This window comes from Zeus faber (genome assembly GCF_960531495.2).
Source record: "Zeus faber genome assembly, chromosome: 3".
In the NCBI taxonomy this organism is placed as follows: domain Eukaryota; kingdom Metazoa; phylum Chordata; class Actinopteri; order Zeiformes; family Zeidae; genus Zeus; species Zeus faber.
This window is the reverse complement of record NC_137190.1, coordinates 35,679,157-35,823,335: the sequence shown is the minus strand read 5'-3', so window position 1 is coordinate 35,823,335 and position 144,179 is coordinate 35,679,157. Positions and strand designations below refer to the sequence as shown.

The window sequence follows — 144,179 nt, the reverse complement described above, 5'->3', positions numbered from 1 at the left end:
GACAGGCATCAGCTGGCATAGGCTGAACCACCTTGTGTCTTGGAAAGGACAGTGCCAAGGCCTCCGAGACTAGCATCTGTGTACAGTTTGAATGGTAAGGAGAAGTTGGCATATGCTAGAATGGGGGTACTCACTAACTTCCTTTTGAGCTTCTTGAAGGCTCTCTGACAGGAAACAATCCATTCCACTGGGTGGTTCTTATTGCCCAACTGTTGGATCAAGGTCAGCAAAGTATGGAGAGGGGCTGCAATGTTCGCAAAGCCAGCAATGAAGCGTCTGTAGTAACCAACAAATGCCAGGAATGATAGTTGTGGGCTGTGGCCAATCCTGTACCCAGCTATGACCCAGCTACTCCGGGTCATCACTCCTTTCTGGCTGACCACATCGCCGAGATAACATATCTCAGCTTTAAAAAGGTTGCATTTCTTTGTTTGCAGCTTTAGACCATTTTTGTGCAGTGTCTGAAAGACTTGCTCGAGGTGGGTACGATTTTTATCAAAGGTTTTAGAATACACAATATTGTTAAGATAGACCAAAAGGGAGCTATTAGCCGAGGCAGCACAGGCATTACACACAGCAGTTATTCGGGTGTCCTTTGGAACTCATAGAGCCCCAGCAAAGTGGTGAACGCAGTCTTCTCTTGATCAGCCGGGTCCACCTCTGCCAATAGCCACTGGACACGTAGAGGGAATTGAGTACCATTGTGCGCTAGACGGCGTTGTGAAAATTCCTCTATCCGAGGCGAGGGGTGTCTCTGTGTGTAACCGCATTCAGCTATCTGTAATCCACACAAGCTACTTGTGTGAGAGCTACTGCTATCTCGCATTACCCCTTTTGCCAACATTCCTTACAATATGGACCTCAGTTCTTGATATCGGCTTGATAGTATTAGACAGTACCTTTCATGAGACGTTGAACTGAATCTGTGCATCCAAAGTCTTCATCATGCTGTGAGAAAATCCATTGCCATTTAGGTAGGAGGTGGCGCACCTTGGCTCTAATCTTACCAGGCGCTCATGGATCATGGGTCCATAGAACCATTTCTATGATTGGGGGGGTGACGATCCTGGCTCACTGGCAGCAAACAAAAGCACATTCCCACTCTATTTTGGAGGCTGAGGACAGGTTAGACTGAAACACATGTAACCCAGGGTGGGCACTGCCAATTGAGGAGTTTTCTTGCCTCTCCCTTAAGCTCTTTTTTTCTCAGGAAACAATGTGGAACAGTCCAACAGTATGCACCATTTCTCCATCAGTGTATGGTTTGATCTTCTTCATCTGTTTGTGTGTGATTCTGTATGAAGCCTCTGTTGCCTCATATTGACATGGAAGTCGTTTTTCTGGGCTTTTCGGTTCTGTTTGAGTCGTTTCAGTTTTGCTGCCCTTACTTTGCTGCCTTTAGAAACATGGTAATGTTTGGGTGTTTTGTCTCATGATGCCATTGCAAGTTGGACTTTTTGAACTGCGAAACAATATTGTCACAAAGAACACAAAAGTTTTATGGATTATTACCACTGCAAATCTTCAATATTATTATTATTTAAACAAATTCATTATTTTAAATTAGATTATAAAAATGAAGAGAAACTTAAAGCACCGTAGAGTAATTAGCGAGCGGTGGTTTGAGTATCACTGATTTAAAGTATACAGTATATGTAGTTCAGAAATGTCATAAAATAAGAGTGAAAGTTGCTTGAGAATACCTAAGCACAGTATACCTAATTACTACAGAAATGTACTTATTATTCTTTACATTACACCTCTGGCAATGACACCAAGTTATTTAATACTCCACGAGTGTGTTCAGTTCCCTGCCTTCTCTCGCCATTGGATGTAATTCTACAAACTCTAGTTATTTCTTTTTTGCAGTCTCATTTAGCTAAATTTAGAGTTTTGAACAAGACGTGTTTGCAATTCAACCGCTTCATTAACTATTCTGACATGATCAATTATTCAAATAAGTAACCATACAGCCTCCAGCTACATCATGTTGGATAATTGACAATTTATTGTAGAAGCACCTGACAGGTTGGTGGGTGAGCTCTGACTTCTGATATGCAATTTTGACAACTGTGGGAGGAAGAAGTGGCTTGACGATAGATTGTGCTGCGCTTGATGAGTTAAGTAGTTTATCTGCCAAGATATTTAACATTCAGACACTGTATTTATTCGAAGGTATTTCATTTAAAAAAATTTCTGGAGGCTGGGGCAGTGAATTTGATATATTTTAAGAACATAGCAGTTAACGGTTGACAGTTTTTCCTACCAGACAGTAATTTAAGGACAATCTTGGGACTCACTTTTATAGTAGACAGGGTGAAAGGAAAAAGCCACAAAACTGCTACTGTTACAATAGTTAAGCAGTTTTTTGATAGAATTATCAAAATGGTAAAGCGCATATCAAAAGGTATACCAAATTGTGATTAATTGTCACTTATCACCTTTTTGGTTTTTGTGAAAACATATAATCTCTGTGTTGTTATGGATTACAAGAAGAGCGGTGTCTTAATCCTATTTTAATCACTTGTTGTATCATCACAATGTATGCAGCATATGTTGAAACAGTTATGAAGTATGGAACTTGTGTTTACCAGTTGTATTGCATATGTGTGGCACGGTGGCGCAGTGCGTTGCACTGCTGCCTCACAGCAGGAGCCTTTCTGTGTGGAGTTTGCATGTTCTCCCCGTGCTCACATGGGGTTTCCTCCACCTCACGTCAGTAAGGACCCCCCCCCCCACCCTCCTCCTGGCTGTGCCCCCGGAAGAAGGACAAGCCTGGATGGTTCAAATGCAGTGTGTGTGTGTGTGTGTGTGTGTGTGTGTGTGTGTGTGTGTGTGTGTGTGTGTGTGTGTGTGTGTGTGTGTGTGTGTGTGTGTGTGTGTGTGTGTGTGTGTGTACAAATAAAGACTGTTTCTATGTGTGTATATATATTTAAAGAATAAGGCTTCTCAAAACAGCAAGGTTGTGGCATTACTAGCAGTCATAGCAAATCTCTTCAAGGTAGATATTTAAAATATCATCTGGCCAGTCAAGCTCATGTTTCTTTGGAAGCATTTGCACATACTTTCCAGTTATTGGGCCAACTTTCATGTAGCTCACCCCAGATCAAGACAATTTGAATCGTGGCACAAGACAACAAAGAAGAAGAATAAAGCGACAAGAAACTAATAGGGTTTGAACCCTGATAAGGCCTCTCAAAACAACAAGGTTGTGGTTTTACAAGCTCAGGTATATTTGTATGTTCATCTACTAACAGTTATATAAATTCTCTTGAAGGTAGACTTTTAAAATATCGGAGCACCCAATCCTCAATCAGTCCATCAATTCATGTATTCTAATTCCTCTGAATCAATGATTTCAATTAAATAAATCCATCAATGCCAACATTAACATATAGTTACTGCACTATCCCATTAAATTCTTCAGTTCCATACACTTCAAAGTCACTATAGTGCAATTCACTTTGAAGTGACTACAGTGCAAACATTTGTTTCCGGAGTTGCACAGTCCCTTTAAAGTTGAAAACGTTGTTTTAAAGTGTTCAAAGTGCAAAAGTTTGTTTTAGTAATTATGACCCTCCGCGCCCTAACCTGGCACATTTCAGAGTACTATACTTTTCGCTGTGTGTGAAAAACATAAGCAATTCCTTTCTTGGTCCACAAATTTGATTATAGCAGATTTACGTTCAAGTTGTTTTCTATTGCTCGAAGTATTTTCAAAACTAAGTGTGATCTCTAAATATTAGATAAATATTAAAAAAGCTTTAGTTGAGTACTCACCAACAAGTTGTTGAAAAAATAGTGATCTTACAGTTCCTTTTGGTGCAAACATGCAGATCAAGATCATCTGTCGATATTCAGAGTTATGTGAAATCACAATGTGAAACTGTTCTGATAAAAAAAAAGTTAGAAACTGTATCGACTCGTGAATGAGGACACTGCGTTTTCTTGTGATAAGAAAATGTTGCGCTGCTGCTGCATCACTTTACTAAAAAGTGTTTTGAAGAAACAGCCACAAATAAACACCAGAAGCAAGAAATTTATGTTTTCCATGAAAAAATATAATTTCTGTGTTGTTATGGATTACGAGAAGAGGGTGACTCTTAATCATATTGCAGAACTGGCAGCAGTTGGCAGTGGATCAGGGAATTATGCATCTTCCAATATTTGTTTTATAAATGAATGGTTAAAATATTCAGAAAAACACATTCAACATTATCTCATTGAAGGAGTACAGCACTATTCAAATGTAGCCAGTTAAAGCCGGATTTCTCAGAGCTTCTTGGCTTCACAAAGCCAAGCAAAGTCACTTCAGCTAGTTTAATTCGATTTAAAGAAGGAGTGGAGCAATCACACACATCATCACAATGTATGCAGCATTCCAACAATCTCTTCCTCAAAGTTCTACAATCCCGCCCCCCTTTTATCGGTTTTTAACAAATTTGGTGTGTATGTTCAGGATAGTGTAGGATTCCTCCTCTGGGCCCTGTGCTATGATATGTTTTTTGATGGCGGCCATGTTTTTTCAATCCTCTTAATGGTGTAGAATTTGGCAAAAGTTTGTTTTAGTAATTGTCAGTAATGTCAGTAATTGCAGTAATATCAGTATTTACACAGTCCCATTCCAGTTCTTATTTCACTGTAAAGTAAATGTGGTGCAAAGGTTTGTTTGTGTGAGTTGACACAGTGTGCAGTCCTACCACACCAAAAGGGAATGTGTATAGAGGAGCCAGGCTTGAGGCCTGTCTACGATTAATTGAGTGAATCCTTCTATCAACAGAGGTTTCCTTTAAGGGTTTCTTCGTTTAGCTCGTCATCCAGTTATTTGCTACAGCATAAAACCTGACAACCTTTAGGTAAAACAGTCATAGAAATCTTGAGCACTAAACTTTTCATAACCTTTTAATTTTTTTCTCTCCATATGCAAATACTATCACCTCTTTAGGAATATTAAAACCATCATGGCTCATGGCTCAGTATTCAGCAGTAAGTCTGTCATGTTCTACAGCAGCAGCTAGGTCTGCCCCGTGAAAGTCGACAAGTCAAATCAGTCAGAAACCTAACAGTCGAGTGAGATTCTTCAAGTCGAGCAGTGTTTTTTTTGGTTGTTTTTTTTGTCAGTGTGCATTACAATAACAGGATAAAACCGATATAAGCTTACAAAAAGCACAGGAATAACACTTCAATAAGCAATTATAAAAAATCAACCGGAAAAAACGTTGCACACAACATGTTGCCCAATATGGCATGATCAGATTTTGGTTAATACTTCCCCACAGAGCATGTGCACCAAATTTGGTGAAATTCTGTCCACCAGGTTTTCAGATACAGTACATGTTTGTGGCATTTGTGGCGCCCCCTGTTGGTCGGGCTCAAAACATTTTGGTAGACCTATTCCAAAACACGGACTGAAGATATCTACAAAGATTTACGATGATTGGACAGATGGTTAATGATCTATGGATTGAGTTGTAATTTGAATGAAGATAATATGCAAAATACAAAGTAATAGAAGATACAAGATACTGATGATGGTGATGGTTGATTATGAAGACTAAGATTATGACTGATGTTGATCAATTGGTGCTTTGACATGCTGATGGGGGGGATAATGGATGGCGAGCTTGATGAAAGATGGAACACCAGGAGCCTCGACTCGAGATGGGGAAAAGAGTCTCAAGGGCATAAGCAATGCCTTGGGATCCCCCTGGCAGTTCCTAAAGGATAGAAAATGGGGGAGAGAGAGCAAGAGGAGTGGAGACCTTTGAGGTGGTGGTTTGCAAAAGCGAAGACAACTGCAAGACAGGTGGATCTGACAGGTATATGTATGTAAATGTTGATTTGTAGTAGGTGAGATTGTTGTGTGGTTTCCACTCCCCAGTTAATTATGTTGGTCTATTTGGGAGTAATTGAAATTCTGTCGGAAAGAGCAAATAAAAAAACAATTCTTTGGTATAGTATATAAAATCCATATGACTATTGTGTTTTTTTCAGTGATCTTTAACCTTGTTAAACTTGTTTAACTTTATCACTGATCCTTGATATATTTTGTTGGCTGTACAGAGCTGAATCAGTCTGATGATTCTGTCTCCAGGCCTCACCCTCAGGCTGTCTCTCATTCACCACCTACAGCTGGATGGAGCCCATTATGTGGGCCCCTTATTAACATTTAATAAACAAATAATTGAACTTACCTGTTTGAAGTCCTATGGAAAAAAAGTGATGGTTAAATTTATTGTAGTACTAAAGGAAACTTATAATTACAAGTCATAGAATCATCTATCTATCTATCTATCTATCTATCTATCTATCTATCTATCTATCTATCTATCTATCTATCTATCTATCTATCTATCTATCTATCTATCTATCTATCTATCTATCTATCTATCTATCTATCTATCTATCTGTCTTTCTTTCTATCTGTCTATCTGTCTATCTATCTATCTATCTATCTATCTATCTATCTATCCATCTATCCATCTATCTATCTATCTGTATTGAAGGCTAACTAAGCTCTCTATGACAAAAATAAATTTTTGGCTTCCGCTGGCCACCTAAGCTGGCTTTTTAGCTTCTTGTTCTGAATCTTCCTTGGAACAGTTAGTTACCATTTTCTGCTAAAAGAATATGTGACCCACCGAAGCAAAACCCGCTATCTCGCGCATTTCTAAAATCGCCAGGAGCCGCCAAATAAGTTGAAAAAAACCTTTCGAGAAGGAAAATTTGATTTTTCCAGATTTGTGTTCCTTTGTGGGTTTTTTTTATCTGTCAACGTATTTTCAAAACCGAGTTTGATTTATAAATAGTAGAAAAATATTAAACCGTGGAGTTAAATATTCTCGTTAGATTACATGGGGAAACACAGTTCACTTACCAAGGCGCTGAAGAGCGCTAAACAATGCCAATCGATGGTTTCTTTTAACTGCCCTCCTCAGATCCACTATGAGCTCCTTTGTCTTAGTGACATTGAGCTGCAGATGGTTCAGCTCACTCCAGGTGACAAAGTTGCCCACAACAGTCCTGTATTCACTCTCATCACCCTTTTTAATACAACCAACTATTGCTGAGTCATCAGAAAACTTCTGAAGGTGGCAGGACTCAGTGCAATAGTTGAAGTCTGAGGTGAAGAGGGTGAAGATGAAGGGAGAGAGCACAGTCCCCTATGGGGCCCCAGTGTTGCTGACTACCCTGTCCGACACACAGTTCTATAGGCGTACATACTGTGGTCTGCCCGTCAGGTAATCAACAATCCAGGACACAATGGGGGTCATATGGCAGCCATCTTCTCACCCAATAGAGCCGGACGGATGGTGTTGAAAGCACTGGAGAAATCAAAGAACATGACTCTCACAGTGCTGGCTGGCTTGTCCAGATGAGTGTAGACTCTGTTCAGCAGGTAGATGATGCTGTCCTCAACTCCCAAGAGGGCCGGTAGGCGAACTGCAGTGGATCAGTGAAAGGCCTGACCATAGGCCTTAGCTGCTCCAGGACGAGCCTCTCGAAGGTCTTCATGATGTGGGACGTCCCGCTGGGACGCAGCGTCTTCGGCACAGGAACGAGGCAGGACGTCTTCCACAGCACAGGGACCCTCTGGAGGTGCAGGCTCAGGCTGAAGACTTGACTGAGTACTCCACACAGCTGGGGGGCACAGGCTTTAAGCACCCTGGGAAATACACCATCGGGGCCTGCAGCTTTGCCAGAGTGGAGTCTCGTCAGCTGTCTTCTCACCAGGTCAGGCGTGAAGGACACTGTAGAGGTGACAGTTGGGGGAGGGGTGGGGTCCTCAGGTTGTGGAGGACATGATGTAGAGCAGGGGGGGGGGGGGGGTGGAGTAGGTGGGTGTGAATTGAGGCGGTGAGGAGCAGACTGTAAGGAGGAGGAGTAGGGGGAGATAAAGTGGCAGTAGTTGTTGAGCAGCCAGCAGCAGAGACTTGTGGGGGATGGGCCGCAGTATCAAACCTATTGAAAAATAGGTTCAGTTCATTGGCCCGGTCCGCACGGCCCTCCAACCCCATGCCACCAGTCTTCTGGAACCCAGTGATGGTTCTACCCCCTGCACTCTCCTCACCTCATCACGGTTGCCATCTCTGAAAGGCCTCTCGTTTTCGCACCTACCAGGTGCTCAGTCCACTTCTCCGAGACATTACCAAGATCAAAGCCAGTCTTGATTTCCTGCACCACACGGTCGGTGAGATGCAAAAAGACAACGCGGATCTGAAAACCTCCGCGAAGCGTCTCACAGCGGAGATGGAAGTTGTAAAAAAAGAAAATAAAATAATGAAAGAGACCATCCTGGATATTCAATCCAGAAGTATGCGGGACAACCTCATCTTTTCTGGGATCCCAGAGAACAACACAGAGTCCCCAGAAAATATGGTGAAAGACTTTCTCTGCACCGCCCTGAAACTCCCGACGGACACCGTGAGGCAGATCACCTTTCACCGAGTTCATCGACTGGGACACCGCGTAGGGAACCGTCCCCGCTCCATCATTGCTAAGTTTGAACACTTCAAGCACAAGGAGCTGGTTAAAAGCAAAGGACGTTAACTGAAAGGAACCACGCTGGGTATGAACGATCAATTCCCCCGGGAGATCAACGACCGAAGAAAGGTGCTGTATCCTGTCCTGAAGGAGAACCGGCAGAAGGGTAAACGCGTATCGATGATTGTTGACAAATTATATATAGACGGTCAGTTATACAGAGACTCCTCCACCACACCCTGGTTATTCTGATCATAATGTATGTATTCTTGTAATTCTGGTTATTATATACTGCAAGATGTAGGAATAGGCATGCTATCTATGTCAGGATTTAAAATATCTCTCGCTCTCATCTCACCTTCCTAATTCCCCCTCCATACTTCTCTCATCATCTCACCTTCTAATCCCTCTCTCCTTACTTCTCCTATCACTCTCACTCTATAGTGTCTTTCACTTTATGTATGTGTTATCCGGCAATGTTCTGTGTTTTTCTTTGTCTACTCGTCATTTGTTTGTGTAGTTATGTATCTCTACAAACTTCCTACAATACTATGGCAATGAAAAGGAATATAAAGGAGGAAACCCCAGACTTATCTATGGAAAAGCATGGGAACGGTAGTATAGCTATTGCCTTGGATGCACTGTGCCATCACCCCCTAACTAGCTTCAATGACACCCATTAAGTTTGTTAGTTGGAATGTGAGAGGCTTGGGCTCACCTGTAAATGTAGCAAAATCCTAACTCACCTCACCAAGATGAACCCCAGCTTCTGTCTACTGCAAGAAACCCACCTCACTGCATCTGAGCACCTCAAACTCAAAGCTAAATTGGTTAATCAGATGTTTTCCGCATCATACAACTCAAAAAAAAGAGGTGTATCTATATTGATCAAAAAAAGTATCCCATATCAAAAAAAAACCACATTATCAGACCCAGAAGGGCATTTCATAGTGATTAATGGGGTTTTAGGTAATATCAAAATACCCATAGCTAATATCTATGGCCCCAATGAGGATTACCCAAATTTCTTTCACAATATATTTAAAAAACTGAGTGATCTTGCTCTTGGGGATTGTTGGCGATCAAATAACCCACATTCTAGAGAATACACATATTATTCACCACTCCACCAAAGCTTCTCAAGAATCAACCTTTTCTTGACAAGTAACTCTGCACTGTCCAAAACCTAATCTAGAAATCCACCCCATTGTAATTTCTGATCACGGGCCGATTAGTTTCAACCTGATAAATGAAACAAACCGGAACCCTCCCCGCAGGTGGCGGTTTAACGCCTCACTTTTGACAGATAAAGAATTTAACCATTTATTTTCAAGAGAATGGACTTCCTTCATTGAACTGAATGACTCCCCAGAAATGTTACCATCCTTACTTTGGGAAACAGCTAAGGTAGTTCTAAGAGGTAGTATTATTTCATTCTCCACTCACAAGAAAAATAAAGGACAAGAATACCAAAATAAACTCGAACAGCGACTAAAGGAGTTGCATTCCCAACAAGTCCACTAATCTTCTGAGCAAATCCGAAATGAGTTGAAACTAAACTTGAAACTATCATCCATCAAAAGACAAGAACAAATTATTTTGAATTCAATGACAAATCAGGTAAATTTCTTGCCAATCAATTGAATTGTGATAGAGAAAAATAACTTATTACAGCCATCAAAGATTCACAGGGTAGAATAATATACTCTCCGCAAGACATCAATAACATATTTAGAGACTTTTATAATAACCTATATCACTCGGATAATGAATCTAATATATCAAACATTCACTCACTCCTTGATGATATCGACCTTCCTAAACTTTCAACGGGGCAGGCTACCACCTTAGATCAACCACTTACTCTTGAAGAACTCAGGAAAGCGCCCTTCTCTATGCCCAACAATAAATCACCTGGATCAGTTGGCTACCCAGTGGAATTTTATAAACACTTCTGGCCACTTATCTCCCCATTATTCATCAGAATGGTTACAGAGGTCAAGTCAACCTCAACCATGAACATTGCTCTTATTTTGGTTTTGCTGAAACCCAAAAAGGACCCAACCCTCACCTCCAGTTACAGACCCATAAGCCTTATTAATTGCGACCTTAAGATTATAAGTAAAACACTAACCAACAGAATTGATAAAGTAATCCCATTTATAATTCACCCAGACAGGCTTTGTCAAAGGCAGACACTCATCCAGCAATATGCGTTGTTTATTCAGTCTGATGAGCATATCTAAAAGGAGCAACTTAAATACTATCATTGCCTCTTTGGATGCCGAAAAAGCATTTGATAGAGTTAATTGGACATATCTCTTTTCAATCCTCAACAAATTTGGCTTTGGAGAGTCCCTCATTCAATGGATCAGAATCCTCTACAACTCTCCATCTGCTTCTGTCATCACCAATGGTTACACCTCACAGCGTTTCACAACGCGGCACAAGACAAGGATGTCCACTCTCCCCTTCACTATTCGCCATCTTTATTGAACCCCTCGCGGCGGCTATCCGTCAAAACAGAAATATTGTAGGCATACAAACAAAAAACTCTGTTCACAAAATCAGTTTGTATGCAGACGATATCCTACTGTACATACGGAACCCAATATAATCTCTACCGGAGGTGTTCAATCTTATATATAAAAGGTGGAAATTCCTCAAACTCAGTGGTCACACTCTATCTCCAAACAAATTCACGCCAATCTGGCACAACCCAGATTTCCTGGTTAAAAACAGACCAATAATCTTTAGGTCTTCAAAAAGACAAGGAATTACTCATCTGGAACACATTTTTGAAAACAATTAGCTTATAACCTTCCCAACCTTAACCCAAAGGTATAATATCGGTGGCCACGGCTTCCCTCAATTCCTTCAATTACAGCAGTCTCTAAACGTTAAAATCAAACTGACGAACAACATCCATCAACCACCTCAAATGATTGAACATTTCACTCATATCGGTCACTTGAAAAATCCCTTTTCCAGAATATACAAACTTTTACTAAAAATAGACAACACTTTATTTTTACCTACAATGAAATGGGAAAGAGACCTTGCTGGCTCCTCGGTTCATCGGCCCGTTCGAGATCGAGAAGGTCGTCAACCCGGTAGCAGTGCGGCTCAAGCTCCCCAGGTCCATGCACGTCCATCCCACCTTCCATGTGTTCAAAGTCAAACCAGTCCGGGAGAGTGCTCTGGTCCCCTTGGCGCCTCCCCCGCCTCCGCCGTGCTTCATTGACGGGGGTCCTGCCTTTTCTGTCCTCCGCCTCCTACGTTCCCGCCGGCGTGGGAGAGGCCTGCCGTACCTGGTGGATTGGGAGGGTTACGGTCCGGAGGAGAGGTCCTGGGTCCCTGCGAGGAACGTTCTGGACCACACCCTCATCAGGAGTTTCCATCAGCGCCATCCTGATCAGCCCTCCAGACCGCAGACCCCACCACCTCTCTTGTCTGTGCCCTCAAGCAATGGTTCAGAGGTGGATGATGTCGACCTTGGGGGTCCCTCCTCCGATGAGGATGACGTGGCCCATTTAGCGGAGGACGGGGAGATGGACGGGGTCTCCGATTGTCTATGCTAAATGTATGTCATTTGGAGTGGGTGGAACTCAATGTCTAACTATAATCTTGCTCTGTGGTGGCTAAGATGTGGATCCTGAGCTGGGTTAGTGACAGACACACATTCACACATCATCAGCAAAACGCATGCAGTTGGAATCTCTTCTGGAAACATCTCTCAGTATGCTCCAACCCTCTAGCCGCTCACTTCCTCCTATCCGTGACTTTTAACAGTCCTTTCATCATCCACTTTTCCATGTCGTTCTATTTCCCTCACAATTCAATATCTACGTCGTCTTTATCACAACAGCACTGACAAACAGCACTCAAACAACATCCATTTTAGCAACAAAGCTGGAACACAAGATAGAGTGCACACGAGGGGGAAACACACGACTACTAAAGTCTTACCACATCCTAGACAGCCAACACAAATACAGATTTTCAAAAATGTCTCTGCTTACCTTTGTTCCTATGGGCCCTGTTGACTGGCTGACGTGGTTCAGACGATGGTCCACGGTTGAGACCATACAACAAGTCTTCATACTCACAGATTCAGTTTGCACACAATACACAGCAATGATACACACAGCACTTAACACACACATACACACATACTAACACAGAGGGCACAGCATAACAGAACACAGCAATTCTCGAAAACCACAGCCACTAAATAGCACTTGGATCAGGGTACCGGAGGAGCTCGAATGTACTTACGCCAACCCTCTTAGTCGCCAAGACCTGTTATTAGGTGGAGAGCCGGCAGGACACGTATGACCTCGGATCAGAAGATTGCAGATACAACACTTTAAATAACAATAAACCAAGATACTAGAGGAAGCACGTAGGGTCAGTACAGCAAACACTCCTCCCATCAAGATTTCTCCTTAGGTAGAGAGACAAGGGGCACAAGGGCAAAGGGGCGCATAGAACATACATGCCCAAGCCTCTCAGTACCTCCGCACAGTCAGTCTGCAAAAGATCACAGGATTTCACCGCCTAGTAGGACACATGACCTGGAGAGGTGCCTCTGTAACTCTCGGTCCTGACTCCCGCCTGTTCCTGGCTCCTGACTCCTCGCCTGTTCCTTTCTCCTGACTCCCTGCCTGCTCCTGGACCCCCATTCCCTGCCTGCTCCTGGCCCCCGATACCCTGCCTGCTCCTGGGTCCTGATTCCCTGCCTGTTCTGGTCCTGAGTCCCGTCCTGTTCCGGAGTCCCTGCCTGTTCCTGGTCCTGAGTCCCTGCCTGTCAGTGATATTTCCACGGTATTTCAGGCCTCGCCTTTGCACGGGCCTCGCCTTTGCAAGGGAGCCCCGCCAGCTCAACTGCGGGGCAGGCGGTTCTGGTGGGGTGTGGGTCTGTCGGTGCGGGACCTGGCCCTGGGCTGCAGGTGCGTCTCATGCCTGCACATGAGGGTGGGTTGTATGTGAGCGCTTCGGGACTGCAGGGTCTCCTCGCGGTCTCTGGAACTGGTTTATGCTCCTCTCGGCCATGTGTGGGTGTTGCTCTGTGTGCCCCCTTCTCCGGGGGCTTGGGGGGTCTGTTTCAATCATTGGATTGACAATGATGGAAGGAGTGTGTGAAATGTCAGCGTAAAATACAAACTTAAAAAATTGCATAAAATTGGACCGTTAAAATTACGGCCCACAGCCTTAGAGATGTGATGTCACACCAAGGGACTGGTTTAAAAACACACTCCCTTCTAACATGTTACAAAATCCGGCGGACGCCCTTTGTCAATGTTTTTTCCTACCCAGAGCTCCATCCACTAAAGTCCCTTTGTTGGTTTATTTTGCTTATTTTCTTTTACAACCTTTCAAAATGTTCTGGTTTAACCTAAAATCCCCGGATCTGTGTTGTGCAGTCGCAGGTCGCAGTCACCGGTTGTTTTAACTTTATTAGTCATTGAGGCTCTCCAGTAAAATGAAGTAACCCAGCAAACCGATTTCGCGAGTTAATAATGACTTTGTAATTGTCTCCTAACTGCCAACAACGTCACTTGCAAGTTAATTTAGAACGAGTCAACTACCAACAGTTAAGCAGAACCACTCTATGATCCACTCTCACGGATCAGCCAGTGCATGTGTTACAGACACCTTATCACCCAACCTTGCTGTAACGTCACCTCTGCACTCTGCCCCCTTAAGGGGACGAAGGGGTACTCTAATGAAGCCGCATCTTTCCGAACCTCCGATACTGCCCTCTGGTGGTTTTTCCCTGCTAAAGCGTATCGCATCCTGGGAAGCAACTACCAGAGGGCTTCCCAGCAGCTGAGCGGTTGCGAGAGGATGCCTCCATTTGCAAGTAAATCCTGCAGAAGTTTCTTCTGCCACTCCTTTAATAAGAGTTGTTGTCAAATAGATTTTAAACCTTTAGGTTTGAACTTAGAAACTATATTTTGTCTTTTTGTTTCTTTATTTTATCTCGATTCACACATTCTCTCCGTTACTGGACCTGGATGATTTTATTTGCCAGTTAATTATTTTCTAATTGGTTTATTGATTTTCTATTATTTCCATTCTTTATTTCACAATTTGTTATTTTGCCTTTTATTACTAGGTATTTTAGCCATAAATAAATGCTGCATTAATTTGTAAGGTCGTTGTTTGTGATGTTTAGTTACAAGTAGTGACCCTAACCCTAACCATAACCCTAACCCTAACCCAGATCCCTGAAAGAGAGATAACCCACCCCCATTAGGTACGAGACTGATTAATCAAGCTTCAAGATTGATTTACTAAAATATAATCCATTAGTTTCTCCAAACTAAACAAAAACTTGAGTGGTGCCTACAACAAGACAATTATTAATTATTAAATATTAACGTAGGTAATAATGCTACACGCCGGTCATAAAACTTCTGTGCCTTGTCAGCCTGGGAAAACTCATCAAGCCCAACCTTAGCATAGCTGGAAAGTATAGTCTGAACTTCATTTTCTTCTTAAACAGGAGGGATTTCACTAAATTCAGCGTATTTCTTTAACAAGTCCGCACTGTAATCCAGGAATAGGAGGATGCGCCTGCCTCGATAGCTGAGCTGGCTCAGATCGCTCCTCATAATGCAGTCCTTGTCCTGGAAATAGTGGAACCGAACAATCATTGGCCTGGGATTGTCGTTTGGTCCAGCAGATTCCTTGCCGATATGGTGCGCCCGGTCCTGAACTACGGGTGTGGAAAAAGTACCACCAAACATCTCGGGAATAATTTGGCCATGAATCCTACGGCATCGGCTGCTTCAGACTTCTCGGGGATGCCGATGACACCTTCCATTGCTGGGAGCAGCTCGCCAAGTCATCGTTTTTTTTCCATGAGGCGATAGTTATCAGCCAGGAGTGAGGTGCAAGCGGATTTCAGGTTAACAATTCTGTTGCTGTAGTCAGACGGAGCATCCTCCAGCTTGGATGTTCATTTGCCATGGTTCTTGGTGGTGTAACAGATAACATCTAATTGGTTAACTAACTAGGTCATTTTTTAACATCTCAATCATGCTTTTCAGATCAGAGACCGGTTGCAGGGTTTGTCCAGGTCCCCTTTCTGGTGGGGGGAGTCTTCCATATTAGCTTCTGAATGTTGTGCTGGCTGTGTCTTACAATGTTGCCCTTAGACCTTGTTTTGATTCGTGTTCACAATGCAATGCTTAAAAGTGGACCAAAACTTGTACACAAACACCACACGCTTCCTAACTGTTTTTTGATTGTTTCTTAGGATTTCTGGAAACCACTTAGAGTTTTCTTCACCAGGACAAAATCCTCTGCAGTGGGTGCTATTCTCTGGTTGATATAGCAGGGTTCAATATATGAAAAACATATTCGATTTGAGTGAACATCAAGGCTACATCCTGTGTGTCTGTGCCTCCACTGCGCTCCTCTCTCCTTGCACCCCGCACAATGTGTGGCAGCAAGTAGGGTGCACGTCGACTCCCCCTTTCTCCCTCTGTGTGTGTGTGTGTGTGTGTGTGTGTGTGTGTGTGTGTGTGTGTGTGTGTGTGTGTGTGTGTGTGTGTGTGTGTGTGTGTGTGTGTGTGTGTGTGTGTGTGTGTGTATGTGTGTGTGTGTCCAAGATGCACGTTTCCTCAATTTCTAAATCGGTAACTTCTCTTATGTCACTGATTTCCAATTAAAGACTGGAGAAACTTTATACTTTCCCTCTCTGTCCTATATGACTGGGCTTTTACGCACAGAGAAGTCCGGTTGACCATGGGTCCCAGTGTTCGGCAACCTGGTGGTCACTTTGTCACACACATTACATTACATTACATTTAGCAGACACTTTGTATAGATGTATAGATTATTATTTATTTCATACATGTTTAATGCAGTGTTGAACTACTTTTAAAGCCCAAAGTCACGTATTATAAGCAGATTTGGCAAATCTGAAGCATACCTACTGTTGCAAACTTTATGACATAATAAGAACAATATGTTTGACTCATAATTTAAAATGATCATAACTACATATTATAAAAAATAATACTAATAATATAAAATATAAAAAATCCAGACATCAAAAATCTTTATCAAAATCAACCATACAGCCTCGCTGATTAAGGAAAGCATCCCAACGTGCATGGGTGTACAGTACAGCAAGTGTGTTGTATCAGGTCGGTTGCATTCTTATTGCAAACAAACCACTCCCTGGATAGCAATCGTGCCCAGACCCCCCTCTCTAGTCAGTCTCAGTGCGATTGATTTGGTCCGGAACAGAGTGGGATTGCTGTGTTCACATATGCCCAAATGAACCGATCTCAGGGGTTAAGACTCCAGGAATTGGAACAAATGCTCAAAAACTAGTTAGGTGTGAATACACCCTTAGTTTGTTATGTTTGTGACCAGTAGAACAGCTCTCTTGTCTGTGCTTATATTATTCATAAGGCTTAAGTTCCTCTCACACTCTGCTTACAGGGAATGTTTTTATCCAGTTAATGAGCAGTTTTAGGTTCGGGTCCAAATTTTGGGACCCGTGAAGACCTCTAGTCTGGTGTTGGTGCACCAATAATAACCACAACAACGCAGTATGTAAGTCATCCACAGCAGCGGTCCTTCTTAGTTTTTCACTTGGTGGAAACACAGAGCCCTTTCATTTGGTGACAATTTGCAAGCACGAGTGTCTGCTATCACTTAGAAGCTGTCGCTTTAATTCAAATTAGAGCCTTGCAAAGCTCAGAAGGTGCTAAATGCTTCGATCTTGTAAGCAGACGCTCAAAGTTTTGAGTTAACGCGATAACATCAAGTGACATGGACAGGCTTATTCAATCCTCAAGCACATACGTAAGTAATTCTACGTAGTCTCCATTCATAATGTACATTTACGCACAAAAGCAGTGTAGCCCCATGCCTTTCCATGTAAATGTTAAACAGACTGCGCATGCGCCCTGTGACGCAACTGCCAGTCAAACTGTCGGACATGCCCAGCGCACGAGACAGCGCAGCATACTGTATTTATTCACATGCAATTAGATTAGCCACTCATGTGCTTGGACTGTCTCTCATGATTTGGCTTTTGCAGGACACAACTGAATCACACACACATCAGAGGGTATTTTGAAGTGGGCATGCGTAATGCCAACTGAAAAAGAAGTAGCTATATATAACGTATACCTGTGTATACCCTGCAAAATAACTCTTCCAAAAAATATATTTGTTGGCTACCCAGCCCTCTGACGGAATAACTTTTCGCAATCACCATAATCTTCATGTCAATGACAGTTTTTGTATTGTCAGTTACTTCCAGTTTAAAATCTATAAGGAGGTTCCTTACGTATGTTTCTTTTCCATATGAACCAACAAGCTCAGTCCAACCATCGTCTTCCATGATTAAGTGAAAGCATCCATAAAGATGGCCTCACCATCACAGAAATGGATATGCCTCAGGCTCTGCAGTGTCTGCTTGAATTGTATTTCATGTTTTGTGTAGAGTACAAACAGATGAAACGCACACGCTCATTTATAGAACATTATTTGTTCCAGCTAGGAAGTGGTAAGAAAATAATTATTAATTAAGAGTCTATTCTGGTGCTCAAAAGGTACAATCAGCTTCCACAGTCAATGTCACCAATATTTACTAACATTTATTGCTTATTCTAAATGTTGATGATTGCCCAGTGATATTTTAATGTTTAAAATCTTAACTGAAATTGAAATTGTAGTTTTATTTTAAATATGTAGAGTTGTATCCCCTTTAAGAATTAAAATTGCAGGGGATCAATTCATGTAGTGTTGGTGAATTAATTATTACATTTTTGTGTTAAATTATATTTGTTTACGGGGCAGCACCCTTTGAATAACAAAGGGAAATATATAAACCAAATGAACTATAATTGATCAGTCTCAGAAGGACTGGAACTCTTTGTCCCATATATTTTCGACTATATTTACTTCTTGAGGAACACAGCAAGACAAGTTCTTTCCAATAAATTGATTTATTTTTGGGTAAATCTTGGAAACCCTAACCCTAACACCCTAACCCTAACACCTAACCCTAACCCTAACACCCTAACCCTAACATCTAACCTCTAACCCTAACCCTTCTCACTATGTTGCCAATCCACCACCAGAAAGCTCCGTCTCCCTCACTTAACCTCTACCAGTGGGCAAAGACTCCACACACACAAGTGGTGCCTGAAGAGGGACACGGGAGGGGCAGGGCGCCGAGTGAAGTGTGCCCTGGAGCCGATCCACTGGCTGCGGAAGCACCTCGCAGACTTCCTCCTCTGCCAGCTGGAGCGTGTCCTCGCCTGTGTGAGCTCCCGGGAGCACGCCGCTACCGACCGCTGGCCTGCCGCTACCAACCAGGATCTGGCCAGAGGACCAGACCTGTGTCTTACCCCGCGACCCACGCAGGATTCGCCGGGTCCCCAGCCTATCCCAATGCCCTGGAGGAGAATGTCCAGGGGCCCGCTGCACCCACAGGCATCCAGAGACGCTCCCTTTCTTTCCCGCACGATCCCCCTCCCGCTGGCCCGGTGGAGGGCGGCTGTCTACCAGCCGGGTCTTGTGGTGCCAGCACGCTGTCTCCCCTTCCCGCGCTGTCCCCTCTCTGTCCCCCGTCAGCTCCCAGTGCGGTGGCGCCATGGGAAATCAGGGAGCTGTGCAGACATCTGGGCAGGAGTGCGGGCCCCGCCAGTGGCCCGGCCACACTCGCCGGGACTGCCCTTGGATGGAATCAGCCAGGAGGTCCGGGTTGCTGGGCCGCCGGACCCCTACCCCGGTCAGGAAGGGGCCTACCAAGTATCAGTAAGGCTACAAGGGGGTAGACATCCGGCTTTGCTGGACTCGGGCTGTTCGCAGACAGTGATCCAGCAATGCCTGGTCGACCCGGGGCTTTGGTGGAGGCATCATATGGAGAAATTTGGTGTGTGCCTGGGGATATTCACACATATCTGATGGACCGGCTCGAAAATTTGTTACAACGGAAAAAAGCATAGGGTAGAGGCTTCTGTTAGTTCCCACCTGTCGCACTCCCTGATTTTGGGCCAGCATTGGACACGTTGATGAGAGAGGGTGGGGGAGTGCGCCCGCAGTCGGTAGGGAAATATAAATGATGCGTGGCGTGTGGTGCCATGGAGGGGTCGTCGGTGGGCAGGACGGTTAGGCTATCAACAATTTTCCGCTGTAGCATTCGCGGGACGACACCCTACATGGGGTTTGAGGGGGTAGTTATCGATGGCGTATTGATACGCCATCAATACCATATTTTAGCCGTAACAGCTGTATTGTTCATGCTCAGTCACCCGTATTTTTCGGTGAATAAGTACAGGTTATATCGAGTGAGTTGTGATACTCAGACAGCAGAGGAAATAACCCAGTTGTTGGTGCCAAAGAGCCGCCAGGAAATGCCCTTACAGGTGACTCACCATAAACGATGGCCGGTCACCTCGGTCATGATAAAACACGACAGCAGATAATGGCCTGCTTCTATTGGCTGGTCTTGGAGAAATTCTCCTGCGTGGTCGGTGAGGTTAATCTGCCCGCTACAGGAAAACAAAACTGAGAGAATTAAAGATATTTATTCTGCAGAATAAAGAGAAAGATACAGTCATGCTTCAAAGCAGTGTCCTGATCAGTCAACCCCTATTACTGGCGAAGAAGGCCTCATACCAAAGAGAGGTTGTGTGCAATTGGTCAGGAGACATTTACAACACTGTGAACCTCAATCATAACACTGGGTGTTACCCTCAAACAGTGATTTAACAGTCAAACTCCGGTCACAGACACAATCCTACTAAGCCATAAAACAAACACACAACGCTCTTTTAAGCCCCCCTTAGGGTTATTCTTATCTCCACACAAGGTTAAGTGAGGATGGAATGTGGTCTGGTTTTTCCAATTCCACAATTAACCTTTTTTTGAAAGAATAGTCTCTTCATATAAACTCTGAGAGACTCATTAAAACAGAGACAATGAGTTTTAAAACTACGTAACAAACAAAAAGCTATTTCCTAAATAGTCCTGTGCATTTTTCTCTCACACTCAACCTCACCTCAAGGGAAATGCAAAAATGCTAGAATTTCATATAATTGAGGCATAAGAAAGGGGTAAGAAAATTACATAGAATTTGAATACAATACAAATATATTGCAGAGTTATCCTTAAAAATTATATCTTGTTGGAATCAACTGAGAAAAAACACATCTAACACTAAATGTAACTATATAAACTCATAACCAAATATCCTAGACAATATTCAAGAGTACCTCCACCTCCAATTGGCCAAACAGCTCTTCTTACATTTGACTAAAGAAGAGTAAAAGACCATTAAGTGTTATCTACACTATGACAACGCACGTGGAAAAACACCCTGGGTCATATAGAGGGAAAAATCATGTGTGAAGCCATTCTACAATTCTAACTGGAAAACAAAGAAATCATGAATCACATTATGAAATAAAGATGTAAAGATTCCACAAATACATAATGCTATGTAGATTAAGCAATGGTTATCACTCAATAATGAAAACCACAAAATTCATTGTGTGAACATAATGACCAACACATCCTATAAGTAAGGGTAAATATAATTAGACAAACATCTTCAAATTTCAACATCTCAATGTCTCAACATGTCCGTCATCATCATAAGGTGGTTTCCAATCATCTAGTGGTATAGAGACAAACTGTCCCGCCATCATATTAGTAATCATCTTATAAAGGATAGGTATTATACACGATAGACAGCAACATAGCATCAAACACATTATCACTACATGTCACGACCAGGGCTAGGAGAGACCAAAACGCAAGACACGGGGAGACGGGAGGCAGACAAGGGATGTTTATTAGCCCACACGGTAGAGCTGGACGGGGGGACCCAGTCAGGTAAGGATGGAGCAGGGCTGGGCAGGGATGATGATGACCGGGAGGAGGGGTCCAGGATCCGGGTGGAGAGACGGGGAACCGGGCTGGATGGAAAAGGATGGACAGCCTTGGTCGACGAGCAGAGACAAGCAGGTAAACCGGGCTGGCTGGAGATGGACGAACAGACTGGTTCGACGAAAGGAGACAAGCAGGTAAACCGGGCTGGCTGGAGATGGACGGACAGACTGGGTCGACGAAAGGAGACAAGCAGGTAAGGGGAAGACGAAACAAAGAGACATAGACTAGAGACTTGAAACAAGCACTAGGAGCTAGGAACTTAGAATGGAGCCAGTAGCTGTACAACTTGGGTAAGCTAGTTGACGGTCTGGCAAAGAATGACTGGGAAGCTGGAGACTAAATACTGTGTGGAGTGATGCAGGTAATTGATCCCAGGTGTGTGCAATTGGCTCAAGGGGGGAGCTGCAGATGAGGCAAGAGCGGCCTCTAGTGGTGCTGGGAGGCCGTGGGACAGCGGACAGACAGCGGAGCATGGCCTCCACCTCCTGGTTTGCCCGCTCCGTCTGGCCGTTAGTCTGGGGGTGGAAACCGGAGGAGAGACTGACCTGTGCCCCCAGGGCCAAGCAGAAGGTACGCCAGACCTGGGAGGTGAACTGGGGTCCTCTGTCCGACACCACATCTGCCGGGATGCCATGGCGCCGGAACACCTCGGCCACCAGCAGGTCCGCGGTCTCCCTTGCCGATGGTAGTTTGGGCAGGGCGAGGAAGTGGGCCGCCTTAGAAAATCGGTCCACCACCGTGAGGATGGTAGTGTTGCCCGGGATGGTGGGAGACCGGTGACAAAGTCCAGGGCGATGTAGGACCAAGGACGAGTCGGGATGGGTAACGGGCGGAGGAGGGGGAGTGGGGTCGGGTGGAGGTCTTGGACCGGGCACAGATGGGACAGGCAGAGACCAAGGACCGGGTGTCAGGGAGCAGGGTCGGCCACCAGAAGCGCTGGCGGATGACGGCCAGGGTGTGGGTGATTCCGGGATGGCAGCTGAGGCGGGAGCATGGGCCCACTGCAGAACATAGGAGCGTGCGGAGTCAGGGACTAACAGGCAGTTAGAGGGTCCGGTACCTGGGTCGGGCTGGTGTTCCTGCGCTTGGGTAACAAGGGACTCGATCTCCCAGGTGAGCATGGCGGCAAGGCACAGGGGTGGAAGGATGCGTTCTGGATCCCCTGTCTTCTGGCGCGAACACACGGGACAAGGCGTCAGGTTTGGTATTCTTGGTGCCTGGGCGGTAGGATAGAGAGAAGTTAAACCGGCCGAAGAACAACGCCCACCTGGCCTGCCGCGAGTTGAGCCGCTTCACCGTCCGGATATAGACCAGGTTCCTATGATCGGTCCAGACGATGAAGGGGTGGATTGCTCCCTCAAGCCAGTGGCGCCACTCCTCCAGGGCTAGTTTGACGGCCAGGAGTTCCCGGTTTCCCAGGTCATAATTGCGCTCAGGTGGGGTGAGCCTGCGGGAGAGAAAGGCACAGGGGTGGAACTTACCATCGGTTGGAGAACGCTGAGGCAGTACCGCTCCTACCCCCGTGTCCGAAGCGTCCACCTCTACCACGAAATAGAGGTTGGCGTCGGGCTGGGGCCAACAAAAAGCGGCTTCTGAGGTCGAGGAATGCCGCCTCGGCCACAGGGGTCCACTTGAAGCCCACTGCAGTGGAGGTAAGGGCTGAGAGGGGAGCAGCGATACGGCTGAAGTTTCGGATGAAGCGCCAGTAGAAGTTTGCCATCCCGATGAAGCGTTAGAGCTGCTTCCTATTGGCTGGGGGTGGCCACTCCATCACGGCGGCCACCTTCTTAGGGTCCATCTCCAGCTTCCCTCGGCCAATGATGAATCCTAGGAAGGAAATGGAAGGCACACTTCTCGGCCTTAACGAAGAGACGGTTCTCCAGGAGCCGCTGCAGCACCAGCCATACGTGTTTTACGTGGTCGGGGAGGGATTCGGAGAAAATCAAGATGTCGTCGAGGTACACAAAGACAAACAAGTTGAGCATGTCCCGGAGGACATCGTTAATTAGGGCCTGGAAGACCGCTGGGGCAGCGGGGTTTTGAATGTGGTCTTCCATTCGTCCCCTTCAAGGATGCGGACCAGATGGTAGGAGTTGCGGAGGTCAAGTTGGAGAAGTGGGTGGCACCCCGGATGGGGACGAAGACTGAGTCCATCAGGAGCAAGGGGTACTTGTTCTTGACTGTGATGTCATTGAGTCCCCTGAAGTCGATGCAGGGACGGAGGGTCTTGTCCTTCTTGGCAACAAAGAAGAACCCTGCGCCCAGCGGAGACGATGAGGGGCGAATGATCCCGGCAGCGAGAGAGTCGCGGATGTAGGTTTCCATGGCCTCCTGTTCGGGCCGGGAGAGGTTATACAGGTGACTGCAGGGGAGGAGGGCGCCTGGCAGGAGGTTGATTGCGCAGTCGTAGGGGCGATGAGGTGGTAGGGATAGAGCGCCCTGCTTGCTGAAGACAGGGGCCAGGTCCAGATATTGTGAAGGAACCGAGGACAGGTCAGGGCTCTTGGGGTCCCCCGGCAGCGTGTCCGGCGGCGGGGTTGCGGCCAGGCGGAGGCAGTGGGCATGGCAGTGTGTGCTCCAGGAGCTCACGCTGCCTGAGCGCCAGTCCATCTGAGGGTTGTGAGTCTGGAGCCAGGGGTACCCCAGAACCAGGGGGTTCAGTGGGGAATCTATGAGGGAGAACCTCAAGGACTCACGGTGGTTGCCGGAGAGTAGCAGCTCGAGGGGGGCCGTCTGGTGGGTAATCCGGGTCAGATGTGACCCGGTCAGCCCCTTGACCTCGAGCGGTGTGGGGAAGAGGGACGGGTGTGCTAGTCCCGGGTCAAGAAAACTCGCATCCGTCCTGGAATCTATGAGAGCGGAGGAAGAGAGTGTTATACCCCCCCACGAGAGGGTAGCTGGGAGCAGAGGACGGGAGAGAGGGTCGGAGCTGGAGCGACCGGAACGTAACCCTAGCGAGGAGTCGCCCTCTCCTGGCCGGACTGGGCAGGTGGCTCAGAGGTGTCCCAGTCGGCCGCAATACAGACAGGCGCCGGTCTGTATGCGGCGGGCTCACTCCTCGGGGGAGATCCAGGAGCGACCAAGTTGCCTGGACTCGGCATCAGAGAGAGTCGAGGGGACTTCTGAGGCACCCAAGAGTAGTGGGCGCTGGAGACCGGGGCGTGGCCGCCCAGGCGGGAGACACAGGCTGGAGTCTCGCCCCCTCCCTCTTGCGGCGGTGCTCCCGTAGCCGGTTGTCCAGGCAGATGGCAGTCTCCACCAGTTGGTCCAGGTCCGTGGGCTCGTCCCCCCGCGCCAACTCTTCCCGCAACTTGTTGTTCAGGGCGCGCTAAAACACGTACTGTAGGGCTCCGTCATTCCAGCCACTTTCTGCGGCAAGTGTCCGGAACTCGAGACGAGGGAGGCGACGCTACGGGGACTCTGGCGGAGGGAGAGGAGTCTTCTGGTGGCCTCCTTTCCGCAAACTGGGTGGTCGAAGACTCTCCTCAATTCGCGGGTGAACAGATCGTAGGAGAGACTCACGGGGCCCTTCTGACTCCAAACCGCGGAACCCCAGCCGAGAGCTGCCCCTCTCAGGCAGGAGATGAGGAATGCGATGCGGGCGCCATCAGAGGCGTACAACGATGGCTGCTGTTCAAAAACCACCGTGCATTGCACAAGGAAAGCGCGGCAGGTGCCTAAATCGCCGTCATAGGGCGCTGGTGCCGGAACGTGGGGCTCAGGGGGGACAAGAGAGGCGCTGGGAGCCCTGACGGAGGGAGGAGGGAGGGCTGGAGGAGCACGGATGGCCACAGGAGCCGGAGGAACCTGCAGGCTGCTGAAGGCCGCCGAGATGGTCCGGAGGTGTTCCGCGATGTCCCGGAGGTCCTGGTCATGTTGACCAAGCAACACTCCTTGGTGGTGGAGTGCGCGGCAGAGCCCCTCTGTGTCGGCTGGGTCCATGTTTTCTTGGCTAGACCATACTGTCACGACCAGGGCTAGGAGAGACCCAAACGCACGACACGGGGAGACGAGAGGCAGACAAAGGATGTTAATTAGCCCACACGGTAGAGCTGGCAGAGACTTGAAACAAACACTAGGAGCTAGTAACTTGGAACTAGGAATGGAGCCAGTAGCTGTACAACTCGGGTAAGCTAGTTGACGGTCTGGCAAAGAATGACTGGGAAGCTGGAGACTAAATACTGTGTGGAGTGATGCAGGTAATTGATTCCAGGTGTGTGCAATTGGCTCAAGGGTGGAGCCGCAGATGAGGCAAGAGCGGCCTCTAGTGGTGCTGGGAGGCCGTGGGCCTAACACTACAGGTATCAATATTTTTTTGACCGTAGAAATCCACCGTCCCAGTGCATTTCTTAGCCAAGTAATTGGGTCCCAAGTGTCAGCTTGATCTTTCATGAAATCATCACGTAACTCTTTCATAGCTCGTATGGCTAAAGACAAGTTCCCTGATTCTACATCATTGGCAGGAATGTAAGTACAACATGACTCACCTACACCCACACCTGCACATACACCTCGTTGTGCAGCACTCATTATGTCGAGTACCATACGATTCTGGAGAATCATTTAACGGATCGAAGTTTATTGTTGTTTAACAGCTTCTTCTGCTAGGATAGTTGCTTTATTGAACAGTAACAGTCTATAATGTATGATATTTAGCCACTTAAAAGCTGCAGATACACCTGCTATTGCTATTTCAGACGTAAAATAAATTCTGATCCACCTACAATCTTATTCTCAGCTGGAACTGATGTCATGGACGTATATGTTCCTGATCTTCTTACAGGCAAAGAATGATGGATCTTGATCAGATTATACATGTCAATTGGCATATCTATCATAATTGGTGTGCAAATGCCAGTCCAGTTCGTGGGCTGACTTGCATTCGCCATGTGTCCAAGCAATAGATGTCAGGCATTATTGCTTGTCCCATTGTATAACCTATCTGAGTTTGGTTGCATGCAGTTGTTATCCCTACTGAAACTCCAGGTTACCAGTTACTTATTCTATCAGAACAAACGGTTTGAAAACATTACAGATGAATAATTCCAGCACATGAATAGATTATAGTTGAGTAGGCTAGAGCAACAGTTACAGTAACCAATCTTCTCCATACACTAGTGCAGTTCAATTGTCCTTCAGAAGGATTATAGTAAAATAATTTTACCAGTTCACCACTTTGCTTCATTTCAACAGAATGTGTCACATCTCCATCAATAGGATTATACATTAGTTTAGTCATATTAGTATAGGTTGGAAAATGTGTAGCTCATGCTAAACATTTAGATTCTTCCCATGACGTTACTGTAGTTGAGAGAAGGAATGGTGCTTGCACTGAGTGAGGCATTTTAGTACATACATAACATGAATGATCTGCACCATACTCTTCTTTAACTGAATGATTCAAAATCCTCCACCACATATTTTGTTGAAATGAATGTCCAATGGAGTCAACATTTATCCATGGGTGGACTACATTAGTGACAGAACTTTAATTTCTAACTTGGGGCTCTTCTTCTGGATCTGGTGTGAGTGATACTGGGGTGGGGGAGCGGCTATTTTTTAAGGTGTTCCAGGGTTGGATGATTATCAGGACGATGGCAATGATGATGAGAAGGATGATCTCTCAGAAGTGACCAATCTTTTCCTGTTGAAAAGGGGTCATCCTTTCCTTTTTTTTTTTTTACCTGCGTCCCACCATGTGCTTCCGCCATGCCGGGCAGCTCCGCACCCCCATGAGGCCCCTGGTCAGCAAGAGAGGCAGCAGACGGCCCCCCCACCCACAGCCCGGCCCCCCAGCGATGAGCACCCCTGCACCGAGGGTGCCAGAGGACACGTACCCTGGCAGCCCGGTGTGACTACAGGAGACCGCCCCCCACCGAAGGAGGCCACATGGTGAGCCGCCTGGGCCCCCACCCAACCCCAGACCCCTGGCAGACCAAGAGGACCCCCACATGCCCCAAAACACCACGACATTGCCCTGACTTAGGAAGACTCAAGTATTAAATGATGGAGTTATGTCAGTGATAAAAGTAGCCCATATTTCATTAAATGAATCAACATTCTTTTTGGATATTGCCAATAGTTTTTCAATTGAGATGTATTATATTAATAACTGTATCCATTGGGATGTGATGAGATTATCTCTGTTTTTCCAATTGAGTATATTGTTTTCTTGGCAATTGTTAACGCAACCAAAATGGGTCGGTGGTGTTTAAGTGTTGGGTCGACTGAAGAGAGGTCACCGAGAAGACATAAAGTCAGGGAGACTGAAATGCTGCGAGAACTCCAAGAACTTTGAAGATATTTGGCATACGAAAATTTATATATTAAATGACACACCAGGGCTGATATACAGAGACTTATATTATTGATAGACTCTACATTTTGTTGTGTTGTCCGCACTTTTAAACTCCTAAATAATTCCACTTCTATAAAACATGTATATTCTTACTGTTAAATTAAAGCTTTTTTAAAAACAAAAGATGTTGTGTGTCGATGACGCTGTTCAACATTCCCTCAAAACACAAGAACAATACAGAGATTGCCCCATTCAGCAGGGTGTCAAGTAGCCGTGTGACAACTAGCTAGGTTGTGTTGGTCCTCCAACCATTTGCATATATTGGAGCTGGCTGAAGTGTGGGGGAATACTTTGAAGGTAATTATCTCAGAAACACAGTTTGCCACACCCTTGTCATTAACAAATCAGAGCTTTAAAAATATTTGCTTGATTTGCACAAGTGACACCTTGTCTGGAAGTTCTGATTCTTCACTTTCAAATGATCAAAAAGTCAAAGCCACCAAATGTACCTAAAGTATGTGGTGGGTCACAATTATGATTTGTCTGTATCATATAATTAATAACTTACGTCTTTGCACTGCTTCAATTAATACTTTACCGGCATTTAAAGTATCAGATTTAGTTATTATTTTAGTTTAGAGAAACAAGTCACCTAAACCTGAGTACCCTTCTTGTAGATGGTACAACGTTAGGAAGAGCGCATTTTAGGATCTAAATGGTTAGCCTAGCCCCCAATTAGAAACATCTCCTTAGGACAAAGGTATACTTGTCATTAAATAAACAACCAGCAGCTACACCAACTGGCACTCATTTGAATAAAGCTGTTGTTAACTGGAATGGCCTTATGAGTTATGTCCTTTTGTTTGTAGGGTTATCGGGGGGGTGTAATTCAGGGCTGAAACAGGGGAGGCTTCAGGAAGGAGACAGTTAGCAGCTGGGAGAGCAGCTCTATTCCCTACCTAGTCTAAGCAATCTTTAGAATCCTGTACAGCTGTAATTCCTGGCAGGCTAGGGATCTAACCCGTTAGATGGAGGAATAGTCCGGAGCACTGTCTCCATAACTGTCTGCAAAATGGGATCTGGTTTTGGTTTTGAATGCCTTAACAGGACCTCCATTCTAACCTCTCCAGTAGGTGGGAGTCATTTTTTTTGTCGTTGAAGTCAACACTGCTTCTGGCACTTGTTTCGACAAAACGTGTGGGAAATCTGGACGTACTGTCTGTCCCCCAGTCCTGCTTGGTGTTCTCCACGGACAATCGGAGGATTATGTTGAAACACAATCCGTCTTTTCAGCCCAAGAACATAAAAGCGGCAAATCGACCACGATTGAGCTCTCTTCATTTTCTCCTCCTCCCTTTGGGTCAGAAGAGGGGGCGAGAGGCTGCATACTGTGCGGTGTGTCCGGGCACTATTGGTTTATGTGTAGTGCACGTATGCCATACGCCAGACCGACCAACTATTTGTCTGTTATGGACCTCAGACAATTGGGAAACCCCTGCTCAAAGATCGTCTGCCTCACTGGATAGTGGATAGTTCTATATAGAAACCTTTGAGGGTGCCAAATACATGCCAAGCTATAGAGGTTCATCAGGCTTCAGTTCAGGGTTCTATGTAGAAGGGTCATTTAATTCCCCCTTCTTAATGTTTGATTTTCATAGTACTGTACGGACTTTCTTCAAGCCCCTTTTTGGATTAAGTAGATTCAACCCTGTTACCCAAGAATGGTAACAGGTTTGACGATAACAGGGTTGACAAAATATGTTATTGGCAGCCATTATAAGCCATGTGGTGAAGGTCATGACACTACACGGTGTGCATTCAATAGGCTTAAATGTTGTTATATAAGTTGATTTAACTTTAAATTATGCAATTCTCGGAACGGTCCATAGGCTCTGAAGGGGTGTTTTCATTAAAAGTAATGGTTGATGATAACCTGGGGACCCAACTAAATAGTTTTTTTTTCAACATTTTACACATACAGTGGTGCTTTGAATTTGTTCCGTGACAGAGCTCGTAATTCAATCTGCTCGTATAGCAAATCAATTTTCCCCATTGAAATTAATTGAAATGCCATTAATCCGTTCCAGCCCCCAAAAAACCACCCCAAATTTTTTTTGTTTCATGTTTTTAAATAAGGAAAATGTATTTATAAATAACAAATATTGTATAAAAACATAATAAAACATAATAAAAGAAAATGTAAAGAAATAAACTGGTTTAATTAAGTGTATTTACATTGGAGATCAGACGACTCGGACTAACGGAAGATGCTGGCAGAGGTGGAGGGTGGAGCCTCGTGTTTTTTCGGTTGCTTTCATTTGTTGCTACACTTTATTGCTGAACTTGATTGCTACAATTTATTTATTTATTTTCCACTTCACTTTCGCTTAACTAAAAAAAAAATACAACTTAATCTTCTTCACTGATGGCGTACCTGAAGCTTGCTCCTCGTAACTTACATTTTTGCTCGCAAATCAATACAAAAAAATCAAAGGAACGACGGCTCGTAATGGAAAACTTACGTATGTTAATGCACTCGTAAATCAAGGTACCACTGTATTTAGAATAAAACCCATGAGACGGCACTTGAGGCTTTATATAAATTGAAGTTTTTATATGATAGTTTGACTTTTTTGGCCTCAATAGCTAGTGAAAGTACGAAAATCATACTGAGGGACAGGCCCCTTTTACATTTTTTGCAAGATGCTTTTCACTAAAAAGTGTTACTCTTTAAAAAACAAAGAAAAAATTGTGTTTTTATGTAACACATTATTACACATTATTATTTTATTTGTTTTTATTGTTTATTCAGATTTACAGAGCAGTTTTGTTCAAGGGACACAAAATGGCACATTTTCGTGTAACCAACCAGAACAACTTGTTCTTTGTGTATATTAACCATGTGTTTGCTGTTAACATCTTACAGGTATACTCAAGCTTCATTACACATTAGCTTTTTGTATATTCAACCCGGATTCAGACGAGAAGGTCAACAGCAATTTCGTTCCTGTCTGTCCAATACTGAGATAGTGCTGGGATCCCTGTTTCCAAAATTTAAGAAGGTGGATGATGCATTTCAACAGGGACCAGATGTCTCAGTTTGTCCGGGGCTGTCCCGGTTTTGAGCTGCGACCGTGGTACAGCTAAAAGCAAGTGGTCAGGGGTATGGGAAAATAATAGGTAATTTGGCTGAAAAGGCTGTGTGAGAATGAGCATCCTATTTCAACCCATGATATTAGGGAGGCAATGTTCAGGTGCTGACTGACGACGCAGCCTTCAGGAGAAAACTGAATAATGAATCTGGTCTCCCCTTCAGAACATCAGGATGGTCAAACTCCACTACCTGGAAAGCACACACAGGCGCACATTAGTTAAGACTATGGCTTAATAAACGAATATGTGATGAATAACACACTGTGTTCATAGCGCATGCGTTGTAAATTATCTACTTTATAAAGACATAATTCCATTTCATATGTTGGGATACTTGATTTATACATTGATTTGTGATCAAAATTCAAACTATATTCTGCTGCTATCTACAATTCCTCAGAAATACTGTACATTTGACTCCGCTTCTAGCTAAACAGAGTTATACACACACACACACACATATATAAACTGTACACCCACACACATTTATATATACATACATACATCTATACACACACACACACACTTGCACATATATATACACACACACACACACACACACACACACACACACACACACACACACACACACACACACACACACACATATATATATATATATATATATACACACACACATATACACACATATATACACAAACATATGTACACACACACACACACACACACACATATATATATATATATATATATACATACACACACACACACACACACACACACATATATATACATACACACACACACACACACACACAAACACAAACACACACACACACATATTTGCATATACATACAGTATATACACATATACATATATACACACACACACAGTATATATATATACACACACACACACACACACATATATATACACATATATAGATATATATACAGTATATACACACACACACATATGCACACACACATACATATATATGTACACATACAGTATATATATATATATATATATATATGTATATATATATATATATGTGTGTGTGTGTGTGTGTGTGTGTGTGTGTGTGTGTGTGTGTGTGTGTGTGTGTGTGTGTGTGTACAGTATATATAGATATACACATTTATATATCTCCTCTGATAATTCTAGTTTCGGGTGAAAATATTAGTGACCATGTCATGATCAATGCTATATGATCAAACTAGCTCAGTTTATTTCACTTCTCCCTGCTGTTAGTGGATGTGTGATCCAGTGAAATGGCCAAAACTTCAATGGCCAAATATTCATCCACAAAAGATAAAGCTTTCTAGACCAAACCTGATGAATTGTGCAAGTTTGGGCTTGTGATTCATTTAATACTGCCTTTGATAGCTCCATATAACAACAGCCCTTTGTCTGTTTGTTTACACTTTGTGTCCCTGGGGAAAACTATGTCAACACCAGCATGTGAGTGGAAACAGAAGTCTTCTTAAACAGGCTTTGTCACATCACCACAAATGATCCCCAATACTATTTGGAATATTTCCCCAATGTTCTCCTCGAACATGTTAACTTCCGTGTGAAAGAAAGGGGGCGTGATTACGCGGATGTGTAATACTGATATATTTTCCATGTTGGACTAATTATGCTTATTAATTAAACTAGTAAGGTGTGCTGAAAATGTAAATAAATAAACAAATTATTAACCATTATATACACACACACACACACACACACACACACACACACACACACACACACACACACACACACACACACACACACACACACACACACACACACACACACACACACACACACACAGTATATACACACACATATTAAGTAAGTTCAGAAGACCCATACCTGGAAATGTATTCAATCACCAGCAAGCCTTTTCATGGGTTGTTACCCCTCATGAAAAATCCAACCCTACATTTAGTTATTACAGTTCTACATTTCACATGGATTAGGCTATTAAGATACTGGATTATCAGCCTATTGCATCAAGGGGAGTGTATTATCCTGTGTATACAAAGACCACTTGCTATGATTTATTTCTGTAATATGTTACTCAATAAATTATTTATTCTCTATAAACTATCTGTGCGTGTGTATTACCTGTCCATTGTCCATGACCAGTATTTTGTCGCACTGCAATATGGTGTTGATACGGTGAGCAATGGTTAATACTGTTTGGGCCTGGAAAGCCTCTCTGATGGTGTGCTGGAGAAGAGAATCTGTCTCACTGTCGATGGATGCCGTGGCCTCGTCCAATAGGATAATCTGACCGAGAAAAGGACAGGTGTTATACTGTGGACAGCTCCTCCCACAGCCTTTCCACAGCAGTTCCTATATCAATATCTGTAACTGCTCATCAACTCATTACAACACCCCAACATCCTCTTCTACTTGACACCATTACAAAGTACAAAGTCTCTACACTATGTATCCATAAAATTGTAAAAAATAAAAGCTTGCGATTGTAGTGAATTATTTTAATATTTTCACATAGTAGATGTACTTTTCCACATAAATATTTATTCCAAGATGGCACTGCATATTGCATCCTCGGTGAGTTGGTGCGCACTGTTTTGCATGTTTCTTGTGTTAGGTTTGTTTTTGGTAATCGCACACGGATTGTTTTCACGAGAGAAGAGATTCTCAACATCAGGGAATCGATACCACAGGATTTAATTCCCCACTTTCTTAACCCCATCTGTGGAATTGAGTGAGACACTGGAGAGGGAAGCTCCAGAATGCTGGTGCGTTTCACTTGCGCTGCTGGCAATATTCCTCTTCAATGTGCACTCATTGTGTAATAAGGACGAGCTGCTACTGATGATTGGGAAGAAAAGAGTGTGGCATTTCGCCTGCCACACTCCACCCAAGTGGCATTTTCAGGGCACTCCGGCACAGAGACACAGACAATGGGGTTGAGAAACCCAAGTTTATTGTAGAGAGCTGGCTAGATGGAACAAGCCCTGGAGCAGATAGACAGTATGACATGACAAGGGCTCCTCTCGTGTGTGTGTGTGTGTGTGGGGGGGGGGGGGGCTTTACTTGTTGCTCGTTAGACCAATCAAGAAATGAGTATACAGCCACACAGATCCTGGGCCCCAATTACCTAGACCCAGGACCGGTGTGGCTACTCAAACAACACTATCCCCACACCACACAGAGACTTTTCTCACTCCTTGATTTTGTGCATCATGGAGTTGTGGCGTGTGTAGCACTATTGTATATCGGACTCTGCACTACAGCTGCCCAGCTTCCAGCTTTTCCGATCCAAACGCGACAGGGAGCTGACGTGAAAAACTAAAAGGTGGAGGGATCTGTTTCTATCTTAATGATGGCTGTGACGTGACATGACAGTGATTTTCTGGACATCTTCTCTTGATCTGCAATCTTTTGTTCCCCCCGTGGGTTCACATCCTTTAAGCTGGTCGGCATTTACATTCCACCGCAAGTCAAGGCGCAGGACGCGCCACAGCTGCTGGCGACATGGATGGGTATAATGTGGCAAAATACATGTTTTACAAGGTGGTGAAGGCAGCCAAATTGGTGCATTCTGAGAAGCTGGAAGTTCTGGAAGTTCTAACCAACAACTCTTGCTACTTCAGTGTGGAAAGAACTTAAGCACATCACCAACTACAAACATTCGCTCCCCAAAGCTTGTGACCATAGGTGAGTCGTGGAATAAAGATTGACCAGTAAATTGGGAGCTCCCTCTTCACCACGATGCTCTGGTACGGTGCCTTCATTACTGCCAATGCTGCACCCAACCATCTTTCAATCTCATGCTCTCATTTACTCTCATTTCTGAATACCGCCCCGAGAAAACAAATCTCCTCCACTTGGGTCATCTGCTCACGTCCCATCCAAAAAGGAAAAGCCAACCTTTTCCAGGTGAGAACCATAGCCTCAGATTTTGAGGTGCTGACGCTGACCCCCACTAAGATGCCACACTCACACTTCCAAACTTGATAAACTCACAGTTAACAGTACAGAGTTACAAGTTCAGAGAAAAAACACAAACAGAATAAGAGACAAGGCACATGCTTGACGGAGCCTAACACTCGTAGCAAATGGTAGGTGTACAAGAACCGAATGGTGCGCAGCATCAGCCCCGGTTCCCCATGCTCCCACAGTAACTCTAACAGAACCCCTCAGCGCACATGGTCATACACCTTTTCCAAGCACACAAAACACATGTAGACTGGTTTGGCAAATTCCCATGACCCCTCAAGAATGTGAGTGTGTAAAAATTTGGTCCGTGATTCCACAGCCAGGACAGACTACATACAGTATATGGTAGGCAGTGAGACATGCAGACAGACAGACAAACCTTGGAGTTGCGAACCAGAGCTCTAGCCATACACAACAGTTGTCTCTGTCCCACAGAGAAGTTCTCTCCATTTTTCATAACTTTTGCCTGCAGCTTGTCAGGATTCTTTGAGAACTGGAGAGAAAGGACAGCAATATTAGTCATCACTACTCTTCACAAAACATTCAGACCAAAAGTAACTCCTAACGTTTTAGAAGTAGCGGGCATGTCAGTCCTAGTTTTAAGTCTTAAGTAATTCACAAAGCATTTTTGTGCCAAAACCAAGTCAAGTCAAGTCACACTTAATTTATAAAGCGCATTTCATACCAGGGCAACACAATGTGCTTCACAGAGAAATACAATCAAAGAAAATATATAAAATGTCTGTGCAAACATAAGAACAGTCAGTACAGAATAAACATATCTCACAACACACACACACACACACACACACACACACACACACACACACACACACACACACACACACACACACAGCAAGGTTTTTCACCTGCTTTTAAAAGTGTTCAGTGTGGGGGTCTCTCTCAGGTCCTCAGGGGAGGGTGTTCCATTTACTTGGGGCATAGATACAGATGGCAGCCTCCCCTGCTTTGAAGTTAGTACGATGGATAGTTAAAGACCACTGCCTGTGTACCTGAGAGTTCTTGCTGGTTCGTGTGTAATGAGCATTTACAGTATTTTATATACTGAGGTGCAAGGCCATGTATGGCTTTATATACAAGTAGCAGAATCTTAAAATCAATTCTAGTTTTAACAGGGAACTAATGTAGAGATCTAAGAACAGGTGTGATGTGTTCAAGCTTTGTAGTCCCAGTGAGAACGCATGCAGCCGCATTTTGGATAAACTGTAGCCGCTGCACGGCTGATTTCGAAAAGGCCGTGAATAGGCCATTACAGTAGTCCAATCTACTTGTTATGAATGCATGGTTTCATTTTTCAGGGTCTGTTTTTGACAGGAAGCCTCTTAATTTTAAAATATTTTGTAGACGGTAGAAGGCTGATTTTGTGATGTGATTTATATGGCTCTTAAAATTTTGATTGCCGTCTTGCTCTCCAGAGACAGAGAACTGAGATGAGCTGCAATTTTCTGTCTCTGAGCCTTTGCACCAAAGATGAGTATTTCTGTTTTATTTTTGTTCAGTTGTCAAAAGTTCTGTGACATCCATGCATTAATATCGTTAATACCCTGAGTGAGGGAGTGTTTGGGTAAGTAAGTCATCAAGAGATAGGGATATGTACAGTTGTGAATCATCTGCATAATTATGGCAATTTGTTTTGTGTTTCTTTATAATATGTGCAAGTAGGAGCATATAGAGGTTAAACAATAATGGTCCAAGAATCGAACCTTGGGGCACTCCACATATATCCACTTTGTTTGAGACAAAATCTCCAATGGACACAAAGAACTGCCTGTCCTGTAGGTAGGTTCTGAAACAGTTTAGAACTGGGCCAGATAGGCTGACTTATTTTTGAAATCTTGCTATTAAAATATGATGGTCAACAGTGTCAAAGGCAGCACTGAGATCTAAGAGCAGAAGAACAGATTTTTTTTTCAGCATCAGTGTTTATATGCAGATCATTCACAACTTTATTAATAGCTGTTTCTGTGCTATGGTGAGGTTGAAAACCAGATTGATACGTGTCTAAAAGGTTGTTTGAGGTTAGATAGTTGTTAAGCTGAAGGTTAACTGTTTTTGTTGAGGAATCGCAGGTTGGAAATGGGCCTATAGTTAATTGAAGATTGATCTTCTTCAGGAGTGGTTTACTGACAGCTGTTTTAAATGTTACAGGAAATATACCTGAGCTGCACCTGAGCTGACCAACAATATCGTCTAGTTTTTTTTTATGTCCAAAAGGACGAAGTGAGACATGGGAGCAGTGTAGATGGTGGATTAATAATCTATCAACAGTGGAGAAAAGCAATTTACTATTTTGAGAAGAAAGGCTGTCTGGCCTGTTTTATTTCTTTGTTGTACTGATTTTGTCTATCCTTGTGAATTTCATGGTGAACCTGAAGTTTTGTCTTTCTCCATTTTCATTCTGCCTGGCGACACTCTCTCTTAAGCTGCCTAACAACCGCCCCATTTCTCCAGGGGGCTTTTTGTTTTTCTATGTTTTTAGTTTTAACAGGGGCAATGTTATCAATGATAACATTGACAACACAAAAGGCTGTTTACATCCATATGGGTTATTTTACAAAGTGCTTTACATGCTAGATGCTAACCATTATTCAAACAGATATTTTGTGTATTAAATACACAAAAACCTACCTCTAATGTAGCTCATAGTGTAAATACAGTCACGGCCACATATTAATCTGACATTAATACCGTTTCTATACTAAAATTAGCGTGTAAAATTTACAAATTTATCGGTAAAATTAGGTGTACCACCAGTGAACAAGTATGCCTTTCTTTTTTTTTCTTGGTGTGTCATGTTCAACATCACAAACACGCCGAAAAATTGGCGGGTCATGGTTCCAGTGTGATTGGGGAAAAAATAAACAGTAAAGCAGCATTGACAATCCATGCCCACACAGCAGCGCGCGCACCACGCATCGGGCCTTGTCCTCCGGAACGGAGACGATTCTCCAGTTTGGAGACCAGCTTGGGGCAGTGCTGGATTGCCTCCGCTCTGTGCACGCCAAGTGGTCCCCACACTCAAAACATTTCAAGGTCCCCCATACAGGAAAAAATACATTAACTTCTGATTTTGGATTCTACATCGGATATGAAATGATCGAATGATACATGGATATTCCTGTCTATTTACGCGCCAATGACCGGAAAAAGGGCGAAAATGTCTGTCTACCCAGATATCATGTTTCCATTACAGCCGATTGGAGAAGCATTTATTTTTCGTGCAGTGGAAACGAGGCATAAGCTTATTGTCTGATGACCTGTCTTGACCACAACACTTCCCGCAACCCATAATGCTGCTGGCCGATTGCTGAATCTTTCCAGCCTCCACCTAGTGCATCAGAAGATAATACTGATAACACTGAATCGGTGTTAATGCTGGCTTCATTCTATGAGCCACAGCGTTTTTTTGTTTTTGCTTTGCAGCACTCCCTGCACAGTATGGGCAGGCTTGCCCTATGCTGCAAGTGAGCAGAAACTGCAACTGTGCCTTTATGGCAAACATAACTGTATGAATATCATATTGACGTATGAATGGTAAATAATACATTTCTTAAACTGTGGCCATAGTAAGTAAGTGACATAGGTTAACTTTGCCCTTTACCTGAGGTCAAAATGTCTCCACATTACCCTGTAAAAGCACTTGCCGAGGAATTCTTGGATTAGGGTCAGGTTCAACCACTACTGCAGATCTGATCATTGTTCTCAATCATGTCATCTTGGTTCTCATGTACTGTTCTGCTAAGTTGTAAGAGGTAACATACTGTGTCCTTCATGTAGGTTTTCTCCAGAGCATCCCAAATCTCCTCATCGGTATAGTGATGAAAGGGATCCAAGTTATACCTGAAAGGATATACAGACATAGTTTGATACTCAAAGTGAGTAGTTAAAATAATGTAAAACATTGTGAAAATGCACAACAACTTTTCAGGTGCAAACATCTTTACACATAGGTATCTGTGTATGGCACACCACTTTATTTACATTTCAAGATCAATGTTCTGGCCTGACTTACTTATTTTCATGAGTGCATGACTACTGAAAATACCAATTTCTATACTGAAGTGTTAATTATAGGTAGGTGGATTCAACTTCCCTAAAGATACATGAACATTTAGTACAGCTCCATTCCCACCAAATACAGCTAAATTGTGCAGATTTCTACATTTCTGCAAAATGTTTGTGTGCTTTCATATATATGTGTGTTTGTTTATATATATATATACACATTTTATAGATATTTTTTAATGTAGATATTTGGATTGTATTGTCGGAAGTACTGCATGTCCGTTGTGTGTATTCAGATATTCATTAAATGTTTTTGCAGATATCCATTCTTTATTTATATTTAAAGATATTTTTAGAAATTGTAAATTGCTCATGTTAGACTAAATTTCCCTTCAGAGATCAGAAATGCATAATTTCACGAATTGACAGACTGAAAGGCAGATGAAAGATCTACCTACCTACTGGCGTACCAAGCCTAATCGAGTACCTACTGCTGTATTTACAATCTATTATATAATTAACTTATTTCTGGATCGCTGTGAACCAGGTCATTTTTATTAATTTTATTTTTCTTATTAGTCACAACATATTGGTGATATGTGGCAGCAGAGAGGGTGAGATAGATATATTGTACATTCATCCTACAAGTTTAATTTCAAGAGTGACAGGGGGCATGCCTGTGGTTAGCTGTGGAGATTACCTGATGGTACCAGCAAATAGGACAGGGTCCTGGGGGATGATGGACAGCTTGCTCCGCAGGTTCTGCAAGCCGATCTTTGTAATGTCCACCTCGTCTATCAGGATGGTCCCTTCTGCTGGCTCTGCTAACCTGAACAGAGCCACGGCCAGAGAGGACTTTCCTGCAGAACAAACATGACATTAATGGTACTATGGTATTAGAATGGTAGAAAACACACACACATTGCTTCCATAACACGGTAAAAGTCAGTCTGAAGTAAGCTATACAGCCTGAAATAAACACAATGAATTATTGGTCAGCTAATAGAACTAGATTAGTTTCAAACATCTTAAAAGCTGATTACCAGAGCCGGTCCTTCCCACAATGCCAACTTTCTGCCCAGCTTCGATGTGAAGTTGGAGTCGGTTGAGGACAATGGGGGTGTTCTCCCTGTACCTCATGCTATAGTCTTGGAACATTATGGAACCTTTCTGGGGCCAGTTTTCTGGGATTTGGGCCTCCTTCACATGCCTGGAACCCTCAGGAACATTCATCTGAACAAATCATCAACAAGGCAGACGAATTTTAGAACAATGAGCTGATATCAACAAAAACTTTGTTTAACCAGTAGGCTTTTAATACCGATAGCATGGTTGCAAACTAAAGGCCGATTTACGGTTGAACGTCAAAACCCAAGCTACACAGGAACTACTTCTGGTACTTGTGTAGGATGAAGAGACAACCACCGGAGCTAGCCTGCGCCTCTCCAAAACTGTAACTATGCGTCGGACGTAGCACCACAAGCTGCTGTGATTGGCCTGCTTGCTTTGGACACTGTGTATTTCCGTCAAGTAATTTCCTCCAAATTTCCGCATTCGACTTGGTAGTAAAATTACAATCATATATATATATATATATATATATATATATATATATATATATATATATATATATATATATATATATATTTTTTTTTTTTTTTTTTTTTAATTAATTAATTTATTTTTATTATTTTTTATTTATTTATTTATTTTTTATAACACTAACATTACTATTAAAGATACAGAGATTGAGAACTCACGGCGGGAAAATTTGTGGAACATTCAGGGTTTTTTTAAAATTTATAATATTTTGCACGTGAGTGGCTCAAAAACTGTCATGGAAAAATTTGGGGTAAACAATAACATGTGCAATGATATTAATAAGATGTGCAATAATGGTAAAAGAGGGTGGCGCTGCCAGTAGGCTTCTGGCGGCATTTGCAGTCAGTGCCCAGAGCTATCAATAGCTCACCACCATAGACGCCGCATAGCAAATACCACCGTAGTTCATGCTGAAATATGTCTCAGTCATTAGTCTGCTGTAGTGCTGGTAAAAAAAAAAAACTGGTTTTAATTCACATGCCACTTTAAATGCACATATCTGTATATACATAGGCATATTACTTCAACCTATTCCCTTTTATTTCGATTTATTTTTTATTGTATTTTATTCTATATATTTTTTATCTTATTCTAAGTATTCCACTTACTGTATTACGTTTTAGGAGTCAGTTAGTCGGTCTATTAGAAAGTAATTTTCTACTTTTTATTTTTATTTTATTTTTGTACTTTTTCCTAGGACTTATTGTGTGCCCTCACCGGGTGCGTTGCATTACATTTCACTGCATATATGTATGGAAGTATGTATATGTATGTGACAAATAAAAAATCTTGAATCTTGAATCTTGAATCTTGGTACCATGTGGCTTGTTCTCTTGGCACTGGTTGGTCCCAAACAGCTAAAGACCAATATACATGTAGCAACTTTTACACCAACATCCACCAACCACAACAATGTTCAACGTTGACATCAAGTCAACCATTTAATATCAGAATACACCAGATCAACACTGCACTCTTGGCCAACATAGAGAATTACATCCAAAATACTTAAATCACAGTCTAGATTTGGGGTCATGCGATCTTGCTGTCCTGTAAATCTTCTAAACAACAATGGCGGTCATCCAAGCGCAAGTGGGCAAGGCAAAGGAGCTTAATATGATTACATTTTTCTGGTAAGTATATATATATATACATACATACATACACACACACACAACATTTCATTTCGCAGACGCTTTTATCCAAAGCGACTTACAATTGTTCAAACACCGACGGACGCAGCCATCAGGAGCAACTAGGGGTTAAGTGTCTTGCTCAAGGACACTACAGCATGCTAGCAGGAGGAGCCTGGGATCGAACCAGCAACCTTTGGATCACTAGACCACCAGCTCTACCGCCTGAGTTACCACACACACACACACACACACACACACACACACACACACACACACACACACACACACACACACACACACACACACACACACACACACACACACACACACACACACACACACACACACACACACACACACACACACACACACACACACACACACACACACATTAGATAAAGTGAACAGATATTTATCAGATCCAATGAGCTAGCAGACTACATGCTGCTAAGGAATTGCCACAGCTATAGTTAGACAAAGGAGTACGGAGAGCATGAGCCCTTCCTAAACTTTAAACTATCAGGAAGACTAGCTTAAAAGGAAAGTTCCTCACCACATGCTAGTTTTTTCAATTACATTCATACCTGAATCATATACCTGATGATAAAGTAAAGAAATAATAATACATTTTAAAAAAAAAAAGATAGAAACTCTACATTCTGTTGTTGAAGGGAAGTGAAGAAAAATCTGTAAAATATTTTTAGTTATTTAATTCATGCTCTTTTGATTGTGTTAATTTGATTATCTGTTTACATTAATTGAAATGATTGAGATCTGTGTATGATTTCAATAGCACTCGCAATAAAATTACTAAACTTTCATGAAAGAGAGGAACTAGATTTATTTTCTGTGTTTCTATGTTCTGATTGGCTGAAATTCCATTTGACAGTTGTTGCTGTGTTGCCCATAGCCCTGTAGCCCAGTGTCTCATGATGTTGCTGGTTGAAATTGTCGGTTGATGTTGATGCAAAAGTTGCTATGTGTATCAGGACCTTAATTTGCGCTCTACTGTTTAGACCAGAAATCCTAACCTATGGGAGGGAATTGCAAGTGGGCAGATCATGGGCAAAAAAATAAAAAAATAAATATTAATTACCAAAAAGTTTTAAAATGAAAAAAAAACAACTAAAAATCATTTCATGGTATTTTTTCTTTAAAACCTTGAAAAATGCATCATCACTGATAGATAGGAACTTATGTTAGGGCGTACTACGTCCAAGCCGGACCACGATCAACATGCATCCGTACATTTTTTAACTTGCAGTGATGATTAAAATGGATGGTTGGCTAGGATCAGGTACAGTGAAAAGGAAAGGTGGACAGGCAGGACAGTCCCGCCTGTCAAACAAAAAGGAACGGTTCGGAGAAAGTATAGCACATCATTGGGATTTTTTTGGACAGGCATGGGAGACGAACCGTTAACACTTTGCGTGGTGTGTGCCGAGATTTTATCAAACAAAGCTCTGAAGCCAAGTAAACTGCGCCGTCACCTCGAGACAAAACACTAACAGCACATGTCCAAGCCGCTTCAATTTTTCGATAATAATCTCAAGGAGTATCAGGACAAGAAGAAAGTAATTTAAACGTCATGTATGGACACCGAGAACGCAAATTCCAATCTGTCCAACATAGCTGTGCGATTTGTGATGCCTTTACCGACGACGTATCTCTGTGAGACTGGCTTTTCAGCGCTTGTGGCATTGAAGACGAAATACAGGAATAAACTGAATGTTGAGCCAGATCTTTGCCTGAGACTGTCATCCCTTAAGCCAGACATCAAGCATTTGGTGTCTGCCATGCAACATCAGCCTTCTCATTAGGTGAGTTAATATTAAAGTCCTCCTGAGATATATTTTAACAATTATATTATAATTGTTAAAATATATCTCAGGTCTGAAAAGTTTTTGCGGCCCACATCCGACCAGAAGTAATACGGGAGCGAAACAGTGTGTTCTCAGAGGACGTTTATTTTAACATTCATATGCATTCTCGTACATACAGTGCAGTAGTGATTGAAGAAAAAAAGCGGTGGGTTAAAAATAACCTTCTATCCATGAAACTTTCGCGTAAGGTTAGTAAAAGTATCTAGTAAGCGCTGTCTTTCATGTAACGGTATGAAAGTTACGCAAAAGTTCCATACATATAAGGACATTTTTAACCCACCTCTTTTTTTATTTTACCACTACTGCATTGTATGATGAGAATGCATATAATTGTTAAAATAAACGTCCTCTGAGAATACACTGTTTGGCTCCTGTTCTACTTCTGGTCGGATGTGGGCCGCGAACGCTTTTGAGATTTTCAAGTGGGCCGCAAGTCCAAAAAGGTTGGTAACCGCTGGTTTAGACTATTGCAAGCGTTAATCAGTGAGAAGCAGAAGAGAAGAATGATAGTCTTACCTTGGTGTATTCCAGAAGTCGCTCCACTGAGCTGAACCTGGCCATTATCTCGTTTGTCAGTCTGATCACTTGTTGAAAAAACCCTGAAATCTAAGCACACATACATACAACAATAAACAACATTCTCTTATACACACACATCACCAGATTTCTCAAATGGAAAAAAATCTACATTTCTAGTGCCAGAGGTTAACTATTCAAATCTGAATGCGGAATTCCACCAAAGACGTGTTTGATGGAGGAGACTGGAGGGATAGCTTAAAGGAGGCGCTTGAGTGTGGTTTCGGACTTCCGTAGTCAGTACCTACAGACTCAGCGAATCAGTAATCTAGGACACAATCGACTAAATGGCGGACATTTTGGCAGTGACATTAATTTGGGGTCTGTCTCATTTAGGTGTTTCTGTGTGCCAGCATGAAGGTAAATGCACAGGAGTTGTCCATATAGATGTCAAAATCTCTGCTGTGAGAAAGGCATATATAAAGAAGCATGACAAGCTGAATTTCCTTTGGAGAGGCCCTTGACGATGTGGTTAATACCCAAACATATTTGTTGGCTGAACAGACCAAGGAACATGGATCATGGCATGAAAATAACATCCCTTCTTCTCTCTTTCCCTCCTCATTGGATTTACCCTTCGAATCTGTGTCCCCAGGGATTAGATTGGGATTTGGGATGTGGGTGGACCCTGCGACGCTTTGAGTGATATTGTTGTTCATAAGTATCTCCCCAAAGGGAATTAGTGAGCACTACTGCTATATGATGTTACTTTGCGAGTAGTACAATATGTTTGGAAATAAAAGTCATGATGTTGGACTTAAAAAGCAGTATGAAGTGTTGAATATTGAGTTTTTGTATTGGGCTGTTTTTTGGGCTAGTTTGATTGGCCGTTGGGCTGGTTTGGTCATGGAGCCCCAGCAACCCTGGGCCAGGAAATGTAACTGACAGTGTAGTGTGTCTTCCAGCATTGGCAGCTTTCATCTGTCACTAAAATTAAGTGATTGCGTTTGAGTTTCAGTCCCTTTACTACCCCACCCCACCATTTTTCTGACGATAGCTCAAATTTCCTTAGATTTCTCTTTTTTAGAGGTCTCTTTTTTCAGGCTTTGGAAAATTTGAAGGATATAATGAGAAACATACCTTGAATTATCTCCTGGTCGCACTGACCAGTAACACATAAGTTACTGAATTTGCAGTGCAAGTATTTTATATTTGTTAATTACACGTTAAAGCAATGGTTTTTGTGCCTTTTAAAATGGATTAACAGAAATAAAGCCTGGGAATTGTTTACCTGAGTGCTGTAAGAGAGTGCCAGGGCTTTTGTGGCACTGTCGATGACATCATTGGGGACTAGCACGACGAAGAGCGACACAACCAGGGTGATGATTACACTCAAGATGTCGAACTTGAAAAGCAGCCACCGCACACTGCAGTTAAACAGCATGAAGTGGTTGGTGTTGACATCACACATGGATCTGAACCTTGAACAGAGCATACACAAACAGAGTCATGCAGGACATAGAATCAATGAATCAATCAATTTCCAGTCTCTTTGAACATCAGATAGCTGAAGTTGGCCATTAACAGAGAATAGCAAGACTATCAAAGACTTGACCAGCGGTTCTGAACCTTTCAGACTCAGGGCCCACTTAAAAATCTCAAATGTCTTTGCGGCTCACATCCGACCAGAAGTTATAAGGGAGCCAAATAGTGTGTTCTCAGAGGACATTTATTTTAACAATCATATGCATTCTCATACATAGAGTGCAGTCGTGGTAGAACAAAAAAATGAGTGTGAGTAGTGATAGAAGAAAAAAAGCGGTGGGTTAAAAATAACCTTATATCCATGAAACTTTCATGTAAGGTTAGTAACAGTATCTAGTAAGCGCTGTCTGAAGGGCGCAGTGTTTTGAATGTAGCCTTCATCTAATGCCAGTGCTAATAAAACCAACAATAACATGAGCACATTAATAATGACTCACCTAATGAAAAGGCTGATGTTGCATGGCAGAAGCCAAATACTTGATGCTGGCTTAAGGGATGACAGTCTCAGTTGAAGATCCGACTCAACATTCAGTTTATTCCTGTATTTCGTCTTCAATGCCACAAGCGCCAAAAAGCCAGTTGTGGTGTGGGGATGGTCTAGTTGAGCAGACACACCTGACCTGGATCTAGGTGATTGGGTCAGAGTTGCTGCATACCTGTTGCTCGTTGGGTGGACTAATGAGCAGCAGTTAAAACTGCCATCCCCACACACACTCAGGATAGGAGCCCTCTCATGACAGATCCAGGGTAGGCGTGGCTGCTTAACCAGACCAGTCGTATCAGTACCTTCCCCCTTGAGAGCCACTGGACTTCGGTGTGTCACAGAAGCTGCTTATGGTCACTGCCCATCTCGTCATATAAAACGGGAAATAAAGGTGATTGCAGTGGGCAGTATTGATAAAGTTGACTGCTCTGACTGCCTCATCTAGAACAGTCTTTAGATCTGCAGGCATTTTCTTTATGGCCAGCGCTTCCCTGTGTATACTGCAGTGGACAGATGCTACCAGTGGAACCACAGCTTTTACCTGGGTGATGATTCCACTGTGCTGGCCCAGTATCGCACGGGCCCCATCAGTGCTCACTCCCACACATTTGGACCAATCAATCCCGTTTGAAACTATGAACGCGTTCAGAATGTCAAAAATGGCCTCAGCAGTTGAATGTGTCGGGAAAGATTTGCAAAACAGGAACTCTTCTTTTATCTCTCCATTGTTTTCATACCTTACATAGGCAAGCAGGTTTGATGGATTTGTGATGTCTGTCGATTCATCCAATTGGAGGGCATAAAAACAACTCTCTCATATGCTCATTATCAGCTGTTCTGACACATTCTCTGCGATATCGCCAATCCTGTGTTTGACTGAGTTATCAAACAATGAGATGAGGTTTATTGGCTTCATGCCTTCTCTCCCAACATCACCCCCACTATCTGTTTTGTGGTGGGAAGAATTAAATTCTTCCGGCTTACCAGCCTTGGCTATGAGTTGGGTGACCTGATAGGTCGCTTCACTGCTTTTGCGTTCTCAGTGTTCCTACATGACGTTTCGATGACATCTTTCTTGCCCTGATACTTCTTCTTCTGCTTTCGGCTGCTCCCGGTAGTGGTCACCACAGCGGATTATCTGCCTCCAATATCTTCTGTTCTGCGCATCTTCCTCCCTTACACGAACCACCTGCATGTCCTCCCTCACCACATCCACAAACCTTCTCTTTGGCCTTCCTCCTTTTCTCTTGCCTGGCAGCTCCATCCTCAGAATCCTTCTCCCAATGTAACTCTCATCTCTTCTACACACGTGTCCAAACCATCTCAATCTCGCCTCCCTCACTTTTTTACCAAACTGTCCAACCTGAGCTGTCCCTCTATTGTACTCATTCTTAATCCTGTCCATCCTTGTCACTCCCAATGAAAATCTCAACATCCTCAACTCTGCCACCTCCAGTTCAGCCACCTGCCTTTTTGTCAGTACCACCCCCTCTAAACAACAACATCCGCCTTCTCCACCTCCACTCCTTGCATTCTCAGCTTTTCACTGCTCTCCCTCCATTCAGGCACATGTATTCTGTCTTACTCCTGCTGACTTTCATTCCTCTTCTCTCTAATGCACGCCTCCACTTCTCCAGGCTCTCCTCATCCTGCTCCTTACTCTTGCTACAGATCACAATGTCATCCGCATAGTACATAGTTGTGTAAAACGTAAATAAAAACAGAATACAATGATTTTCAAATCCTTTTTAACCTATATTCAATTGAATACACTACAAAGACAAGATATTTGATCTTCAAACTGATAAACTTTATTGTTTTTTTGCAAAAAAACTCACTCACTCACTCAACCAAGACTCACTCACTCATTTTGAATTTGATGCCTGTAACATGTTCCAAAAAAACTGGCACAGGGGCTTTGTTTACCGCTGTGTTCACCTTTCCTTTTAACAGTTTTAAACTGATAACAAGTTTACCAGTTTGAACATTTAATATCTTGTCTTTGTAGTGAATTCAATTGAATATGGGTTGAAAAGGATTTGCAATTCATTGTATTCTGTTTTTATTTACATTTTACACAATGTCCCAACTTCATTTGAATTGGGGTTTGTATTTAGTTTTTGTCTTTCATTATTTATTAGTGGCTGTTGATGTTTACCGGTGTGTAAAGTGTATAAGTGTGTATGATTCTGCCTTTTTGACTTGATGCTGTCAAGTTTCAGAAAAGTTTATAACTAGACTATTACATATCAATATGAATATTAAGTTTTATACAGATCACATACTTCAGTATGTGAGCATGTACGTATTTATTCATATTTGCACATTCTTATATTTTTTATTTTGTTCATAGTAGCTAATGTAGTTATAGTTTTTCTATTTGTTCACTCTTCTTTTTTTTATTTTTAGGGGCCCCAACACTGGTAGTGAAGGTATTTGAGACCGTGGAAGAGAATTGATTAGCTGTAAAGCTCTGAGCTAAAGTGCTCTGATAAGTTCTGTGTTGAGGGTATGGCCCCATTGGGTTCATGTTTGGGTGGACAACACAGGGGTTTTTTTGTCTCCCCCCCGCCGCTTCTCTCTCTCTCTCTCTCTCACTCTCTCTCTCTCTCTCTCTCTCTCTCTCTCTCTGTCTTTAGTTCGACAAGTGCAACTCCAGATCAGGTCTAATAATCACCATGATATTTCCTAGATGGCCAAGGTCATGACAACGACTGAACAGGGAGTTCGTCTGATTTCCTGGAAGACGAAAGGTATGAATAAAGCAATCAAAATTAGTACGGTGTGGGGGATTCTACAAGAAACACACCTCCGAACCTCCGAAACTTCAAGTATTAAGAGGCCCTGGATGGGCCACCTATTCCACTCCAAATCCTCTAATAGGAAAAAAATAGCAATCCTAGACCCTAACAGCCATTATGTTGTAGTCTTGGGCATGTGCTGAACAAGTCTGCCAAACAAACAACTCAGATCACAAACCTTAGATCAAGCTCCTCTGTCTATTTTAGAATTATTTGGATTCGACTCAAATTTTATAGAGCCATTGGCGATCTGACTCCGCAGCCAGGAGAGATTCGAGGGTATCACAGGTTACGGTCCAGTCCATTATCTTTCCCTTCATGCCAATGAACTTCTTTTAAAAATTTCCAACCCCATCTCTTCTCTCCCCTCGAACTTGTCAATTCTCGATTAATTCAGCTTACTATCGGGTTATAAATTAAATCTCCACAAAAGCAAACTATTGTCAATTCATGTGTCAATTCATTAGCAAAAGTGCTCCCTCAATCTCTATTCCCCATCAAGATAGCAGTCAAAAGGATAGTAGTAAGAGGGATTCAAATAAATATAAAAAAAACAAAACCTGGGACTTTTCTTCACCAGTTCATACAAAGAGATGTTTGTTAAAAATTTCCAGCCACTACTAGATACATTGAAATCTGACATATCTAGGTGCTTCTTACAGTATATCACTTGTGGGACGTGTTAATCAGATGAAAATTATTCCTTCGTCAAAATTCTTATATCTTTTTCAACACATTCCAATTAACATCAACAAATATTTCTTTGTCAATCTTGACCGGCTGCTCAATTTATTCTGTCAGAGTAAAGAAACCTGCGCATCTCAAGAGATCAATTATTTAACTCTCCAAGCCTCACACTCCCAAATTTTTATCATTGGGCCTGCAAAATAATTAAACTTCTCTATTGGACCAGTTGTAAACCTCCTATTTGTCATCCACCTTAGGTCCATACAGAGATCTAGTCCTCATCTGCTCCCAGCTTCCTGTACAATTCAAAAAATAATCAAAGAACGCAGTGGTCATCAGCACTATTACAATTAAGAAAGCAATATGGTATACAGAGAACTTTGAGCTATGCGTCTTTCTTAAATAATCACCTTTTTCTTCCATCCCGTTCTGATTGATGGCCTATCCACAATTAATGACTTGTGTGAGAATGGGATCTTCCTTTTCAACCATCCATCCATCCATCCATTATCTATACTGCTTATCCTCGCAGGGTGGCGGGGGGGGCTGGAGCCAATCCCAGCTGCCATTGGGCGAGGGGCGGGGTACACCCTGGACAGGTCGCCAGTCTATTACTGAGCTGACATACAGAGACAAACAACCATGCACGCTCACATTCACACCTATAGTACATTTTTTAGAGTCACCGATTAACCTAACCTGCATGTCTTTGGAATGTGGGAGAAAAACCCACGCAGGCACAGGGAGAACATGCAAATTCCACACAGAAAGGCCACCTATTTGGTATTCCCCCAAGACCAAATATGTCCACTGCGGCACAGCATGTCATTGCCTTTACTACCTTACTGGCCAGACGTGCCATTCTTCTTAAATTAAAACACACATCCCCTCCATTGCACAACAGGTGGATCCAGGAGATCATCCAATGTATAAAGCTTGAAAAGCTAAGATTCTCTTTAAAATGATCCCTTAAGTCCTCATAAAACTTGGAGTCGCCTTCTAGACTTTATCAACAACCTCATTGTCTCTCCTGAAACCAAAGTGATGCTTCAGTAGCTGGAGAGAGAGAAACCCCGGTTATACTTTTGATGTCACAGTGCTACTGCTCAAACTCTATATTTTTGGAATCAAATCACAAAATTTCCGCTTCATGCCCCTTGGGGGAGGGGCCTTTCTGTGTGGAGTGTGGAATGTTCTCTCCATGTTTACGTGGGATTCCCTTCGAGTGCACAGTTTCCCCCACCCCAAAAGAAATGCATGTCAAGTTTAAGACACGCGTGCCAATGCCCCTGACCAAGGCAGTTGGTCCCGAGGCGCTGCTATTTGGCAGCCCACTGCTCCTAGATACATAAGATACTAGGATATGTCGAAAGCAGAGAACTTATTTCACCCAGAGAGATTAATAAAGTATCCAAAAAAATTTAAATGAGGCCACTGATGATGTTCTTGATGTCAGTAGTGAATCATGCAATGTGTTCAGATTATCCCCAGGATTATCCACATAAACAGAATGCCTCCCAGCCTACCAAGAATGGAGGCTATTTCAAATCATGAGAGAAGTTACTTGACTTTTCTTTTCAGTTTGAATTGAAAGTATATTGAAACTACTGTACATTATTGAAAGCGTAACCATGGACCGAGGACCATTGGTTGAAAACCCCTGGTCTAAAATAATAAATAAAACGGGAGAGCAATTGAGCAATGCTGTTTTCTTACATTTGTAGGTAGATATCTCTCTTGTTGTAGGCATAGATAGTGCTTAGGCCTTCTACACTGGAGGATGACAGGGAGATCCAGGGGGAGCGACTGACATCTTCCATCCTCTTCAGCTGACCAGTCCCACTGAGGCCAACGCTGCACGGAGAAACACAGCTCATAATACTGATACTGTTCTACACCAGTTATTAATTGGTGATCGGAAAATGTTATTTTGGCTATCACCCGATTATTAATAGAAATTAAAATTTTCATCACTAGGACAATGAAGAATGTACTGTATTTTACTTCATTATCCTATATTTGTCAATCCAGGCTGTCCTGAATCCAATCCAATGGACTGTAATGAATCCACAAAAATGCGAATGTTACCAGGTATGAGTAAAGACACGCTTTGTCATTGTTGACAGTAAACAAAATGGGGGGTCAATGGTCAAGCAAAACACACTTTTCTCAGAAGACATTTTGACATGCCAAGGGTAAAAACAGCTGAAGCAATGTCATTAATTGTGAGTCTGTTTCATTCAGGTGTTTCTATGTGCCAGCATGAAGTTACAAGTACAGGAGTTGATCATGCAAGCAACACAAGCAAGCTTCATGACAGGACTTGGCATAATTTGCAAATGGACAATCAGTATACATTTGATATGATTGGTGATTTGAATTCACTAGTTAACTATTTTCCGCCATTCAAAAATCAAAACAGTCAAAAATACTTCAAAATGTAAACTCATGACAGTGAAGACCACACAACATTATTTAATTGATGTGGTTTCCGTAATTTATAATATTTAGGTATTTGTAAAATTGTATTCAATAGTATAGAGGCCATTCACTTGAACAGTACACCATCTTATTGAGACAGATTTATTTTCAAACCTTGGTGACATACTCTCCCAGTGGCCATTGTAAAGATCTGCTTCAGAAGAGTGTCCAATATGTCAGGAAGGATTACAGTTTGTCGGACAAATTCCAAAACGGTCACGTCAATTTTCAATGTAATGATATTGAACGCTACATGTGCATGAACTTACATTTTGGACTGAAATCTAGTCCAATTTGAAAACAAAAAAATAAAGTAAAGATAAACCACATCCTACAGCTACGGAACGCTTGAAAGTGCTAATTCGGCATGTGTGTGGAACCTCAACTCATTGAATATGAGTTTGATTTTGATCCATTTGCCTTGGATCAATCAATTTTTTTTCCCAATATCAGTCTAGAATTAAGTGTATTTTCTATGTGCAATCCTATGATTTGTCAAATTTGTAACATGTTATTTAATTTGTATGTGTTTCCTGAAACACCTCTTAAGGTGAGAACGAGTGCTTCTTCCCATCACTGTCTATGGTGCTGCTGGAAAAGTTTAAGAAATGTAAGTTTTCCTATTGGAAAATATGTGCAAAACATTCCAGTTTTGGTTCATTCCTATTGGTTAATTTTCACAATGTAAATTTAATATCTTAACACGTTATGTTCTAGTTTCTACTAGACTAATACACTCCAGAGGGATCACTTACACAGTATACAAAGAGATGATTACTGCGAAGACAACCACTGGAACAAGCACGGGAACAATTATGGCTGCAACGGTGATGAGTATGAACAGGAAAGCCAGACCACAATGAAGATAGTTGCCAATGAAGAGGGGGATAAGGACATCTGCTTCATCCTGGTCTTTGGAGAAGCGGTTCAGCATGCGGCCCGTGGGGGTGGTGTCAAAGAAACTCATAGCAGAGGCCATGACCTGAAAGACACTCAAACGGTGATTTCTGTTTTGTTCTGTTTTGCTCTTCCAAGGATTGGCAGTCCTTGAATGAGCAATCATTCACATTTCAGCAACTTCTGATTCAATTTGGGTGTAATGCAGTATAAATAACATTCTTTAGAACTGCTGATACTTTGAAAAGCCACGTCACTTTAATATTGTTTTCAAAGATTGTTACCTTTTTCAACATGTTGTTGTGGAGTATGGAGGAGGCATGCAGGGTGGCCTTAGTGAAGGAAATGTCCTTTAGGATGGCAACAACCAACATGACAACCAGCAGCAGCCCATAAACCAAATGGTAAAATTGCAGGTCTGGGTTCAATGAAACGTTGCCCTGGTCTTCCTCTGTTACATTGGCGGTCTAGGTCAGAACACAGGAAACACACCTCAAGATTGATACATGTTTAGAACCAGACTTCGCTTCAGCTCCAACCTGAGTCTCTTTCATAGTACTACAATTCCCAGCTACTATAGGGGCTACCTACTACAACCACACTATACAATGAGGCGGCAATTAGGAAAAAAGTTGTGGAACGGTGAGAGTGAAGTGTGAAGTAATGCAAGAGCGAATTTAGTTTAAAATTCAGCCTACAAGGGAGGCTGAATTGGTGGAGAAGTTGAGTTTCTGTTTATGTTCCACGACAATATTGTAGGAGGCGACAAAACCGTTTACCCGCCTCTCATCATGCTAAACATTGAGAATTGTTTTGCACAATCTTTGGCAGTTGTTAATGGAGCACTCCAAACTGATCACCAGTCAGTGCAGATAGCATTAACTAGTAGTCAGCCCAGAAGTTTTATTGACAACACAATGGTAATGGAATTTGCAAGGACTTACAATGGTTGTGGAGTGGATAATCTTATGTCGAAAAGTGATTGGACATAATTGCAAATAATGTGGGAATTAGTTTGATCTGTGTTAATTCTAGCAATTGCAAGATCCAGGAAAATCCAGGATCAGTAAAACTTGGTTAAAACACCTTATTTAACATCAGATCCTGTTCAAATAGAACAGCGCTGAAATAAAACGGCATTACACAACATCACGCAGTGATGCACACGCAGAGTGGACGAGGGAGGCGTGGGTGTGAATGAAAGCCTCCCCATTACAGGATTGCAGGATTTACTATTTAGAAGTAAAAGTAAATTAAGCATTGTGCATTGTGATCTTAGGCTAGTGTGCAGCTCCTATGCCATAGGAACCCAGTTCATAAAGGTCACGTTGAGCAGTTGAGCAGTGAGTATTGCAACACTAAAACGATTTTTACACACGTGTCAGCACTCGGGGGTCCCTTTCTGTGGGTGGCCTAACGCTTTGTGGTTGAGCTGTTGTTGCTCCCACTTTCCACTTCACAATAACAGAACCAACGGTTGACCGGCAAGGTCTAGCAGGGCAGTAATTTGAACTGTTGGAAAGGTGGCATCCTATGACAGTGCCATGTTGAATGTGACGGTTCTTTCAATCCATTCTACTGAAAATGTTTGTCTAACAAAATCGCATAGGTGTCTGCTGACTTTACGTATGCACCTGTTATTAATGGATGTGGCTGAGATAGCCAAACCCCAGCCTTTCCGTTATTATAACTGCCGGTTTTTGACTGGGAAAAACTGTTGAAGTCCGACATATTTAAATCTGTGCGGTCATAATGTCTGGTGAAAATAATTCCCTCTAAGCACAATTTGAATTATTGCTGGGCGTTAAAAGAACAAACCGTAATTATTGCCATTTTTCTCCCCTCGATGTGGAAATAAAATAGACTTGATCATTTCGATTAAAATAAAATCTGCAGATCTGTTCATTTCTGTGTTCGGCAAGTTGCAATGAAGCCAATCAGTTTGGGCGATCTAAAAGCTGACCTCTCACCTCTAACCATCAAGTTTGTCAATATCGAAATAAGCTCCGCCCCCCTCCCTCGTGGCCAGGTTGCGCTTTTAAGCACAGTATATACAAAGCCAGCGTCCAGAACATGGAAGAGAAGCAGAAAGATGATGTATCGCTGGGAGACATACATTCATGGTTTGGCAATTTTTTGCATATTTAAGTTCAGACCCATAGCATAGACGGTAAATATTCACTGTATAAAATATGTCGATGAAACGTCCCGATGAAGATGGGCAACACCACAAACTTTATTAATTATTTAGACCTACTTGCCATATATATTTTGTTTTTGGTTTGATCAAAATGTTATTTTAGTGAAATGTTAATTAATGCAGCTGAAATGAATATTTCTACTTGAAATCAAATAATTTCCATTCCTGAACAATAAGTAATTATTTGATTTGATTTATTTTTAAAATGACGTTAACTGACAGGACTTATTTTATTTTGAATATTTAAAAAAAAAATTGTATATCTACATGCCTTCATGATTTCATTCTTTATATAGCCTGCCTATCAATTGTTTTTAAGATCAATAAATACAGATAGTATTTGACCAGAATCTCTCCCATTTGTCCGGGACATTAGAATCTCCCAGGACACGTTGACCGGCACCAATTTCTTCTAACTGAAACCCTGCCAAACCCATTAATAAGAAGCGGTGTCCACATACTTGCCGCTAGTGTATGTGTGTGTGTGTGTGTGTGTGTGTGCGACACGGTCCTCACCCCATGGCCCTGCGCCATCCAGACGCTGAGCCACCAATTGCTGATGACTGTGGTTCCCATAAACAAGGCGTGGAGGAGGACAACGAGGAGAGTGACAATGTATCCTGTAGGGACAGAAAACCATCCATATCAAATTACACAGCCATCAGTGTTTCATTCTGCCTGTGTGTGTGTGTGTGTGTGTGTGTGTGTGTGTGTGTGTGTGTGTGTGTGTGTGTGTGTGTGTGTGTGTGTGTGTGTGTGTGTGTGTGTGTGTGTGTGTGTGTGTGTGTGTGTCTGTGTGTGTGTCTGTGTGTTGCAGACCTCCTGTTGCCTTAAAGTACTGATGGTAGGTCTTCCAGGAAACTGAATTTCCAACATCTTCCTGTTTCACCAGTTGTTTTTCAAACTCGATCTCTGCTTCAAAGGAGAAGGAATCCAGTCAACCCCTCCACAATTAAGGGACCCTCCATTCTGGACTGGGCTGTCATGTCGTGTATATCAGCCGACTGTATCACACATTAACTTGAAATCTAATGGCTAGAGCACAGTTCTAAAATCCTCATAAATTCACATCAAATTTGATGCCTGAAAACAAACAAAAGTGTCAAATAATGGATACAATTTTAGATGGTATTTGATTTCATATCAACAAATTACATAATCAAATCATAATGGGGATGGTAGCTCAGGCGGTAGAGCTGGTGGTCTAGTGATCTAAAGGTTGCTGGTTGGATCCCAGGCTCCTCCTGCTAGCATGCTGTAGTGTCCTTGAGCAAGACACTTAACCCCTAATTGCTCCTGATGGCTGCGTCCGTCGGTGCTTGAACAATTGTAAGTCGCTTTGGATAAAAGCGTCTGCTTAATGTAATAATAATCATAAATTATTTTATAAAAATAAAAAAAATTGTGCCAGTGTTGTTTTTGTTGCCGCTGTTTAAGTGTCCTGGAAGATTTCAATGTCCCCAAAAAACAATGTAAAAAAAAAAATAATAATAATATATATATATATTTTATGATACGACACAAAAAAAAGATTCTTTCACACCCACCTTTATTTTCGCAGATGTTTACATCTTCTGTCTCATCTGATATGTCGAATGCTGAGAAAGACAGATTGAGATATTTATTATATAAGACTGATTGAGATATTTGAAATATTTATCTGAAGCACAGTGTAAAAAACTGCCTCAGAACTGTTTTTCAACTCACAAAACAGTACAGCCTCATTCTATCAGAACAGGCTGTCCTGAACCGGCTTCAGTGCTTCCTATCAATAAGTCCATATAGCTTGGAGGTAATGGCATGAAATATCGTAGTAGGGTATATTGCAGTTCAAAGATGCCACAATATGCCTGACCTCTTAGGCAGAAAGAAAAGTGATAATAACTACAGTATATCCGCTGTATGCCCACAAACTTTTCATGGTATCTCACTGAAGCGCTCGTTCATTAAATACAACCTATGCACAGCAGATGGCGCAACCATGATTTTGGAAGTAAGTAGTCTAGGCTTAAGTTCTCCATGACAAATTGCATATGGAAGCGGAGCCCGCTGGTTGACAGGGAAACGCTAAAAAGCATACTTGGATAGCATGGCCACAAAAAGGAAACAGAGATTGCAAATGCTCCATCTCGATTTAGGTCTTACGTGGGGCAGTTCTTATAGTTACCAGTGCAAACTAAAACAACACTAGTGTTGTAAAGAAGACAAAGACAATTTGTAAATTGGTTTGAGCAGCCATACCTGACCGGGATCTAGGTGGTTGGGTCAGAGTGGCTGCATACCTGTTGCTCAGTGGTTGGGCGAACGAGCAACAGGTTAAAACCCCTATCCTCAGACACACTCAGGAGAGGAGCCCTGTCATGACATGCTCAATCTGCTCCTCGCTAATTCCACCTAGCCTCCTCTGTACAATAAACCAGTGTCTGCAATCCATCATCTTCTGTGTCTCTGTGCCGGAGGGCCCTGGAAACGCCACTTGAGTGTCATTGGGTAGGCAGAACTGCCACAACACTATAAGCACATTATACACCATATATACTGTATACATCTCATCTCATCACCGTTCTCAGTCTCGTTCCCGCAGTCTGTCAGTATGAACTACGCTAGCATTCACAATCGCCATGCCCCCTTACTGTGAAATAACACGGGTCCACGGGCTTATTGACCAATTTACTTAACGACCTGGTCCTAGGAATGGAACTCGGTCGTTAAAACAGAAGTCTTTCTTTCTGTAGACATTTGAATTTTCAAGTGCCACCAAGGCTGCAGGACAGACGGTTATTTTCCATTGCCCTGGCTGTCACTTCACAATAATAAGGAAGCGTGATATGTGCAAACATTTGCATTTTGCAATCCTGCAATGGGGCAGCACTTCTGCCTGTGTCAACGTCCAGCCACCATCTCATGTTGGTATTAAGGCAACAAAAGGAAGTCGAAGAACAACTGCTTGAAGCACGCAATGAAGAACATCAGGAGTTGATGGGGAATTTTTTGTTTGAATTGTACGTCAAGATAACTGTGATTTGTTTATGTCAGAAGTCAGAGACTCTTGACATTCCTGTGTGTGCAAGGTTTTAAAGGCCATCGAATAAAATTACTGTACTGTATTGTGAATGTTTTCTCTTTAGACGCCTACAATCACCACCTGCAGCTCTACTGGAATAGCATTTTTTACTCTGATTTTACATAACTGGGTGACAATTATCAATGTAATGGAAGTTTGTGGAGCTTCAGAGATCATACTTAATATATGAATAACCTCAATCATTATTGAATATATAATATAATAATTATATTTTGTGAACTATTCAATCATACATATTAATATATTAATGACATGAATACATGGAAATTATTTTTGTGTATTATTTTAATATATTATTTTGATGTATTTTGATACAGTATTTGTACAGTATATATAGTCTGTGGCGGTATCGCCTGCCATGCCCACCCAAGTGGCATTTTCAGGGACCTCTCGCACAGAGACACAGACAAGGGGGTTGTAGACCCCAGTTTATTGTAGAGAGTGGGCTTGTTGGAATTAGCCCAGGAGCAGATAGAACATGTCATGACAGGGGCTCCTTTGTAGATCATTTTTGGCTTCTCGCAGATGATACCCTCCGTCACATTATCTCCTGCGAGCTGCTTCTCCGTCAACCACACCAACAGCAGATTCTCCATCTTTTCATGGACAGCGGTCCTCAGCTTAGACATTATTACTTTAACGCCCTTGGCTGGCGTAATACCCTTTATCGTCTCCTTCTGCTTGAGTATGGTACATATCGTAGAAGTACTACGCTCGTACTGCCTCGCCAATTCCATCACATGCACATCTGCTGATTTTTTTCTATAATTTTGTGCTTTAAGTCAATGGACATCATCCGCTTCTTCTTCTCAGCACTTTGCAAAAAAATGGCAAAATAACTGCACAAAAAGCACAAAACGCGAGCACAGAACACAAAAGCGATGCTTCCAAGCTCAGGTAACCACGTGAAGTGAAGGAGTGAGACGAGGGATGCTGGCCGGATTCGCTCGCCCCACCAACCAGCGGCGGTACCTGAAGCTTGCTCCTCATAACTCACATTTTTGCCCACAAATCAATACAAAAAATCGACGGAACGACGGCTCGTAACTCGGAAAAGTTGTATGTTAGTGCGCTCGTAACTCAAGGTACCACTGTTTGTATTAATATATTAATGATATGAATACATGGGTATTTTTTTCTGCATCAATTATTATTTTAATTACTAATATTGATGTATTTTAATATTTGTACTATATTACAGTATATATAGTCTTCATATATTTTAAATTTGTACAGTATAGTTTTCATATAATTATATTTTGTAAACTATGACCTGGCAAAAGAAAATACAATACATCCTCCGACAGAACTAGCGGCCTCAGGAGGGAGGTGATGCTTTAACCCCACTGGCTCACAGAACAGGATGGAGGTCATGAACTAGTGGCCTCAGGAGGGAGGTGATGCTTTAACCCCACTGGCTCACAGAACAGGATGGAGGTCATGAACTAGTGGCATCAGAAGAGATCTTCGCTGGAGCCTTTGTGTACTTAGCTAAGCAACCAGCCCATCCACCCATGCAGATTTGGTTTTACCTCACAGATTAGTCAGGAATGGACATGACTAGACCAACCTTCAAAGACTTTGTTATTTATGTATGTTGATATGAGGTTTTTATTGAACTGTGCTATTACTTAGCACTACCTAGCAGTATTTATTGTTACACTAATGTCTCTGTCGCAATGTAGCTTGAATGTTATTCTCCCTTGTAAGTCGCTTTGGATAAAAGCGTCTGCTAAATGACTAAATGTAAAAAATGTAAATTGAGCTCTCAAACAAAACATTCTGGCTCACCTTGGTTCATCGCACCATAGTCTGTGCTGTATTTTTTCTCTGACACCCTTCTGGTCCGCTTCTTCTCTTTCTGAGCATGGAAACAAGATAAAGAAGCCTTTTTATCTAGGCCATCTAGGTCGCCATTTAGCCCTAAGATCTCACCCAACATGTGCATTGAACGATACATTCCGTGCTAACTAACTATACATCCACTCCCTCTAGTGGTACAGGGTTGCCATGACAACATTGGCTCTATATGGACATGGAATGGGGGTTTCTTTACACCGTAGGCATCCCTATTTGCACTTTCTATGTGACTCCTTTTTGGTCAAAAGAGCTGGTTTCACTCTATCTATTCCACCAGTTATGGTAGCCATCATTGGTAAAGGCTGCCACCTGTACTCTCTTATTCATGTGGATAAGAAATGATTGCAATGGGTCGGGAGGTAGCTAGAAGTTATGCTGCGTTTCATTAGAAATCAGAAATCATCAAGTCCAAGTTGGTAGTCCCCCATCTGCGCTAAATGTGTACATTGCTTCTGTTTGAGACAATATATAATATTTGTGTTTGTTTGGCAAGCTCGTCAATTTAACAAGTTTAACATGTGTTAACATAACATAAAACCTACGGACTACTTCAAATTGACATCGGACGTATTTCAAACTCTGTGACTGGGCTGATGAGCGCTGATTTAAAAATAAAATCTCTCAGATTATAGAAGGAGCAGCACTGGTTTTTAATATATGGTATTTGTGATGCTAAAGTGGCAAAGGAGTGTGGCAGCTCTCTTACATCGTCCTTTTCCATCTGGTAGTTGGTGATGAGCTGAGCATAGTGTCCATCAGCTCTCATCAGCTCCTTATGACTCCCCACCTCCAGAATCTCCCCTCCTTCTAGAAGCAGCACCTTGTCACAGGACTCTAGATACTGACCAACACAGGGAGGGGTGGTCAGATTAGGAGAACAGAATTATTTTGGCCAGCTTGACTATCTTTTACTAAAGGAGTAATTCAGTTTTTTGTTTCTTACCCAGATTCAGACAAGAAGGCTAATACCAATTTCCTCCTTGTGTGCTCAGAACCGAGATATAGACACATACAAATCCGTTGAGATTTCAAACTATGTGACGATGAACCCTCAGAATCTTGAAATTCCAGAGGAACTGGTTGATGGCATGAATAAACTAATGTGTTTACTTGTTGTTGTTTTTTTACATATACTGTACAGTATACATATACTGTATATATTTTATAGCGGTGAAAGGTGAAAAAAATCCATATCAAATATCAAGGCAATAGATGCCTTGATGATAACCCAAGTGTGTTCAGGATGGTTAGATCAGATGGTCAGAACATGTCAGACTGTCATGTTAACCTTCCCGTTATCTTAAATTGAAAGAGGGTGCTTTTAACCTCAGAAAAACACAAAGACTAAATAAAAGGGGCATGGTCACTTCATGGTAAGAAATTTGCAACGCCTCCATTTCTTTTCATATAATATGAACCTGTATCCGTACAAAATGTGATGCTTTTATCGCAAAAGGGCCAATTGTTCTTAATTAATTTTTTTTAACATTATTTGTTTTCCCTCCAGTTTTTGAAGCTAAACATAACTAACACAGCAAGACAATTCATTCACAATTCAAATTTAAACACAATGAGAAGGGTAGCAATCATTATTAGTGCCATACAAAAGCGTATGAGCCACACAGACAAAACATCGGTCTCCTCCATTTTTATTTAAAATGGAGGATGCAGTCTGATCCGTCCCAGACAATTTTGAATTTAGATTTGGATACACAACATTAACGGAAGAATTGTGTACATGTAAGGGCATACATTTCTTAGTAGATAAACCGAGCCAGCGGTATAACTTCCTTTATTCAATCCGTTCAACTCTCCCATAGTAATAAAATACTAATTCCTTTCCCTGTGACTCAGTATGTTTACATGCATACAATATTCAGAATTAGATGATATTTTGAATATGATGCATGATTTGGGCTCCTTCGTACAAACCATGTTTGGTTGATTCGTCAGTCGGACAATGCAATCCAAAGAATTTTTCAGCTCTTTCATTTGGGTGAGCATGACTGCGTTTCATCATAACAACTTCAACGCGCAATGTACAGAACTGTCTTTATGGGTTAAATGAGCAGAGTAACCATTAAGGTGTATACATGGCTGAATCAATCAAATAATCTATCTCTGTCAATGAGAATATGTTCAGCGCTTTATTAAGATCAGATGTTACAAATACAGCATTTACATGACAGTTGTAATATTCAAAATATCACCTTATTCTGAATAAAATCAGAACTTTAGTGTTTGATTTGGTTTTGGTTCAGTTCAGTCCTACCTGCAGCTGGTGAGTGACCAGGATGATGGACTTCCCCTGCAACTCCTTTTTGATGCCTTGCTCAAACATCTGTTTCCCCACGTGAGAGTCTACAGCAGACAGAGGATCATCCAGCAGGAAAATGTCCTTATCAGAGTAGACGGCTCTGGCCATGCTGATTCTCTGCTTCTGCCCCCCTGACAGATTAAGACCTCGCTCTCCTATCTGCAAAGAACACAGAAGGAGACTTCCTGTTTAGGGCACCAGCCAGGCTCTGATACATCGCAGAATCACCAACCTACCAGCTCTGTGGCAATATTAGGTTTGCCAGCCAACTAGATGTTCAATGATCTATACCGGAAGCATTTAATCTTATATCTGATATAACAATTTTACACTATTTAATAAACTGGACTACAGGCTACAGTCTTACCACTCAGTGAGGAAGACTGGAATTCTGTAACTGAGAAACATTCTTTAACCGTCACAACAGGCAATATTAGATACCTTGATATTGATATCTCCACCAATCAGTCACATTGGTTTACTCTTTTACTTTACTCTGTCACTATAACCCAATTTAAGAAGACTTTACCCACTAGAACAAACTACCCATCTCAATAATTGGCAGGATAGCAGCATTAAAAATTAAAATACTACCAAAAATAAACAAAGTTTTCTCAATTTAACCAACAGCAAACTGGTTCAGTACTCTGGATTCTATAATTAATAGATTAAGTCTCCAATTTGACACAACCCGGATTTTCAGGTTAAAACTTCAACCATTAATCTTAATTTTTATTATTCCCAACACTAACGCAGAGATATGATATTGGTAGTCACTGCTGCAATACCTTTAACTTCAGCAGTCTCTAAAAGTGACAATAAATTTAATTTACAACACCCTCGACCACCTTCGATGATTGAACACCTTACACATAGCCAATTTTTTAAATCCCTTTTTCTAGAATATACAAATTCTGTGTATATAAGACCTTGCTGTTATCATTGATATCACCTTCTGATAGCATATTTGTGAAAACACATTTCTATGACCCGAAATTCCAAAATGCTTCTTTTCCGGTACAGAGTTTTACAAGGAGCACATATTACCCCACAGAAAATGTTCAAATGGGATTACTGGTCAAAGTCCCTTATGTAGTGTTGATTAAGGCTGTGAAGAAACCTGCATTAATGCAATGCCATGGTTGCGGGACATCACCATGGTATTACCATCATCACCGCAAATTTGATATATATATATAATTTTTTTTTTATTATATATATTTTTTTGTTTAACATTTTTCTTACAGGAAGATATGAAGTATAGACACTAAAATCATTGCTAAATTATCATCATTGACTGTCTTCCATGCTATATTCAAGGACTTCTGAAGAAACTGCAGTTGCTCCGTCACCTCGTCATTTCAGCTTTGCGTGCCGCGCAATGGGGAGGGACAGTCTATTAAACATTATGGTGGATATCGTTTGTGTGTGTCCAGTTATTTAGAGTTATTTCTAGGGCTGCGCCTGACTCACAAATGTGTCAGTCCAATCAGATTTGGCTGTCAATTCGAATTGAAACGTGGCACGGCTCTCCGCAATTGGGGCGCAGAGAAAGCTGTGTTTGTGTCTGTGTCCAGACGTGGACAATTCACACTGTGGTGTGGGGATGGTGTGGTTTAAGCAGCCACACCTGACCTGGGTCTCCGTAATTAGGGCCCAGGATCAGAGTGGCTGCATACCTGTTGCTCACTGGTTTGTCTTACGAGTAACAGGTAAAACCCTCATCCCCACACACACTCAGGAGAAGAGCACTTGTCATGACACATGTCTATCTGCTCCTGGGCTTATTCCAACCAGCCCACTCTCTACAATAACCTGTGTTTGAAACCCCGTCTTCTGTGTCTCTGTGCCGGAGGTCCCTGAAAATACCATCTAGGTGGCGTGTGGTAGGCGAAACCGCCACACATATGTATAAAAATATATTTATGATTAACATTATTTACAATTCTGCAATGAAATATTATCCCTGTACATTTTTGTAAGCTTTTATCTCTTTTATCCTGCAAACACCATATAAAGTCAGAACACGCAACAAGTGTATCAGCTTGTATTAGTAATTCTGCGTGTCACCAGGACTCGGAAAACTCGAGTCACCGTGTCATAATGTGAATCACTGCTGTGTTCATTGGAAACTCAGAAAATTTTACTAATTTTAGATGTAATGCTGATATAAAGAGGTATGTATTTGACTCCAACTTAAAGAGTGACAGCACGGACTGATGCTATGTTCCATGGGAATTCAAAAATGTGTTGTTGGTGTCGATAATGGACCCTGTGTAATACTGCCTGCAGCTATATTTATTGTTATTATTATTATTATTATTATTAGTAGTAGTAGTAGTAGTAGTAGTAGTAGAAGTAGTAGTAGTACTAGTATTATTCATAATAATAATAATAATAATAATCATAATAAATTGTGATTATTATCGCTTATGTTTGGCCATCTTAATATAGTCTTTTATGTTGACACTTCCACCATGCATGAATGACCTTTTTTTTTATTGGGTTGGCTATGAGCACATTACACGACTTTCAAAGTCGTCATATTGCTGCACTGTTCACAGTACACAACGTTCTGTCTTGTGATCGGGAATCTAGCAGTCTTGTGGTTTGCACACTACATGACTGATTGGTGATGGGGGGTCAGACATTAGAAGAAAGGGAGGAATCCCTTTCTAGTCTGTCAGGTCTCCAAACTACGTTTTCTCACGAAAACACAGCCAAGAATTTATGCCGGAAATGACACAATACCATTTTTTTATTTGATTCCTTATCACTGTAAAAAAAAGAATAAAATCGAAATTTAGGAAATGTATGGGGCGTTCTAATAATTCATCCGCTCCGACTCAATAAACTAAACTCATTAAAATATCAATATTTTATATGAATATGTCCACTTGAGAGCTCCACCGACCAGATTTTACATCCATGAATTCTGCCCTGCTAAATTCCACACTGCTGAACACTGCTGCCGCACTGTTGGCTCTTTTCCTCAGTGCCACTCTGGAACCAGTTTTACAGTTATATATTCCAGTTAACGCGAACAACTCCAGTTAGGCACCGGCATTGAACCGGCCCTTGAAAAGCCTTGGTGAAAAAAGGGTTATCAGTAAAGTCATTTTTGTTTCCGGGTTACTTTCTGTCCAACTAATTGACCCTGTCAAATTTCCATTTAATAGCTTCTTTATGTTATTTAACCGTCAGGTTTAGAATCTATTGAAGGATATTGCTGACATGTGCATTACAACATTGTCTGGTCCAAGGTGACTCTCACTACACATTTTGGAAAAAAAGGTCAGCATTGATTCCTACCTCAGTTTGGTCTCCACAGGGAAAGTTCTCCAGGTCAGCTCTGAGGCAGCAGGCATTAATGACTCTGTCATACCTGACAGGGAAAAGCCATTAACAGCCAACTTATTCATACACATCTATTTCCAACTCCCTGTCTAGTTTTAAAATATAATTATGAAAGTTCCTCTGGGATTAATAAAGTTTTACATTCTCTTATTTTATGATAACAAACAAGCGCATCAAATAGAGAGGCTACCAACAGTTACTGTTAACTTAGTAAACCAACATTCCAGCCGCAGTGTCGTTTAGTGCGCGCTCCTTAAATGACCTCATTGCGGCGCTCGCGACAGTGCCACATGGCAATTTTGCGCGAGGATGCGCACCTCCCAATTTTTGGAATCTTTGGTGTGCTTCAGATAATTCATGATGGACGCACTACGATGGAAGGTTGTGCAAGGAGGTCCACAGGTACAATCTGTACGATCCATCCAAGCGTGACGACAGAAATAACCATATGTGTGGAATTTATGGAAGGAGATAGCACTGTCTCTGTCCAAAGATTTGGACTATTTTAATACCTCGGGACTTCTTCGTAATTTTTACACCAACAATTAGCACAAACAACTATATTTTTATATTGAAAAAAAAACTGCACCTATTACATTAAATATACATCCATTTAATATTTTCTATTTTAATTTGGCAACGTGCAAATATGTTTATGCTCTCTGGTAGTGCGCACACCATCAGCCGCGTGACTCGCTTGCAGTGACTATAACAGAGCTATAGACTAACTATAGCCACCATTGTAATGATTGGCCTCAGGGAACATGTAACAGTAAAATCAACAAATTCAGTTCAGAAATCTAGTGGAGTAAAAGTGAAAGATGCTAGAAATATAATAAAACTCACATAAAATACAAATAACAAAAAAAATGTAAACACACAACATTCTCCTTATTTGTTACTTTACACCCCTGCCAAGAGTCATGTCAACCAAGACAGCCCAGTATCCTGGGCTTTTTTTTAGCATTTAAGTTTGGTTCTCATGCACAGCCAGGTGGGTGCCTTGACACAGGGCCTTGGAGCTTTGTCAACACCTCGATGACTTCTGCCAGAAATAGGTTCCAACCCCTGAGAAGCCCATAGCCCTGCCTCCTGTATGGACAGTATCTCCCTCTTGGCCTCTCAAATCTCATTATTTATTCATGTTTCGTAAAAAAAAAAAGGTTTGCTTTGAGTAAAGTGCTCCCTGGACAATGTGGCTTCTGCCAAATCTTGAGGCGGAGCAAGATTTTCCATTTAGCAGTAAAACCTTAGAAACAATCATAAATCACCCTTAATTATACATCTGGATACCTTGGCTTAAAGGATAGATTTAACATTTTCAACCCAGGCCTTGTTCATAGCACAACCACGCTCAGTGCTTTACTTTTGAAAATGCTCTTTCAATGTATTTAATTAAAGACCTGTCATTTTTAATAAAGCCTGGTTTAAAAAAATAGCAAATCTATCCTTTGAGGTATTATGACCACCAGTAGCATTCTTAAATAAAGACAATTCCTTTATTGTAATCAAAGAGTTTGCAAATCAAAAGGATTGGCAAACTTGCCAAGGCATGGTCATGATAGTCACTAGCTTCCCTATGCACACATGGTCAGAGGTGTGCAAACAGTTAGAAGCATTGGTAGGTACAAACACATTTCAATAAATTCCTTGCTTTGGTAAGAAATGGTTGTTTGCAGGATATACACATGGTTGTGCTGTCTGTGCATCATTCATTGAAACTAGCTGTATTGTTTTGTGTCTTTTCTCGGTTAATAATGACTTATACCTATCTTGCTTGAAAGGTTCTCCCATCAGAATGTTGTCCTGGACTGTTCCATGGAAAATCCAGGCCTGCTGAGAAACGTAGGCAAATGATCCATCGGCTGTGATGGAGCCCTGCTGAAGGTGCAACTAGGATAGAAAACCATCAGACAATTATCAGAGACCAGCTTTTTACCAACTTTTATAGTATATCAAAGATTTTTATGAAATAAATGTAATGCAGTCCTATTTTGGAAGGTTTTACAACCCAACCTACTTGTTCTAGGATGCTGGATATCAAAGAAGACTTCCCACTGCCTACGTGCCCACAGACTCCAAGCAGTTTGCCCTTCACAAAATAACACACAGGGATCTTTAGTTCACCTTCAGGCCAGCCTACTTAACCTCACTTATTCTTAGCAATAGGAAACCCCTCCACAGAAAACCTTTGGTAAGGTGAGGGAGATGTTTCTCAGGGTGGGCCGAACATTAATCTTTCCATTTTGGGACAGCGGGTCCATCTGGCTGCTTGACTCCTTGGCTGAGTTGGTTATGGTTGGCTGGCTGTCGTTGGCCCAAGACAGAGTGGCGTTGTCCATCACTATGGCTGAGTTGCTCCCTGATTTCCGGATGAGGTACAACTCTGGAACCTGAAGCACCATCAGTGTCTGAAACAATGACAGTCTTTATTTAAGCTGGAAAAATGAAAGGGTTTGAATCAAAAGAGAATGGACAACTTTAAATTCAAGGTTTATACTAACCCAACCTTAAAGTTGTGAAAGAATTACCTGAAGTCGTTTCAGAGAGACTGCAGCCTCAGCTACATTCTTGATACCGTAGGGCAGCAAACCTAGAATTATGACCATGGCGCCAATGATGGCAGTAATAGTAAAGGCCTGGGGAAATACACAGGAAATAGGACATGATCTTTCATCATCCGGTATCATGGCACAAACAATTTGACCCCATTTCATTAACCATCCGGTGAATCCAAATTACATCTGTGTTCCGATCTGGATTCTCTTTTATCAATGTTTCAAAGAAAAGGTACTTAAGATTTTTTTTTACAATTTGAATAATGCACTCTGAAATGCATATACTTTACATTTGATAATGTTTTGACACAGAAATCACTGCTGAAATACATATTGGTACTCCACTGGTGGCTATCTGGCTCTCCTCCGACTGTGTAATGACCCATTACGGAGAGAGAATGGTTGGAGAAATGATAATCCCAAGTGATATAAATCTGATCAAATCTGATCACTCTAATGGGGAGTGAGAAGACACTCTCAGGCTCCACAGAACCATCAATACCGGCCCCTCTCCCCTCCACTCTGAGAACGGGGTATGTCACTGATTGCTGATTACTAAAAGAAAAAGGTGTTCTAGTGTTAATAATGATCGGTAAGTAACCTTGTAATAAGCAGGACAATGTAGAGTCAGCCAGTCATTATCGCAAAATAACCCCTGACGGAGTGATCAGCACCCCAACACAAAGCAGGGGGGTTTTGTATCTTTCGATATACCTTACATTGTAACTTAAATATTTATTTAAAAATATTATAAATTATAACAAAATGCAACAAAATCTCCCTATATATCCTCGAGGAGATGTCACTTTTATGTCCAAAATGTAATAACAACTAAATAAAAAAAGTGGAAATTGAATTAAGACATTTTTGAGAATCAGAGATGCAAATGTTGGTAACAGATGTCAACAGATTTCGTTTGGAAGTCTATCTAATTAAGCCAAATTAACACTAATTCAAGTTATTATCACAAATCATTACATGGAAAATTAGTTTGTCATTCAGAGACGGTAAACTCTTGAAAATAAATCTCAAAAACAAAAGCCATACACTATATATACAATGTATATATAGTATATGTATATATATATATATAGTATATATATATACTATATAGTATATATAGTATATTCTTCATTCACAATGCTAGACTTGCTGATGTTGCTGAATTTACAATGGAATATGTGCATTGTAGGCAAGGAAAGGGATGTTGCAAAGGCGCTTGTTCAATTTCTTACAATTATTTTTCTGTTGTTTTATTGACAACCACTGTGCCTCCATATGTTTTTAGCCCTATCTATAGATCAATTTCTGCTTCTTTAGTGAGGGCTCAAGGCTCTTCAAATGGCCCCATAAATTGCATCTTGATGCAAGTTGACAACAGCCATCCATTCAATTATGCATATTTGTGTTGTGTTGTATGTGTGTTTTACAGGTTGCTCACTTCAGTGGTTTTCAGCGGAAGGCCCAATGAGGTATGACCTATGAAGGTCAATGTACTAGCCATGGGGGTAAAGAAGAACGTGGTGGAACTCATGAAGCTCTGGGCATAGCCTGCCTTCTCCAACACCACCTTCTCATTGTTCCTGAAATCTAAAGGACAGAAGACCACACGTATTGTGTTCATTGTTAATGCTGAATCGGTTTCTAGGGAGCTTTGTCTTTCAGTAACAAATGACTGGAATTTAAAGTAATGAATATATGCACATTTCTCAAAAAAACCTCAAAGAATCCAAGTTGATTCAAATTTAAAGGGATACCCCAGTTTTTGTTGTTATTTGCTCTTTGCCTATCTTGTGATGAACCAAGATAGTGAGGTGCTGCATGCTTACTGTATGAGCAGAATGCAAGGCTCATATCTTAGTTGTTTTAAAGGCACTGAAATTTGGAACCATCCGTCTGTTGGGCACAGTGATTGTAAGCTGTGCGCCACCTTTGAAAGTCAACACACTGGTGTTGCAGGATTGCTAGCTCAGTCAGCTGGATTGTATTGTTCTGATGTGGTTGTTTCAGGTGGATACACTGCACATTAGCCAATTACAACTGAGGCAGGGTGTGTCTCATCAATCAGTGCAGACTATACACCAATCAGACACAACATTAAAACCACTGACAGATGAAGTGAATAACATTGCTCATCTCACTTCAATGGCACCTGTCAAGGGGAGGGATATATGAAGCAAGTGAATAGTCAGTTCTTGAAATTGATGTGTTGGAAGCAGGAAAAATGGGCAACCATAATGTAATGGCCAGACGTCTTGGTCAGAGCATCTACAAAATGGAAGGTATTGTGGGGTGTTCCAAGTGTGCAGTGGTTAGTACCTCACAAAAGTGGTCCAAGGAAGGACAACCGGTTAACTGGCGACAGGGTCATGGTCGCCCAAGACTCATTGATCTGTATTGGGAGTGAAGGCTCGCCCGTCTGGTTTGATCCCACGGAAGAGCTATTGTGGCACAAATTTCTGAAAAAGTTCATGCTGGCTATGAAAGAAAGGTGTAAGAACACACAGTGCATCTCTGCTGCGTATGGGGCTGCGTATCTGCAGACCGGTCAGAGTGCACATGATGACCCCAGTCCACTGCCAAAAGTGCCTACAATGGTCAGAACTGGACCATGGAGCAATGGAAAAGGTGGCTTGGTCTGATGAATCACGTATTCTTCTACATCATGTGGATGGCCAGGGTTAGGGTCTAATCCGATCGAGTACTTGTGGGATGTGCTGGAACAACAAGCCTGATCCATAGGGGCCCTATCTTGCAAATTACAGGACTTAAAGAATCTGCTGTTAATGTCTTGGGGCCAGATACCACAGGACACCTTGAGAGCTCTTCTGGAGTACATTCCTCGACGGGTCAGAGCTGTTTTGACACAAGGGGGACATACTGTACACAATATTAGTGGTTATTAGTGGTGTTTTTAGTGTCGTGGCTCATCGGTGTATATAGACCAGTCATAGGACCCTAAAATATAACTGTGCTGTTTCCTGACCTGGACATGTACTCTAATTAGGGGTTAATCCAATGGTGAATTGTGGTATCACCACACCACCTCGCTGTCGTTTTGCCTTTATACTGTAATTACCCTTTTAAGTTACCTCTTGTTGTGCTCCTTGTTTTTTCCCTTGTAGTTATTTGTAGTTTGCCAGATTAGTTAACTTGTTAAACTTTAGGTAGCTTTTTAAACTTGAGGATTCTAAGGTAGCTATTGTGTTCCGTCTAGAACATATTGTGTGTAATCACCAGGTGCGTTGCATTGACATTTCACTGCATATATGTATGAAAGTATGTATATGTATGTGACGAATAAACTTCTTGAATCTTGAATCTTGAATCTTTAGTTACCCTGTAGTGTGCCTTTCATACTTGGGAACTTTCGTATGAGAGAATTGTAGACTTCAATGTGAACAGTTTTCCTTTTGGTTATTTTCCTTTTCTTGTGTTTTTGTACTTTTGTTTCATGAGGATGAAGTTATCATTGTATGTTTCATGGACAAACCAACCGTCTTTCAAGATTAACCATCTCTTGTCCGACACGGTCTTTGGAGCAGGGTGCAGTTGTACTGTGGGGGCTTCAGCTAGGGTTTCCAATCCCTCTAACCTGCATTCGGTTTTGAGTATTGCACCACATTTTCACTTTTTTTTTTACAGTGTGTGTGGACAGGCACTCTTGGATGAGTTGGGATCCCCGCCTTCAACAAGTTAACCCCCCTCCCCCGCAGTTGACCTGCCCCTCTCTTTAACATCCTCAAAAATTCCATCTTTTTTATGTATATAAACTATTCTTATGAACTAAACCTCCCTTCTTTTCCTTTGCAGTACATAACAGAAATATATTAATTAAAAGCTTGAAACCACATCTCTGTTCCTCCTGTTCCCGTTATTATTAATGCTCTGGCCAATTTCCAAGGTGACTTTGTGTAACTTAAGCATATCGATTCCTTACCCAGCTTTGTACCTGGACACCCCAAACTGCTTCAAGAGGTTTGGCATGAAGCCAAACTGTGTACTGGACACACAGGAGTGATATTGGTATTGTTGTCCATTTGTCCCTCTGTTGCAGTGCCTACATTGTCCGAATGCCCTACTAAATAAATAACACTGAGCTAGTTCTGTTAGACAACTTTCACCTGCAATGATCTTCTCAAAGGCTTCTTCCCAGGTAAACATCTTGATGAGTTTGATGAAGGACAGTACTTCGCTTGTGGTATTGATACGGCTGTCTGAGAATCGAGCAGCATTCTTTCTGAAAATGTTGGTGAATACAGCCGTACAAGCCTAAACAGAGAGTCACATCGTTAACATTAATGACAGAAGAGATGAAAAGCAATTTTACTTAATGATGAAGATATGGAGAAGTGAAGCTAGATATGATATTGTGATGTGAGGATGGTGTGGTTTGAACAGCAACACCTGTCTTGGGTCTAGGTTATTCGGCCCAGGATCAGTGTGGCTCATAAGCACAGCACAGACCTGATTAGAATGAATTCCAGAAAGGAAAGCAAAAATAGTTATGCACATAAGAATTGCGAGGATGCATTGTCTTATGTTGTGAAATGTCAAACATCACAACAACAGCTTGAATTCTTTGTCAAGCCATATCAGCAACTCTGTATAATTTGTACAACACAGTCAATACCTTACCCCCTACATAGATAGCATAGATACTTTTGTAGGGGGCATTCCTGATCAATTATTTTTAATCAGATGCAAAGCTATTAAAAATCCAGTATTCAAAAATCCTTAAATGCAAATTGTTTATGGTTACCTTAGTGAAAAGTCTATATAAAAAAATGTATGTATATGTCAAATCATTTGGGAGTCATGATAATAAAAGCTGGCGCTATGCAACTGTGTTTTTAGAGCTTTCAATTGTGATGTCAAACCAATGCCATTATGCCGATCGGAGCTCAGCAACTCCTATCAGAGCAATCTTTTCTCCAAACAAATCAAATAAAAAGTGTGTTTAAATTCTAGATGTATTAACATGTATTTAATTACTGACCCCGTTTCCTGCTGCTGCTTTACAGATATGTAAAACACTAAATGTAGCAGTTTTCAACATTCACTACCAAATTGTCCCGGTTTTAACCACAATTTAAAAAAAAAAAATAATAATAATAATAATAATTATTATTATTATTATTATTACAATAGTCCCCCACCCTCATGGAAACGCCTATGGTGCATGCATAAGAGCATACATGTGTACATGCATGAACATGCGATACACTTGGGTTTGGGGATTTGAAAATGTGGTCACCCTAAATTAAATACTACTAGCCATAAGAAAAGACACTGGTAGTCTGCCATTGTAGGTTTCTGGCTTATGCTCAATGTGTGAAACAACAATTACCATATGTAAAACCTACGTTTCAGCGGTCCACATGAATACATAGAAAACCGAGTTTTGAAAATTCTCCACCCTGGAAGGAGTTTTTCTAAAGCTTAGTTTTCAGTGACCTTAAACACCCTTTGATGAGGTCGGGAGGCCGAAACGTAGAGAAAATACTGCGTTTTTAGAAATACCAATATAGTGTAGACGAGGCCTATGTTTCTTGTACTTTCCCAGTTCTAGGCATATAAAATAAGCAGCTACCTAGACCCTTGTGACATTGGGACCAAAACAGAGGAGTTAAATCACCCACTTAAATAATTGTTTCGATATGAAAACATGACGATGATGCCCTCATAGTAAATTGATTGGCCTTATTTCTCTTATTTACTATAGACAAAATCAACATTTTAAGTAGGATCTCAAGGGTCTTTTCAGACAATCACCATATGCTTGTTTTTTGTTTTTGCTTTTAAACGGTTATTGTACTTTACTTTTGAATTTTTAAACTGAATACCCTGTTTTCTTCTATTTCTGTCATTCAATCTTAGAGTTTAAGATTTTAAAACTCCAAGTCAATAAAGCTGACTTATATTAAAGAAAAAATCCACTCTAGGCCTCTCTTACCTACTGTTGCTTGCCTTCAGAAAACAAAGGATCCAACTCTCTAGAGTCCAGCAATATACTGTAGCCCTAAACTACAGCCTGTGCCTCAGATTCCTGCTCTTCTATGGATTCTAACTGAGGGAAGTCTCTTAAATTAGCTAATTAGAAAGCTAACCCATGCATTGTAGTTCCCAACCCCATTTACATTCCCAACCCCTGTTACAAGCCTTTTGCTAAGATTGGAGAGGTAACAGTTATGGCTGGACCTGTTGAATGACTTTAGTGTTGCTTTGCTGTGGAGGTCATCTTTAAGTGTATGTCATTTTAATGGAGAAGCTAGTGAAAGATTGATAACAGATTTGAGAGTGCATTGGTGGTCAGGTGTTTAGCAACTGATGTGGGCACTGAGAGAGTCTGTAGACCTGCATGAAGAAGAGGACAAGGAAGACCAGGAGTATTATGAGAGCGGCTGGACCCAGAATGTAGATGGAGTAGATCACACAGACCAACAGCATCACAGGTGCCGTTGCTAACAAGGTGATAATGATGCAGGCCTCAAACACCCTGTGGCCATCAGTTGTGAGGACATTGATAATCTAGATGGTAAAAGAAAGAAAGAAAGAACATTAAGGTTTAACATGTATTCTTCTATTTAGTGTGATTGTGCTGCTTGTCACCAGTCCAATAGAAGACTGTGGATGCACTGGGCAGCTCCCAATGTCCAACAGTATAAGACAGTGGTTTCACTTGACTATGTTGTAGTTGTGTCTATCCAACAGAAGTCCAAGTCAAGTGTGAAGCCTATCAAATCAGAGTCAAGTCAAAGACCTAAAGTAACTCCAACTCAAAACCAAGACAAAAGCAATTCCCGAACTTGAAACTGCAGTTTGGCTAATGGACGATCGCAAAAACTGGCTCCCAAAAACCTCTGAATCAATGACATCTAAGTTTACTTCTTCTAATGGGTGTACTGGCTATAATTTATCGCTAATTATAAAGTACTTCATGCAGTGAGTGCTGCTAAAGTGGAAAAATTTATAGAATTATAGATTTAGCTAAAAAGTATATAGAAAGCAAACTATTTAACCAAATGAATCCTAGGCCTTTAAAAAAATGCCTTAAATTCAGTAATATCTCCAGAACTAAAAGGCCTAGATGCATTGTTCTGGCTTCCTTGGATGACTAGGGAAGAAGCCATGTGAAAATGCGATCGAATCGATTGGATCCATTTTACAACACTTAACTTTTCCATTTCAAACTAAAGTGAAGATCAAACAAAGCAGAATGCATATCTTCATTCTCGTCTACATTGTATTCTTAATTAGAAAGGCAAAAGCACCATTATAACATAAATAAAATTGACCACAATTTTATTTATGTAACAATCAACTATGCCAAACCCTATGACAATAAACAAAAGCTCAACAATTCTACAGAGGTTTGAGTGGAGGCTTACCCAGGGGGTCTGTACATTTTGTCATTAGGAGAGTGCAGGAGGTTTCTGCCTGTTTACAGGCATTTTCCAGCAATATACTGTTGATTTCTGTTACTGGAGGCTATATGCACACAATATAAGCATTAGCCAATACATTTCATTTCATTCATTTCATAAATTACATTGTGCATATATACGTATGCACCATGTTAAATAATTGACAACTAACCTGCATATACATTCACCCCAAATGGAATATTTTAAGCGTAAAAATATAAGTATTTCAATTGGATGCTTAACTTCCCCCTCCTAGTGCTTAGGGTTAGGGTTAGGGTTACGGTTAGGGTTTGGGTTAAGGTTTTTTTTTCACATGTGACCGAAAATGATGATTTTCCCAACTTGTCTGTTTCTGTATGAGCGCGAATCCGAAGTAATCACAAACGTTTGCTTTCCAATAATAGCACTCTTTAAACACATGTCATTGTTGCCAGATAATTTAAAAATTGTGCAGGTGTGGGCACTTATTATTAATCTTTTTTTTTCTTTTTAAGCTGCTCTCCATTTATGATAGTCTAAATAAAAAAATATTGAGTTTGGCTAAATGTCAGTTTGGACTCAACTGGATTTTAAGCAATATTGTGAATCCCCCCCGTGTGAAGCAGAGTCAACACACTGAAAAGCCACAAGAGTCCCTGAAAATTGAGAACGCATTCTGGGCTTGAGGACATACAACTCAATCCTGGGTGACAAGGCAGGTAAGTAAATGTATATTCATACCTCTCCTAAAGAGATGGCACTGTTTCCACGGAGCATCAGGATCTTCTTGAAGACCATCATGCTCAATGCTCCCTTCACCCTGATGGCTGCCCGCATCGTCAAAGCAGTCATAAAGGACATGGAGTACACCTTCAAGATTTCTGTGATGAAAAGGGCTATACAGAGACCCACGGCATGGCCCACACTGAGGATCTCTGGATGCTCCAGATACTTCATGACCTCAAAGAACACAATGGCCTGTGTGAGCAAAGGAGAGACACATAATTTAATACATAATTATACAGTGGTACTTTGACTAACGAGTTTAATTCGTTCCGTGACAGAGCTCGTAATTCAATCTGCTCGTAAAGCGAATTAATTTTCCCCATTGAAATAAATTGAAATGCCATTCATCCGTTCCAGCCCCCAAAAAAACACCCCAATTTCTTTTTGTTATGTGTTTTAAAAAAATAAAAATGTATTTATAAATAACAAATATTGTATATAAACATAATAAAACACAATAAAAGAGAATGTGTAGATCATTTTTGGCTTCTCGCAGATGTTACCCTCCGTCACGCTGCGAGCTGCTTCTCCGTCAACCACACCAACATCTTTTCATGGACAGCGGTCCGCAGCTTAGACATTATTTTAACGCCCTTGGCTGGCGTAATATTTATCGCCTCCTTCTGCTTCAGTATGGTACATATCGTAGAAGTACTACGCTCCATTCGATTCCATCACACGCACACCTCGCTCATGTTTTTGTATTATTTTGCGCTTTAAGTCAATGGACATCATCCGCTTCTTCTTCTCAGCACTTACTTTTTTCGTACCCATGGTTCTAAAAGAAAATATTGGCAAAATAACTGCACAAAAAGCACAAAACACGGGCACAAAACACAAAAGCGATGCTTCCACGCTCAGGTAACCACGTGAAGTGAAGGGGTGAGACGCGGGATGCTGGCCGGATTCGCTCGCCACTCCGACTACCTGAAGCTTGCTCCTCGTAACTCACATTTTTGCTCGCAAATCAATACAAAAAATCGACAGAACGACGGCTCGTAACTCGAAAAACTAGTATGTTGCGCTCGTAACTCAAGGTACCACTGTATGAACAAAGTAAGGGCCACAATGAGGGTAAAAGGCACATTTTGTTCACAATATACAGTAAGTTTAACATTAGCTTGGACCAGAGATGTCTGCAAGTCAAATGAATGTGAAAGTCTGAGTCAGACGTCTTTGGTCACAGGTCCAAGTCAAGTCTTGAGATTTTGCTATCGCAGCAATATTCAATAAGTTGAAGTTTGAAAATGTAAATTATGTATAGGTGGCTATGGCACTATAAGTTTTACAGTCTTTAACCACCTTGCAGTAGCCAATCATCAAGACCATATACATCAAGCCCTATGACCATGAGGCATCTATCTGAACTATATAATATCTGGTTCAGATGCGCTTTGTTAAATATGCCTGCATTGCCAGACAGCTCAGAGTGACAAAGATTTGTGACAGTCATCACAACTCTAACCTTGCACAAGTCATTCGGGTCATGAAAATGTGTGTCCCTTAATTAATTCATATGTGCAAGAGTAGAGTTGGAACTAAAAGTTGCAGGACAGGGGGTAATTGAGGACTGGGTTGAGAAATCATATATCCACCATATCCAATCGCTTTTGAATTCACTCTGACTGTCAACATAAGTTTTTAAGTTATGATGTAACGATTAGTCTTCAACCCTGTGAATGACTAATGTCAACCTGTTCACAAGCAAGGGCATTTGCACCTGTATATTGGGCCAAGTACGACAATATTCCAAACACATGCACCGCCCTGTAAAGCCCTCTCCTGGACATTAGCCGATATCAAATAACACTCAAGCAGTTTGGCAGAGTTATAACTTATTAAATAATTGTTTTTGGTGAGTTAGCACATGCTTGTTACATCCATATCACATCATACATTTTCACCACTATATTTAAGCCTTGTTTTGATTTATCCTGATTGGTAACCCTTTCTCCAAAAAAATATATACGGTGTATATGATAAGCACATGTTTAAAAAAAATTTATCTGAGTAATTGCAATAAATTTACAAAATAATGAATAAATTCAATATTCAAGAGGTTTATTTGTCACATACATATACTTACTTCCATACATATATGTAGTGAAATGTCTTAGCAACGCACCCGGAGATTATGCATAATAGTTACTAAACCGAACATAATAGCTAACCTAATTTCTACATAGCTAACTCACTGAAACTAATTGATTCCTAAACTGTTACGCAGTTAGTGAATAGAATAATTTAAATAAAATAAAATAAAAATAAAATAGACTCAAAGTGGGGGTACAAAATTGAAGGGACTAGAGTTATGTATATGGGATAGGCTATTTGTATATACAGATTAACTGATTACTAAAATACTTGCTTGTTGCAGTCTATATATATATATATATATATATATATGTATATATATATATATATATATATATAATTCTTTCAGCAAAAATGGCAACTTACTGATCCAAGGAAGATGCAGATTAAGAAGACAAGGCCAGCTAAGGTGGACAGCAGAAACTTGGTCCGTTGGAAGTTAAAAATCAATTTGGCCAGAGAGAGCCTCTCCATCCCCACCTTTTCAACTTCATCTTCAAACATCTTTGTTAGCCTTCAATACAGAATGGAGATATGTCAGATAGATGAATGTACTACAAATTGGTACAAGGCAGAGGTAAGTATTACATAGACCGGCAGGTTATGAACTTCTACAGATTATTCTATGAACCGTTATTATAACAATTTCCTTTTGGTCAAATAGCAAGGTAGGTGATAAGGTACTGGAATAAATCCAACCATTACTTTTGTTTTCTATAGAGTTCCATAGGAATAAATACAATTACTTAAGTTTATATGTTAATAAACTCTCTTCTTCCTATTTTCCCCGACTACCGAGTTGACTTTTGTGAGAAAAGGAGCATCTCACTCTATTTGGTTCCTCTCAACTCCATCTTCGGGAGACAGACAAGAAGAGCTGAGGTCCAGCTTTTTCCTGAACAGCCCCCACATGATGGGCTCCATCCAACTGTAGGTGGTGAATGAGAGAAAGCCTGACGTTGACAGAGGGTGAGTCCTGGATAAAGACACATCAGACTGATTCAGCTTTGTACAGCTAACACAATATATCAAGGATTAGTGATAGCATAAAATTAGTTTTACAAGGTAAAACTCATTTTAAGTAGGTTGCCTATTACCGATCTACAAGACTAAATTTAAAAGTTTTTTCCGACTTTCGTTGCCGTGCTCCAGACTTGTGGGAGACACGGACACCGCACCACGACGCACTGGGACTCTTAGTGGGACACGGGGATTATTTGTGTCATGTAAACGTCAGAAAATAAAATAAAATAAATACATCTACAATAAAAACACACTATTCTTTATTGGTCTTGTTTGGAGAAATGCACAGCGGATCCTATGGAAAAGATGAGCACATAAAGTAACCTGTGACAAGCTGACGTCACCTTGTGCAGAGAGTAGAAAAAAAACAATGCAAACCGAGCGTTCAGAGCGGTGAGAAGCCTGAGTGTTTTCCTCACAGGGATTACTTTTTCATTGGTTTACCTCATTATTTGACACGTTGTTGACACAACATTATATACTGTATATGACAGAAAAAAATGAAAAGCATAATAGGTCCCCTTTAATGCAACAGACCTTTGGTGAATATCTCCATGAATTTGTTTTCTTTCTGAAAAACCCGAAATGACAGTTGCCAATTTCTGTCTAAGTAACTAAGAAGAATTTGGATGATACTTACATATGTGACTCAGAGAGAGGTTTGTTGGTCTGGAGACTGTGGTGGGATTCAGATGGAGGGGGGAGGTCCTCCTTTTGGTCAGCCAACCCAGAATAATCTTCTGGACTGTGGGCCATGGACTCGCAGAGCCTGAGAGTGTCCTTTGTCTCACTCTGAATAAGAAGAAGAAAATCACATTTAAAAAAGTACATTCATGTTTCAGGTGTGTTTGCATGGGGGCTCATTTTCATTGGGAATCTCAATTACTCCCAACTAGACCAACATAACTCACAAACATATCTCACTAAAGGTCAATATCAGCCATATACTCACAGGGAAATATCCTTCATCATTCTGGCATCCGGTAGCAGGAGAGACAGCCTTCATTATTTCTTGTGTACAGGAACCTTTTCTTCAACAGACACAGCAAAAGACACTTCATTCTATTTGTGGCAAACTGATTTGTTTTTTGTCCGTTTGATAGGACACTCCAACTTTTGGATGTAACGAGAAGCATTGATGCATCTGGGCCTGTATTTATTCTTCTTCATCTTAAGTAGGGTTAGAATTAACTGATGAGTGGAGACCACAACCCAAACACACCTACTACCAATTGACATATACAAACATATATCTGTCAGATCCACCCGTCTTGCAGTTGTCTTAGCTTTCGCAACCCACCACCTCCCCAGTCTCCATCTCTCTCCTCTCTCGCTCCCTTTTTCCATCCTTTAGGAACCACCAGGGGGATCCGAAGGCATGTCAGAGGCGTGATGCCCTCGAGGCTCTTTTGCCCATCACGAGTCAAGGCTCCTGGAATTCCATCCTTGATCAAGCTCACTATCCATCCCATCCCATCCCACTCATCAACATGTCGAGCCACCAATTCACCAACATCATACCCTTCTCTTTCCTCATCCACCATCAGCATCTCGTATCTTCTATTACTTTGTATTTTGCATATTATCTTCAGTCAAATTACAACTGAATCTATCTGTTGTTGTCTGCTCTCTAACTCGTGAACTGCGGTAAAATTCTCTGAGAAAAAATTTGGGCTACCACTATTCCATGTGATTTCAGGCCTAAGAATAAAACCAACTTTTAACATACAGGACGTCATTATGATTTCCATGTGTTACTTTGTTGTCAATTGCAACCATTGTTGCCTGTTTTTCAATAAAAACAAACAAAAAAACTTTATTGAAAGTAAATAAAGTAAGTGTAGCAAGCTTCATAACTACATTTTACGTCCTACTCTGGAGTAGGAATATTTTTAGGATATTTTCAATTCCTCTGAGTGATCCTCACATGTTAGATCTTATGTCAATGTCTAACATTACGAAATTATTCATGTAAAACTGTATGTCATAAAAAGGTATGGTATAAGTCCACTGGGCATAGGCACAGGCCTTGCACGCCGAATAGCTTTTCACCGGATGGCGCAGCGCATTGCACTGCTGCCTCACAGCAAGAAGGTCCTGGGTTCGATTCCCACCTGGGGCGCTGTTGGCACTGTACTCCGGGCAGGTTATCTCCCAAATAGGAGCCTTTCTGTGTGGAGTTTGCATGTTCTCCCCATGCTCACATGGGGTTTCCTCCACCTAACGTCAGTAAGGACCCCCACCAAAAACATGCACTCATCATTGTCTGACCAGCGATGGACACTCGTCACCAGGTCCCTGGGCGTGTCCATGAATGCTGCCCACTGCTCCTGGATGTGCCCCCGGAGGAAGGACAAGCCAAGGATGGGTTAAATGCAGAGGCCTCATTTCACCGGCCCCCATCCAAAGCGTGTGTGTGTGTGCATGCATGTGTTGTAGTGTGGTGTGCTGTGTGACAATTAAAGCTGCTTCTTCTTCTTCATTGCAGATGGGTCGATGTTTTTGTAGAGAGAGGAGGAGTATTGGAAACAACAGCGATATAATTTTTTGGATAATACTGTGACGTGTGGCGGGGTCGACCAGAGAGACACACTGAAGGAGACGAGATTTTGAGAGGAGATTTTGTGTTCTTTGTATTTAAAACAGGTCTTGATCAATAAGCAAATCCAACAGCCGCTGTAATCTCTTGTACAGTACAATGTGGACTCATAAAACAAATTAAAATTGATTGGACTCTTTATAAAAACATTTCTATGTAGTTTTATCTCATGTTTCTATGGAAAAGGTGGTGTAGCCTGGCGGTGGTTAACATGGATTCAATAGGAAGCGTGCACTTGTGCCATGCCGCGCGTCTGGTGTCCTTCTACCATATATTGTCATCTGGTTTTCATTTAATCTTAAAAATATTTCCCCATACTTTTTTTTTCCTTAAATTTCCTTAATTCTGTGGTACCTTTATTTAGCATTGATGTTTTAGTTATCTGTTAAGCCAATGAACTTCACTAAAATGTTTTACTTTGTGAAAACATTCGCTCAACATTTTTGCAGATGTTTCTCATTCTAGAGCCGAAATTCCGACCAATGCTTTGGGGATCGTAATTTACAGTGGCAGAGGCACGTTTCCCCCAAACCCCCCAACATTTCTACCCTGCCACAGCGCCCACAATTTTGCACGCACATACATCAATTATACATCCACACATAGTGTGATATATAAGGGGTATATATATATATGCATATTCAGCTGCCAGTCGGGAGAGGGTTTGTGCTGGGGCATGCACGTTGATGCATTGGTGGCTACAGGGCGTCTTCGGACGGCCCCTCTTTGTCCCTTCCCCATGCCAGAGAGTCCCTGTACAGGTGCCAGTTTAGCCTACCCCACGACATCCAAGTGGCGTTTTCAGGGCCCTCTGGCACAGAGACACAGAAGAGGGGGGGTTGTAAACACCAGTTTATTGTAAATAGTTGGCCAGTTGGAATTAGCCAGGAGCAAATAGATATGTGTCATGACAGGGCTCCGACCCTGACTGTGTGTGGGGATGGGGGTTTTACCTGCTGCTCGTTAGACCAACCAATGAGCAACAGGGGCATGGGGATGGTAGCTCAGGAGGTAGAGCTGGTGGTCTAGTGATCCAAAGGTTGCTGGTTCGATCCCAGGCTCCTCCTGCTAGCATGCTGTAGTGTCCTTGAGCAAGACACTTAACCCCTAATTGCTCCTGATGGCTGCGTCCGTCAGTGTTTGAACAATTGTAAGTCGCTTTGGATAAAAGCGTCTGCTAAATGACTAAATGTAAATGTAACAGGTATGCAGCCACTCTGATCCCAATCATCTAGGTCAGTTGTGGCTGCTCAAACCATATCATCCCCACTCCACAATTGGGTTAGGGTTAATGCATTCAGGGACAGAGCCTATGCCCAGGCTGTCAGCAGAGGGAACCTAGTCGGTCCAGGCGGGAAGGGTAGACAGGGAGTGAAGCGCTGGTCTCTGAGAGTCAGGAAAAAACCAAACCGATTCAGATTGTACGTTCATTGCCGACAGATTGTCCAAACGCGTCTACACTGGACATAATGCACAACAATAACAGTCATCTAATGTGGGAACAGACTCCATACAGCCAATGTGAGCCTTTGCCAGAAATATTTAATCTAGCAATGTTCCGGATTCCACGTGGGAAAACGGCAATAGGCGCGTAGGTCCTAAAAAAGGACTACACACATCATAAATATTTCCATTTTGGGGCAAAGACAATTGTGAGTTGCAAGAGAGGTCTTATTCCTTACTGAAAGTGATTGTACACTGTCAGAAGCTTTGTAACACATTTTTATGTCCTACTTCAAGTTTTTTGTTTTACCCGTGGTCAAACTTTTAGCGTGATTCCTAGGAGTAAAGGAGCTTTATTGTTCTGATTGAGTAGCCACCATACCTTAGGTACGCCATAGGTATCTGTCACCAGTGTAGCCTGCAGAGGCCACCGACGTAGCTTACATGCACCTCTCCAGCAGTGCTTGAAGTAGGCTGGAACTCACCGGTACATAGTACCGGCACTTCAGCGTTTTACTCTTTGGTGTACTGGGACTTTTTCTTGCGTACCGGCACTTCTCACAAGCTGCCAGTACTCTGTTTTGTCATCTCAAGTGGACAAATCAAGTGGATATATTGTAAAATATATCAGATTTTATTGGCTCGGAGCACACTCTATTATTTTATTATCATGACAGATGAGTTCGAGCTCCGGCTCTGGGTTGCTGTGATGTCAATTACCATATGGACACGGACAGGGGATTGCTTTAGATCGTGGGTGTCCTTACTATTTCATACCTTTTTGGTGGAAACAACTGGTTTCACTATTCCACCAGTTCTGTTCCATTGTTGGTAAAGGCTGCTGCCCGCGCTCGCGTTAGGTGGATAAGACAACTCCAAGTTTGAATCAGGTCGAGAGGCAGCAGTAAGTGATGCTGCGTTCAATGGGATCTCATAAATCTGTCATTCAAGTTGGTGGTCTCCGTGTTAACATAACATAAAAACTACATAGGAGTTTAAAACGACAGTAGATGTATTTTAAAATTGATACAAAAGGAACGTTGTTCACCGTCTGCAGTGCACGCCACCGTGTTGCCGTGATGTCAGGCCTCTTATCTTGGTGAACTTGGGGGCGAGCGATTGGCTCTGAAATTCCAACATACATGTGAATGGCTGTTCCTTTACACTTTTCCAAGTAGAAGAACAAGCACAGATGTGAACGCAACCAAATCTGATGTTTGTACCACCATAGAAAATAGCATTAGGGAGATATCCGCTGCCATCAGAGCTGAGATTTCGTCCCTAAATCTGAATATCCAGAAGTCTATTTCCGAACTAAAAAGTGAATTGGCCGTACACGACGCCACTCTCGAGGAGCTGGAGAAATGCACTTCAAATCATTCAGACATCCTCTCTACACTTCAGACCAGAGTGAACCATTTGACAACAGAGGTAAAACAACTGGCTGAAAAATGTGAGGACCTTGAAGTGCGTTCAAGAAAGAACAATATTCGGATCTTTACCAGAAGGTGAAGAAGGATCGAGTACCAGGGATTTTATCGGACAGCTCTGTATAATGCATATAAGCATACTGTTTTCATCTTTCACAAACTATTTCTGTTTCTTTAGTTTCTGTAGGTGTGCTCCATTTCCTCCATCATTATAATTTAACAAGTTTACCAAGTAGCCTATCGTAACTTTTGCAGCGCTCCATTGACTATGATGTAGCCACATTATTAAAGACCTGTTTAAGATCTGTCATTGTAGTTGTTTTTTTTTTCAAGCTGAGCCAAGCAGTGAAAGGGAAGTGCCTTAAGGGTGAACCACACAGATAGACACCTTGGATGGGTTTCATAATGCTACTTGAAGTGTTACATTTTTGACAGTTCAGTGTTTTTGTTATATTCAAATTCAAGACAATCGACAAGTTATTTGTTCAGGAGAGATAGCGTTAGATCGTAATTTGTGTGGTAAACGATGGTTGACAGTAACAGCTCAGGGATGTAATTTGGTTACATTATTGTTTATTTGTTAATTATTCAATTATTATTTGAACACTTTCTGAAGGATATTTGTGCTGTTCTATTTCTTTGTGGGGGAGCCAGAAGAAGTGCGCTCTTTTCGTCCTATTTCATTGTTAAACCAAGATGGAAAGCTATTTTCCAAGTCTTGGCTAATAGATGAAACCCCCTTTTAGGTAAACTCTTCTGTACTCTACAGTCTAGCCATTCTGTCGTTAAATGCAGAAAAGCCTTTCGACCAAGCTGAATGGCCCTATGTGTTTGAAGTTGGACAATTGGAGTAAAACTGAGCAAATGCCTGTTCGTGTACAGAATGTTTCTATGCTACCTCCTTTTACAATATCACCAGATAGGTTTACATATTTAGAAATTCCGATTACCAAGAGCCACACCTCCGTGTTCGACGCAAATGTTACTCCATTATTGTCAACAATACTGCATACACTATTTTTGCCACAATTATTGTATTTATTTCAGAATATTCTGGTATTTCTTGCGAAATGCTTTTTTAAACAGCATTGTGGACAGACACAATTGTAGTCCCCTTTCTATGGGACAACAAAAGACAGGATTGGTAAGAAACACCTTTGAACAAATGTTATCTTTTTAATTGTTTGTATGAAATGCACCAGCCGTTTTTCTGATGTGATGGTCCCAGTCAAGTTGTTAAAAACTGTAACAACAGACGCTGAATCTGTATCAATACTGCGGTACCAGCTACACACAAAATGTATCAATGTGGGGTTTCACAAGATAAAAAAAGGACATTTTGTCCAAAGCAACTTATATTCAGTACGTTTGTCATCAACAGTAGAACCAACTGGGTATACCAGTTTTCATCAGCGACGCCTTCAACAACAAAAACTAACATTGGTTAAAGGCTATGTTTTTTTGTTTGTTTTCCTTTGTTTGTTTTGTTGTAAACACCATCCAGTTTCCAAACTCAACTTACAGTTACAGCGGTCAGGTTCCTCTGCAAGTTCCTCTGTCAATAAAAATCTAGGAGCTACATGTTTGTGTGCAAATACATATACAAACAGTATAGATAAACAGTTTGTTGTAAGCTTAGAGCAGAACAGTTAAATTTGGTAAATTTGAAGAAAAAAAATCGAATCCCCTAATCCCCCCTCTGTTACCTAAACCAGTGTGGCGAAATATTTCAAACTCCACTTATTATACGTAAATAATCCACCAGCTCAGATGTTGCAAGATCATAATTGGAGGGCTGTACTTATTCATCAGTTCCAGACAGAATAACAGCTCTGTGTTCACAAAAATAAGCTACTCGTATTGAAAGTGACAACTATTATTAATAATGTTCATCATTACTAATAATAGTTCTCAGGTTTGCTTTGGCTTTTTTTTTTTGAGATTTGGTATTTGACGAGTCAATCCGGAAAGAGTAAAATGTAATTGATTGAATTCTGTCAAATGAATTTCTTTTGGTGGAATGCGAAGTGTAAATCAGTCACATTCAATATGAATTACGCCAAATGCTTTGAACCTTTTTTGCCTTAGACTTGCATTTAGTCCCGAGTGATTTGTTTTCATTTTCAAGTCTAAGACTAGCCCACTTTTGCTCAAGTGACTCCCTACTCCCAAATAATTACAAATATTTGTTCGCTGTGACCGAATCGTTCGCCAGTCTTGCATCAATAATAATAAGTCATAATAAAGCACAGCTCTATGGGTTTGTGATGTTCTGTGGAATTTTTAGTGATAGTGGTATGCAATATGATTTTTTCATTGTAAAAAGTGTGTTTTGGCAGAAAAATGCTTTGGAGACACTGTACCAATACTCAGTGCACACTATAAAGCAGGTGATCAAAGTCATGCTGGCAATTCAGAAGCAAATACCCACTGAGTACACCATGCATAAATATAAATAAATAATGAATACAATAATGAATAATGAAAACTAAGGAGTTGACAGTTTCCATTACCTGTTTATCACCCTTTGTTGTGGACAAAGAGACCGCAGGTTGGAATGATTCTGATATTCTGTCAATGGGAGCGCCACTTGTATTTAAATTTGAGATAGTTTAGATTAGATAGATAGTAATTCAGTAATAGGCATATTCTTTCACAAAGTTTGACTTTTTTTTAACCACCATGAATCACAATAAAAAACACAAGTACCTTTTACCTCAATCTATAATATGTATATTTTCCCCAAAATGTTAATGCGATTTTTTGTCATTGCAATTGATCACAATTACAGTTCATGTCTTACTGCTGTCTATAGCGTGCATTATGGCGATTAATGACAATCACAATTTAGTATACCTTTTGGTATACACTTGACCATGTTAATTATTGTATAACAAAACAAATGCTTTTTTATTGTAACAGAAGCAGTTAAGTGGCTCTTCACTATAACCCTAGTTAGCCCAAAATTGTCCTTAAGTTACTGTCTGTAGGGAAAACTGTCAAATGTAAACTGCTGTGATATCCACTATGCTCTTAAAATATAACAACTTACTAACAAATTCACCACCCCCTCCAAAAAAATATGTAATACCTTCAAATATAAAAAAAGTTTCTGAAATGTTAAATATCTTGTCAGATAAAGTACTTACCTCACCGAGCGCAGCACCATCTATCATCAAGCAACTTCTCCTTGCTATGGATGTCAAAATTGCATATCAGAAGTCAGAGCTCACCCATCAACCCATCAGGTCCTTCTACAAATAAATTGTCAAGCATGTAGCCGGAGGCTGTATAGTTACTTGTTTTGACAGTAGATTTTTGTGTTTGATGTGTGGTTGATGTGTGGTGGTTGAATTGTAAACATGTATTTTGTTTAAAACTCTACATTTTGCTAAATGAGACTGTAAGATACATTTTTTAAAAATACATAAAAAAGATTTTAGAGAGAATAGGGAAATATACATTTGTGGAATTAGATAAGATGGCCAGAGGAGGCAGTGAAGTGAACACACTCGTGGAGTATTAAATAACGTGGTTGAGTGTCATTTCCGGAGGTGTAAAGTAAAAACTAAGAAGTACATTGCTGTTGTACTTCAGTATTCTGTACTAAGGTATTCTCAAGCAACATTCACTCTTATTCTACTACATTTCTGAAATAAACATATACTTTACACCAGTAATCCTCAAACCATGGCTCACAAGCTGCATGCAGTTCTTTATGGGTAAAATGTAAAAACACAACAGTGTTTTTACATTGTTTATAATAATCAGATTTAAAATAATGAATAATTACTTTAAATAATAATATGTACAATATTTTCAGTGGTGATAACATTAAAAATGTGTTTCCCATCTATGACACACTCCCCTTCCTACTCAACTACCAAGATGAATCTCTCTTAATTATATAATGACAATAATAATAACCTTTATTTGTATAGCACCTTTCATAGGCCATCAGATAGTAACAATAAAAGCAAAAGCAAAATGCATTTACAAAGTAGAATGATAAAATAATAAAAAGAATGAAATAAATTAAAAATAGGGTAAGAATAAGCATTCCGCAGCGAATTATTTTCTCTATTTCAGTGGAGTCTTCGATTTTTAGAACTTTGTTAAACATTTAAACAATAATTAAAAAAAATAAAATCAAACAACTAAGAAGACTAATTGAAGGACTAATTGGAGGCTGAAGTTTTTGGCATTTGCTTGAAAGCACCTACAGAGTCTGCCTCTCTAATATTCTTTTGTAACTGGCTTCATAGTTTGGGAGCATTGTAAAAAAGGCTGCATCTTGAATCTTCTTCTGAGTGGGGTGTTGTACTTCTAACAGGCCAGCAGTGGAAGACGTGAGGGCTCTAGGTGGAGCCTAAAAGGCCAGTGATTCTATAATGTAGGCAAGCCTGAGGCCATTTAGAGCTATGTATACAAGTAACTGGACTATAGATTAATTATAAAGGAAACTGGGAGCCAATGCAATGTAATTAAAACTGGAATGAAGTGCTCTTGTTGTTTTTGTTAAAAGTCTAGCTGCTAAATTCTGAATAAACTGAAGTCTCTCAATGGACTTTTTAGGAAGGCCAAAAAAAAGGGCATGGCAATAGTCCAATGGACTTGTAATAAACATGAGTTCTAAGATGAAAGACTGCTGTTCTGGTCACCTTCTTTATATGGGAGTTAAAACTTAAATCAGCATCTAGAATACACCCAGACTTGTTACTTCTGATTTGACCGAGGGATTCAGTTTATCAAGTCTTACAGAGAGTTCCTCACTTTTTGCTTTGGGGCCAACCAAAAGGATTTCTGTCTTATCTTAATTTACGGTAGCTTTAGGATTTTTTTACTCAGCCAATCATTTATAGCAAGTAGACAAGTAGTTAGAGCACTTTCAGCATCTAATAGATTTGGCTCCACAGAAATATACAGTTGTGTATCGTTGGCATAGTTATTGAAATTTACATTAGATTCTCTGATAATATCACCTAATAAAAGCATGTAAAGTGAGAAAAGTAGAGCCCAAGGCCACCAGAAGTTATATCATGTTCTCGCGATACTTGAGCTCCAAGACAGATGAAAAACATTCTCCCTGTAATATAAGTTCTGAACCAGTTCAGTACACATTCAGACAAACCAAGCCAGTTCCTTCGATAATATGACAGTATTGCGACCCGGCGGGGCTGCTGGAAGCACCAGTGGGTGCTTTCCCCTAGAGCAGTTGCTCTCGCTGCGTGGCTTCTCAGCGGCGGGTGCCCAGGGAGCCGGGGGGGTTGTGGAGGGCCCACATATCTAGCTTTCTGCGGGCGTCGGCTTCGGGGGTCTGTCATCCAGCTGTCCTGCGCTCAGTGCGCTCAGCTACATGGGTGGGCTTGTGGCCGGGTGGGCCATCTGGCTGGTTGTAGTATGGCAGGCCTTGCCTTTGAGCAGGCCTGTTGGTGGGTATGGGGCCCCTGCCAGCGGGTGGTTCTGGGGGGATGTTAGTCTGTTGTTTGGGGTCCTGGCTTCCGGCCTGTGGTCTGTTCCTAGCGTCCGCGGCTCAGGTCCTGTGTCTGTGGGTGCGTCTATGCCTGCACTTGGGGGTGGGTTGTATGTGTGCACTTCTGGGCCATTATGGCCATTGGTCAGCCACCTCGCCAACACCCCCAATTCTAAAAACTTTGAACATGACCTTATCTGCACCAAATCATGCAGGATCTATTGTCGCATGAGTATGTAGCTCAGATTTTGAAGTTTAAATAGACAGATGATGTAGACAATAGATCTCTCAGGCATAAATAGCAGTGAAATGTAAAAACAAATATCATGCAATAGTTCTGGGGGCGTTGGCGAGGTGGCTGACCAATGGCCATTCCCAGCTCAATCCATAATAGTCGCGTATGCGTCAATTGTTGTTCTGTGCTCATTCAGAGACATTCATAGCTTGGAGCCAACACAGCAACTATTCAAATTCAGAACGAGAGTCAGCTTCACTCAGGTTACTTAGTTTGTTTGAAGATCAATGTAGGTATAATCAGTGGTATAATAATAAATAGACAGTTTTAGATGATAAATAGTTAACTCTATAATAGATACAAAGTCAAAGTCAAAGTGAACTTTAAAAATTGTGTTTATCCAGGCTCAATGTGTAAATATAGATAATAAAAGGCAAATACACATTGAACAACAACAAATAAACACAATACTGTACATATAGACCTGAAGACATTTCACATAATGAGTGAGTAATGTAAACTTCACACTGGTATATATAAAATAAAGTGCTTGAGTGATAAACCCTTGATTTGCTATCTTCTCATCAATCTTATTCTTTGTTTAAACAAAGTATAAAATAATATTTTCTCTGATTCTTCTCTGATATGTAAATAGTTGGTTTGAGCTTCTCTCTCACTCTTTCTTTCCTGATCTCTGGATTGGTGTTCCCATAGTTTATAAATATGTAAATAGTTTGTTTTATCTTGGAAATATGTAAATTGTTTGTTTTATTTGGAAATATGAAAATAGTTTGTTTGATCTTCTCCCTCCCTTTGTAGATTTTTTCTTTTACTTTTTTACTCTAAGTATACACCGTCCCTGTGGTGAGTTTGTGATTATTTGGCGAAGGATTTCTCTATCTCCTTTTTATATGGCTTAAGGTGAACTCTCTTGACACAACCACTAAGCTTTATGCAAATTAATGCACATTTAAGTCATCAATATGCAAATGTATCCATGACTAATCTGGCGACTTTTGGAGGTAGTGCTTACTCCTTTCATTGGACAGTAGTTGGCAACACTATGTACTTTGAACTGCAGACAGAGAAGTGGATTGAGAAGGATTTGGCGGAGTGTATTTATACATGTCCGCTAAATTGATTAATAAACATGTGATTAAACTACGGCAAGTGGTTGGTCCGGGTTTCAAGCTCCCCGCAGTGTTTTTTATTTTAATTGTTTTTGTTTGTTTCATCCAATTACAATAAATACATCCACCATAAAAACTAACTATTTTTAGGAAGGTTGGAAATAGGGGATATTTACACAAAAAAAACAGGAGGACATCGGGAAAGAATGGTAAAAATACGGGACAATCCCGGGGGAAAAACGGGAGGGTTGATAGCTATGATATGAACAGCAGAGGTTGTAGCCAATTAAGTGGTCTGTCCACAGACAGACCACTTAATTGTCCGAGCCAATTAAGTGGTCTGTCCACAGACAGACCACTTAATTGTCCGTGAACACGGACCACTGGTTACTACCACTAGGGGCGATGAAGCCAGTGGTCCAGACCAATTACTGAGTGGTCTTTGTGGTCAGTCCGTGGTCCTTGTCGTCTGTCCGTGGTCCTTGTGGTCCGGACCAATTGCTCAGTGGTCCGTTCGTGGTCCGTATGGTCTTTGTGGTCCCTCCGTGGTCATAGGTACCAGATGTGTTTGGCTTCCAGATCGCATCGTGTGCTCGCACCGCAGACTACCATTTAAATTAACACATTTTGATCTGTTTGTGTAGAGAAAGAGATCTACATCTCATAAAATTTATATATATTCCTGCAAAAAATAATAATAATTATTTATCAAATTTTGTGCTGTGCATAAATGGATGCTGCAGTCTAGGACTAATATTAATTATAACAACAACACAAATGCATACAATTCTTTTCTTCTTTTCCTTTCGGCTGCTCCCGTTAGAGGTCGCCACAGCAGATCATCTGCCTCCAATACCTTCTGTTGTGCGCATCTTCCTCCCTTACACCAACCGCCTGCATGGCCTCCCTCACCACATCCATAAACCTTCTCTTTAGCCTTCCTCTTTTCCTCTTGCCTGGCAGCTCCATCCTCAGAATCCTTCTCCCAATGTAACTCTCATCTCTTCTACACACGTGTCCAAACCATCTCAATCTCGCCTCCCTCACTTTTTTACCAAACTGTCCAACCTGAGCTGTCCCTCTATTGTACTCATTCTTAATCCTGTCCATCCTTGTCACTCCCAATGAAAATCTCAACATCCTCAACTCTGCCACCTCCAGTTCAACCACCTGCCTTTTTGTCAGTGCCTCTAAACCGTGCAACATAGCTGGTCTCACTACCGTCCTGTAGAACTTCCCCTTCACCCTTGCTGGAACCCTTCTGTCACAGTGAGGTGTCTGAATGAGGGCCCTGGGTTCTCAAGAATCAGAGCCCATTGTACAGTGATTGTATGGTATAATTACTAACGTATGTTACTTTTAATTTATTGCTTCCATGTCATACAGAGAGCGACAATAACAACGTGTCTATTTAGAGGCCCGTATGAGAACGGATGTAGGGAGGCCTCCAGCCTGGCCAGAGGAGGAAATGTGTAGATTTACGTCTGAAGTGCTGAACTGTGACCCATGCATTGTGACCAGATGGGCTACATGATCCCCATACTAGTATAAAGGATAAGTCTTTTACTTCAGTCGTCAGAGAATATATATCAATGGCGGCACGTGCATATCGATGGCGGTGCGTGCACAATGCACGGCTTGGCGTCTCTCCGGCTTTTGCAAATTAGTGTTTGCTGATCAGATCACCGCGACCAGATGGATAATTGTTTCCGACCGGAAAGGCTCGTAGACGGAGACGCGACTGCAGGCAGAGACGGGGTAAGCGAGGTGGAGTGCGTGCTAAGCAAAGACTAAACGCGCACCGAACTGCGCTGCCTAGCATCTTCCTTGCCAACGTGTTCAACAAGCTGGACGAACTCAAGATATGGACCCTCACACTGAAACTTGGCTTAACAACAACATTCCAACAAGCGTGGTGGAACCAGAAGGACGCTCTATCTTCAGAGCGGACAGGACTGCAGAGTCTACGGGGAAGAGCGGAGGAGGTGGCTAATGCATTTTTGTAAACAAAACTAGGTGCACGGACTGCGTCACTCTTGATGCCCATTGCTCTGCTGAACTGGAGTATTTAATCGTGAGATGCAGGCCCTTCTACCTTCCACGTGAGTTTAGCTGCATTGTTGCCATTGCTGTGTATGTTACATTACATTACATTGCATTTAGCAGACGCTTTTATCCAAAGCGACTTACAATTATTCAAACACCGACGGACGCAGCCATCAGGAGCAATGAGGGGTTAAGTGTCTTGCTCAAGGACACTACAGCATGCTAGCAGGAGCCTGGGATCGAACCAGCAACCTTTAGATCACTAGACCACCAGCTCTACCGCCTGAGCTACCACCCCCCATGTTCCACCTGATGCCAACAGCAAAGCGGCAATGAAAGAACTTTCTATTGCCATTAATAAGCTTCAGACTAAACATCCAGATGGGGCTTTTATTGTCACTGGAGACTTTAACCATTGCAACCTAAGAACTGTTCTCCCTGAATTTCATCAAAATACAAGAGGCAGTAAAACTCTAGACCATTGTTATACAAATGTTGCTACTGCTTACAAAGTCACACCCCTCCCCCACCTTGGTCAGTCCGATTACATTTCTCTGTTTCTCACGCCAAAATACTCCCCTCTCATTAAACGAGTGAAACCAACAACAAAGACCATTAAAGTCTGGATGGAAGATGCAGATCCCACTCTTCAAGACCAGCTCCAACACACTGACTGGAAAGGGTTTTTTGCTGATGCCACCAAGGACTCTCATACCAACATTGACACAGTAGCCAAATCTGTCATGGATTACCTAAACGAGTGTGCAGAGGGAGTGAGGACACATAAATAAGAGAAATTATTCCCTAACCAGAAACCCTGGATGAACAAAGAAGTTCGCCTTCTCCTCAAAGCCAGGGACGCAGCCTTCAGGTCGGGAGACTAGGAGGCCTACAGCTCTGCCAGATCCAGTCTGAGGAAAGGACTATCCAGGGCCAAACACAACTACAAGCAAAGGATTGAAGAGCATATCAACTCCTCCGACCCCCGGCGTATGTGGCAAGGCCTACATACACTCATCAACAAATCCCCATGCAACTCTCCCCCACCCTCCTCCACTTCCCTCCCAGACAAGCTGAACCACTTCTATGCTTGATTTTATCGGGAAAACAAGGAGGCAGCCTTCAAGTCAGCTGTTTCACCAGACGAGGACACACGCCAATTCTCCAACTCAGAGGTCTGCGACATCCTGAGCAGGGTGAATGCTTGGAAAGCTGCTGGCCCTGATGGAGTCCCCGGACGTGTGCTGCGAGACTGCGCAGAGCAGTTGGCTGGTGTCCTCACTGACATCTTCAACATGTCACTGGCCAATCAACAGTCCCCCACAGTTTTAAATCTGCCACCATTGTTCCGGTTCCGCCCTGTTGCACTGACATCCATCATTGCAAAATGTTTTGAGAGGCTGGTCCTCTCACATCTGAAAGCCTGCCTGCCCCCTTCACTGGACCCGTACCAATTTGCCTACCGACGCATCGGATCAACAGAGGATGCTATCTCCACAGTGCTCCATCTAGCACTCACCCACCTGGATAGCCCCTAAACATATGTTAGATTGCTGTTTATTGACTTTAGTTCTGCCTTCAACACTGTGATCGCCTCCAAGCTGATCTCCAAGCTCAGCCAGCTTGGCATCAGCAACTCATTCTACAACTGGATTATGGACTTCCTTACTAACAGACCCCAGGCTGTTAAATTGGGGAGTCTCTCCTCCTCCACTATCACCCTGAACACTGGCGTGCCGCAGGGTTGTGTGTTGAGCCCTCTGCTCTACTCTCTCTTTACTCATGACTGCGCCCCTGTTTATGGCTCCAATGCCATAATCAAGTTCACAGATGACACCACTGTAGTGGGCCTGATCAGAGATGAGGATGAAACAGCATATAGGAATGAGGTTCAACATCTAACTACGTGGTGTAAAAACAATAACCTGGACCTCAACATCAAGAAGACCAAGGAGATCATTGTGGACTTCAGGAGAACCAGGAGCAGGGCACACACCGCCCTCCATATCAGCGGTGCTGAGGTGGAGCGGGTCCACATCACAGAAAATCTCTCTTGGTCCCTCAACTCCTCCAGTCTGGTGAAGAAGGCGCATCGGCACCTTCACTTCCTATGGACCCTTAAAAAAGCAGAGCTTTGTCCTCGGATTATATCGGACTTCTACCGCTGTACCACTGAGAGCATACTTACAAACTGCATCTCTGTCTGGTACGGTAACTGCAACGTTGCCGACCGCAAGGCACTACAAAGAGTAGTGAACTCTGCCTAAAGGACTATTGGCTGTATACCCCCCCCCCCCCCCATCCACAACACATACCATGGCCTTAAACAAAGCCAAATCCATTGTCAAGGATGACACCCACCCCAACCATAGACTTTTCACCCTTCTCCCAACTGGCAAGCGATACAGGAGCCTGCGCTCCCGCACCAGCAGGCTCAAGTACAGCTTCTTTCCAGAGGCGGTAACACTGTTGAATAAACCCCCACCCCCCCTCTAGCACTGGACTTTTAAATGGCTACCTGTTTACCTGTTGCGTCTCACTTTCTGCAATGTTCACCTGTTTACATTTACTGCCTTGCACTGTATAACTGTTTACACTCACTACTGCACTGTTTCATCAATTGCCCTTGCGCTGCTATCGCCTAAAAAAAACAACAACTGCTGCCTGATTTCATCTGTTAACCTGTCCATCACCATTGCAAACATGAAAGGACTCAGAGCTGATCCTTGATGCTATCCCCCCTCCTCTTTGAATTGCTTTGTCACGCCTATTACACACCTTACTACTGTCTGACTGCCCTCATACATATCCTGTACCACTCTTACCTACTTCTCTGCTACCCCCGACTTCCTCATGCAATACCACACTTCGTCTCTCAGCACCCTAACATACGAGTTCTCTAAATCCACAAAGATGCAGTGAAACTCCCTCTGGCCTTCCCTGTACATTTCCATCAGCATTCTTAAAGCAAACATTGCATTTGTAGTACTCTTTTCTGGCATGAACCCATACTGCTGCTCCCTGATCCCCACCTCTCCTCTTAACCTAGCCTCCACTACCCTTTCCCATAGCTTCATGCTGTGGCTGATCAACTTTATTCACCTGTAATTACTACAGCTCTGCACGTATCCGTTATTCTTGAAGATGGGTACCAGTACACTTCTCCATTCCTCTGGCATCCTCTCCCTTTCCAGGATGGTGTTAAACAGTCTCGTTAGGAACACAACTGCCATCTCACCTAAACATGTCCATGCTTCCCCAGGTATGTCATCTGGGCCAACTGCCTTTCCACTCTTCATCTTCTTTAATGCTGTTCTCACCTCATTCTTGCTTATTTGCTGCACTTCTTCATTCACTATCCCCACATCATCCACTCTTCTCTCCCTCTCATTTTCTTCATTCATCAACTGCTCAAAATACTCCTCCCACCTTCTCAACACACTCTCCTCACTAGTCAGTAGATTCCCATCATTATCCTTCATCACCCTAACCTGCTGTACATCCTTCCCAGCTTGGTCCCTTTGTCTTGCCAATCGGTACAAGTCCTTTTCTCCTTCCTTACTGTCCAACCTCTCATACAACTTGTCGTATGCCTTTGCCTTTGCCACTTCTCTCTTCGCCTTGCGCTGCATCAGCTTGTACTCCTGTCTACATCTCTCTGACTATCCCATTTCTTCTTCGCCAACCTCTTCTGCTCTATGCTCTCCTGTACTTCCTCATTCCACCACCAAGAGTCCTTGTCTTCCTTCCTCTTCCCGCATGATACACCGAGTACATTCTTGGCCGTCTCCCTCACCACTTCTGCAGTTGTTTTCCAGTCATCTGGTAACCGTTCATTCCCACCTATTGCCTGCCTTACCTCTTCCCTAAATTGCATGCAACACTCCTTTTTCAACTTCCACACCATTTTATCTTTGGCTTTTCTTTCACTCTCTTCCTCTTCTTGGCCTCCAGAGTCATCCTACAGACCACCATCCGATGCTGCCTACCAACACACTCTCCTACCACCACTTTGCAGTCACTAATCTTTCAGATTGCACCTCCTGCATAAGATGGTAGTCCACCTGTGTGCATCTTCCTCCACTCTTGGATGTCACCGTGTTCCTCCCTCTTCTTGAAATACAGTACCACATATATATATAACAGATTTTTAATATATTTAATGTTAACAATGACTGTGACATTTTTTCATTCATATACATATAATTATATTATACCTCTTTCTCTACACAAACAATCGCACATTTAAAATGTGCTCATTTAAATGGTCACGTCTGCGGCGCAAACACAGCATGATCTGGCAGCCAAACACATCTGGTACCTAGGACCACAGACGGACTGCTCAGTAACTCACCCAGACCACTAGTAGTAGTAACCAGGGGTCCGTGTTAGAAACCATGGTCAGTGGACAGACCACTGAATTGCCTACAAATGCCTCTCTCCATGAACGTACACTTGCATATGGTCACCCAAATGCCTACACACTGGTAGTCTGCTATGGTTTGTGGCGCATGCTCAGTGTGAAACAATTGCGCCTGCGTAAATGGCGTCATCGTCTGGCGAAACATCCGTTTCAACGCTCCACACAAATACGCAGAAAACAAGTTTTGAAAATCTCCAACCTGGAAGCGGTTTTCTGTGACTTGAAATGCTGTTTTGGTGTGGAGGCCAAAATGCAGAGAAAATATATATATTTTTTTTAAATACCCATATACACTACTCCCAAAAAGTTAGGGATATTTGACTTTTGGGTGAAATTTATGGAAAATGTAAAAAGTTCACGCTACAGTGATATTATATCATGAAAGTAGAGCATTTAAGTAGAAGCATGCAATGGTGATTTCCTCATCTCAAACAATTTATTGAAACAAAAGGCAACAACAGTGACCACAACAAAAAATGTCAATGTCTCAATAACTTGTCATGTGCCCTTGAGCATCAATTACAGCTTGACAACCACGTCTCATGCTGTTCACAAGTCGACTTATTGTCTGCTGAGGCATGGCACCCCACTCTTCTTGAAGGGCGGCCCTCAGGTCATTGAGGTTCCAGGGTACAGAGTTACGAGTCTCTACACGGCGACTCAGCTGATCCCATAGGTTTTCTATGGGAAAGTGCAGGCCACTCCAATTGAGGTACCCCAGTCTCCAGCAGCCGTTCCCTAATGATGCGACCTCGATGAGCTTGAGCATTGTCATCCATGAAGATGAAATTAGGCCTGTGTTGTTCATGCAGGGGCACAATGACTGGATTAATGATGTTATTCAGGTAGTATGGGCTTGTCACTGTACCATTCACAAAGTGTAGGGCAGTTCTGTATTGACTAGACACACCTGCCCACACTGTAACACCACCACCACCAAGACTCGTCTGGTGACAGTGGCTGATGCGTAGCGCTCTCCTTGACGTTTCCAACATCGCTGGCGGCCATCATTTCTGCTCAACGTGAATCAACTTTCATCAGAGAACAGCACTGAGGCCCACTGGTCCCTCGTCCAGCGTAAATGCTCCCTGGTCCATGCAAGACGATGATGCCTGTGCCTGGTGGTGTGGTCAGGTACCCTTGCAGGTCGTCTAGCACGCAGACCGCACTGATGTGGTTTTCGAATGGTTTTCGAATGGTCTGACGTGACACTTAAATGTGCCTGTAGTTGAGTGGCATTCATCATCCGGTTTCGCAGGGCACTGTACACAATGAAGCGCTCATCAGTGTGGGATGTGGCCAAAGGACGTCCACTTCTTTGCCTTTCTGTGACTCTTCCAGTCTCTCTGTATCTCTGTTGCAACCTGCTGATGACACTCTGTGACACTCTAAGCTCAGTGGCCACTTGCCTCTGAGAATATCCTGTTTGAAGCCTCGCAATGGCGGGGTGCTGTTGATCGGTTGTTAGGTGTCGTCTTGGTCTCATGATGTCAAAATGTGAACAGCATGATGAAGAGGACTTTAAATACCAATTCTAATTGAACCAGGAAATGTATTGGTCGATTCATGGATCAAACACCTGTTGTGAATTTTGCCGTTCACCTCCTTGTTAGAGAACAGCAAGTTGTGCAAAAAGTACTGAAACATTGAGCAGTTGGACATGGGCATTCAAAAGTTTAAAGGTCAAATTAAGTTCACCTGTAAAGATTATAGTGCATTTAAGGTTCATCCTGAAATTTCACCCGAAAGCCGAATATCCCTCTTTTTGTGAGTAGTGTATGTGTCGACGATTAATGTATTTTTGAAAGACAAAAAATATACATTATCTTTATTTATTTTGCATCATGATTTTGCACCCCATTTGGCCTGATGCACAAGCACATTCCCCAAATCACTTGTGAAACATCACCCCAACATCATCCCATTTCACGTGTATTTAACCACTGATGAAAAAAAAAAAAAAAAAAAAAATATATATATATATATATATATATATATATATATATAATATAAAATAAAAAAAACCCCACTGATGTATACATTGAAGTGAAGGGTCATCTTAACACTTCAGCAGCCGTTGACATTCTAGAGAGTTGTGCGCCTCCAACTTTGTGGCAAGTTTGGGGAGGGTCCGTTTGTGTTTCAGCATGACACTAAACAAGGTCCATAAAAAAGATTGTTTATTGACTCTGGCGTGGAAGAACTTCACTGGTCTGTGCAGAGCCCAGACATGATCCCTATTAGACATCTTCAGGATTAATTGGAACACTGACTGCCCCATTGGTCAACATCCGTGCCTGACCTCTGACCTCACTGATGCTCTTGTGACTGAACGGGAGCAAATCCCCGCAGCACATGTTCCAAAATCTAGTCGAAAGCCTAACTGTTACACGTGCCACTAGTGGTACGCAAGTTCACCTATAGTGGTACAGGGGGTTAGCAGGAAAATATTATTTGATTACTATTACATATCAATACAAATAATTGTACATGTAAACAAACACTGAATTTAACTGAAATTATTCACCCCCAAAGCGTAAAACATGTGCTGATGTCGTTGGGGTCTGTTTCCATATGGTTTATTTTGAGGGGATGTATCGTCATCAATTCAAATTAACGAGTATACTTTATTTGAAGTACATAGCATCCACACGTTCATATATTGCAGCAATTACTGTAAAAGGTTATCAAAACAAGGACATATTTTGGTCTGGTATAATTACAAAACACAATTACAACTTCAGTTTGCTTGCAGACACTTCCTTCTGTTTCTTCTTGTTGGACATGTGGCCTTTGGCATCTTTAATCTGACTTTTGACTTGATCCTGGAGTTGCGAGAAGAAGGCCTGGGAGGATCTCAGGGCCTTGTCTTTCCCATCGTCCTGAAAAGCAAACGGACCACAGCTCAGTGTTTTTCTGACTTTGTCTGGCTATTCGGGACACTGCGATGAGCCCTTTTCGCCTTTAACCGTTCTTAAAAAAACAACAAAACAAAAAAACAAAAGGAAAACCCCAGGAGATTGACTGATGGTAAATTATGTAGAGTGGACCTGAAATTTTGAATTAAATTAAATACCATACATTGCTTTTTGTTATACATTTGTGACCCACCACAGCAAAAGCTGCCATCTCGTGCACTTCTAAAATCACCAGGAGCAGCCAAATAAGTTGAAAAAACCTTTCTTGAAGGAAAATGAGATTTTTCCAGATTTGTGTTCCTTTGTGGGTTTTTTTTTAATCTCTCAACGTATTTACAAAACCGAGTTTTATTTTTAACTAGTAGAAAAATGTTAAAGCATGGAGTTAAATATAATATGTCGCTCAGCGCTTAACAACGCTGAACAACACAGATCGATTGTTTCCTTTAAAGCGACCGTCCAGGTGAAGATCATTCATTCATCCATATTCCATGTGAAGTCACAATGATAGAGTTCAACCTTTAAATATTACGTGTTTTATACACACATGGAGACAAGGTTGTGCAGGGGGCGTGTCAATGACGTCACCGTCACTTCCGGTTGATTAGGAGAAGCGGGTGGAGGAAGATCTAAATCATATTGCAGACCTTAATCTGACCAGGGCGATAGATCGAAGTCAGTTTAAGCAGCGCGCACTGGACTTCATTTTCCGCGATGATAGTCAGTTCTCCGACAGTGACACTGAATCTGATATTACTCCGGATTTGGAGAACATTTCAAACAGCAGATTTCAACCCGAATGTCACTATGAAACGGAATATTTTCAAGAACCACCGGAAATTAAATTCCACTTTTATAAAACATGTATATTCTTACTGTTAAATAAAAAAAAAAAATCAAAAATATGTTCAACGTTCCCTCAAAACACAAGAACAAAGCAGTGATTGGACCATTGCGCAGTATGTTAATTAGCCATGCGGCTTTGGCTACCCCATTTGCATTCTGGCAGCTAGGTGAATGAAACCAAGTCTTGGCGAAACTTTCAAGGTGATTATCTCAGAATCACAGTTTGCCACATCCTTGTCATTAACAAGTCATAGCTTTAAAAAATATTTGCTTGATTTGCACAAGTGACACCTTGTTTGGAAGCTCTAATTCTCCTCTTTCAAATGATGCAAAAAAAGTCAACAGCCGCCAAATGACCCTAAACTATGCGGTGGGTCACATTTTAACATCTACAAAACCATACAGGGATTTAAGAAGGATAAAAAAAAGGCAAACAAAAAAAATATGAATATATTTTAAGTTAGGTTTTCGATGACCAAGTTTTAAGTATGTCATATAAATGAAGACCTTCATGCTTTTTTTTCCCTGAAGTTGACTATGACTTGCTTTGTCACTGGTTTTAGGTTGGTTGTCTCTGAGATAAGACAGAAAATCTGGGGCAGGTTCAATGGGGCAGATGTCTTAAGCCTGAAAAAAAAAAAAAAAGGTACATCTTCTTTTCGAAAACAGGAAACTCATGATGGGAACCAAGATTTTATTAAGGCCTGTGTTGAAACATGGCAAATATTTAATCCATTTTTAGAGCACAATTTCACCCCGATCACTTCCATACAGACATGTAGGACGCTTGGGAGAATCTCTTCAAATCCATCATGGTGGTTTGTCGGATTCATGGGGAAATCATATTCATTGTTTGAAAACCTTGCAGTTAAACTGCAAGCCAACAGCAAGCCAACTCTTCTCCAAAGATATCTAGATATGAACGGAGATGGAGAGAATATTATGAACGCAAAGAAGAGACTGACCTTCATTATCGTAGCTTTGCCGCCCTTTGTTAGTTTCTTGAGGTTTTCCACCATTTCAGCCTTGGACAGCTTTTTGTTCTTGCCAACGTGGTTGGTTTCCTTCTCTTTCTGTCGGCGCTCTCTCTCCTTCATCTTCAGCTGCTTGGCTTTCTTCTTATTGCGTCGGTCACGATTCTTGTCCGTTGATGTCTTTTCAGAGTCGCCTAGCACGTCTCCCGCCTTGTTCTTCTCCTTTGGGTGAGAAGGGAATGTTTTCAGGAATCGAGGTATACTGTGTTTAAGTTGTAAACCTTACCTTACTTTGTCGTATATTTGTGTTACAAATTTTGACATACAATCAAAAACTGTTGAATTAATGGTGAATGTTAAGCCCTCAAGGGACACAAATGTGTGTGTGTGTGTGTGTGTGTGTGTGTGTGCTGTCACTAATATGTAAGGCTGTCACTAGTCTGCTGTTGAAAAGAGTGCATCTGGAATGGAAATACTAGCAGACTATTTAGTACACCAAATTTGTGTTCCAAAATATCCAAAATCATAGAATGGCTCAAATAATTTGTAAAAAGGACCAGGATGACATACATGACTCAAAATGCCATACTATGCAAACACTGCACACTACCCACAATGCATTGTGAGAGCAAGAAGCGGCTATAAATGTCAAGCCGCAGGATGTTTAAAGAGACGGGTGAAGCTGAATGACAATGTAGTATGTCCAAGAAGCCATTGCTCTTTTCACTTGCCTACAGCGCTGGCCAATATTGAGAGCACGTAGTATGCATGTTAAAATATGAATGCTATTTTCAAGGTTCCAAATTCAAATGAGTTTGTTTTATTAAATATTGTATAGCCAACTATGATGCAATTCAGAAATAGCAATTATTGATTGTTTTTAATCACAAAATGGAAGTCGATAATACTTTTTATATTTTCTTCGTTGTTTGACGCACAAATTCATACCCCTTTAGGGTTTAGGAACTTTTTCTGTGCACGTGCATACATTTAATTTGTTCTCTTAACGCAAAGCGCACAAGACACGTGCTTTTCATTCAATTAACGAGGCTTATAGAGTTAAACACAGAAAGATTGAGGCTGGCCATGGCGAACCGCACCTTGATTTCCTCCGGTGCAAGTAGAGTGGCGTCGCTGGCACTGACTGGAGCCACCTCCTCCATGGTGATGGATGGTAGGTTAGACACCACCTTGACCTCGGGAACAGGCTGTGGTCAAAAAAGAAGAGGAAAAAACACAGTTGGGGTTTCACTGGCGACAAAGCCTTGATGTAACCTTAAGCTCCCACCCAGTTAGGGCCAAAATAAAATATCCAAACACTTGGTTCTCAAAATAAAAGCATAGTTCTTGAATCAACCTCAACTCTACCCTGTACCCTGTCTACCCTATTTGTATGCTCCTATTTTCTGAGACTTTGGATTGAATTACAGGTACTCCTCACTTAACGACCTACCTGTTTAACGACCGTTCCGGCTTACGACCACCTCTCTGACCAGTCTGTATTGTGCGCTGCATACAATACCGCGGCATGCACACTGTCTCAGCATCAAGCATCCCATCGCACATCACCCTTTATATACACTATATACACACATCTCATCGTGCGTCACCGTTCTCAGTCTCGTTCCCGCAGTCTGTCAGTATTCACTACACTAGTGTTTGCAATGGCCACGCCCCCTTACCATGAAATAACACAGGTCCTCACTTATCGACCATTTTGCTTAACAACCTGGTCCAAGGAATGGAACTCGGTCGTTAAGTGAGCAGTACCTGTATTGACTACCTCCATGTTCATTGTTTGTTTCCAAATAAATGCCATTTAGTGAAACATCCTTGATCCAGTATGTCATGACAATCGAGTATTTCAATCTGGATAACTTGGTATTTCAAGTATTCATGTGTATTAGATGATAAAACAGAACTGCATCCGTTTGCTGTGTCTTAATGCATACTGGGTGACATTCTGATATATTGATTAGTGATGGGAGAGAAATCTTGTCGAGAATTAAATCCCATTCCCCAAAATATTCCAAAATTTGCTTGCTTCCTGTCCATTCTCCATTCTTCCCATTACCTTGCCCTCAAGCCCCAATAATTTTAGTTTTATAACATTAACATGCACCTACACCATGTGTCTTCCTTTCCAGGAGCCAAGGGTTTTGATATATTTCCATGTTTGAGCAGAGTGCGCAGTCATGGTACATGTAGAACGGAGGTAATACGTACTGGTCTTGGTATGAAGTGGAAGTTGGAGAGTGCGTCCAGCTTCAAGAAGAGTATGTCAATGAGCTTTTGAATTTCTCCATGGGCGGGATTCTCTTCTTCCTCTGTCTTTTGCTGGGAAAAAAGAGCATTTTAGAGATGCTTTGTTTAAAGTGTGTGGTCTGCGAAGAGCACACACTTTAAACACACTGGTATGACCTGGCAAAAAGTGTTGAGGTGAGCTATATAGAGATATTCCACAGGCCTTTCAGAAAGCAGTATATAAAAATAAAATGGCAAAAAAGTAGTAGCCACCAATTGTGCAAGTTATCCCACTTAAAAAGATGAGAGAGGCCTGTTATTTTCATCATTGGTAAACCTCAACTATGAGAGACAAAATGAGAAAAAAAAAATCCAGAAAATCACATTGTCTGATTTTTAAAGAATTTTTTTGCAAATTATGGTGGAAAATAAGTATTTGGTCAATAACAAAAGTTCATGTCAATACTTTGTTATATACCCTTTGTTTGCAATGACAGAGGTCAAACGTTTTATGTAAGTCTTCACAAGGTTTTCACAGACTGTTGCTGGTATTTTGGCCCATTCCTCCATGCAGATCTCCTCTAGAGCAGTGATGTTTTGGGGCTGTCGCTGGGCAACACAGACTTTCAACTCCCTCCAAAGATCTTCTATGGGGTTGAGATCTGGAGACTGGCTAGGCCACTCCAGGACCTTGAAATGCTTCTTACGAAGCCACTCCTTCGTTGCCCGGGCGGTGTATTTGGGATCATTGTCATGTTGAGAGACCCAGCTACGTTTCATCTTCAATGCCCTTGCTGATGGAAGGAGGTTTTCACTCAAAATCTTACGATACATGGCCCCATTCATTCCTTCCTTTACACCAGGGGCGTCAAACTCCTTTTAGCTCAGGGGCTACATGGAGGAAAATCTGTTCTCAAGCGGGCCGGACCAGTAAAATCATGGCATAAAAACGTAAAAATAACGACAACTTCAGATTGTTTTCTTTGTTTTACTCCAAAAAGAACTTAGACTTTGTCTCTTTGCCAATTTCAGGATGTTATTCAAGTGCTTATTTGTGAGCCTTGAGCGCAGCTTTGTTTTATTGATGCTCATAACAGAGAAAACTTGCTCACAAAGATATGTGGTTCCAAACATGCACAACACTTTTGCAGCAAGGGCTGTTAAGTTGGGGTAACGTGGCAAGAGATACTGATAGAATGTGTCCAAGCCAGCTGCGGCAAACTTGCCCTTCAAATCTGAGTCACACTGCAAGTCTATTGTTTCAAGTTGGATGTTGACGGGCAGATCAAGCGCATTTGCAGTGAATGGTCGAGCAAAAAACTTTGAAGTCTTTCTCCAGTTCACCAAAAATCTGAAAGCGTGTCTCAAACTCCCGCAATAGTCCCGTTATTTTATCTTTGAACCGCTTCGTGGCTGCGGCATGCCTCCATTTGCAGTCTGCACTTTCTCTCTGAACTTTGTCGAACACCTGCATTTTTACCGACCATTGAGGGCGCACCATCTGTAGCCAGGCTGACAGCGCGGGACCAGTCCACTTCGAGCCTGTCCAGTGCGCTGACGAGTGTGGTGAAAATATCAGCTGCTGTTGTGGTGTCCGTCATTGGCACCAACTCCACGAACTCCTCGGTGACAGTCAAAGTGTCATCAACTCCGCGGATGAATATTGCCAGTTGCGCAACATCAGTAATGTCCGTGCTTTCGTCAATTGCAACTGAAAAAGCAATAAATTACTTTAAAACTGCACTTCAATTGGCTGTCTCCGAATCCGCCGAAAGATCAGAAATCCTGCAACTGTATTTCTTGTCAGGCTGATATTTGCAAAAGCCTGGTGCTTTTCATGGCACACAATCTCCGCAGCCTTCAGCATGCATGTTTTTACAAATTCCCCCTCAATAAGTGGCTTTGAAGCCACTGCAATTTTATTAGCTATAATGTAGCTGGCTTTCACTGCAGCATCACTGATTTCTCGGCGACGAGTAAACACAGACTGCTGTTTCTTCAGAACCGCCAATAACATTCACCTTCTCTCTTCTCTGTTGTCCTTGAAAGTTGTTGTATTTGTCGCCATGAAGAGTCTCATAGTGGCGAGGACGGTTATATTCTTTCAGCCCTGAAACATGCTGTGAACACACCAAACACACAGCTTTCCCCATTCACTTCCGTGAATAAATAGGAGGATGACCATTTTTCTTGGAAAACTCTGCACTCTGCGTCCACTTTTCTCTTTTTTGACAGAGACATTTTGGGGCAATGAGTGTGCACATAATGTTCAAATTGGTCAGGCAGAAAGACAGGCTAGCTCTGGACTGGCTGTAGCCTACTTGTTCAGCCCCAGTTTAAACAGTTTGCTTGCTTAACAGAATTGCTATTGTGACACCCACTGGACACATTTAGAAAAGCAGTTTCATTCATTGAAAAATTGCAGCTCAATTTTATGCTTAGCAAAATCATCTCGCGGGCAGGATTAAACCTGTCCAAACATACGGCCCGCGGGCCTGATCAGGCCCGCGGGCCGTATGTTTGACACCCCTGCTTTACACGGATCAGTCGTCCGGGTCCCTTTGCAGAAAAACAGCCCCAAAGCATGATGTTTCTACCCCCATGCTTCACAGTAGGTATGGTGTTCTTTGGATGCAACTCAGCTTTCTTTCTCGTCCAAACACGACAAGTTGAGTTTTTGCCAAAAAGTTCTATTTTGGTTTCACCTGACCATATGACATTCTCCCAATCCTCTTCTGGATCATCCAAATGCTCTCTAGCAAACTTCAGACGGGCCTGGACATGTACTGGCTTAAGCAGGGGGACACGTCTGGCACTGCAGGATTTGAGTCCCTGGCGGCGTAGTGTGTTACTGATGGTAGCCTTTGTTACTTTGGTCCCAGCTCTCTGCAGGTCATTCACTAGGTCCCCCCGTGTGGTTCTGGGATGTTTGCTCACTGTTCTTGTGATCATTTTGACCCCACGGGGTGAGATCTTGCCTGGAGCCCCAGATCGAGGGAGATTATCAGTGGTCTTGTATGTCTTCCATTTTCTAATAATTGCTCCCACAGTTGATTTCTTCACAACAAGCTGCTTACCTATTGCAGATTCAGTCTTTCCAGCCTGGTGCAGGTCTACAATTTTGTTTCTAGTGTCCTTTGACAGCTCTTTGGTCTTGGCCATAGTGGAGTTTGGAGTGTGACTGTTTGAGGTTGTGGACAGGTGTCTTTTATACTGATAACGAGTTCAAACAGGTGCCATTAATACAGGTAAGGAGTGGAGGACAGAGGAGCCTCTTAAAGAAAAAGTTATAGGTCTGTGAAAGCCAGAAATCTTGCTTGTTTGTAGGTGACCAAATACTTATTTTACCGAGGAATTTACCAATTAATTCATTAAAAATCCTACAATGTGACTTCCTGGATTCTTTCCCCCCATTCTGTCTCTCATAGTCGAAGTGTAGCTATGATGAAAATTACAGGCCTCTCTCATCTTTTTAAGTGGGAGAACTTGCACAATTGGTGGCTGACTTAATACTTTTTTGCCCCACTGTATAGATATATATATATATATATATATATATATATATATATATATATATATATATATATATATATATATATATATATATATATATATATATTATAATTGCACATATCTGTATATACATAGGCATATTCCCTCTATCTATTCCATTTTATTTCATTTTATTTTTTATTGTATTTTATTCTATATATTTTTATCTTATTCTATAAGTATTCAACTTAGTGTATTACGTTTTAGGAGTCAGTTAGCTGGTCTATTAGAAAGGAATTTTTTACTTTTATTTTTTTTTCCTAGGACATATTGTGTGCTATCACCGGGTGCGTTGCATTACATTTCACTGCATATATGTATGAAAGTATGTATATGTATGTGACAAATAAAAAATCTTGAATCTTGAATCTTGATATATATATATATATATATATATATATATATATATTAAAAGGGGGCATCCGGGGTGAATAAATGTGGGGAAGTTACGTGGTAATTTGATCGTAAAAAAAAGAAAGAAAAAAAAAAAGATTTAGTATATATTACAGCTGGAATCATTTATGTAATGCTGCTCATGATAGGGGCAGGAGGGTTGTACTAAATTAATTTAAACAAGAGGATATAGAGGTTGTTTTTTCTATTCATTAATTGCATAGTGCTTGTAGCCAGGAGAAAAATGTGAGGTGTCGGATTATTGACTTGGTGCCTAGAACCAGCGTTTCCGTTATCCGGTAATTGCCGGTTTTTGACCGGGAAAATCTGTTCAAGTCTGACATATTTAAATCGCTACAGTCATCATTTCTGGTGAAAATAATTCCCTCTAAGCAAAATTTTAATTAGTGCTGGCCGATAGAATAATAACGATAATGATCGCCATTTTTTTTCCCCTCAATGTCGAAATAAAAGACATTGAGGGGACATCATTTTGATTTAAAAAAAAAACAACAAAACTGTATCTGTTAATTTCCGCATTTGGCAAGTTGCAACAGAAAGCCAATCAGTTTGGACAATCTCAAATTGACCTTTTACCTCCAACCAATCACGTTTGTCAACATAGAAATAAGCTCCACCCACAGATTGCACTTGTTAACACACTCATGGGATTTCATTCTTTATGTAGCCTGCTTATCAATTGTTTTAAAGTTCAATAAACACAATACAAAACACAACTTTATGCAAAACATTTTTCTTAATTTCTTCACAATCAAAAAAAGATCACTGTTTGCTACTGTTCAAATTTAAATGTATCTTTAATTTGAACACTCTGGAGAGTTGTTTTAATTTATGTTTAATTTGAACGTTTGGTGACGAATTGTTTTAAGAACCTGTCTAAAGCAGCCCCCCGCCCCAACGCCATTGGGCTTGAGCAGAGGTTCCCAACCACTGCGATCCCTGTGGACCAGCTCAAATTAAAACAGTCATAACCAGTCAGGTGCTTCCTGACTGGTTCTTGGTTCCCCCTGTGCCACCTTATCTTAAATATCCTAGAATCATCCCTACAAATCATAATAAAGCCATTTCCAGTGGTAGCTTGCATACCAGGTAATGTCAAACTGACACTTGTAATTGCTGTTGCCTAACATTGAAGTTGAACAATATAATATTTTATATTTAATAGAATATTCAAACTGAAAACATAAAATTAACACAAACAAGTTATTCAAGTCACCATGTCGCAAGTCAAGTCACGAGTATTTAACTTCCAAGACCAAGTCGAGTCCACGTCTCTGGCACGAGGGGGACCTACACAATATTGGGCAGGTGGTTTTAAAGTGGTGGCTGATCAATATGTATTGAACAGATTTTTATATAATTTTTATATATACATTTTTTTTTTTTTTTAGTTTTTATAAACAGTACTTTCAAAAATAATCTTTGCATCACTATGAATAATTGGCCTTCTGTGCAGCTGCAATGTGGAACAGACCATTTTGCCCTGGGGCGTAGTGTTTTGCAGATTGGAATAATGCACATTTATTGTGCAAAATATTGTTTTCCATCTTTAGTTGAGATGTGAGATGTGATTTCCAATCGGGCTATTGATTGGAATTAGCGTTAGTATAATAAGCAACCACCCCAGATGCAACCCTGCTGGACTTTCAATGGGTCGAGAACCAATAAGCCCAGTGAAAATGAGTGACGTACCTGCATTTGTTTGAGATACTCCTGCTCGTAGACCTTGGCCAGACTCAGTTTGCTTTTCTCGTGGTCCAGCGTGAGCCTCTTCTTGTACTGAAAGGCTTCCTCCTTGGGCTTCTCCTTACGCACCACATCGTCAAACACCTAATGAGGTCGAAAACGGGCGGAGACGTCTGGGTGTCATGACCAGTGGACACACTGTAGCAATCACTGTAATTGGTTCAGAACCACGCATATCTTTAGGCTGGTTTGCGGGGAACTGTTTTCTGACCTGGTCTTTTATTCTCTGTTTGATGATGTCCTCGAGGAGCAGGGTGGTTTCCTCTGTGATGGCAGGCGCTAAACAGCAAAAGAATATGAATATTGAAAATAAATGTCCATTTACACATAACGGCCAGTATTTGAGGGAAACAATACAAGTCAAGTGCCACGAAACACATAGCAGTCATATTTATATGTTGGCAGCATGGAAATGGACAGCAGTGAGATTGAAACAGATGAATTAGCTGAAAGCCAACTTGGCAACTCTGGCTTTCAAACAACTTTCATTTGAAGTTCCTCTTCCTGCAATGAGTTAATGGGAAAATTATTTAACTCATTGCAACTTGGAGTTCTTGAAATTATTTTTCAGACAAGCATCTGCTTTCAAAAGTTGATTTCTTTCATGAGCTATTGTATTGCTTGCACTCAAAACTACATAAGAAAAAAAAAGAAAAGGAACAAAACATGTGATGTTATACGATACATTGTTTCACTATCATTTATTGTTTTTGCATCATTCCAAAAGAATAAAGAAGGAATCTTCAACAGAAATAATTTGTTTCTGTTCAGACTTTGTTAAAATATTGTTCGACTGTTTCCAACCGTTAGTGTATTGTGTCTTTAACGGCATGACTTTGGATCAGATTGGTATCATTTCGATTTATATTGATTCCAATCATGCTTATCAAACCTGGCTGTAACAGATCCATATTTCTGATTCTTGCAATTGCTCCCTGGATTTGTTTCCTGGGAATTGTAAACTGGAGGACAGATAATGTTTCTGTTATATATTGTGATTGTGAAAGTGATAATTGCACCCACCCGTCCTGGATGCTTGATCATATTCCACGTTTTCTTCCAGGATGCTGTTTTCCGGCCGGGACTGAGCAGACACCTCTCCGGACAACTGCCAGGGCTTGCCTGCTAGTGCCGACATCTCCAATTTCTGGATCTTCTCCAACATCTGGAAGAAGGAAGAAGCACATCTGAGTAGTCATTTATATTCGATTTGAATATCCAAGAAAGTGGAACACTGATCACCTGAAACTACGAGTGCCAGTCTAGCAAACCATCAGAGGACTTCTACTCTGTGAGGTAAGTACTGGAGGTAAGTTAAGGTAAGTTTCATTTAGAGGGACTTAAATGTATACTTAATACAACACAGACAATTAATTATATTATATAATTACACCGCATTCCAAATTAATATGCAAATGATATTTTTCTCTGATTGTCCTATATCAGGCCTGGCCAACCTGCGGCTCGCGAGCCTCATGCGGCTCTTTGGCTGGTTTTACTGCGGCTCTTAAGGGGCTTTCACATGACAAGCGTCAAAAACGCAGAAAAAAAAAAAGCGCAGCCATTCATTCCCTATTATGATTATAAAATCGCTATGATGTATCACTCGTTTTCCACCGTGGATCACTTCCTCATTTACTCAAAGCGGACAGCAGCAGGAGTCATGTCCCATTAACGCCTGTTTTATTAGTCCTAATGCCGGGTTTACACCAAAAGCGCCTCCATACAAAGTCAACGTATAGAGGCATTCCAGGCGACTGGAACGTGTGTCTAACGCGGCATTAAGACTAATAAAACACCAAATAAGATTCGAAAGCTTTGGAAGTTTATTTTCAACACTATTGACATGGTTAGTAGTCAACATATAAGATGGATCGGCCGGTGAATTGCTTTGTGTATCCGACATCCCCGATGGAGAACTGTGAAGGCTGGAGGGGTGTGTCTGTCTGTCTGTCTGTCTGTCTGTCTGTCTGTCTGTCTGTCTGTGTGTGTGTGTGTGTGTGTGTGGCGCGACTCGCGAGCTGCAGCCAGTGTTGCCAGATTGGGCCAATCTGGCAACACTGAGGAGGACCGACTGAAAGCTGCTTTAAGGGAAGGGACCATTGAGTTCTTGAAAAGTGTGCCAATGGAAAAATACCCCAATGTCAAACGGGCTGCGCTTAAGATACTGTCAATGTTTGGGTCAACATACGTCTGCGAGTCTGTGTTTTCTACCCTAAAACATGTGAAATCAAAGCATCGATCTGTTCTGACTGACACCCATGTGAAAGAATTGCTTCGAGTGGCAACAACGGAATACAAGCCAGATTTGAAGAGGATTGTTCAAGACAAGGAATCACATTTACATTTTACATTTAGTCATTTAGCAGACGCTTTTATCCAAAGCGACTTACAATTGTTCAAACACCGACGGACGCAGCCATCAGGAGCAATTAGGGGTTAAGTGTCTTGCTCAAGGACACTACAGCATGCTAGCAGGAGGAGCCTGGGATCCAACCAGCAACCTTTAGATCACTAGACCACCAGCTCTACCTCCTGAGCTACCATCCCCATACGAGGAATGCCAGAAGTCCCACTAAGCAACATGCATAGTAAGAGGAAAACGCTATTGTTAATTATTATATTTTTGTTTGTGGACTGAGAGGTATACCGCGGAAACGCAGTACTTTCATTTAGGAGTCCTGGCTCAATGGTAGCGGCTTTGAACTCGAGATCCGATAGCGGGTTCGATCCTCTTAACCACACATTTTCAAAAATGTGGCCAGGGCTCCGGAACACCTAGTCCCAGGTATATGTGGATGGCCAAAGCATCGGATCGTGTATGGTAGGCAAGAGCCAAAACTGATTCTTAAAGGTTAGGGTTTAAGGGACACTATTGAATAAATTGACCCAACATGAAAAAAATACATCCTTATCATTAAACTCGAAGTCCAATTCCCCCCTCTATGAATGAATAAACAACAGTACTTTTTGAACTGAGAGTTTGTGTTTGTGAGACAGTGCACACAATGTTATATTTTTGTTTGTGGACTTGGTTGAACTGAGAGTTTGTGTGTGTGAGACAGTGCACACAATGTTATATTTTTGTTTGTGGACTTGGTTGAACTGAGAGTTTGTGTGTGTGAGACAGTGCACACAATGTTAATTGTTGAAAATAACTGGCCTGTGGTCTTAGTACTCCATCCATCCTTCCATCTTCAACCGATTATCCTTAGTCGGGTCGCGGGGGCTAGAGTCAATTTCTGTCATTATCATGTTTGTGTGTGACATTTACAATTAATCTGGCTGAGCAGAGGTCTGTGTGTGTGTGTGTGTGTGTGTGTGTGTGTGTGTGTGTGTGTGTGTGTGTGAGGAAGGGATGGGGTGATGTTCATGTGTGCCCATGTGTATGATGTGGCTCTTTGCAGTAACACAGTAAAAAAAGTCGCTCTTAGTCTCTGACTGGTTGGCCACCCCTGTCCTAAATAGTCGATGCAAATGACAGTCAGTGTAATTTAAGTCATCAACCGTTAGGGTATAATGCTAATGTTATTGAACAAACCTCCCAATGATTGTATTTTTTTTCCAAAAATTAAAAACTCAAAATGCACTGTTCCAAATTATTATGCACAAGCGCCTCCACAGTCACACAGCGAGAACAGAGAGACTGAGACAGAGTTTTTTCCCGCAAGCCATTAGAACTGTTAATGCTGACCTCACCAGGGGTCCTCACTGAGCCACACACGAGGCTCCACTACCTTACTGTACTATATGTAGCATACTGTACTGCATACTGTGTCAGTGTTCAGGGTTGTTCGTGATGCTGTATTGCTGCGCCGTACTGTTGTATACTGTGCTGTATTATCCCAAGTACTACCTCACTTTATTCACATGCCACTTTAATGCACATATCTGTATATACATAATTGCCTATTCCATATACATAAGCATATTCCCTCTATCTATTCCATTTTATCTCATTTTATTTTATTCTATATATTTTTATTTTATTCTATAAGTATTTGACTTACTGTATTACGTTTTAGGAGTTAGTTAGTTGGTCTATTAGAAAGAAATTTTTCCTAGGACATAGTGTGTTATCACCGGGTGAGAAATTTCAGGATGAACCTAAAATTTACTATAACCTTTACAGGTGAACTTAATTTGACCTTCTCTAAACTTTTGAATGCACATGTCAGACTGTTCAATGTTTCAGTACTTTTTGCACAACTTGCTGTTCTCTAACAAGGAGCTGAACGGCAAAATTCACAACAGGTGTTTGATCCATGAATCAACCAATACATTTCCTCGTTCAATTAGAATTGGTATTTAAACAGTCCTCTTCATCATGCTGTTCACATTTTAACATCATGAGACCAAGAAAACACCTAACAATTGATCAACAGTACCTCGCCATTGCGAGGCTCCAAACAGGATGTTCTCAGAAGGAAGTGGCCACTGAGCTTAGAGTGTCACAGAGTGTCATCAGCAGGTTGCAACAGAGATACAGAGAGACTGGAAGAGTCACAGAAAGGCATAGAAGTGGACGTCTTTTGGCCACATTCCACACTGATGAGTGCTTCATTGTGAACAGTGCCCTAAGGAACCAGATGATGAATGCCACTCAACTCCAGGCACATTTGAGGGAGGTGAGAGGCACCCAAGTGTCACGTCAGACCATTCAAAACCATTTACATCAGTGTGGTCTGCGTGCTAGACGACCTGCAAGGGTACGTGACCACACCACCAGGTACAGGCATCATCGTCTTGCATGGGCCAGGGAGCATTGACGCTGGACGAGGGACCAGTGGCCTCAGTGCTGTTCTCTGATGAAAGTCGATTCACGTTGAGCAGAAATGATGGCCGCCAGAAATGATGGCCGCCAGCGATGTTGGAGACGTCAAGGAGAGCGCTATGCATCAGCCACTGTTGTCACCAGACGAGCCTTTGGTGGTGGTGGTGTTACAGTGTGGGCAGGTGTGTCTAGTCAATACAGAACTGCCCTACACTTTGTGAATGGTACATGACAAGCCCATACTACCTGAATAACATCATTTATCCAGTCATTGTGCCCCTGCATGAACAACACAGGCCTAATTTCATCTTTATTGACGACAATGCTCCAGCTCCTCGAAGGTCGCATCATTAGAGAACGGCTGCTGGAGACTGGGGTACCTCAAATGGAGTGGCCTGCACTTTCTCCAGACCTGAATCCCATAGAAAACCTCTGGGATCAGCTGAGTCGCCATGTAGAGGCTCGTAACTCTGTACCCCAGAACCTATTTGACCCAAGGGCTGCCCTTCAAGAAGAGTGGGGTACTAGGCCTCAGCAGACAATAAGTTGACTTGTGAACAGCATGAGACGTAGTTGTCAAGCTGTAATTGATGCTCAAGGGCACATGACAAGTTATTGAGACATTGACATTTTTTGTTGTGGTCTAACCACCGCTGTTGTTGGCTTTTGTTTCAATAAATTGTTTGAGATGAGGAAATCACCATTGCATGCTTCTACTTAAATGCCCTACTTTCATAATATAATATCACTGTAACATGAACTTTTTACATTTTCCATAAATTTCACCCGAAAGCCATATATCCCTAACTTTTTGTGAGTAGTGTATGTATGACTGTATGTATATGTATGTGACAAATAACCTCTTGAATATTGAGATGTTGGGACTGCATCGCAGTTTGTTTGTTTTTTTTATTAATTATATAACACTATGGAGGGCAAACACATAGGCATTTAGGAATTAAATGTTTTCTTGTACTTTTGCAACTTTCTTTTGGTCCTGCATAGAAAATATTTAACTGTTCTTTATATTGAAAACATGAATAAGGTGGGTATTATTACATTTTTATACTGAAATTTACACACATGCATGCACGCACGTGTGTGTGTGTGTGTGTGTAGAGCCCCTCTTAAACCTAACCAATTCAGTTCCTACATGATGTAATGTTCCAGAAACTCTGCTATATCAGTTACCAATGAAAATGTCAAAACTAAACAAGAAATATGATTTTCTTATCAATATGATTAAAGGCCATGTTGCAAAAATGAGTACAGCCTCCTGAAAGTTAAAAAAGAAAAAAAAATTTTTTGGTGCTAGTTAAGGGCAATTGATCAGCAGATGAGTCTATTGAACCATCACACTCAAACAGGTGTAATTGGACAATTTGTGTAGTACTTAACCCATTGAATTACTCTCAGACTAAATGCTAACACAGTGGCACCACATGGCTCTTCAGAATTGTCTGAAATTATTTAATTGCACAAAGTGTGGTCAAGCCGCGGCTGCAGACGGCACCATAGCTCGCTTTCCCGCGGCCGCCAAGCTGCCTCGAGTCAGCCGAATCAGTGCCCAAGCGGCGCTGATTGGTCTGACTCGGGGCAAGGAGCTTTCTTAATGTTTGTTTGTCTTGCAGAGGGGATCGGCGCACGGGCTCATCAACCGACCAGGAGCCAGATCGGTACACCATTCCTACTGTGCCCAAAATCCTTATTCTTTATTATTTATACTTGGGGCCAGCGAGCCTTTTTGTTCAACTTTATAATAAAAACCTTTCGCCAAACCACGGCCAGAAAGACTCCGGTTCCCTCCCTAAACCCCTAGATGTGGACAGAGACTCCCGCAAAGAGGATTAGGCAATCATTATTATTAAGTCAGTACACCAGCAAGTGATACAGAAATTCAAAAAAGATGGACTTGTGACAAACTCCCTGAAACATTCAGCCGTGAGGGAAGCTTTCACCCTGTGATAAGTGATTTTCTTTGAGAAAAGTGCAGGAGAATCGCAAAGCAAGTGCCCCAGAGCTGTCAAAAGACCACAGATCACAGTTCAAGTATGCGTATTAAACCGTAGGGGGCGTACCGAACGGTTCGATAACATACCGTTTTCATTGCATCCCTAACCAGTATGTCACCCGACCTCAACGCTATTGAGCACCTTTGGGGAATTTTAAAGTGACAAGTTGAGCAGCGCCCCCCATCAAACATCAAGTCACTTACGGAGGACATCCTCCAGGAGTTGAACAGGATAGACATGACAATATCTTGTGAACTTGTACACAATGAACCACGTATTTAAAAGTAATGGAGGACATATTAAGTAACTTATTTTACAGTTATTGATGACATACCTTTCTATGATAAGTATGTTTCATACATTTCAGTTGTCATCTTTCCATGAATTGTAAAGGTGATCATTTAGAAATATCTTTATGTGAAGAGGGGGTACACTCATTTATGCTGTATACTGTATATCTCTTAAAGTTACAAGCAAACTTTTCATGTGGGTGTATTGAATGGCCAAATGACGCGGCTTTGAAAATTCTTAGGGGTTGAGAACAATACCGTTTCTAACCAGAGTTCCAGTGTAACCGGTTAATTGTGTCATTACTACTCACCGTCATTATTTGACCACATACAGACTTGAATCAATGCCTTCTCTGTCATTTGTGTTGACATTTATGCCCATAAACAAGCCTGTGACAGTGGTTTTCTTACTGTTATGCAAATGTACTTTATTGCAACACTTATTACATAAGATGAGACTAAAGTCTTCTGCTCTTAATATTATGTAGATATTTAAAAGACAAACACACCCACTGCACTTCCTGGTATGTGCTCAGCTCTTACCTTTTGTTGCCGCTTCTCAAACGACGACTTGGCTTCAGTTTCAGCTGAGCTTGCGCTTTTCCCCCCGAAGATGTCGTGCAGGTCTTCTACCTTGCTCTCCTCCTCTGTCGAAAGGTTAAAGGTCACTCTTCTTTGAGCGTCCTTGGATTGTCTGCGATGCTCATCCCTAAAGCCACAGACAAAGGAGTGCTGGCATCAGTACTTCAAGTGTGTTAACCATCACAACAACTTCTAATTGATATTTCTGTACAATACATTGGATTCAAAGGTAAAATGCTATGGCTTTAATAATCCCATCAGGTTTTTAGTTTTAATGTTCTATGTCAGATTATTATTTTTGTTTTTTTTTTTTTTTACAATTGGTTACACAGATTAATATTGTGAATTTTTAATTACTCTATGCAAAAAGTGTCAAGAATAAAGCATATTGAAGCATTAATGATTCATTTCTGTAACATAAAATGATCAGCTACAGCATTAAAACCACTGACAGGTGAAGTGAAAAACTTGATAATCTCGGTACAATGGCACCTGCCAAGGGGTGGGGATATATTAGGCAGCAATGGAACAGTCAGTTCTTGAAGTTGACGTATTGGAAGCAGGAAAAATGGGCAAGCATAAGGATCTGAGTGACTCTGACAGGGGCCAAATGGTGATGGCTAGACTAGTCGGTCAGAGCTTCTCCAAAACGGTAAGTCTTGTGGGGTGTTCCCGGTATGCAGTGCTTAGTATCTACCAAAAGTGGTCCAAAGAAGGACAACCTGTGAACCGGCGACAGGGTCATGGATGCCCAAGGCTCATTGATTTGCATGGGGAGCGAACTCTAGCCCGTCCGGTCCTATCCCACAGAACAGCTACGGTAGCACAAATTGCAATCTGGGGCATGAATGCGTGATCGAATGGCAGATGAAAGGATCTGGGGCTATTGTTATTTTTTATGCTTCTTATTTTCGTAAAAAAAAAAACAACACACACTGACGAGCCCCGCTGCTGTTTGGCTCTTGACCGTAAGTCAGCGAAACGATGATGTTAGTGAACGTGAGTGTGGCAGTTTCCGAGCCCTGGAGGGCGGATATTTCAATCAGCAGCTCTCGCATGGCACCGAAATGAGGCACTGAGATCTGCGTTGCGATTTGGTCCGGTAGATACCAATCGGCTAGGAACCAGTGCCATAGCGGTACTGGGTTTCAGTACTCAACCCTATAAACATCCCGTGAATGGTGATTCAGTGTTAGATAGAAAAGGCTTGAAAAATTGCCTTAAAATAATCATCAGGCGGCAATTTTTTATCTCAGACCCCAATCTCACACAGTGCTGTCTCCACCGCCACAAAAATGTGAAAAACATGAACACGGTGTTATATCTTGGCTGTACCACCCAGCTGTGATTCGAGGCTTTGCATGACCTTTTCCCAAACACCTACCCAATTTCACCTTCCTCGTCCCCAAACTCGTCATCATCCTCACTTTCCTCTTCACCGTCATCCCGCTCCTCGCCCATGCTGTCTTCAGGCTGGTCGCCCTCTCCAGCTGGCCCACTGTCCACACCGTCGAAGAAGTCCTTGTATTTGAGATTTCTGGAGCTCTTGAGCTGTAAACAGAAATACAAATCCTTTTAATTCTACATATTGTCCTTTAAATAGCCACTGTACAAAACTAAATGGCAGTTTCTTTCCGATTTATAAAAGACCCGCTTGAGATTTTTGGAATGACAACTGCATTTCTCACATGCTCCATGAGTGCCTCTGGTATACAAATATGTATTTTAATTTAGTAATGTATCGATAATTGTGGCTACTTTTGTGTGTTCCGTTGGAATCAGCAGGGAATGTCAGAGTTTTACCATATGGAATCCTAAAGGTGGACTGGAACATTTAGAAATAGTATGCCGGTCACCACACGGACAGTCTTTCTTGCATTTTCAATTATATATACGTATATATATGAATCAAAATTCTAAAACACATTCAGCTCTGTAGGGCTGGGTATTGAGAAGTGGCTCCAATTTGAAACCAATTCCAATTTCGTGGATACCTCTGCGACAGATTTGTTTTATTGGTTGTTTTTTTTATTATCATTTTGGTGTGCAGTGTTTTGTCCACTTAAGGAGAATCACAAACAATGTAACTCTTCACAATTTTTTTTCCCCGCAAACCGAGGGTCTGCAACTACAAACATTTGTTAACAGTCAACCTCTGTGCAGTTGTACTTTAGATCAATAATGACATTGATAACCCTAAACCTAAGAATCAGAGAAAGGAGAACAACTGAGAGTGCCATTAGAATCTTCAAAAACTCTAACAATGTCCTGGCCTTACTCCTTGTAGTGGCTTTAATAATAAATACATTAATAAAAATAACTGTCTTCTGATTCTGATTCACAATACATCTGCATTACTTCACCGGATCTGATTATACAAGGTCCGAATTCACAATAGCGTTGGTTGTCGGTATTCAGGATGGATATTCAAATTGCTCAAAGTTTTGTACTCAAACCTGTAAAACCACAAGACTCCACAAACCAATACCATTTAAATATGTCGTAATTTAATCTGGCTCATACTTCAGGTTAAATTTTGTAACTCTGTGACAGCTTCATCATCTTATATTGTCTTATTAGATTTTGTTTAAATTAAATTACAGTAATCATATGGGTACGCAATATTCGTACCCATAAGTACTCAAGAGTAAGTATTTGGTCCCCAAAATAAAAGAAGCTATCCTTGCAACCCAAATATGAGAGGGGCTTGATCAGTATGAAAATGATTATGCCTGGATACATACTGAAGTTTTCTTCTTTTGTTTCACAGAAAAAATGGGAGTATCAGAGTCCAGGTCGTCATCATCACCCGAAGGCATGTCCTGAAAATAGTTCACGTCAATGTCATCAACCGCCTTCCCATCCTTTTTCTCCATAGTGTCGAGGAAGGACTCCATCTCTGACAGCTTAAAGAACCTGTCGTCAACTTCAGAAAGAACCCCTTTATTGAGGGGTATTTTCCTCGCCCTCTGCTTCTTCTTCTGCTTCTCTCGGCTTTCCAGAGCATCAACATCAAAATCTAAGTCAGAGTCTTCATCTGTGTCGCTCAGTTGTCCCTCTGAGGATGTTAGCTGAGACCTCTTGGGTGCTGCTTCTTCTTCATCGTTGTCATCCTCTGCCTCCTCCTCCATTAACTCCAGACTATCTTCTACATCTTCTTCTCCATCCTCGACACCCTCCTCTTCCTGCTCCTCAAGCAGGGTCAACATGTCATCGAAGGCGGCTTTTCTGACTTCACTCGCCATGTGTCTCAGCACGGCAGTGTTCTGAAGTTCCAGTTCCTGCCAAATTTGCTCCTCATCAAAACTGTCCACTACCAGCAGAGCCAGGGGGCTGCCTTCACAGTTTGCTGGCTCCTGGGTCTTGTGGAAGTCATACATGACCTTAGTGAGTGATGTGAAGTCTGACGCCACTTCATCTTGGATACTATAAAAAAGAAGAAGAAAATGGATCAACATTGTGAGAGAGTCTCATGAGTCAAACACTCCTGTCCGGTGTTCAAAAATCTCAGCTCCTATCAGCGCTGCCAGATGTACGATAATTTGTAAATAATGTAGCCCTTTGTATGATGTACGATCAAGAAATTGAAAACCCCTTTAAAGTACGATCATTTCGACATATCATAGTTCCAGGTAATTTTTTCTTCATAAAGGTGAAATGGTACGGAGCTGATTTGGAACCAGCCGGACTATTAATTTAATTTTAGTTCAATTTTAGATGTCTATAATATATTACGAAAAACATACTCTGGATCGGCCATAAATGATCCAATGACATCTCACACTTTTCATTGTTATTAACTTATGTAAAGCCAGTTAAACAACTCAATTATAATAGCTTGTGACTTCATCTCGCCCCAAAGAGAATAATAATAATAGTAATGTGCAAAATGTGCGTTACAGTGTGTTATGGGAACATCATCAACAAATTAACAGCTCACGTGGCAATTTATATATGAAACTGCTGTTCTTGCACGAAGCGGGAAACGCAAGTGAACGTACCTGAGAAATGTTTCCGGGTGTGCGGTGTTAATGTCTATTTTGTTGATACAATACTCCAGAAAAGCAGCAGCATCTCCAGCGGCCATGATGTCGCTGCTCACATGGGCACAGACTTGTCCCACTGCGTAAAAGGTCCCCGTGAAATCCTAGCGCTACAAGGTTCCGGCGACGGTGTAAACGGTCAGAAACATGGCGACGTTCGTGTTGAAAGTTGCAGGTAGCTGTGTGTCATTTATTCAATCGCTTTTACATTTCTTCATTTATAGTTGCCGCGGAATACGTGTCAGAATCGTTCCAATAACGACAATGGATTGATAATTGTTTTACAAATATATTTTTCGTTGCCGTGTCTTTTTGAGGTTGTTAAACGTTACGTTGTGACGCTTATAAATGAACTTAGTTTTATGCTGTAATCTGTTTGATTATTTTGTGCAGAAAAGCCTTTAGTTGATATTAAGCCCATAATATCCACGTTATATCAAACAGGCATGCTATGCATTTGCGTTATGCGTGTGCTCCTCCATATGCGGTTCCCATCGTTGGTTGGTGGCGGGTCCCTTTCCCGACAAGAATTGCACTGATCAATGCAAGTCAATTTGATAAACCAACCTAGCTGGTTGATCAAGTTAGTAGTTGTTGTCATGATAAATGAACATTCATTAAAAAAAAATGAAAAAAAGAATAGCAGCCTACCCCACAATATCCCCACCACAAAAAAGTAACCCATCTCTTCTGAAGCCATACTTTTGAGAGTGGCCATTGCGTGCAGTCCATTACGCATAATCTTATTTTGTTTCGTTTAAGCAGAGAAGAATAAAATACCCTACATCTATTGGCAAATGCCACGATATTCAATATTATCGAATATCGGCCCAAGCCTTGTTTGTGGCAAATACTGCGATATTCAATATTATCAAATATCTGCCCAACCTAGTGTGTTTTTTTTTTTTAGAAGTAGGTTATTTTATCTTGCTCTGTTTCCTTATGCAACAAAACAAGCCCCACTCCATGCATCGTGCCGCTGAATCCGCCCAATTTTATGGAGTTCCACTAACTTTGTGCTCTGCTACAGGTCTTTACAGGTGCACTCAATACATACTGCAGAGGGCGCATTCAACCACAGCATCTTTACGCCAAGGTATTCCAGGTTCATTGTGGAAACTGGGGAGGCTAAATCACATCGCCATCGCTGTCCCAGACATGGAGAAGGCCACGGTTCTGTACAGAGACATGCTGAACGCTACAGTCAGTGACAAGGTCCCTCTGCCAGACCACGGTGTTTACACAGTGTTTGTAGAGCTTGGGAACACCAAGCTGGAGCTCCTCCACCCTCTAGGGGAAAACAGCCCCATATCTGGCTTCCTACAAAAGAACAAGTCTGGGGGGATGCACCACATTTGCATCGAGGTAAGACAACTTTTGGTGTGGTAGAGATCGACAGGCCACATTCATTCATACTGTATGGTCTGGAAACATGGAAGATTCAAGATTCAAGATTTTTATTTGTCACATACATATACATGTATGAAAGTATGTATATGTATGTGACAAATAAAAATCTTGAATCTTGAATCTTCCATGTTTCCAGACCATACAGTATTTCGATTAGCAGGATGCAATGTATACCACTATTTAAATGCAAAGGCCTATTTTAACTTGCTATTAGACCGGTTTCCAACTCGAGTACCTTCTGTAAATCAGTGCATCCTTAATATTTCATAGTGTCAATTTTGCCTAATTTAGTTCAACTCCAAAAATGTTTTCCTTGACTGCAGGTTGATGACATCAATGCTGCTATAGCAGACCTGAAGACAAAGAATATCAGAACTCTGTCGGCAGAGCCCCGGATAGGTGCTCATGGGAAACCGGTGATGTTTCTCCACCCTAAAGACTGTGACGGTGTGCTTGTCGAACTGGAGGAAGCCTGAAAGACATGAAAGACCACGTACACAAAGCGATGTTTCCTTTGGATTATTATTCATAGCACTTGCATTTATGCATGGTCATTTTAGAGACACTCAATGATCAACTTCAACCTCCCAGTTTTGTGCCCTTTGCCTTCTTGATCTGAATAAAAAAGTGTATTATGTGCAATGTGGTTATTTTACTTTTACGTCTTCCTGCTGAAAGTGAATTTTCATTAACATCACCCACTGCCGACTTTACCATTAGGCGAAGTAAGCAACCATGTGGGGCCCCCAGCTGAAGGGCCCCAATGAAAGGCACCTTAGCACATGGATTTAGAGAATCGTGACACCCCCATTCGCAATACATTTTTAACGCCATTCATTTTTTTGATGCCATTAGTGCATTTTCTGAGTTTGACCCAAACGCACCAGTTTTACTTTTGTTTTTCACTGAACGACAGAGAAAGTGGCTGCAGCCTCCTGCAACTCCATTGGACTACGGTTTTTATGGGTTTTTTTTTATTTGTATTGTATTTATTTGTATTTTCCATGTTTTAATATAGTGTTTCATGTAAACAGGCTTACTTGTCTTAGCAATTGGCTCAGTGGAAAGAAAAAGGAGAACGATGGCAGATTGTTTATGGTGAAAAATGTAATATATTTTGATAAAGATTATTTAGTACTTCTGTTCTCAGTAGTCAAACTATAGTACGGCTACAACTCAAAAGCAATGCTTTCCAAGTAGACAAAACTTTCTTTAGGGTCAAATTTTTGTCGCACTTATGTGAATTACCGGGGTTTATTGTTTTAATCATTTGACAGCCCTAGTTAATATATAAATTCATATTTAAAAAAACAAAACACAAAAGCTGATTTACAAACATTTGCCATTTTTATTTTAGGAAATATCCATGTAAGCTCTTTATTGTTAGTTTTTCTAAATAGCCTACAAGTCATTAATGTTGACCTGCAGCAATACACTTTGGTAAAATATGAAGTGAAAACAGCCATAGCTGAGGACCTGTGTTTGCCCCTAGGCCCCCAAATCCCCAATGGCAGCCCCTGACATCAACATCAGCACCATTATATAGTTTAGATTTAAATTGTGAACATAAACTGCAAAAACAGGATTTCAATAGAATTTCCCGATACAAACACATTTTAAAGTGAAAAAAAAAGATTTGAAATTACATTTCAGAACAGAACACTTCAGTCGAACTTCAGTTGAACCAGCTCTTGTAAAAAAAAATACTGGGTTGACAGCTTCATAAAAAAACTGCCAAGAATAATTCTATGATTACTTATCAAGCATATAGCTGAAAGTTTAAAAGTTCAATAACCACCACTGCCAAGATATCTAAATAGTGTGTGTATGCTCGTGCACCCTAGCGTGCAGGTTTTTAGCTCCATTGTTGTAGGCTGCTGTTTTACCTCAGTGCCTTGTTTCCCAGATGGTTTCAAATTTGACTGGACCAAAATAGCAGTGTGAAACATGTTAATTGTCACAATCAATCCATAGGCCTCAGCATAACTCAGAACTCCATTAGTCAAGCTCACCAACAATTAAGCCAGGTGTATCCTCTTCACCACAGTCTCTTCTGCAGTTGTGTGAGACAAAAGTTTGCGTGATTGGTGTCCCAGTATGGCCAGCGAGTCATTTGACAAATCCCTCGTGGATTGACCCCAAGGAAGGCACTTTGGCACACTTCTTTGATCATTTAGTTGCGTTACTTCTTCTCCTTTTAGAGCCTGCCACATACCACCCGAGTGGCGTTTTCAAGGCCCTCCGACACAGAGATAGAGGCAATGAAAACACAGTTTTATTGTAGAGAGTGGCCAGGGTGGAACAGGTCTGGAGCAGATGGAATACATGTACAGTAATGACAAGGGTTCCTCTCCTGTGCGTGTAGGGATAGGGGTTTTGCCTGTTGCTAGTTGATTACTCTAACCTTCAACTTGCGAACATCCACCCTTACCCTGGGCTCCAATTACATAGTCCCAAGACAGGGGTAGCTGCTCAAACCACACCACCCCCACACCACATCGTTATTACTATGAAAGGCTAATTCATGGCCCAGGTGAAACAATATAATTTGATGTTATTGTCCTCTACTTTGTGAGACATAATGAAACATGCAGTTTGAACACTTCCCCATATAATGACAGGGCTGACACAGTCATAAAATAAATATGTACATATTGTTTTGATGTATAATTTGTTGATGTTTAATATTAATTGATTTGTGTTAAAACAATGGGCAGTGGTGGTGGCCAAATCACATTCAAAGGCTGGTAAATTGCAGTGGCATCTATCGTATCTCCATGTAAGGTTCTTATGGTACCATGTCCTTGGGGTGGTTAAAGTGCTTGGATTTCATCCTCAAAAATGCAAGGAACTGAATACCTTGGAAAGAACCCATTTTTGTGCAAAAGTGCTTAAAATGTCCTTGGGGAAAAAAATGAGATGATTGAAAATATTTCCCCTGGTTTTGTTATCAAATGGTAATGTCATAAAAAATATTCCAGAAACACTTTTTTTCTCTCTTGTATTGCCTCCATTCTTTGCTCCAAACTACATAGATTGCAGCCGGCAGAACAGATCCACGGATGACGCGGTCTCTCAGGTACTGCACACCACGCTCACGCACCTGGATGGCCAGAAGGGGGCCTATGTGAGAATGCTGTTCATTGATTATAGTTCAGCTTTCAACACCATCGTCCCCACCAGACTGGCTGTCAAGTTGTTGGAGCTAGGATTGAATGCTCCGCTGTGCACCTGGATCCTGGACTTCCTCACAGGCCGCCCCCAGGTGGTCAAGGTGGGGAAGTACATGTCAAGCTCCCTCACCCTGAATACAGGATCCCCCCAGGGCTGCGTCCTCAGCCCCCTACTGTACTCCCTGTACACACATGACTGTGTGGCCAGGTCCAGCTCCAACACCATCATCAAGTTTGCTGACGACACCGTGGTCGTGGGCCTGATCACCGACTGCGATGAGAAGGCCTACCGCGAGGAGGTGGCTGACCTGTCACTCTGGTGCCAGGACAACAGCCTCCACCTGAACGTCAGCAAAACCAAGGAGCTGATTGTGGACTTTAGGCGTGGATCACAATCGAGGACGCACGCGCCGTTGTGGATTAATGGGACTTCTGTCGATAGGGTGAGCAGCTTCAGATATCTGGGAGTCCACATCACAGAGGACTTAACATGGACTGTTCACACAGACACTCTGGTGAGAAAGGCGAGGCAGCGTCTCTACCACCTGAGGCAGCTGAGGAAATTCCGGGTCTCGGTGAGGATCCTCAAGTCCTTCTACTCTGGAGCAGTGGAGAGCATCCTGACAGGCAACATCACTGCCTGGTTTGGGAACTGTACTGCCCAGGACAGGCGGGCCCTGCAGAGGGTGGTGCGTTCAGCTGAACGTACCACTGGAACTACCCTCCCCCCCTTGCAGGAGTTATACACCAGGAGGTGTAGTAGCAGAGCCCGTAGGATCATGAAGGATCCTCATCACCCCAACAACGGACTGTTTCAGCTGCTGCGGTCAGGCAAGCGCCTCCGCAGTCACGCAGCGAGAACAGAGAGACTGAGACGGAGTTTCTTCCCTCAAGCCATCAGAACTGTCAATGCTGACCTCACCAGGGGTCCTAACTGAGCCATGCACTAGGCTCCACTACCTACTGTACTGTATGTAGCATACTGTACCGCATACTGTGTCACTGTTCAGGGTTGTTCGTGATGCCGTATTGCTGCGCCGTACTGTTGTATACTGTGCTGTATTATCCCAAACACTACCTCACACTATTCACATTCACATGCCACTTTAATTCACATGCCACTTTAAATGCACATATATGTATATACATAGCCATATTCCTTCAACCTATTCCATTTTATTTCAATTTATTTTTATTGTATTTTATTCTATATATTTTTTATCTTATTCTATAAGTATTCCACTTACTGTATTACGTTTTAGGAGTCAGTTAGTCGGTCTATTGGAAAGTAATTTTCTACTTTTTATTTTATTTTATTTTAGTACTTTTTCCTAGGACTTCTTGTGTGCTATCACCGGGTGCGTTGCATTACATTTCACTGCATATATGTATGGAAGTATGTATATGTATGTGACAAATAAAAATCTTGAATCTTGAATCTTGAAAATCTTGAATCTTGATTATGCCAGGCAAATGTAAATTAAACCTAGCATGGTTGAAAATAGGCACTTATAATTGTATAATTATTAGTATAATTATCAGTATAATTATAGCGATTAACAATATATATACACCGATCAGCCACAACATTGACCACTGACAGATGAAGTGAATAACATTTTTCATGTCAAGGGGTGGGATATATTAGGCAGCAAGTGAACAGTGAGATTCTTACAAGTGAGATGCAAGCGTTCGAATCGAAGCGACTTTAACAGGGTCAAATTGTGATGGCTAGACGACTGGGTCAGAGTATGTCCAAAATGGCAAGTCCTTGAAAATGAGAAAATAATGTATACAAAAAGTCTTCAAATTTAGTTTTGTAATGCCAGAATGAACCCTATGTCTATGACCCATCCTTGGTGCGCACATCTCGGGCACTGCCTTCAACTCAAAAGGCCTAGATAAAGTTATGCAGGTGTGGGGAATGGAGTATGGTTCTTTGTCAATGGCCTTGCATACAAGAGGTTTCAGCCCTGCCATAAATTCTGGCTTTGTTAGTTTCTGATTGAGACTGTTCCAATTATTATTGTTATTATTATTATTATTATTATTATTATTATTATTATTATTATTATTATTATTATTATTTTATTTTATTTTTATTTTATTTTTTTTATTAAAGCTAGCAAAGAAAAATGCACTTACAAAGTCAATAAAATAATCAAAATAATGAATTCTTTGAAAATTAAAAAACTTATTTCAAAGGAGTCTTGGATTTTACTATCATGACACCCAAAATGCACCAAATAAAATACACCTGCTAACTTTTTTTTTTAAAACCTGCATTGCCTTTCTTCCTATTTACTGTTTCTTTCTCATCCACTTCCTAGAATCACGTAGACACACATACACATAAACATTTACCATGGATTTCTTACATGGTTGGCTCTCCATTTAAAAAAATACTTAGACAAAGTGTTTTCAGATCATACACAATTATCTTCATCACCAGGGGTTTCTTACATTGTTGGCGATAAATCACATCCTGGTTTTTTTCTTCCTACATTATATCTCTTAAGTCTATTTTACATATAAACACATAAACTAATTGAATGCCTAGCTGAAAAGAAAGGTTTTTAGCATTCTCTTGAAAGCACCTACAGAGTCTGCCTCTCTAATATTATTTGGTAGCTTATTTCATAATTTTTGGAGCATAGTTAAAAAAGGCCATTGACAAATTCAATCATTCCGCAGTTTTTGTGCAATTGAGGCCCCTAAGGATTTTGGACTCTTCAGAACTGCTGTAATTGCCTCAAGTTACTTTACAAACTGGCACCTGAAAGTGTCAGACTTGTTTGACAGCTGACACATTCTACTTTAATGGTAGCCAACCTTAAGCGACACACCATTTCAGCACATCAGCGGTAGGGAGAATAGTTTCAGCGATGCCTGCCAAGCTTAATTTATAGTTTGGAGTAAGAGTATATACTGTAATTAGCTCACTGAAAAATTCAAGTTAAAACTTATTGAGTTACCCTTTTCCCCCTGTGTATATCAATCTTTTTGAGTTGACATTGGCTATTGTATAACCGACTAGAATATGCTTTGCATACATTAGGCACTTAAACCGGATATAACGGATACAATTTATGCTGATTTACATTAAATTTGATGATGTACAATGCCACACTGGCAATATTGTTATGCAATGCTCTTGTTTTGTCAATGTGATCCAGTGAGCTTCAAGCAAACTGTATAATCTTGCATTTTGAAAGGATTACGAGTTTATAGAAATCTGTGTGTGTCATCACATGTATCCGCCGGGACTTGTGTGAGATACTGCGTGTGTATTGTGCATTCGAGTATGATTAAAGGGGTAATCCGTAAGATTATTTTGGTTGAAAGAAAATCCCATATTTTTGGGCTGGAAGTTTTGAAGAAACCATTGAATTACCCTTTTCATTCAATGCATTCGTGTTGTGCATGTACTCCTTTTATATTGTCTTCCCATTGTTTGTGGCGGGTGCCCCTTTCATGTCAAGAATGCAAAGATCAGGCAATTTTGCCTCAAATTTGATAAACCAGCCTAGCTAGTCGTGGTCAGCAAGCCTGATATGGGTGAACACAAAAAAGAACAGCACCCTCGGCATCAGGTGCAAGTAAAAAAAGATCACAATTAAAATTATAGTATATTATCATGGTATTATAGTATAATTGTACAGAAAGCAATTGCTCTTTTAAATTATATAAATCCATCTTCGAAAAAGACTAACGAGGACCAGTCTCTGAACACCAATGTCTTGACCAATGCATTTATAAAGCTAATGTATTCATTTATAATTGTATATTCTATTTTATTGCATCCATTTCATATTTATTTTAGTTTTAAATATATATTTTTTTTTAAATATTTTTTTATTTTTAGATTATAGTTCTGCGGCAATTTTGTTCAATTTAAAAATACAATAAAATCAAATAAAAAAATGCTGCGGCAGCGGGGACGGTTTTAATATTCACGTTCCGGGGTACCGCCCCTCTTTCTCGCTCTTGCTCGCTCCGTTAACGCACAGCGTATTCACGTCCCCGGGTTCTCCGTGGCCGGAACGCCTGTTTCCGAGTGATGCAGATAGGCAATAGCGTCCCTTCCACCGCGATTCCGAGAGGCATCGAGGCACGCTTCGGGTAAGACACCTCGTCTCGGTCGATTCTTTTTCTTCCATCCGCTCTTTGAGACTAAAGGGCGACGTCTCCCCGACAAGGTTATTTCCTCTGAGGTGGGCGCGCTGATCTCGGAATAGCATGTCGGATGCTGATCTCTCCATCCACTGCATGGGGGTTCTCAGCATCACTGCAGATAGGATAGTAAACTAAATGTTATCTTCATTTCAGTTGCTTTACCCACCAGGAGTCACTGTAATATAATCTATCTGACCTAATATAATGTATTGGTCTACCCAATGATATAGTGCGAGGTTATTGTTCCTAGTCTATACGCCTTAAAAGCCCCCATTTCACCCACAGTGGGACTGTGTGGGTTGAACACATCCAGAAAAAAAAAATCCTCTCTTATATTTTATTGAAATATAATTTTGGCTTTTTTATTAGATTAAATAAAAAATAATAAATCTTAAACAAAAATGATGTGTGCCTAATCTCCGCTGTTATCCTTGAAAATATGTCCAAAATATGATATGAAACATTGCTATGACATCTAGTGGGCCGTAGCGACAATTAAAAGCGTTCGCCTGAAAAGTGACATACACTGTAAGTCAACTCCTTAAACTTAAACCTTTAACTCCTGCCCCCCATACACACACACGCAAACACACGCACACACACACACACAGACAAACTGTCACAACCCATGTGTTTGAAATGAAATCTTTCATTAATTTAGTCAATTTATATACTTTTCATTTACAATAAATGTACTATATTTATCTAAATGTATGTATTATTTTTATTTAATTGTAGTATTTGTTTTTAATTGTAATTATGATAAATAATAAAAAAAGAGATGACAGATTTTTATCCCTCCATCACTCTGACCTAACGCCGTTCCGAGCGGCGCCAGCGCGAGTTGTTATACCCTGCATCTGGTGACCTGACACAACTGTGTCCATTGTGTCCCTTTGTGCGCGGGGTGCTAGTCTGCTGTAGCTGTAGCTGCCAGGGGCCGTGTGTCCTGTCCGAAAGGGAGGCAAGGAGGCTCGAGGCTCGATAAGCTCACGTTATGTCATGGCTGTCTGCTTTGCGTCACAAAATGTCAAATCCCTATAGCCGCTTATTGCACAGAGTTCACCCAAATAGCTTGTTTTTGTTTTTTTCCTCGCCCGCCTTGAAATCCCCGCATCGGTGTGGGCTCTCCCGCTTTGTTGTTGTTTTGTCTTGTTTTGGTGGTCGATCTTATAATGGTGATATCCTTGTCCCCCAGTGCCTGGTCTTTAGCAGAATATACAGTGTCCGCGACCATAGAGATATGGGGTTTGACTGTAGGGATTCACTTGATACTTGGGACGTGATAGCTGTCTGATCCCAGGCTAAATTGGGACATTGTTATTCAGAGAATATTCCTGCTTACCAACTTATCAAAAGCGCTAACTGGCTATTCTCCCCCGTACCTTCTCCCCAAATACTATGACAGGTTCTAACGCCTACTTTCGCTCTTTTTGCAAGTGCATTTGATTCAGTCTTCTGGTTACTTCTTGTCCACCATTGGTAGACCTAAAATCAACAGAGAAGCTGTTCCAAATTGGAAAACGGTTGCAAATTTCCCTTATTCATTGGAATCACTAAGCCACCATTATCTATCTATCTATCACTATCCTCTTATAAATATTGACCAGCTGAAGGCTTCTTAAAGAGCCTTTTAGGACCTTCTGGGGTGCTCTAAATCACAACCGAAGACGCTCTCTGATATTTGGTTGTTGTAACGGAACAAAAGAGCAGCATGGGTTGTGGTTGGTGGTCAGTGAGGAGTACTGTAGATGGTGTGATGATGGCTAGCTAGCTTGCCTACTTTGCAAGGCCACAGAAAGGAATCTTGCACTGCCAATTTGTTGTGTATCCATAGCCTATTTTGATAAAAAGGGCTGGTGAAGCAGGCACTCGAGAGAAGACGGAGAGCGAAAGAACAGTGGCTGTGGCTGACCTGAGGAGGAGAGTAATGACCAAAGCTTTAATAAAGAATGAGGGCAGATAAAGAAGAGTGATGCGCAGCTATTACAAAAAAAAAGCAGCCGCCCTGGGGGCTGTGATGGAGAGATGGAAGGCTGTGGATGTGGCTCGGAAGGATGTGGCCTGGCTCAATGCTTATGTGAGGAGTGTAGCTATGCCTCGGGCTCAGCCGGTGGTCTTTGTTTTTTCCGTGGTCTTCTTCGAAGTCCCTCATTGCCCACCTTCTTTCAACTCTGTATTCATATTTTTGCTTTTTCTTCTTGAGAAAAGAGCCTACAAAAATGGGATTCATGAAACATTTTTCCACATTACAGTGCTTGCAAACGCCTGTGGCACCAGAGGCCCCACAAAAGGGTGAGATCACGATATTAAGCAAACATGAACCTTGATAAATGATATTTTAAAATGATGTGAATACAAAGGTGTCGGTTGGCCCGTTTTAATGATTAGTCATTGGCCATTGGCCTTTTGCTCCCACCTGTAGTGATTTTCCAAGACGGGTTTGGCACGTTTTGGGAATGAGGCCCATTGAGTTTTATTTGTTCCACACCTTTCCACACTATACGCAGAAATGCAGTGATAATTGAGGTATTATACTACTAACAAGCAATTGGGATGGAGGCTCTACTCAGGAGGAATCCCATTCATTTAAAAGGCAACTAGGCTGGTAAAGGAGGGGGGCTTTGGGTATACTTGAAATTTCCCCGTATACCACTTGTCACGTGGATGTCCACAGCAGATATAAATTCACTGTTGATCATTTTCTGTCAACTACTCCCTTATTCGATGTGCACAATTTATGTGTTACCCACACCTTCCTTACACTGTCATGCCGATTCTCTAGCACAAGCTCAAACACTAAATGGAGACTGGGGACAGTTTTATGTGTGGCACCTCTGCTGAAGGACAAACTCACTGTCCTCACTGTAGCCCTCTGGGATCTTATTCATGGCGCAGTAGGAGGATTCCAAATTGGACTCTTGGCGGGAGAGGCAGAATGAGCGAGTAGGGAGAGTATTAAAACAGCCAGCCATTTCGCTGCCGGAATGATAACGATTATGGCAGAATCTGAGTTTAAAGACACGAACAATTTGTCTATTCTGGACCGATTGCATTTGGTAGTCAATAGTTAGTTCAATAACTTCAAATATCCCCATTCATTTAAATCTTGGAGAAATAAAACATATTAATGCCCAGCAGTGTCCACTGTATTTTTGAAAGGGTCAAAAAGATATTCAGCCAACAGCATGCTTAAACATATCTAATGGACAAAAGAGGTCAAAGGAGGAGCATATACTGTATAGACAATATTTTGTTATAAAGCATGTTGAACAAGCCCTGTTCATAACATTTTAATCCAGTTGTTGTTCAGTTGTTAGTATGGGTTTTGACACTACTGTCGTCAATTGATCATATACAATGAGTATGGGGGCCCATTTGCACCACTCAACAATCAATTGACCAAGAGATAAATCAATTGACAAGGAAACAGTTGATTAGTGAATCAATTAAGAAACGTGCAAATGATGGATAGATCTATTAAACCATAGATAAATTCATCAACAATTTGATAAAAAAAAGTAAACCAATAATCAAATTGGTTAAGTAATAATTAGTGAGTCAATTAAAATAAATGATAATTAAAATAATTAATAAAAATGATAATACAATAATATAAAATGTATATTTTTGTTTTCATGAACTGATCGATAATTACATTTTTGACTTGTCTATAGCTTTTTTCTTTTACACTTTTATCGATTCATGGGCCCCCATAAATAATACATTCTAGGCAGAACACACATACGTGTCCGTGAGATATATATATATACAGGTACCAGGAAGGGTATCACAAACATGTCAATAAATTAAACTTATCATAGGGGCGTGACCGGTAACCAGTCTTCAACTGCATTGAAAATGTGTTACTCATACCCTTACCTCATTCCCAAAAACACACACACATTTCCCATTACTGTAAACACTATTCACCTGTTTCCACATGTTTCAATATTCTAAATTCTTTCTGCAAAACCTTTCACAAAAGGTGCCAAATAAATCATACCCACAACATTTAAACAACCACTTCACAGGTGGAGTGAATAACATTGCTCATCTAGTTCCAATGGCGCCTGTCTACTGTAGGTGTGGGATATAATAGGCAGCATGTGTTGGAAGCAGGAAAAATGGGCAAGGCTAAGGATCTGAGCAACTTTGACAAGGGCCAAACTGTGATGGCTAGACAATGGGGTCAGAGTATATCCTAAACGGCAGGTCCTGTTGGTTGTTCCCTGTATGCCAGGGGTTGGGAACCTATGGTTGCGAGCCAATTATGGCTCTTTCGATGATGGTATATGGCTCGCTTCATCACAATTAACAAGTAATAAATAATAATTCAGTGTCATTTTTAAGTAAAACAGGTAAGAGAAATTACAATTTTGAAAATAAAGACTCTGGGGCGCCTTTTACTCGGCGCCCTGCCCCTCCCGGGTCTCTGCTCAGGTGCCACTTGTGGGAGTCTCTGCCCACAGGTAAGGGTTTAGGGAGGGAGATGGAATCTTTCTGGCCGTGCTGCGGCGACATGGCGAGAGTTTTATTGTTTATTTCAATATGCGGCACGCAGGCCACAATTATATATATCACTGAGGATTATTATAATAATTGTGGATAATAATGATCCTCTTGGGCGCAGGAGGAATGGCGTCCACTGCTGGGCTGCTTATGAGCCTGTGCGCCGATCCTCTCTGTAAGACAGACAAACATTAAGAAAACTCCCTGCCTCGAGTTGGACCAATCAGCTGAACACAAGTGGACAGAAATGGAAAAAACTTCAATATGTATGTGACAAATAATCTCTTGAACTTGAACTTGAACTTGAACCTGAAGACCACACAATGCAGACAACACATACCACACAATGCAGTCTGGGAGTATTGCCGTATTGACCATGTTTGGCTCTACATACGCATGTGAGCAGTCTTTCTCGCATCTGAGAAACATTAAGAGCAACCTACGTTCACGTTTAACTGAAGCCTCAACGTCTGCATGCAGCTTAACCTCACTACCTATGAACCAGACTACAAGGCTATCAGCAAAACCATGCAGCACCAGAAGTCGCATTAATGGTAAAAAGTATTTCATTTATTATTGGTTAGCTACAGTATAACAACAATATTATGAAGAAGAATAAAGAGAAATGTATTATATACAGTGCTTTTTTAAGTACTCAGAGATGTGTTATACGTTAAAAATGTATGCCTTACTTAAAAAATGCACGCATTGAGTTGCATTCAATTTTATTAAAAATTATATGGCTCACAAGGAAATACATCAAGGTTCCCGACTCCTGCTGTATGCATTGGTTAGTACCAACCAAAAGAGGTCCAAGGAAGGACAATCGGTGAACCGGCGACAGGGTCGGGTCGACAGTGGAAGAGACAAGAACAACAAAGACAAGTAACCTCAGATTAAATCTGTGCCACCCTGGTTCTTCATGTGCTCATACAGTACATGGGTGGACTACATGTATGAGAGAAGCTGGACAGCTAGTGAAACCCAACTTAAGTCATTATGCTGTTGCCATTGTCCGTACTTTCAGAAGGGAAAACAGGTAATTTGCCTTGTTGTTACTGTGATACATGTAATGTTGTAGTGCATATAAAACTGAATGTGAACTTTGTTCTCAGTGTAGTTTTTACCACAGTAATGGATGACCATAGATCAGTGATGGTCAAATTTCATCTTGCTGAACTGAGAGGCGGCCATCTATTGGAGGTAGACAGAGACTTCTCACAGCTGAGCAGGAGACTGCTCTGATATGGTGATTGCCAATAATGCCATCCTTTGAGGAAAATTCAAACCCAAATGGTTGAAGGCTAGGTAGTATTTCAAGGAATTGACAGCATCAGCATTTCCATCATTGGCCGAATTGTTCAGAAGAACCACATAAGGAAAAAGCAGCTGTACTGTGTGCCTTTTTAAAGGAATTCAAACAGAGTTAAGAAGCAGTAACACTGCCCATATTAGTAATCTAATATGTGCAGTGTATACTGTACAGAATTTTTACAGTATGTGGAGTATGGCCCATCTCTCCAGTATATCAATACAGTACTGTATGGTAATGTGTTACAGTAACTACAGTACACAATCTTTCATTCCAGTACTGTAGTAGACTACAGTACTATATTTGTAGTACAGTAAAATGTGTGTTTTTTGACTTCTGTAGAGAATCTTTGAGCTGGATGCCATGGCTGACCCACATGAGTGCATCTTCATCGACGAGGCAGGGTTAAACCTAACAAAATGGCACATTCATTGGTCACCATGCCATCATACAAGTTCCTGGCCAGAGGGGAGGCAACGTCACCCTATGTGCAGCCATCAACAATTGTGGTGTCCTCCCGCGCCATGTTAAAGTGGGTCCATATTGTACCCGGCACAACTCCTTTAATTTCTAGATCTGCTGCACAATAACATTCTTCAACAGGAAGGGGAGGGGCAACAAGAGCAAGCCCAATATATGCATGTCATTTGGGATAACATGAGTTTTCATCAGGCTGCTCTGGTTCACACCTGGTTCAATGACCACCGCATGCACCCCAGCAAAACCCCCTGGAGGCAATGGTGGACACCTGTGGAAATGTGTCTGTGGAGTCTATCCAGGGTTGTGTAAGGCACACAAGGGCATTTTCCATGCTACCTTGCAAGAGCAAACATAGTGTGTGACGTTGATGAGATAATATGGCCTGACCCAGACCTGAGACAATGATGATGAGAACGCTGATGCAGATGCTCATGCTGAGTAACCTGTACATTTGCTGCATTTGGAAATAAAGGTTTTGGAAATTGGGTATTTTACTGTGCATGGTCTCTTCCTGACATGCTTTGTCAGTGTGACATTTCAAAGTCAGGTTTTTGACCAAAACAGCATATACAGTGGCATTCCCTTATCGACTAATGTAAGAGGTATTTTACAGTACTGTTTTGAATTTCTCTCTCCAGGGTGTTCCTGAAAGGGTGATCTGGATAGTCAGTGCTGTGATTTTTCAAAGTTTAATACTTTAATATTTAACATTTTACAAAGAATGAATCCCTCCAGTGTGTAAGAAACAGTCATGTAGTCTGTGTTTTTAACAGCTTGTTTGTGTTGTCTGCGGGCAAAGAAGACCCAGAAGTTAGACGTCTGTACAGTTTATTGTTCACAATTGTGTGTGAAGATTTGAGAAAATGGTTGGAGTTGTTCCAGGAATTGTGTCTAAGCAATTGAGAAAAAGTGCAAAACATAGCCTAATTCAAAATGAAGAGAGCTATTTACGGGTATACCACAGATATGAAGAGACAAAGGGTCTCGACACGCACGGTGCTTCTTTTGTTTACTTCAATAAGGAAACAAAGTAAAATACAATCCATCTCAAATGAAAACACAGTTTTTTTTGGAGGAACAGGAACACGTTCCTCTTGTTAAAGGAATAAAAACCAAACGGTTATTTCACAAATCAGCCCAAATTTTTTGTACCCACCCAAATGTGATGCTATGTTCCGGCACATTCCCGACTCACGAGACTTGTGAACTGTAAAACAGTTCAGCAAAGCAGTAAAACACATTATAACTGACAATTAACAATACTTCGATGCATCCAGGGTCATTACAATATTATATTATATATCACTATATCAGAATCACAATTTATTAGATATTATTATATCTAAATGCCATAAAGTAACAAAGTACTTGGGATTCCCTGGTCTTTTATGAAATATATCAGTTTAAAGGTAAGCAATACCACATTTATAGAATTGGCTTATTTTAATTTATAATGGAAAATTAATGTCCAGATTAAAAAATGTAAGGAACTGTATCAGATTGCATCACACCGTATCGAATCGCAGTGAATCATTTCATATTAAAATGTATCGTCCCTGAATTGTATCGTAGTATGTATGTATGTATCGAGATACGTATTGGATCGTCTTATAAGGGAGAGATGCACACCCCTAGAACTATTATTTTTTCGTCAAGAAAAAGGCTGCCTGTTACACCTGTCCTCGGCCATGAAAGAACCTACCGAGAACTGACATCATCCGGCAAGCGTTCCACTTGTCTCCTCTGTTCCTGGTTCTAAGATGCCTAATCCTGACCTGAACATTTCTTTGGTGCGCCTAAATGATATACTGGTGCACCTAAATGTAAATGCTAGGTGCACCACTGCCACCAAAGTTTGTCTGGAGCCCTCTCCCAAGTAGCTGTGAAACCTACTAAAAAGGGTTTGCTTTTAAAACCTATTGACAAATTCGGCAACAGCAACTTCTCATGCTAAGCAAATTCTTAAGGGAAGTAAAAGAGCGCGCTTTACCTCATAATTCCCTATAGGGGAAAGGTCGTACCTGCTAGGGGGACTTTCCGCAACGGTATAAGGTGGCGATAGTGGCGCCGCCCCCAGCGGTCGCCTGCGCCGGTGCTCCGGTTCTCTTTCACTTTTTAGTATCTCTTTCGTTTTTTAGTATTTTTTTACTCTTTTTATCATAATGTACGCCAAAAAAACATCGACAGTTACCTCATACGACCGCGATGCACTCATACTGCCCACTCACTTATAAAAATTTCCCTAAACGAACAACCTTGGGACTTTTTATCCGTGGGACACCCTGTACTACGTTTTAGGAGTCAGTTAGTCGGCCTATAGAAAGAAATTTTTATTTTTTATTTTTTCCTAGGACATATTGTGTGCTATCACCGGGTGTGTTGCATTACATTTCACTGCATATATGTATGAAAGTATATATATGTATGTGACAAATAAAAATCTTGAATCTTGAATCTTGAAGGAACGGGGATTACCGTCCGCGTTGGCCATGGTACAGCACACACAAAACATGGTTCTTTCTCACCTATGCTCGGTTTAACATTTAACATTTGTTTAGCATACATACAAGGATTAGCATACAAACAAGGTGTTGGCAGCTAGTGGTGTCTGAAATTTGGGGCAGCTAAGCCTGTATAATAATACGTACATTTCTGTAATGTAGACAATTTGGGTCCTTGTTTCTTATGTTTCCAGTAGAATTTGTTTGTGATAGAGTCAGAGTCAGTTATAGAGGCCACATGGAAGTGCTTCATGGTGGGAGATTGTGAAACAACAAAACTAATTCAGGGGGCGATACCTCAAGTGTCCTTATATTGTCTTCCACTTGTTGACTTCCACTTTCCCACATGGACAAAAACTGATTTCAGTTTAGAGGTTTGCACTGTCTGCTTCTGCTCTGTCTTACTCTTTTGTATTGTATTTTAAACTTAAATTGTTGGTTGTTATTCATATATAATAAATATAATGCAGGTTGGCGTATGTATGGAAGTAATGGCAGTAGAATAGTGTCTGGTTTCACGTCAGAAACAAATATTTTTGAAAAAACACCCCCAATGCGTGAAGTCCTTAAAGAAATCTTTATAAACCCCCACCGGTCTAGTGTTTCCCATACATTGATTTATTTCTGGCGGCCTGCCACAACATCAACATTGACCGCCACATATGGATTCTCTATTTTTCTATTTACTATTTAAAATGGGTAAAATCTTATTACTTGGTAGAGCGCAGTGCATTGATTCTCTCTCTCTCTCTCTCTCTCTCTCTCTCTCTCTCTCTCTCTCTCTCTAACACATTGACAACTTCTATGAATAGCCCCTCCTCTCTGTGCACACTCGGAATCAAAACATTCTGGTTCCTATACGATTGGTATCTACCGGAACAAATCACAAAGCAAATTTTGCTCCACGTGCTCAGTGCTCCGAAACTGGCACATGCGCCTCCATTAAACATTATGGTTTGGAGCTCGCTGCTTGAAATCCTCTGTATTCCTCTGTTTGGTACGCCACCGCTTTCCTCTACCATGTGACTCGCTTTGACGCCTTTTGGTCAAAGCGACCAAAAGGCGTCGAGAGCCAAACAGCAGCGGCGCTCGTAAATATCACATGATGGTCTCTTAGCCAATCAGTTAAAAGGCGGGCAGGTCACCATGTGGCCTCCTTCGCGGGGGTGGTCTCCTGTCGTCACACTGGGCTGCCGGGGTACCTGCCCTCTGACGCTCTCGGTGAGCGGGTCACTCGTCACTGGGAGCTTGGGCTGTGGGTGGGGGTGCCGTCTGCCGCCCTCTGTTCTGCAGTCCGCATGCTCGGCGACTGACATGGGGGAGGCGCATGGCGGACCGCTCTGTGCCCTTGGCTGATCACTGTAGGTTGGCTGCCACCAGGTACAGTAGGTGGGCGCACTGGGGCACGGTTGGGTCCGGGGAGAGGGGGTCTGCGTGGTTGCTCCTCCGCCTGCTGTGCCCCTGGATCGATCCGGTCGCGACTCGCCTTTCTCTCCCAGTGCCAAAACTCATACTCAGCACATACACCACACAATAGACTGAGGGCTTGTGGGATGGGCGGGGTGCAGGCTATGTGGGTGGGGATGCAGCGGGCAGCTGCCATCTTACCTGTCACGCTCCTGCCCAAGCGTGCTTCTCGTCCGTCCCGAAATTTTAATCCCACTCACATTATCTTAGAACACATACTCTCGCACACCAATCCTACTCCGAACAACAATCCATCGGACCAGGGTCTGCGGGGCAGGAGGGGTGCGAGTGATTCAGGTTCGACTTGCCTGAAGGACTTGCACCCCCAACCCCGCAATTTTAACTGCAATTACAACAGCACACATTGAGCACTAGGGTTTTCGGGGTGCTGGGGGTGGCGGAGGGCCTGTATACCTGGCGACCTGCCGGCATCGGTGGGGGGGGGGGGGGGGGTAACATCAAGGTGACCCGTGCTAGGCACATGCTGCCTCCCTTTGGGGCCCCTTCCGCTGCTTGGAGGTGCCGCGACATAATACCGACCTTCTACACCAGTACCAATGGAGATAAGTCATGTACACTCACCGGTGGACATCTTACAAACACACACACACACACACACACACACATAGAGGCGGTCCCATCACACACGCACACACCACCACACCTGCTTCGAGTCCACCCCACCTCCTTTCCTCCAGGAAGACAGGAAGATGCAACGTGACCAGTTGTAGTTCCAGTTTACCTGGACCTAATTCACTGTTTTTGAATACATGTTATCGTCCAATGTTTGTGATTTTGTGTAAATGTTTGTTTCTCTGTTTTTTTGTCTCACCCGTGGTGATTCTCCCCCTCTTGGAGTAGTGATCAGTTGTTTATAGACCCAAACACGATCAATTGTTCTCCAAGGATGGGGGTTGGTGGTGGTTCTCTATTACAAAAAACTGTGCTCTTGTCATTCTACAGGTCATCCACAGGACAGAGTTATTGCAGCAGATGATTTAAGAATTAATAAAGAGTTGCATTGCAGGTTAAGAACTTGAACTCCTCTTGCAGACTAACTGTCCTAGATGCAATTGCATACAAATACTCTGTGTTGTATGCCCAGCATGCTGACAGCACAGGTTAAAAAAAATAAAAAAATGAATTAAAAATTAAAAAGGCAGGTCATAAAAGTTTTCACTAACGATAACGTCCAGTTCATATGAACTGTCAGATATTTGTTAACATGTAACATGTGAAAAGTATATGAAAAGTAATTAATGACAAATTTGGTCAGTTCATAAAAATCTCAAAAATATCACCGATCTAATGTTTTTTTACTTAAATAAGAATAATAAAAAAAATTGTCCTGGATCTGTCAATCCAATCATCCATTAAAACCCTTGAAAATAATATATCCTTGACCAAAAATGCGACTACATTTTGGGTCCTCTGTGGGAGTGATCGGGGTGCACCCCTGTCTCCCTCTTCATGCGTAAAGGAGACATTGGAGAAGAAGCGATCACGTGTCCCGTTCCCCCAAATAAACATTACATTACATTTAGCAGACGCTTTTATCCAAAGCGACTTACAATTATTCAAACACCGACGGACGCAGCCATCAGGAGCAATTAGGGGTTAAGTGTCTTTCTCAAGGACACTACAGCATGCTATCAGGAGGAGCCTGGGATCAAACCAGCAACCTTTGGATTACTAGACCACCAGCTCTACCTCCTGAGCTACCATTCCCACGGTAAAGCAAATAATAACATTAAGCAGCTTTTGTGGCGCGAATAACAGAAAAAGCAAGCGTGTAAAACACCCGGAAACAGTGAAATGCACCGCTAACTGCGCTGCCATGTAAACAGTGTCTCAGTGTACCAGTGCTATTTGCACATATTTAAATTTGGTATTATGCATACATTTGGTGCTTGGCCGCTTTCTATGCAAATGCACCTCGTTGCAAATAGTGTCCAATTCACAAACACTAATGGCTAATAGCCACCTGCAGTTAGAGTGACGCTATAACCATCTGTAGAGACCTGGTGGTAAGCATGACAAAAAAATAAAGCAAAGATAAATGCAGTGCTGGGCAATTGTCTTCAGGGAGCTGGTGCAACTGAAGCACATTTACAAGGTGTGTTACACCCAAACTTTCCAGTGATGTGTAAATTATATTTTGACATTATTATTATAATAGATAATAGGTCACAGCATTTGTAGATAGCGGAATGGGCAGCAGGCCGTGGTTTTCAAAATGTACTCCAAACGCAGCTTGTTGAAACTTTGTACAAAAAAGGCATTACAAACGTTGACAAAACAGCTCTATAATACCTATGAAACTCTATTCTATCTAAACTCCTATTAAAGATATCAAAAAAACAATTTAAAGTTATAGGGAATGGTGATAGTGGCGCCGCCCCTTGCGGTCGCCTGTGCTCTGGTCGACTTTTGC

The 144,179-nt window shown here is 41.6% G+C and overlaps 3 protein-coding genes across 4 annotated transcripts; 1 reads left to right on the top strand and 2 right to left on the bottom strand.

Moving 5' to 3' along the window:
• Positions 1-30,761: 30,761 nt before the first annotated feature.
• LOC307227912 (ATP-binding cassette sub-family C member 12-like) lies at positions 30,762-77,197 on the bottom strand (the record flags this gene model as incomplete). Its single annotated transcript, XM_079997352.1, has 28 exons — positions 30,762-31,058; positions 32,949-33,113; positions 35,176-35,289; positions 38,579-38,657; positions 39,523-39,682; positions 39,866-40,055; positions 43,960-44,049; positions 45,251-45,440; positions 51,193-51,330; positions 52,713-52,939; positions 53,139-53,321; positions 55,571-55,674; positions 55,874-55,966; positions 56,602-56,652; positions 59,931-60,000; positions 60,706-60,840; positions 62,272-62,475; positions 65,629-65,701; positions 67,442-67,566; positions 67,694-67,765; positions 67,863-68,084; positions 68,205-68,312; positions 69,673-69,821; positions 71,037-71,087; positions 72,356-72,503; positions 74,589-74,762; positions 76,379-76,615; positions 77,183-77,197. 28 exons carry the CDS (start codon positions 77,195-77,197, stop codon positions 30,966-30,968), a joined length of 3,660 nt encoding a protein of 1,219 aa, XP_079853478.1. The 3' UTR covers positions 30,762-30,965.
• Positions 77,198-100,725: 23,528 nt separating this feature from the next.
• On the bottom strand, positions 100,726-122,779 carry mphosph10 (M-phase phosphoprotein 10 (U3 small nucleolar ribonucleoprotein)). 2 transcript variants are annotated; one of them, XM_079997860.1, is made up of 11 exons: positions 122,673-122,779; positions 121,416-122,097; positions 120,056-120,222; positions 118,633-118,798; positions 112,037-112,178; positions 111,225-111,292; positions 110,960-111,097; positions 105,284-105,394; positions 104,158-104,265; positions 103,049-103,279; positions 100,726-101,201 (listed from the first exon to the last, which is right to left on the bottom strand). In XM_079997860.1, the coding sequence occupies exons 1-11, from the start codon at positions 122,756-122,758 to the stop codon at positions 101,052-101,054; spliced, it is 2,049 nt and encodes a 682-aa protein (XP_079853986.1). In that variant the 5' UTR covers positions 122,759-122,779; the 3' UTR covers positions 100,726-101,051. The 2 variants fall into 2 exon arrangements, with proteins under 2 accessions (XP_079853986.1, XP_079853987.1); XM_079997861.1 differs by having other exon boundaries at positions 103,049-103,267.
• A 57-nt stretch (positions 122,780-122,836) lies between these two features.
• On the top strand, positions 122,837-124,766 carry mcee (methylmalonyl CoA epimerase). The gene is made up of 3 exons (XM_079998020.1): positions 122,837-122,889; positions 123,745-124,079; positions 124,448-124,766. Exons 1-3 carry the CDS (start codon positions 122,862-122,864, stop codon positions 124,598-124,600), a joined length of 516 nt encoding a protein of 171 aa, XP_079854146.1. The 5' UTR covers positions 122,837-122,861; the 3' UTR covers positions 124,601-124,766.
• Positions 124,767-144,179: the final 19,413 nt, after the last annotated feature.

Coding starts and splice junctions, on each gene's coding strand:
- mphosph10 (XM_079997860.1), bottom strand. CDS start 122,758: ATGGCCGCTGGAGATGCTGCTGCTTTTCTGGAGTATTGTATCAACAAA. Junction 111,098..111,224: donor AACAGAGAATAAAAGACCAG/GTCAGAAAACAG, acceptor CGACCTCATTAG/GTGTTTGACGATGTGGTGCG. Junction 103,280..104,157: donor TTGCACCGGAGGAAATCAAG/GTGCGGTTCGCC, acceptor TCTCACCCAAAG/GAGAAGAACAAGGCGGGAGA.
- mcee (XM_079998020.1), top strand. CDS start 122,862: ATGGCGACGTTCGTGTTGAAAGTTGCAG. Junction 122,890..123,744: donor GTTCGTGTTGAAAGTTGCAG/GTAGCTGTGTGT, acceptor GCTCTGCTACAG/GTCTTTACAGGTGCACTCAA. Junction 124,080..124,447: donor TGCACCACATTTGCATCGAG/GTAAGACAACTT, acceptor CCTTGACTGCAG/GTTGATGACATCAATGCTGC.